We start from the raw sequence: 112,019 nt of genomic DNA on the forward strand, positions 1-112,019 counted from the left end.
GACAATGATCCTACAATGTGGCATTTTAATTTTTCATGCTTTACAGTGAATGAAAAAAACTGACCATTCAATGATCAAATGGACCAAAATATTTTAATATATATCATAGCTGCAAAACACAAACAGATTACAGTTTATGGTCAAAGGTATGACACATCTGCAAGGATGTTTACAAATTACAAGGTAAAAAACATTTTTAACTGCACTTACACATTAACAAAATATACCTTCTGACTTTGAGTAAATGCATCCAGTTCTTCAGCATATTCAAGCTCCTTTTGCCTAACTGGCTTTCAGCACATACAGTATTTATATTCACACATATTTACTCCAGTTGTATTTACACTTTATTCAATTTCTAACAATTCACATGGCAAGGTATACAAAAGCACTGATTAAACCTTTCTTCTTTCATTAAATATTACAGTTTATTACACTTGTCAACGATGGTAGGGTGGGGCAGGTCAGACCTAGTAGGTGCTCGATCATTTTACCACGACTCCATATTTTTTTCTTGTAGCAACAATAATGCATTGGCGTGAAAACTGTATTTTTATTGAATCTCTACAATCTGGCACTTCTTTCACGTTCAATATTATTTATCCACACCTTCTGTTCTACAGAAATCCACAGGTTAACTTTGGCTACCTGAAGAGATTGACACTGTATTACAGAAAAATATCTTCATAATCACACAACAGATGATTTCTTCTCTTTAGTAATGAAGAAGCAAAGTCCTCAAAGGCTTAACTGTTTTCATTTTGCATTTATTTAAAAAGAAACGATCCACCAATACAAAATATATACACACAAAATATTCTGACAATTCATAGTGAAATGAAGGAAATGCACTTGGACTCCTTTCTGGAGGTAGACTGCTACGACCTCGTAAATCACTTGCACAGCTACAGGTGGTTCATACGCATTTGAAAGTGTTAAAATCTCATACATCATCGACACCTCAGCCATTCAGGGCAACCGCCTTTTCTCCCCAACCGCAAAATGTACTCTCGGGCCGAAAGATAAATATTACCTCTGGTTTCGTACAATCCTCCGTGACACTCACAGTTCATAACTCACGTGGAGGGGGACGTGTTTGGAGTTAATATTTGCCGCTCCCTCCGAGCAGTGATTCATGCGCTGTCGGGCGGGTTAGCTGGAGGTGGGTTGGGACAGAGGAGAGCCGGCTGAGATCCATCATCCAGATGCTGGAGCGATGGCGCTCCCGGTGGCCGAACATCGCCGGTGCAAGACGTTCTTATCGGGCGGGATCTTGGTGTGACCGGAGCGCGGCGGTGGCACGGATGCCAATCCCACTCGCCGGCGTTCGCTGACATTCGAAGGGCCACCTGGCAGCTGGGTTAGCTACTGGCGCAGGCCGCCGAACGGGGCGAGGTTTCGGAGGTTTGTTCTCGGAGGTACGGGGTTCAGTGAGGGTCGGCGATCAGAAGTCCGCGTCCCAGCCGGACATCTCGTCCGGAGGGGTGTCCTCATCGGGAGGGTAGCGGTCAAAGTAACCGTGGTCTGTGGGACCGCTCAGCTGTAACGCAACCAGACAGGGTCATGATTGGTTACAGCTCAACAGGAAGGGGTATTGTTGACCACCTTATATGGATAATTAGCTACTTACTGTGTCTGTCTTTATTATATGAGAAGGTGATATAAAAGGGCAATACATAGAAAATACACTATTAAAATATTGCCAAATGCATTTTTATATTATGGCTGGATAATTTGTCTGGCATCACTAAACCCGTTAACCTGTTTATCAGCCAGAGTGTAAAGAATAGATTCAGTTCAAAGTCCAAAAAAATAGCTGGAACTCAAAAACCTAAAAGAATCATGAAGTGACTTCAGACTGGGGAAATTAATAGTTCTCATAACTCAGGGCTGTGCAATAAAACACACCCAAAAAAGCCTCTGACTGTGCCAGCCGTCACAAATGGCTTTCAGCAGAAAATGAGAAGCTGCATACTTAAACATACTGTTTAGAACAGAGAGAAACACATCTCTACCTCTCTCTTCAGGGGAGATTTGAGCTTCCTGACTTTCAGACCCTCCCAGTTGAAGCCGTTAAACCACCTGTGGGTTAAAGAAGGAGAGAAGAAACCAAACATCAATGCTCCACTTCAGCCTCACCGTGGGATGTCCCATTTCTTACCTCTCGCATTCCATTACGCTCAACTCTGCAGCGGTAATGTGATAATCATGGGCCAAACTGTACCACTGGGGGGGGGGGGGGGATAGTATTGAAACACTTTGGCTACAGTGCCTGTGCAATTGAATTGTCTTTTTTTGTGAGGGAGATCTTTCAGCATAAGGGAGACGGATCAGTCCACTTGGTGGGGTTGTGAATGGGGGGGGGGGGGGGTATTTACCGCCTCTGGGCGCAGCACTTAAATTAAGTTGGGCCAAGAAAGGCAGTGGCTGTGGGAGCAGGAACCAGGGCAGAGATCATTATCAGACCATCTGCTGGGGTTTACACTGATTAAATTAAGGCCCTCGAAGCAGGGCCTTGCTAATGCACCGGTGCCCAGGCAAACAGAGGCGGCTTGGTGAGGCCCTGAGGATCCATTAGCCGCACACCCCCACTCCACCCCTCCCCCCCCCCCCAACACCTTCATTCGGGAACAAAAACTGCCGTATGAGTCAGCCATGAACAACAACTACAGAACTGACATTCAGTTCAGGAAGCCTTCGATTTAATTCCTCATTTAACGGAGCGCAGTCTGTACGTAATGAAGCTAATTAGCCGTGATAATGTTCCCCGGCGGTCTCACCTGTGCTTCTTAATATCTGTTATTCCATTTTTGAGGTTTCCCAGGCGTTCGGCTGGATTTTGCCTACAAAAAGAAGGAAAGGGCACAGAGTGCTTTCAATAGCCACCTTCTATGGTGTACCAAGTCCCACATACAAAACTTAAAATTTTCTGAGTTTCTGTTGGTGCAAAAGAAACACGTTTCTGAAGACATGGCGCCGATTTGTCAGTTGTACCGGCACAGTTTTCGGATCAGGTCCTCGGGCCTCCTCGTGATCCTCTTGGGGATCTCCATCTTCTCAATGCCTTTCAGGATTAGGGTGTACGTCATCATCTGGTCTGTCCCAGTGAAAGGGGGGCTGGATGCGAAAAACAGACATCAGACTGGGCTCTGCCTCGACCTCCTGCCCCTAGAACCCCCCCAGTCTACCAATAACCCTCACCCTCATTAAATCACAGTCCTAAAGGGCTGAGGACTGCTACTTTTCCACCCTCCCTTTCCCTGAGAGTCAAGTGTGAAGACAGTCTGGCCAATTAGCAACATTAATTGTTCAGCTAATTAATTGGGAGAAAAGAAAACCAGGGCCAGAACTGAATTTGAGGGCCACATTTGAGTATTCATGACCCACACTGTATGGAATTCATCTGCTGCCTATCTTTATTCCCTTTGTTAGGCTCATATAAGGGTTAACGCATTCTGCCTATATGTCAGCATGATATGGGATTCTTTTTTTTGTTTTACACAACCTCTTTTCTGGGGATGTTTAAAAGCATTAATATCATCACTATAGTATAAAAACTTCACCTGTAAGAATAAATAATATGGGGTTTTACTTTATTTATTTATTTATTTTTTTACATTATTTCAGAAATTTCTAGAATAAAAATGCCACTTTTTTATTGAGAGCTTGAATTGGAACAGCTCTCTATCTAGTATTGTCTGATGGGCGTTTTTGACTGATATGTGAAAACTAATGTATCCAACTTGACATCACAAAACGTTTGGAAAATAAAATAAAATAAAATGACACATGGCTGCAGGAAGTGAGGTCAGCGTGCTGTACTAACTTGCCCGTGAGCAGCTCAAAGACCAGGATGCCCAGGGACCAGAAGTCCACACTGATGTCGTGGCCTTTGTTGAGAATGATCTCAGGGGCCACGTATTCGGGGGTCCCGCAGAAAGTCCACGTCTTCTGCCCGCACCCGATCTTCTTGGCGAAGCCAAAGTCCACCTGACCAGGAAATATGGCAGAATGGTTACATCTGCTATCGTTTTTCTGCAACTTCCTCAGTTTGCAGGGCAACAGTGGTTTTAATATGAGCCACAAAATATATAAAGTGAGCTCCATAATGTTTGGGAAAGAGACATAGTTTTACTCCATAATATTTTATTGGTATGTGGTTAAAGTACAGATTATCAGCTTTTATTAAAGGGTATTACAATTTAGTTTCACCTTGTAGAAATTACAGCACTTTTTATTCACTGAGAATTAAAAATGTTGAGCAAGCCTGACTACAGGTATAAGTCAACTGACTTTGTTCTGCTGATTTATGGGTACTTAACAAGCCATTGTCAGCCTCTAAAATCAAACTCTCCCTTATCTCACTTGTTTCTGATTGTTTCGCAATGCAGCACCTTTCAATATTCGGTTCATATTTTTCTCTGAAATTGAGTCTTAACAGTAATGAGACATGTTTGCGCTTAGATGTGCCCAAACCCTCACCAGTTTAATATAACCCTCTGCGTCCAGCATGAGATTCTCCGGTTTGAGGTCTCTGTAGAGGACACCGTTGCGATGAAGGTAGTCGAAAGCCTCGGTCACACAGCCCACACAGAACTTAGCCGTATTTTCATCAAAGCTCCCCCTGTAACACAAGGGGACACACAGAAAGATGTCTGTATTACAAAGCCATAGAGGAGCAGACTGTTATTCTTCTGAAAAATATTTACATTTACCATTCTAAATCTATTAGCTTTGCCTGGTTTTTGGCCTATGGCTGTGAGAGGCTAAATTAAATGTTAGGGCAGACCATGAGGGACAAGATGTCCTTTTTCAGTCAGGACAATTTGCCCGATACAGTATTCCACCTGTCCCATAGTATGCTTGCATGACTGCCTTCAAGCAGGCTAACCTACAGTAACCCCATGTGTAAGGCTAACCTAGCTATGTCAGAGCAGGCTCACCCAGCCAAACCTACCAGTCAAAAACTATGCTAATGTACCTTTTTAAGGCCAGGCTAACCTACCAGTCAAAGGCCATCCTAATTTACCTGTCTTAGGCCAGCCTAACCTACTTGTCTAAAGCCAGGCTAACCCACCTGTCTCGGAGCAGGCTCCAGATCTCCCCACCAAGGCAAGCCTCCAGCAGCATGTACACATACTTGGTGTCCTTAAAGGTACGGTACAACCTGGGAATGGCAGAGAGTTCAGGTTAAGGGCAGAGTGTTCAGGGCATGAAAAATTGCCTTCATTCTGAGATTTTCAATATGAGCAATTCTCGGTAAATGAAACAAATTGTTCTCTCCCGAGGTGAGGTCCCTGCGATGGTTCTCATGAAGTGGGCTAATGGCTGTGCTTATTGAATTTCTCTCACCGGAACAGCGGCCTAACCCTCCACTTTGTTCCTGGCTGTTGACACCCTAATGATTCAAAAGCCTTTGCCAGAGCTGCACAGGCAGCACCACAGTAGAGAGAGAGGCTGTTAGCCACAACAAAATCCCCCCTCAGTTTGAGGAGGAAATATTAGCTCACTCCATCCACATACATTCTTTTTTTAGAACTGAATATTTAATAAATGCTTTATAGTTTTTATGCAAAAAGTATTTCTCAAGCTGAAATCAAACATCGGCTTTGCCAGTTAAACAGTTTCCCAAATCGGAATGATTTCTTGTAGTCTTGTAGTATGAATAGGCCCAGAGTGAGTAAGATGTATTGTTAGATGTGCTGTTTTGTCACTTGACACACATTATCTGTGAGGGAATTAGGAGGAGAGTCATCGCCTACTTTACGATGAAAGGGGAGGTGGCTTCAGCCAGGATCCTCCTCTCTGAGTGGATGTGCTCTTCCTGTCTAGTGTCCACAATGTGTTTCTTTTTGATGCACTTCAAGGCGAAGGTCACGTCTTCATTTTTAACCTTAACCTGCAAGGAGTAACCACAGTCAGTAGTGGATACAACATAATATTGAGAGTTTCATTCTAATTCAGGGCTTAATAATTTTGCAAAAAAAATCAATGAAACATTGACAAAATTACAATATTTCATATGATTTTCCATTTTATCTTATTGATAAAATACAAAATACAACAATATAATTTGTGACAACAGTCACTAAAATCAATAGAATGTAGAAGGAGCAATGGCCTGATAATATGAATGTGTGTTGCTGTATTTGCAGGGGTGTGTCCAATGGGGTGACTGGGCTGGCCACCTCTGGAATTTGATTGGCCACCACAGGTGCCATCCCTATTTTTCAACCTAAAATAGTGCATTATCTTTGGCTAATATAGATGTAGAGTCTCACCAGCTCCACCCTTCCGAAGCCTCCCACCCCGAGCGTGGCCACGACCTCCAGGCTGTCGAAGGGCGCGTCCGAGGAGAAGGCGGAGACCCGCTCCTTCAAGTGGATGAGTTCCACGGATAAGGGCGGGGTCAGGTGCGTGCCCGTAGACCTCCTGTGGAGGACAGGAAATTGCGTTTCCGCAGTGCAGTCTTAAGAACGTGGACGGTTTCATTTGAAAACAACCCCTTTGATCCAGAGTTTGGGTTTGTGGATACTGTGGTACCAATATTTGGCAGGCACAGCATTTTAAAATCTTTTTTTTTTGTATTGAGCTCACAGATAAAAATAATAGTAAGAACAGTTGAAATTTACAAAATGGGAAATATCTATGATGGCTTCAAGCACCCAAACTTCAGCTTAATGAACCCAATTTCCTGGGTCTATTGACTGTATGGATTAACTTCCCCACCCCACCATGTCTCTGTGTGAAGTCATCAGAGAGACTATGGGCCAAAGGACAGAATCAATCTAAACTGATCTCTCAGAGAACTCCAGAGATAAGGATCAATGCTGCTTGAATCCGCTCTGTGCGCTCCAAACAAATGCTTAGTTAATTCATCTAAAATAAAGGTGTCTGTAAGGGAGAATTTGACTATAAATTAATTTAGTTTAGAACTAAACTCAGAGGCCCTGAGAACTCTCTTTTCCTGAGGACCTTTGACCTTAGGAAGAAGAGGTGATACCATTCTGGAGTGGGATTTCACGCGACCAACTCGATAACATAACTTTCCTCTGCCGCTACAAACAGTCCGGGCTAAATGAAACTCGAACAAACTTGTTTCCATGTACCTTACCTAGTGTTTGCAAACAGACTGGCCATCCAAACTAATTTCAGTTAATACCGGAGTAAAAGAAAACTAATGCCGATTTGGATTCACAGGCTAGCTTTGCCTACCAATGCCCTACAGCCAGATGAGCCAAGTATTCTGGGCCTGTGCAAATGTCTTCTGGGCCCCTTTTAAGCACTTGTCAGTGCAGCTTGAACACCCACCCCACAACCAATCAACATGAGCCTGTAGCATACCACATATACTGTATGCCGCTGTCAGCTATAGGATCTGCGATCCTGTGGTCATCTTGATGCGATGCATTGAAAAATGATTCTATAATATAATGGATATTACACTGTAAATTTAGAGTCACAGTCAAGTCTGACAGAGTAGATTCTACTTTGTTACAGTTGAAACTGCTTGTCTTACATGAACTATGGAGTTAAATGAATACTGAACATTTTACAGTGTAGGCTTACAGTTGTATTAAGAGAACAATGGGGACTGTTGCATTCAAACTTTCAGTGAGTAAACTCCAGTAAATAAACAATATAATGCACATCATTCATTTCCACTACTCCATTAACTACCATTTGTGATAAAATTTAACAGCCAACTGAGCCAAAGGTTATTCTAGCATTTCTGACATGCACATTTGTCTTGCTTTAGTACTATATTTTAATGCCGTTTCGCTTCATGTATAATACACAAAGCAAAATGAAACCAAATGATTATCCAAAGTATGGATGTAAGGGAACGCTGGTAGTGACAGAACAGGCTCGGTGTGCGTTCATTAAACACAACACATCCCCGTTTTTTTTCCTCTTTAATGAGATCAGGCTCCCTGTAGAAAATGAAATAATAATGTGCGAATCCCCAAGTAGTTCACTGTAATATCTGAATGCACATTACATTAAATCTTAATTCACTTTTAATTAGATTACCGCTGCCTGAATGTTACTGTTAGGAGTTGTGTCTCGGTTTACCAGAAGCAAAAACTCACACGATTACACATCCTCTCTGCCACTCACTTTGCATGTCTCTTCTCGTCGTCACGGGCAAGATTATTCACGTAGCCTTGGAGGTACTTCTGAAGTTCACTGAAAGTCCCAACAGTTTGACTGAAGGTCCTACAAACAGAACAAACAGCAGGGATGAACTTTGCATCTCAGAAGGAAGAGGTAGAGGTGCACAGTATAATTTAGTAATAAAAAATGTATACATCTACAAGACCTGTTCAAATACATTTTGGCACAGTATTGCAGTTTTATAAGACACGGCATAGAAACACAGAACTTGATTTAGATGCATTATAACAGAATATCTGCAGCGTGGTGTTGAGGACAGTCGTTGTGATGTGCTTGATTACTCACTCTCGATCAATAACAAGGCACTCCACGTCGTCTTCGTCCGCAATTATGTTGGCTGACCTGACATCATCACTGTGGAGGACAGGCAAAAAAGCTTCATACACACACGTACGGAGCTCAATCCAGCCCACCAATGGGACTGAACCTCTGACACAGCTTCACCTCAGATGGGCAAGGAGGTCATTCAAGGGAAAAGCAGATGGTTTCACCTGATGAGGGCCTTCTCCCCAAAGTAGTCACCTTTCCGCAGGGTCTTTATGGTCTGAGGTTCCTCATGACCCTCTGTGCTCTGAGTGACTTTAATCTGAGGTACAGAGAAACATGCTTTAAGTACAACATGCACTACATTACTATGATATCACATAGCTATGATCATATGCAATGTCTCTGAAATGCTAAAGAACATTTGGCCATGCGCAGGAGTGTCTCCCCATGATGTTAATTGGGGGCTACAATAAACACCAGCATGACTCAGAGTCCTCAACCCCTTTTTCAACCCATATCCCCAGAGAGTTAGACAAAAGAGGATGCATTCATGAACCCGCAAAATGCCAAAGTGAGCATGTGCATAAACTTCCTATCACTGTGCATAATGGCCATCCTTAACCTTTTTTTGGGTCATGAATTGTGTGAATCATCATTGCCTGTCGGGGGAGTTGGACACCATGGGGGTCGAGCCACATGCTAAGTGTTATTGCTCATAATGGTTATCCTTCTAATAGACAGCATTCAATCAAGACACTCGCCAAGGACCTGCCTCGACCCCACAGGCAGTTCCTGGCGACTGATGGGGGGAGGAGGGAGGGGGGTGGGGGGGCTGGGGCAGCCGGGGACACTGGGAAAAGAGGCGCCACGAATGTACAGCATCCTGAAAGGCATCTGCCTTTTTGGTAATTAGGCACTAATTGTCCCCAAAGCTCTGAGGTCCAGCACGGTTTCCTTTTCTCTTAATGGCTCGAACGAGCCCCTGGTGGAGTCGGCTCCCGCCCCGCCCTCTCTGATCTTACATTACCGGCCCACGGCGTCACCACAGCCCTTCCACTACTGATCATCTCCTCATCCCCCACAGACACGGCTGGTGCAAAAACAAAACATAAAAAGTAAATGCTGTCTCCCCCCCCAGTGGGTCATGTGACACCCCAGGGGGTTTGCTGTGGAGCCGCGCTGTAGAACCCCCTCATTCACATCCCTGCTAGATGACAGGAGAGAGGCAGATATTACCTTTCCTTTGGCGATGATGTAGAACGTGCTTCCTTCTTCTCCCTCTCTGATGACATAATCGCCTTTGTCGTAATATTCCTGGCAAGGGTTGGGGGTTGGGGTGGGGGGGGAAGGAAACGGGGGGTCTTAATTGACAGATCGATCTTCTCTAAACCTCCCCGGCGGCCATGTTCCTGCGGAAGAGACCCCACCGGAGCTAGAGGCGCCAGCCCGGTAATTACCTCTCCATTCACCTATCTCTGCTGATTCAACATGCACTCCATTTAGAAGGGGAAAAGCAAGCGGACGGTGAGGGTGATTCAGAGCCTGACCACAAACAAAGGCTGAGCATTTCTCCTTCCCTTCCATCCCTCTTGTTAAAGGGAGCATAGGTTCTAGTAGATATGCCCCAATCCCTTACCACCTTGGAGTGATCAGAGGGTAGTTTTAATTAATTTCAAGAGTAATGAATGTAAAAAAAAAAATTTCTTCAAAATTTTAAGTCAGCGTTCTAGAACTCCACTACTTTCATTTTCTAGTTGTCATAGGCTGTCAGCTTCATTCAGTTAAGAACATTCTAATCACATATTTGTGATCTTACACCCTAAAGGGTTAATAGAGTTATTTCTTTTATATTTATTGTTCTCGAAGATAAGACGACCATTGCCTGTCTTTTACAGCTCCGTCACGCCAGACTTTCCTTTGGTTTACAGCCGCTTTCAGCATTGATCGTGCATTAAGAGCCTTTAAATGTTGTCTCATCCTCTGAAGTGTTGCTGGCAGTAACTTAGATATGAATACGTCAGTACTAAAATCCACAGAGCTGAGCATCTTCTAACCAATCAATAACTAACAGTGAACCTGGGTACACAACAGGCCATAAAGACTGCGACTACAATTGGAAAGAAAAACACATCTGGCCCCTACCCTAATATCAATATATAAGTCAAAAGGAAAACAAGCGTCAGCCGTATCAAAAGATAACCAGGGTGCCTTTGATTCTTCAGGAAATGACACGTGAAAAAGAAATTGCATGTGACTGACAGAGAGCGCTGTGAATGGGGCCTTCTTACCCCATTCTTCAGGCAGCATACACCCCCTCTTCCTCAAATACTCTTTATAATCAAAAATGAAACGGAACTCCTCCACAAAAGCTGTCTGATCTGGAACAGACAGAACGGAGAGAGCAGAGCACGCCCACTGGATTTTCGATGGTTTTGTTTGTTGGGAGGGGGAAAAGTTTCTTTACAGCAGCAAGTGTTCGAAAATGCTTTTGGGAAGCTGCCTACATCTGGAAGCCTATCTGCCAAAGCCGCTTCCTGTACTATCTGTGTCCTTATGGTGACAAAAAGTATCTGACACACAGGAACACTCCCTGGAACTTTGAAGTTTCCCCACATAAATGCTACCAGTGTCTAGGACATGAGGACATAATCATTTTAGATGATGAGATCAAGCCGGTGTGCCAGGTCTTTTGTGGCTGTTGGCTTGAGATTGACCAGCAAGCTCGCTCTTTTTAAACAAACAAAGAGATCCTCTGTACAACATTAAAACACCTGTGATTGGTTAGCCTACAAAACAAGTGGACAGAATCAGAGAATATCGAATATGAGTATCCATATGTAAAGGCTTTGAACTCCAAGTATATTTGATGCTAAACATTTTTCTTCGGGGTGGAACCATTGCTATTATGAAAGAAAAATTGTTTCTAAATTTCAGCAAATGTGTGCAGATGAAACATATGTCAGTGTGCATTGTTAATAGAGCGATATCTTTACCCTTCACGTAAAATGCGTGCACGGTCACACAATCTCTACAGAAGGATGTAATGGCGGCTCTCTCTCGCCTGCGTTCAATCACTCAGATTCATTTCCATTAACGGCAGTTGTGTCCCGTTCCCAGTCATCCAGACAACGTTCCTGGCGGCTTTCGGCCCATTAAAAACTCTCCCGGCACATTCTGGAGATCTGGGCTCCAAAAGCTCCGCCATATTTGTGTTCAGAGGCCCTCACACGCGGAATTCCCCGTATCCCCGCGCCGTTTAACGAGGGGGCCAAACACTATTCGCACTATTCCGCCGAAACATCTGCAGCCCTATTAGGTTTCAGCCTCCCTCCCCACTTGCATCCCCTGGGATGGGATATCATCGCCCCCACCTCCCCTCCAGCCCCCCCATCCCCAGAAACGAGTGAGTAACAGAACCCTCCCGTCCAACCCTGGGGATTGACAGCAGAGAGGAATGTCCTTGGATTTTTTTTTTTATTGTAAAAGTATTCTGAAAAGGGTCTGCTTGACAGAAGACTGACAAACCCTACACTTTAACAGGCCTCGTCGCCCAGTAAAAAAGGAATGAATCACTCCGTGGCATTCATCCCTCCATCATTCTCACATCTTTAACAAATCCACCCATCCTGTATTAGAATAAACAGCTTTTTGAGGAGCTAAGCTAAATAATTACAGTAATAATACATCTGGGTTGCGAAATGACAGACAGAATATTGAAGGCGTTGATCGAAATGATAATTTACGATGACTTACTGACTGAGAAACGGGTAAAAGAAAAATCTCCAGTGTGCTGTTACACAAAAATGAAATATCACATACAAAACAAGAAATTTTGACAGTTGCTATCAAAGAGGTTAAGATTCCCTCAACAAGCCCGCCCCCTCCCCCGCAAGAAATTTAAAAGTTAAATGCGTCAACTTTTCACTAAATATTCATACAAGTTGTCAGTCCAATATGGATTCAACTAATGATCCGTACAAAGCAGGTATGAAGTATTAATATGTCCGCAAAGCTAATGTTCACATTTTTTATAATCTCAAAGATATATCAGTTGATGCTACAATCTATCAAGTGCTGTGTAGATTGGACATAAGTTCAAACTTACCATTTCTAAGCAGTCCACAATCTTATTTAGCTTGTCCTCTGGTAGTCTTGCCAATAATGAGACACTTCAAAAAAAACAAAATAACAAGTAAACATAGGATTAAATTATTCAATTCCATGAACATTTACGTACAGTGAACAATCATTATTTATGCGCAACAGTGGCATTTCTACCAACTAATTTTATAACATTTTTACTTAACATCTCCGAAATGTTAGCAGGAAAATCCACAGTCATTCCATAAACCTTGCAAGGTACATCACATGATATTAAAATTAATGTTCAGGGCTGTGTGTGTGTGCTGATCAAAAAGGAGTTCACAAATTAAATCTGAGCAAGATCATGGAGTAAGCAGATGAAAATCACAGTACTAGATGACTCCATGTCCCATTTAAAATGCATGCAAAATGAATAAAGAAAATGAGCAAGACGACAAATCAATTTGATTTTGCAGTCTTCATAGTATAAACATGGGGCCTGCAGAAGGAATAAGTGAGCCAGGGTTTCATTTGGCCTCTAGTATTAACTTTATGGATTGCCCTTTCCACACCACTGTGCTATGTGCTGTGATAGGCAGAGCTCATTATATAATTAAATGGGCCCTTTTGGCTTCAGGACAGTGACAAAATTGCCAGAGCATGTCTACTTGTCTTTAACCCTTTGAAGAGTAGGTTTCCAGAATGCTTTTTCAAAAGAACTCCTTTACTGTCAATTGCGAGTAGTGATGGTTACATCAGCATTAGAATGTTCAGTTAAGAACATTCCATAAACATATAATTGCAGACTGTTTTCATTTCAATTGTAGGGAGAAGGAATAGAAGTCCTTCCAGTTGCACTTCCTGGAAGCCACAAATGGTAATGGTCACGAGGTGCTGTCAGTGACAGGGTTGACTGATCTCCAGAAGTGCCGGGGTGGCGATGCTGCCGGATTACCTCCTGAGGAAGCTGCGGTACTGCTCGTGCCGGGTCTCTGCGGTCACCCTCATGATGTTCTGGAACACCTCCCGGTCCAGAGCCCATGTCTTCACCGGGCTGACCGCTGCAAGGGAGACCAGGGCGTGAGCAGACCACACCGCTTGACCATGCGCTCTCGACCTGGTCTGGTTTAAACCTCACCCTATCGACCGCCCAGCACTAAACCACCAAAACAAAAATGTTTGGAATAACTGTCCTGAGGAGTTAAGAATACCGTCCCAGGACAAGCTGCTAGAAAGAAGGAGGTCTATACAAGGTCTGTGCAAGGCTAGTGTTCAAATTGCCTCAATGGTTGTCCACCCATCACAAAGCAGCTTTTACTCATATAAGGGAGAATCAAAGCATCAAGAATGAGGATATGTCTATGGATAAGCCATTCGGATTTCATTGTTCTCCTTCAGACTGAAATTTTGATCTGATCAACAAAACTGTGAAACCCTATAGAGTAAGCACCCAGAGTACGTGAGCCATCAACAGAGTGATTACATTATCAGCAATACATGTATCAGCACTGCAAATATTAACAGCGAATTGGACTTTCCATGTCACAAGCCAGGGGATTGGCTAAGAGGAGCATTTCAAGGAACCACATCAGTGCCAGTGAGGAAAGATATAATAGAAATGTGCACCCCATGGCCTTGTGCTGGCTGGAGAAGGCCTCAAACATAACTCAGGGCTGGAATGTGCATGGGACGTCTTGATGCTAAGCCTTAGTCAATACGCCCACATGAACAGTTGTTTACCACTATCCAATGAATCCGACTCCCAGTGTCACACAATGTCCCAGTCGAGACTTTAACGGAAACACCAATTACTAAGGTCAACAATAGGTTGCCAAGCAGAGCGAGCTTAGAGGGAACACATTGTGTACGGTGTCCTTCGAAGGCACGCTCACAGTACAAAAGTGGTGATGTAGCTATAGTTAAGAAAAACAAATCCATTCATGCTGAAACCAATTCAGTTTTTGTGGAGGAGTAGTGGTGGGGGTGGCTACAAAAGAGAACATTGTTTAAGAGGGAACGCTGTCCAAGCTTTGAATTTCAGAAATCAAATAATTTCAACATTCATTGCATTGTTTAAATAAGACTTAAACAAAGCCTACATACAAGTACAGAGATCACGAATGTGCATTATATTAAAATATGTATATCACAATTCAAATGTACTTTCCTTTACAATGCAGAAATTCATATCTTACGAATACCATTATTTAACATATGAAACACATATTACAATCTTATTGTTACAGTGGTTACAGCGTTGCTCAAAATCAGTTTATAACATTTTAAGTGAATATATTTTTGGATTTCTGAGAAGGAAATATATGTTTTACCTCTTACTGAAGCAGTCCGTGTACAGTTGTACAATATTGCCAATTCACCGAATGCTGTCCAGACAGCTATTGTAGTTAACAATTTGCTCTGTTGAAAGACATCCAGCTGCCCATCTGTAAATGCAGTGTGGACATAATTAGCCTTTACTAATTTGTTAGCATGCCATATTATTATGCACATGAGCATACAATTGAAAACCTAAGGTCTCCTGTTTTAGCAAGAAATGGCCCCAAGATAAGAGCATACTTTCTATTGTCAGTTATTAACATGTCGACGCTGTCCTAAATTAGGTCAGATCAAAGATACCTTCAATAAATGTACATAGCAAATACAACAAATCACTGTTTATATCAAGAACGAGATATTGGGTACAATTCAGATCCAGTATTCCAGTATTTTCCCAGCTAATAGTTTCATATGGTAAACTTTTTTTTTTTTGGATTAGAAAACTATTTCTACAGAGCAATACTGAACCCTAAAGGAAAAAAGAAATGTTGGTGTTAGACATTTGTGATGATGTGGTGAACTTCCACCCCTACACTGAGATCCTGTAAAGTGCTTTATAAATATGACCCATTAATTTTCCTTCATTACCTGCCAGCACAAACAGGTGATTCCCCGGCTCTCCCTGCTTGATGACGTAATCTCCCTTCTGGAAGCTTCTCTCGTACATGCACTCCACTATGTCCTTTATCTGCTGCGGCTCAAGCCTCTTCAGGAACTGGTTCTTATAGAGGGCGTCGATGATGAGTTTCTTTGTGCTGTGGAGATAACCGTCATTACAATCATTACAAGAGACTGTGAGAGGAAAAAAGCTTACCTCAATGTTGCTTACCTCAGTTTCTCCTTGTTACCCAAAATTTAATTTTTCAATAAAAGCCATTTAATAGTTATCTTGCCTCACCTGTTTTCCTGGGTATTAACTGGTTGCTGACTCTAAGATGAAAACAAAAACCAGGAGACCCAACGACCCACCAGAATCAGGGTTGAGAACTTCAACTGACCTAAACCCAATCGAACGCCTTTGGGATCAATTGGAAAGCCAAATGTGAGCCAGGCCTAATCGCCCAATCAGCACCAGACGCCACTAATGCTCTTCTGACTGAATGAAATCAAATCCCTGCAGCACTGCACCAACATCTAGTATAAAGCCTGCCCTGAAGAGAGGAGGTTGTTATAGCAGCAAAGGGTGAACCAACTCCATATTAATGCCCAAAATTTTGAATGATGTTAGATGTCATGTGTCCATACACTTTTGGCCATGTAGTGTATTTATAATCCACCCTTTTTGCTTTGCTGAGCTGTGCACAGCATGACTCCTGCACAGTACTTCAGCTGCTTCCTTTACCCATCAAGCATGTTGTAGTATCTCATTAGGCATGTGTTTCAAACAGACTAAATAAAGCAGCGCAGCATGGCTATAATTTGAATAGCATTTGGCCTGCCAAGGGAACCCCCGCTGTGCACACTCAATTACCAGGGCTTGGAATCCGACAGAAAGGTATCGCCGTTCGAATGAAAAATCTAAAATACACACACTAATTGAAAGGATACACAAGAAACATGATGCTTTGCATGAGGTCTAGAAATGGAGATTATCAGCTGCTATTTATGTGAAAGAAATAAGAAAACAGTAGATGACAAATGAAGACCTGTTGGACCACCATGAATGCATTCCTTGTACAGAGCTATTTATATATTAACCTGATGAATATTCACTGAAAACATTCATTGAATCTTGTCTTGCAATACATATTGAATCTTGCAAACAGAACCCAAATATAACTCTTGTGGAAATGCATACACACATTGCATACATATTATATACCGAAGGTAGAAATGTTTCTTACATCATTTCAAGATCTCAAAATTAGCCTGCTGCATACATTGACATTTTAAATAAAATAATGATAAGCACAACCGTCAATTAAGACCAGTTATATGTTGCCTCAATAAAACATGGAGGAAAAACTGATTTTTGCCATGTCACTGTCAGAGTTTAACGGCACAATGAGACTAGTGTACCCTTTATATGTGACACAGAGTCAGAAAGCTTAACTTGCTAGAAGAACAAACAAAAAACTTGTCACAAAAAGAACATTATTCATTTTATATTCAAACCTACTGCAGGTCATAAGATATGTACTAGGGCAGTGAAGTATGAGCTAAATGAAATATATTTACCAAATCATAGGCAAGAAAAGTACACAAGTCTGCCATGCAGAAGGCACTAGAATATTATGGCTCAAAATAAATGCCTTGTCATGGTTCTCACATCAACACATTTCCCACTTTGATTTAAAAGTCTCATTCAGGGATCAAAAAATAAAATGAAGACATTGCTTCTTTGGGCCACGTGTAACAATGTGATGTTGCAGTTAAAAGTAAGTTAATTTCTATTGATTTTCCATAAGTGGGTGATGCTAATTCTTTCCCAGAGACCGCAGCCATATTTTCTGTATACGCATAAGAATTTGGATGTTATAAGCTGTTAAGATTAGCTCAGTTCTTACTGTACTTCAGCATATAGAAAAATGTTTTTGTCCTAAGCAAGCATTTTCCTGTCATCCACAGCTCCAAAGCACGCAGAAGATACAGCATATGTGTATAGTCTCACAAACACATGTGAAAAACATATTTAAGTCAGACTTAAGATTATGCTAGCATAGGAACAAATATCTCATCTATAAGACTTCCTACAGAGTAAACAGTGAAAGCACAAATGATCGTTTAGACTGAAGTGGCCATAAGCAGACATTAAGCAGTGCCAATGTTTCCTAACCTTAAATAAGAAGACAGAAATGCACAGAACCATTTGCGCATTATTCAAGCAGAAGGACACGCATTCTCACCTCGAGTCCTTCCAGACCCTGGCCTTCTCGAAGGAGAACTTGGGCTGGCTCCCGGAGCCGTAGGTTCTGGAGGTGGGCTCAGCGGACACCCCTGCCTTGGCCCCTTTCCTCCGATTCAGGGTGTCCCTGATCAGGCCACCCATATGCTGGTTGAACTTGGCCTTGAGGGGAGAGGGGTGGATGCCCGCCCCGCCCTGCGTCCTGACCACGTCCTGCAGCTTGCCTATCTGCGCGGTCTTGCCGCGCAGCTCCTCGGTCAGCTCGCCGACGGCCTTGGTCTGCCGGGCCAGCTGCTCCTGCAGAGCCCGGATGCGCTGCTCCTTCTCGCCCAGCTCCTCGTCCTTCCTCCTCGCCTCCTTCTCCAGCTCGGCCACCCGGGCCCTCAGGAGCTCCGCCGCGTTTTTGGAGCTCAGCCTGCCGCCTCCGCCCCCTCCCGAGCGGCCCGCCGCCGTCCCGTCCGGCTGCTTCAGCTGCTTCGGCTTCACGGACCCGTTCCCCATCCCGTCCGGCGACCTACGCCCAGCGGGGAAGCCAAAGCAGGACATGCCCTGTCCATTACTCCATTACGCTCCACAGACAAGCTCCGCTAATGTGCGAATGAGCCTGCCTATGCAGCAGCGGTGTCATTACGTATTGATTTTCTCTGCCCTCTGAGGAAGCTCTGGCATTTATCCTCTTTAGTGTTGTCTGATAGGCGTCCGCTCGCCTTTGAAGTGAGCGGTACAAAGGCTGAGGGTAGCCTGCCATGCCTTCCTATTTTTGCAGGCCATTTTGTAATGTGTGCAGAGGTTTCAAGATGTAGTCGGAAGGGTAATTTATCTAAATGTGAAGATCTATCCTTCATCTGTTCACTCAGAGGTAACTGATTTTTTTACACTAATGGTAAATCTGTTCTTTTAATGAATTATTCAGCAGAAATTGACTGCCTCTAACATACAGTTATCATGTTGAAAATGCAGCCCTATCCATCTTCGAAAGAAGATCTCTCTTTTCTAACTCTGGGGGAGGAAATGGATGAACCTGCAAATCCTTGCAGTGTCAGGTGTGTCCAGGGGTTCCATCCCCTCTCTCCCTCTCTCTCTGACTGTCTCACCCTCTCTCTCCCTAAAGAACAATTGCAGTTGTTCTCTTAATAAATACCAGAGAACAACTGTAACTGACAGCAAATTAGCACAGCAATGTTCACGCCAACGCACATGCTGTACAAACAGCTATTATTCTACCCATCAAACGCTTATTGTTGTATACAATAAGACCTTCTGTGAGAAACTTTGTAAAAATTCACAGTATAAACATAAATTGTGAACAAATTCAAGGCTTCCACAGCAAGTTGCGATTAAATAAGTAAACTAATCAAACTCCAGTGGTAATACGCTACATTACGATGCTCTCTGGGAAGTTTAGTCACTAGGTGATACACCCCTATGAGCTGATTTACAGAGATGGGATGGGGTGGATTGGTAGAATAGAAATGGCAGAATAAGAAGCATGAACCTGAATGTGCTGCTGCCTGTAATGTCACTTTGTAGTCCATCAATTCCACTTAGTTTTCTTCAGGAATCATATTTACTAAGGCCTTTGTCAGTTGCCTGGGAAACCTTTTTTTTTTTTTTTTTTTGGTAGCAACACTGAATTGTCCCAAGTGTAGCCATTACAATTAATGTTGCAATTTAATTCAACCCCAGGCCTTCTGAATCATAAACAAGGTATGTTTTTCAGTAATATTGACAATAAAATTGACACACATTCCATATGATATTCTGAAGTGAGTGTTATTATTTTCTGGAAAACATGTTGTCTACCTTGTTCACCCATTAAAACTGTATGGAAAAAAATGGCCGTCACAACTTGTGTTTGCTTAACACCAAGCATGATTACACATTAAACATTGAAATCGTGCCATGCCACAACCATTCAGGCATGCCCGAGCAAACTCATACAATGCGCCCTGTCCAAGCAAACACAGTGCTTTGTTTTATTTGGCCTTTATAGTTTATGGTCATTTCATCGTGTTGTGTTCAAAGGAAAATATCTGAACTTGAAGATGCACTCAGCACTCGCCAAAAGATGCAAGAGGATAGTAAAACTCACACGACATCGACAATACAAGCAGGGATTGTATAGGTGCTTAAATTTAAATATGAATGCACATTTCCACCTGTGCTTCTGTCCTACTTTGGGCTCATCCGTGGCAGTTACATCCTCTTGCAAATCCTTATAACAGCGATTAAGCATTTGTGATGAATCCACTTTAGATCGCGTATGCCTTGATCTGAACAGTTGTCTGTAATTAAATGTGAAGTAGGCTAGTCTATTACCTTCCCTAATTAGATTACGGCACAGAGTATGTCTACGAACTCAGTTTGACTGTGTTATGCATAAAATAGTAACACACATGCTGAAAAAAATCACGTGTTGACACCGCCCGAAAAAGGTTCAATTAATCGTGGAATTAATGTTAAACATAAACGGAATACCATGTAGCTAACCACGTTTTTGAAAACCTATAGGAAAATCTTTCAAAATACAGGTGTATAATCATGCATATTTTGGGAGCAGTGGGAGGAAAACATTTGAATAAAGAAACAATTTCATGATTAAACAATTTAACAAGTTTGAAGTTTACTAATAAAAGTGGATAAATACACACTTACGACAGTCGATGGGATGTAGACCTCTATTCCGCCTTTAAATGCATAAATGTAGGCTACTCTCAGGACGAGCGTCAAACTTCAATCTGGAATATCCTTCCATTCAAGGAAACACTCTTCCTGCAGAGTGCAAACGTGCTGTGCAGTGACAAATTCTTTCTGATCTCCCGGCGTGATGCCCTAACGATCCCGACAGTACTGGCTGTCTCGCTGACTGCTCAACTCGGCTCACATATGTGGACCAATACGGTTTTTTGCCTACTAGGCTGCTAATGTCTTTGGTACGTCTTTCTTCTTATATGGCCATTGAAGTGCTCCATGAAATATGACGTTTTGCAGTGCAATGGTTGTGATAAATGTAACATGTAGATATATCCTGGGCACAATCGCTTTGCCACGAATAGCCTACTTTGACGCATAGCCCATAGGCTATACGTCAAATAAGGACAGTGCTACCCCAAATAGTCTGACCATCATCTATAGTTTTACGCAGTGAACAAAAATGTATTTAAAGCTGGACAGCATTCTCACAGGGTAATCAGTATTCGATGTAATTTATTTAGGATACAGATGACTTTTTTAACATTCAACGATGGGATTTAACGTGGCCTATTCGTTCTCGGCGATATTTGTTTAATCACTTGCAAAGCATCTCAGATTCACATTTAACCTGGATAAATAAGGGTTATGTTGTCCTTTTGGGAAGCATAACACCCATGAGTCAAATTTAGTTTATCATGCCTTCGGCTTATTTCATTGACCCAAATTCCAATTTGATATGGCAAGTGACCAATGAGCCCAACACAGTGGATATAAATTATGGTGCCATTCAATGCAGAACTCACAATGTGCCAGCATGTACCACACGAGTGAACATGTTTTTTATTAAAATAAATAAACACATGTGTTTTATTTAAGGTGAGAGACGGCGGAATGGAAAGGTCTTCTGAAATTAATGTGGGCAGACACCAGAAGCCAGAGAACGACAATCAAAGGTGGTGAAAATAATGATTTTTGATGAATAGGCCTATTCTAAACATTACTAAATGAATTGTCAGGCTTGTTGAGTGGTCTGACAGTCCACCGGTATGTAGTTTTTATTAGTCAGTGACACAACTGGGCCAACTGTTGCGAGGCCAAAAATAGTGTCTCGACCATTTGGCCCCCCAGCCCTCCCCCAAAAATTCAAAAAATAGCATCTTCACTAAAAAAAAAGCCTCTCTACTCAAGCAACTTTGAATAAACATCAATGTTAGAAGAAATGCCCTTGCAATAGAAAATGTGAAAATATTAATTTACAGAAGCTGTACCTACTTTTATGTCTGTTTATTTACCTGAGACAGTATTAAAACAGTTTGAGTCTTTGACTAAATTTCTGAGACTGGATTTCAAGAAATTGAATGAATGTAAAAAAAATAAATTAAAAAAAAAAAATGTAAAAAAAGAAACGTCACCTTAAGAACCGCAGCAGCTGGTATTGCTCGCTTCCAAATGTGACGGCTCATCGAACGAGCAGCCTTTGAACCAGACCGATTCTCATCGCGTCACACCCTGACGAACACCAGCGCAGGTCCAATGTTGTTTTGTTTGCTTTTCCGATGAACCATCACATTCGAGAGCAGCAACGTCAGTGTGCAGGTGCCGCTCTGTTCCTTTTCATAATTTCATTTATTTATGGCACGCACCTGGGACTGCTTTTTGTCCATCTTTGTCTTGGCTTCTACTGTATTTTTTTTTAATTACCCAGAATTCTATGGAGTGGAGTGGCTTCAATTCACAGCTCACAATCTGTAATCCTCAGTGTCCAGTGGAGTGTCACTGGTGGATGAAATGACAACTTTCACACGTCATATTGAACAATAACAAAAAGGCCATTCACCTGGTTTAGTCTTGAAACTAAATAATTAATTTGTGAAAACAATCTCATTTTAAAACAGACTGAGCATGGTATTGGCTATCTGCTGTAGCATGGATATGTTAGTGAGAAATAACTGACTGCTAAATGTCTTCTTGTTAAGAAAAAATGTGGACGCCCTCCATGGTTCCAGTGTTCATGTGACTGACTCGTAGTATTGATTGTGCTCAGGATGACTGATGTCATCATTGAAAAAAATGGTCAGTAGACTGTAGGCTTATGAGTTCCAGGAATGCTTAACTGCAGATCAATGTAAGCGATGGGTCAACTGGTATGCCTGCTATCCCCTTTGTCTGCATCATTATTCTCAGATCATATAATTTGTTTTGAACCTTGTCTCATGTGGACATAATAGCACGATCGTCTAGTGTCATATTGCCTGTAAAGCAGCGTCAGAATCAGAAATTAAATAAAAGCTAGCACATCACAGTTCTTTGTTGTTTTCATTAATAAATAAAGGTCTATTTGCTTGGGCAGTTCACCAAAAGAACATTGCAGTTAGCAAATGGATCTTATTCAAGAGAACACCTGACCGAATGAGTGGAAAAATATACGGCAGCTCAAATATTTGATTATACATGGGATTCAGGCTGGTTTCTTATTCAATGGGATTGTTTCCTGTATAACCTTGCTAAATTCTTACATCAGCTCTGACTAGTTACCTGATGTCACTCAATAATCATATAAATTGTCCCATTTGTATGCAATGCTTAATGCTGGAGGTTATTTAATAATATTCATGTAATAAGCTGTCAAATGGCATTTTGGTAATGTTGTGTGTCAAACAAAGCACAAAGCATTCAGTGAAAATCTCACCCTTGCAAAAATGGTTTGTATTATTTACCCATGAGCATCCATGGGGCTGTGTGTGTAAAGTTATGCCTCTTCTTTTTATACAGGCACAGATCTCTGCGTTGTTATGGTAGGGTGTCTCAGTTTAATGCAGGAGCCCACTGCTGCCATTGACAATATGCAGGCATACTTTCAGCATCGATGGTGCTTTAAATCACCTCTATTGATCTTCTCGGTATTCATGAATGAAAATGTGGAAAGGGTACACAGGGAAGGCGCTGTGGTATCGAATAACAAGAAAGTGAAGCGACATGAACAACTGAAGAGGGGGTGAATCTGACCCCTGAGAGCCACACAGTGACCTCCATGCGGATTGGTCTGCCTTGGTCTTATACTCATAGACATGGTGTGTGCTGGTCAAAGTCCAAACAGTGTGAATGTAGTGTGTGTCAGGCAAGAGTGTGTGAGGCACAGACACAGACAGAGACACAGGCACAGACACATCACAGACACAGACAGCTCATAATAAGCAACTTCATTGTGTTAGCAATAACATGCACCATTGTAATTGGTCAGCCACAAGGATCTGCATTGTAGTTCTTGATTGTGTTTCTTTATCAGATTATAACCCCGGGGGGATATAAATAAGTTTCTGCTCGAGATATAAAACCAAAGGAACCATGAGTGAAAAGGAAGGATGTGTGAAAATAGAATGCACATACGCATCTTGTGTTTCACTACACAGGATGCACACAGGATGCAGGACATAAGGAACAGATCAAGAAGGCGTATGAGCATGCATAATGTACTAATCATCAATATGCACCAGTAGCAACTGTAGGCTAACTCCAGGTATTAATGCAGGGACAGTTGCCAGGCAGTTGCTGGTATCCGATGTAATGTTCCAGGAAGCCACGCATGGAAATACTCATTTACAGGATGGTTATGCAATTATAATGAGATGAAAAATGTTCTGTGTCTTTTCCGCCTAACTGCCTCAGTGTTGTGGTTCAGAGCTGTCAAGAGAAAAGCTATTGGTAATAAATGGCCTGGGTTAAACTTTTGCTAATGTACATTTTGTATTTTAAGAGAGCGAAATAATTGTGTTAACCAGAAGAGGGCGACAATTAAACATCAATTAATTCTGCTAAATGTACTCCTTTCTTTAAATGGTCATTCTGTAACCACTACAAAGTCTATGTGAGTTTACCGTCACTTTGATTTTATAAAGCAACAAATAAAGTATGCCATATTGCATCCTGAAAAATTAGCAGGAACTGAAAAATCGGTTGACTGTACACACACCCCAAATTATGTAAAAACATTGCAGTGTGACAGGTAAATGTGCAGTGAAACATGAAAACTGAAAGATTTACTCCACAGGAGTTCAACTCCAGTCCTGAAGGGCCAAAGTGTCAGATGGTTTCCAGGGAATTATTGGCACTAGTGGTTCATTTAAGCCATCGATTGGCTGAAGAATTCCCATACCTTGTTCTCAAGGCTGCTGATTGGTAGCTGACTGAAAGGAAACCACAGACATTGCAGCCCCCTGGAAATTCAGTTTGACACCCCTGATTTACATAGTTCATTCAGCATGTGAATAAGACAATTTAAACAGCATGAGTACAAAAAAGTTGGATTGCACAAGCAAAGATAATCTTTTACAAACAATGCAAAAGACAGATTGGGGTGCTTAGAAATAGTACTGTTTGTAGCAGTCGGTCCGCTGGAGAGGCGGATTGGTCTTGGCTGCACTGGCTGGTGGTGAGAGCACATCCACCTGGTTTGCATTAGCTAATTAGCCCAGGTGCTTAAAGGTGTGCTGCTCTCCACGATTCAGGGCAGAGGCTGGGAGCTAACACTGAGAGCGCATTATGATTTCTGTTTAGTTTTATTTTTGAACACTAAAAATCCTCAGCTGGGATGCTGGAGGAGCTGGACCTGGCCGGGAAGGCGGGTCAGCTACAGAGCAGGCAAACTGAAAAGTCGCTGCTCTGTTTTACTTTTTTTGTCTTTCTTATTTTAGCTTGTTGTTTTAGTTTATTGTTTTTGCCCGACACCCGTGAGGGGGAACGGTGAAGGTGTCAGTTTATTTTATTTCATGTTTGTGTGGGGGCGCCCTCTCTCCCCATGCGACAGACAACGGTGTTGCCCAGTACTGCCGCACCTCCCTCCCTGGGGTGTCACGCTTGGTGTGTGACACTGTTGTTCTCACCTATAGAATTATTGTAAAGATGTGGAGCCATGGCCACTGAATGCCAGTTTCATTCAGAATTAGTTTCAGGATTTAATTCAGAAACAAATTAAGGATTCCTCTGCCTTTGTGTAACCTTATGATCACCCCCAACCCTGCAAGATGGCTTGCTCTCAAGCTGCTGGTTTATCTGTTTTACTCAAAGTTTAAAACTGACAATCTTCTCTGAAAGTCCTGCCAAGGCTTAGGAGAGGCAGTCACATAATTTTTTACCTTCAAGGCCAAGCTCAAGGCCTTTTCTTTTTTATTTTAGGATAATGTGAATGAAATATTCTAGCAATATTGTGAAACTGTGACAAGACCAGAGTCAGCTACTGGCTCCCACTCACAGTGTGCAGTGCAAGCACTGTTGTCTCATTATCTCCTATACAAATCAAAAGGTCTTTGTTCAGTGAAAAATATATTCATGCATTCCCCACCGCTAATGCTGTCACTGCAATGTCAAGGATAGCTGGGTACCATACGGATTGGAAAAATAATGCGATACTCAAATTCTGCCACAGTGTGGCACTATGGTCTGTCCTTCAAAAGACAGGCGGTACAGGCGGATGACAACACATCAATATAAAAGAAAACATGCTATTAACAAAGAACCATTGTACCATTTCCTACAGAACACTTTGATTCACAGTGGAGTACATACTATTTTCAGAATTTTGGAATGCAGATGATGAATACTGATTCAGATGACTCAGACTTCTGTTTTAATCTTTCATATGCCAGTAGAAACCAGAACAGCATAAATATAATAAATAATAACTGGATTTGGAATTTATTACTCAACTTTATGGTGGACTGTTTAGTTGAGCTCACACATTTCAATAAGGTACATGCAGTGTGTTGCTTACATCACTAGATGGCAATGTAAGTTTACACTGTAATTGATTAGCTGTTGTTCTGCAGCTCCAGAATGCCTGATTCTGAGGGTTCCACTACTCACCGGAAATTATTAAAAAAGGAAAGACATTGTATTAGAGACAGATACCGCATTCCACTATGAATCCTGCTGCACAGTTTAAAATTGTTTCCTTTTCTGTTCTGATATTGCACAATGTGTTGTCCGTGCATGGATGAACATAATTCTCGACTAGTTTGTGGTTTCAATAAGTAATTACTCATGTTTGTGTATTTGTTGTTTCAAATCCATTGGTCAGCTGACACAATGTTCGGGTGTCTTTGCTCACCCAGTCTCTGGGCTAGAATGAGTTATTGTTGCAAGTAAGAGATCCCCCCCCCCCCCCCCCCCGGCAGCTTTTCTCCAATAGTGCTGTTCACCCACATACACGCTATGATGTAACAGCCATTAACAATAGTTCATTGGTTGTTAACAAGCTCACTGCTTGTGTTGTTTTAATGATATATTCAGTCATTACTTCTTAATCCACAGAGATGTTAATTTTCTGAATGGGAATTTTATGTTTTAGTACATGCTGAAATGAATTCATTAATGCAGGCCCAAGGCTCTCTTCAGTAAATTTCCTCAGAGGTTTGCATCTTAAGTGTCATTGGACATGCATGTCTGCACTGGAACTTGAGATTGGTTTTAGGTTTTATGTTACAAGTCCACCATCCATCCATCCATCTCTCATCCAACCCACTTATTCCTGATCAGGGGTTGCTGGAGTGGGAGGAGTGCCTGGAGCCTATCCCATCATGCACTAGGCAAGAGGCAGGAATGCAACCTAGACAGGTCGCCAATCCATTGCTAATCGCATACATCATTCATACACTCATACTTATGTTCTTAGACTCCAATTAGCCTAACCTGCATTTCTTTGGACTGTGGGAGGAAGCCCACACAGACATGTGGCTAACATGCAAACTCCATACTGACAGGCCCTGGTCAGAATTAGAACCCAGGACCTTCTTGCTGTGAGGTGACAGTGCTATTCATTGCACCACTGTGCTGCCACACAACTGCACCAAACATCTGAAAATGAACTGCAGGAAGAGTGGGAGGGTTCACCGAAATGCTGGCAACTTTCTTTTATTTAGTCATCTTTTTCATCTTACACAACTATTTCAGGTATAAACACTTCCTCTAAGTCATTCGGAAAGTCAAAATACATACCGATATGCACAGAAAAAGTATAAATTATTTACAGTTAAACACAATAGCACTTGAGATTTAAAAAAAAAAAAAATGACAAGGCAAGCTGGACATCAGTCAATAAATATAACTTCATTTCATGTCCGAGCATCCTGGAAACAATGTTTTCGCTCACAGATTTTAATAGAAAATTAGTTAGGGCAATAACAGACCAACATATGTTATGTATCTAATACAAAATTAAATAGGGAAAACATAATAAAATAACAGTAAATATCAGTACATTATATAAGAAATATGATAGGACAAATAATTTTAGGGAACATAAATACTTTTTGGACAATGTGGCGGGGGAAAAAAAGTACACACACACTTTAACAGGGGCTTACCCAATCCTGCACAAACAGGGTTAAAACAAATGCAAAGTTTAATCGTGAATCCTTTTCACAATTTCAACTTGCTTAAATAGCTTTAATTTTCAGTACCCACCTGGTGAAATGACCAGAGATCTAAGTCTTAACACTGAGTCTTAACCCAAAAGTGGGAGGAGCTATCACGTACCATCAGTGACTCATGGACTTAAATCAATTGAGCTGTTTTTGTTTGGTTGATAAATACTGGTGATTGACAGCCACAGTTAGCCCCGAAACCCTATGGCCTTTACAAAGCCTCTCTGCTGTAACAAGCCTTATATCACCTCATTACACATCTGCATTATGAATCAGAGGGGCGGGGCTCTGTTATTCAGAAAAAACCCTCTTCTCAGACAAAAGTGGGCTATCTTAAGTGCTAGAAGCAACCAGCACTCCAACGCTATACTTAGCTTACGCGACTAATGTCGAGCCCAAATGACACCGATAATTGAGAACATAGACGTGGTATCTCCACACTTAGACGCCATTTATGCTCGCGGCTAATGCTCTGGAGATAAGCAGGGGAGGGAAGGCTGGGTGGGATGCATTCCTGTTTTAGTGTATTACAAAAGCACAGCACAGAAAATGACATCAGTAATTCCTAAATGCACTCAGCACATTTAGCGCCTTCCTGCCTGAGAGAATATTTCATTCTAAAAAAAAAAAACAGGTTGCCATGTTGGGAAACAATGACACAATACTTGTATTTACACACACAAAAAAGGAACGTACATGATAACAAAAACTACAAATAACGTTAGCTTATGGACTGAAATTATTAATGCTCCAGCTAAGAAATAGACGCTACTGCCGTCACAGTAAGCATAATGCTGGTCTTAAAGAGAGCAGCTTTGGAACCGTTCCAGTTAGCCAACCAGCAGCAAAACTCCAATGTTTCGTGAAGCGATCGTACTTTTTGAAAATGTCAGACCATTCTGTGGCAAGAGAATCCGGGTCCCCTCCTGCTGCCTGGACTGTTCGCAAATGTCCTTCGACTGAAGAAAGAAAAAACAAAAAGAATCTTCTGGGGCCATTCTCTTTGACAGCTATAGTGTTTCCTTTAGAAAAAAAGACTACAAATTCTTACAAAGAGATGAAAAATCGGTCCCGAAATGCCCCGTGCGGAGAGGAAAACCCCTGACGGGCTAAATTAATTAAATGGCGAGGTCCTCGCTGGAAATGTAAAGATTGTCGTTCCCCTCCAAACGGGGATACTTTTCACTTTGTTCGGTCACAGCTGAGTCGAGCAGGGACCCATCTTCTGAAGGGCCGACTGTAGCGTTTACCTTCTTCTCTTCATACTCTACTTAGCAGAGTAGACCTGCAAAACCCGAAACGAGAAACGTATTAAGAACAACATCGACGGGATAAAGAGCTTTTTGCATATTGAAAATAAACTATTAAGTAAATAAAGTATTTTGTACTGCAGTTTCAAAACCGCATCACAATAGAGTCCAGCACATAGCTGTTTCAAAGTCTGATAATACATCGCCACAGTGGAAATGCTATGGTATTTCCCTGAAGCCATCCGCGTTCGAGATTAGCCTTTTCGGTCACGCAAGGGTTTGTTTCCTCTGAAACATTACTAGGTTCATTCACATCTCGGATGGACCGTTTTTTGCTGTTGGGGGGCCCAGTTCGGTTAATGACACATTGAGTCACACGGGAGGAAAAGGAGAACCGTATGTGGTGATGAATTGATACCGGGAGACATGGCCCAGCTCAGAGCCATGAGATTTCCCTGAGAGCATCAGCACAAAGTCATGAGACGATCCAAGTGCTTACTGTTCACTTCCTACAGCCGCTTAAATTCATATACATTTGTACCACGACACTAAAATCTTGTCTATATTTATGTCGTTAGTATTTATTACTGTGTTTTTAATAAAATACAAAACAAAGCACGGAAGACAGAGCAGTTTGTTTTGTCTTCAGCTTGTTAAGAATAAATGGGTATATCCTTTAATAATGAGTGTGAAGGGTAATCAACTTGGTGCTGCTAGACTGAAAACAAATGTCCTTTCTGTGATATAAAATGCAATTTAACTTGCTGTAGCACTGACGTATTTTGCCGTGTCTGTGCTGTGATTTAAAAAGAAATCACTCATAAAGCAAAGTCACTTCAAACACAACGAGGATGGGCTCTCCTCTCTTTAAGCGCACCGTCTCAGTGCCCGCACAACATCGCCTCGTCAGCAAGTCCGTCGCTAGTCCTGAGGCTAACGCACGCGAACTCGGTTCAACGCAGTGATTTTCCACCCGTCCATCAAAGCTGACGCACAGGGCGACCCGGCGATCGAACACAAATCGACTCGGAGCGACGGAGGGCCCAGGCGGTCCCCGGGCGAGGTTGTAAACGGGGGCGGGGCCTGGTTTGACAGGGTTGATGAATGGGGCCGACCCCCCATCACCCCCATCACCACCACCCAAGAACCTCACCTCAGAGACTTCCATCTGTCCTTCTCCATGTTGTTCTCAGGACCTTCGCTCTCGTAGGACGCCAGATACAAGGCTGTGGGGACAAGAGACGGTCTTGTTACTGTTGGCACATGTTAACAGGGGGTGCGAGCTCAAGACCAGAACGCTGCTTTGTCACAAAGTCAGGATGCCATGGCAGCTGCCAGATACTGGAGACCCCAAGGTTGCCTTTTCAAGTCCAGACACAGAGTTCCAGTTAACATTCAGTTGTAAAAACTATGCCTTGTGAAATGTGAAGGTCGCCCAAGATGAGGGTGTCTGATATGCATATACAGTAATGTAATAATGCAGTGAAAGGCGTTTTGGAAGAGGATCACTCAAACACAGTCAATCAGGCCAGGATACACAAGGAATAGTGGTTGTGACCATTCTAGGGATTGATTTTGTTGGATCGAATTCCAGACTAAACAGGGTTTTTTTGTTTTTTGCCCAAAATTGTCCTTCACCTATTATATTATGCAATGGCAGGACAATCTTGGGAAGCAAGTCTACACTGACCTAAAATGGGCTTTGGGCTGAACTTGGAAAGATTTTTAACCTATTGGCCCGAGAGAAAGAGTATAGTCATGGGGTCAGTTGGTTCCCCTGGTGGTTTTTGGGGTCAAGAGGCTGAGGGAGCCAGCGTTCGGTATCCAATAATAATCCAATCCGGTGAAGCAGTCAAGCTTAAAATCTGAAAGCATGCAAAATGAAAAGCCACCTAAGCCATGGGATCATGTTCTTTTCGAGCTGATGACAGAAAAACAAACATGAAAAAAAACCCTGCTCGGCTATGACATCAGAGCCGCGCAGCGCTCTGATTGGAGGAGGGGGGGTGACACGTACCATCCTCACTGAAGACGGGCGCGGTCAGTAGGTAGTGAAGGATCTTGCGGTCTCTCTCAAAGGGACACTCCACCTTCTTCCAGGTCATGAACTCGCTCACCTGCTTGGCCATTTCCCAGAATTTCTGTAATTAAAAAAAAAAAAAACATCAAGTTATAAAAATCTGGAAACAGGTTCTTCAGTCATCCTGCTCCATTCAGACCACGGTGAAGGGGTTCAAGGAATCCCAAAGATAGTGCTTTGGATGCATTTTCCATGATCTTGTTTTGTCTTACTAAGGTTCACAAAAGTTCACAAGTTGATTCTACTCAAAACACAATTTTTTAATGCTGACATAGAAAACTATACACAAAACATATGTTTCAAGGACACATTTATTCTGCCCTGATTTCTTTTCACTCTGTAAACTCTCTACAAAACTCTTCTAACCTCCAGAACCTTTGATCTTTTAAATACATAAAAATCCACTTACTTCAAAATTCACCTGGCCATTCGGCAACCGGTTGGCACATCCCTCGTTGAGGAAGTAGATGTCCTTGATTAACAAGCTGAAGAACGGTATGACGATCTATGAAAAGAAAAGAAAAACTGATGAGGCTGAGGTAATAGCACAGACAGTCCACGGGATGGGATCAGGCCAGAACATGGGTCAGAAGTGGCATTAATGGACAAAACTGACAGCTTAAGGCAAGAGTCCTACAGGTGGACATCGAGAGGATCACCCATGATGACACTCAAGAGGGTCAACCTTGAGTCTTCTTCTGTTGGCTTTTCAGGCTGCACCCATTTGTCCTTTACAAACAGTTGCTACTTCTTTGTTATCTGAAGTGCACCACAAGTCAAAATTTCTCAATTTCAATAATTTTCCTGTAATTTTCACAATGGATTGAAGAGGATATGAGACAGCAGTAATGCAGACCCGGAGAATCTTCAGAAACACTATATCACAAGCATGTGAGAGTCCATAATTAATTAAGGCATGTACTGCTTGAGGATCGCCAAAGAGCTCAAGTGGAGCATTGATGGCTAAATTCAGCCCTGAGGAATCGCATTAGCATATAAGTACAGAATTATTTCTGTCCCGCCTTGTGAAAGGAGCTCACAGCTGTAAGGACGTTCTGGGAAAAACATGTTATGTAACAGAGAGAGAGAACAAAAAATAAATAAAAAATGATCTGCCATGCTCGGAAAGATGTGACCATCCGTGAACCACCCAAGAAGTCAGAAGGGCTGGGATTCCAGTTTTTAGCCCGAGAACATTTCGTCTCATGACCTCTGCCTGTCGATGCTGGGTCGGCTAGTCCTCTCTCTCGGGCCAGCGAGACGTGGGCGGCTCGTGAATTCTCCTCAACAAGCCCCCCGTGGCCGAACGCTTCCAAACCGCCCACCACAACCGCCCCCGAGAGATCGGTACTGATGGGGCGCAAAACATTCTGGCAACGCTCTTTATCTTAAGTGCTGGGGGCATCGTAGCGGCTATTGCTCTGCTGTGGACCGTCGGGTCGCGGTAGGGATGCGAGAACACAATGTGAGCTGGCCCGGTGCCACGTTTTCTAGAAGGGAACACAACGTGTCTGAAGAGGAAACGGCACGTCGTCTTGACGTCAGTCCCGGACGACCCGTCTTGCAAGCTGACCCCCACTGTCCTTTGGGTTCAAACGCTGGCTTACGTAACCGTCAAAACAATCGAAAGGCCCAGTTCTTGTTTAGCGTAAATAAGGTATTTAACGCTGTGCGCTGTTGATAACGGAACGCGCACCAAAGGCTACTTTTGTGCGTTTCGCCGTCTGCTGGCCTACTTTCAAAGCCACTTGCATTCCCCAGACTGGATTGTGTTTAGATTACATGAAAGATCAGACGCCTGATACAATCACTACTTTTACATAATAATCAATCACCACTAAAATTACGGAGTATTTATTGCTTTTGGTTGTGAAATGGCTTTTTGGGGCACATTTTTGTTGGAGCGGAAACTTTCCCTCCACTCGCAGATAGTGAACGCCCCCTTCGAAATGACCACTCAAAAATGAAAACATGTGCATTGCGCAACGCCGTGACTGGGTTTGTGGGAACCGGTCTCCACAATTCTGTGAGTGCATGAGTAACCCTCCCACTGTTTGGAGGATGCAAGCTGAATAAATTACATAAAGCTCTACTCTTCAAAAAACAACAACATCATGAACTCTCAGTCTCACCGTAGGTCAGAACTGGCACAGAAGTTCACTTCGGGGATTTTGCCTTCAGAAGTTCAGGATGTCAGTCGGATTTTGGGCAGGGGGGTGGAGAAAGATTTGGGGTTTTTACCTTCTCTCTGCTGCTGTGGGCCGTTATGGACCTCTGGGTCGCCCCTCGTAGTGCTGTCCTGTAGTTGTAGAAATTGCTGGAAGGATCCATTTGGTGCTGCAGAATTCAAACAAAACCAAAGGGTGAATTGATTTGTAATAAAATACTGAACTTCCACAGGGGGGAAAAACCTCTATTTTGCATGTTCTGAGAATAAACACCCTGAATGGCGAAGCTCTACATCCCCCAAAATTGAAAGGACAAATAAAGCAAAGAGGCCAACGATCTGAGCTCGCAATCAAACTCGATTAACCGTCGAGATCCGCAGAGGCCTGTTCTGAGTCACCCGTATAAGTGCGCATTTAATTTCCGAGCGCCCTCCAGAACCCACGCACACTCAGCCCCTCACAATGCTCCAATTAGCATGAAGCCTGCCATGCAAACCACAGTCAAAGGCGCTCGCCCACACAGCGTTACCCGCCCACATGCTTAGTCACCACCCACTGATGTTTGCCAGTAAATGAAGCACAATATTGATACCGTACGTTTCCTTACCTCCAGAATGTCGAATTTGGCCGTTTTGACCTTGGCCCAGGTCTTCTTCAGTCGGGACACCGGACTCATGTTCATCCCGGCTGTGAGCGGTGGAGGAGTTTGGACGGGGGTGGGGGAGGAGGAGGGTAGGTTGGAGAAGAGAAGGACGTGAACGTCCATCCGTGCCATTCAGACAGAAACAACCCCCAGCAGCGGTTTGTCATTCTTCCTTTAACCCGTCCCACCCCGCCCCACCCCCTAGGACAGGCCAGAAGCATCTGGAAGGACAATGGAGCTAGTTTCTGCGCGCCCCCCTATCCTATGTTTAACATATGGTGAAGGGGCGTGTGAGGGAGATGGTGCTACTGGGGGGGGTTAATCCAGGGAGGTGGAAGGACACGTCTCCCCGGTGACCCCCCAGGACACTTCAACCCACAAACCCACCCTCCTCAGGGCAATTGCGCCCTCACCTCTGACTACTGCATTTTATCGCTACTGTGAAGCCCTGCTTAAAGAGACCATTTTAATCATTCATGCACTGCGCTGTAGTACTTCTGTTCGCAGCTTATCCTCACATCAAAGTTAATCACTTATGAATGGAGGCCAAAGCACAGTTATATAAAAGAATGAGCCAGGCTTGTTTTTATTTTTTAGAACGGTTTTGTTAGAAATTGACAGCGATACAAACGTTCTGAGACCGCAGCATTGTTTTATGGCTGTCAACATTTAGCTCGCTGGGCGAGTGGTGATTCTTTAGTTTTTCTTTGTTTTTTAAACAAAGGGGCTTTTCTGTGCCGACAGGTGTTTGTGCCTTTGTAACGAGCGCCGACGTCACGGCGACGGGCCTGGCCCCCGGCGGCTGCCTCAGTCGCGCTCGCTGCGAGGTCAGGGCAACGTGCCACCAAGCGAGCGCTACGGCTCGGAGCGCGCCAACCTTTCCCATGACACGTCTGTGCCTTCACACCGGTCTGACTCACCCCCCCCCCCCCCATCTCCCCAGAGAGAGACTGCGCAAAGCTTGGCCAAGGGCTGAGTCTCTGGGGAGAAAATGAGGGCTGGGACAGCTGCCACAGTCCCCTAAACCCCTACCCCCCCAAAAAAAAAATTCAAATAAAAGTGCCGGCCCCCCCAACTTGGCGGTCAGTCAGCACTGACCATCTGCCTGTGGCGGGACACACCGCCAGCCATGTGCGCCCCCACCCCCCCCCCCCCAGCCACTTCACCCCCTGACACTCCCTGACACCCTGGAGGCTGGTTCCCACTACCCACGATTCTTTGAGCCACCCCACACATATTACAGCATACAGCCCAGGGACTCATCGATCCAAACTGGCAGAGGAACCATTTTTATTTTATGTATTCAAAACAAGGAAGTGGACACACACAGCTGGTTTTTCCCCAATCTCTATCTGCGAGAAACTCACTAATTAAATAATCTAGCTCAACCATATTAATAGCACCTTTAATTACAGCTATATAATCGCTGCAAAGTCATGTTTTATACTGCCGCAAGGATTTGAAGAGAGTACTTCATGACAAATGTGTGCCAAACAACAAACTAGATAAGCTGATCGAATTTTCAAGAACAAAAGCTTTTTTTGTGAGGAACAGAAATTGGGGCAAACTGTTGGAAGGGAGAAAAGACAAACAGACGCAAAAAAAGAACTCACAGATAATGGCCATGAGGGAGTTGAAGTTGCCGATGTTGAAGCACTCCCGCGCCACATCGATGAAGAACTCGATGACCCGCGCTCTCTGCTTCTTCTTAACCGGCTGCAGGGGAGCAGAGGCACATGATTAACTGGCTGATAGGGACCACATCAGGTTTGGTGGGGGGGGGGGGGGACAGAGAGAGATAAAGATAGCCAGGTGATGCACCCACCATGCAGATCTCCGTGGCAACCAGGTAGCTGAGCCTGTTGAACCAAGCCACGTACGCCTCCAGGTTGCTGGCCTTCTTGTGGTCGCTGAAGCAACTCTGTGGGTGAGGGAAGCACAGGTCCCATTAAAACGAGGGAAGTGCCTTTCCTTACATGTGCTGTAGATAACTATATTTTTTCTTAAAAACACACACACACAATGGACAATAATAACAATCACTGGCAGAGGAGCATAAAAATAAAAAATAAGAGACTACAGAATAGGCATTTCACTGATGTGGTTACATTTTCTGAAGCAGTGCCACAAACTGGATGAAAATAATGCCCTAGTTCCCTTGTTTGTAGCCATCCCCAGACAGAAAACCCAAAAATAAAAAAAAAACATTTGGAGCAAACTCTATTTAAGCCACTGAAAGCATTTGACTCTATAGCAGGCCCTAGCTAGAGGCCAAAGGCATCTGTAATACCAGACTTAGAACCGTGTAACTCAGACACGGCCTTTAGTCCATTTTCCACCCGTTAATCACTGCGAGCTCCATTTATAGACTCCTCTCCCTCATATCTGTTGTCCAGCAACTAATCCTGAGCTCATCGGCCCTTTGAGTGACAGCCGCTTTTGGCAAATCGTGCCTCTCCTAGGCATCCACAGCGTAAAACTTCACTTAAGAAAGCTCTTACAGTTCCAGGGCAGCACAAAGAAAAGCGCGCCAAAACCGAGAGGTTCCTGTTGCCTAGCAGCCGAAAGCCAGGGCCATGCGATCCAAACAAAACCAGCAGTGGTTTTGTGGAGCTGAATGGTTGCTAGGCTATCGCTGATGAGAATTCTATTCAGAATGTTATTCAAAAAAGCTGAACGATGAGAGTAAAACTATTTTGCATGTCTAGACTCCACCATGAAGAACATGGTGCATTTTAATAAGAGCGTATGACGTATTTGGCTTCCAAGTACAGAGTGATTATGTACAATCAAAACGTAATTTTTCACTGCCAGACAGCCATGCCATAGTGTGTTAAGAGTCTCACAAATGTGAAACATCTGATTTTCTTTCCTATTTTGATGCCAATTAAGATTGATATCTTGGGATGATATTCAAAGCTGTGGCCAGCTTTCTTCCCTGAGGCACTGAAGCAGGATTTAATTAGCGGAGGAACTGAATTCAGGGTTAGTTGCCAAAACCTAGTAACCACTCTGAGCTACAGCGCGAGACGGACTAGCCAAATTCTGATGTAACTGGTGCTAAAGGGACTTCCTCTGTTCTGCCCCACAATACCTTATCATTGTCCAGTGGGTCCTTCTGAGCAAAGGCTTGAATAAACTCCTCAGGCCCAATGTAGCTCAGTCTTTCCTGAAAATAAATACAAAATAAATGCATTAATTCCACCTGCATATGATAAGTAGTTGATAATGAAGTACATGAAGAGCTTGTTTATCCTGTACAACAGTGATCTCCATTCCTGGTCCTGGCAGGCCACAGGGTCTGTTGTTTTTTTCTGGTTACTCGGCAGTTAATTGACCAATCAAAGCAGCCAATTACAGTTAACTCCCCCCACCTGGTTTCTTGGGTCTGAACTGGTTTCTGATATTAAGGCAGAAACAAAAAATCAGCAGACCCTGCAGCCCGCCAGGACCAGGAATGAAGATCACTTCAATGCTACTTTTACTGAAAATACAATCGGCAGCATAAGTAAAAAGACAACTGATTGGACAAATTAAAAACAGTGCTCGATAATAACAACAAAAAACTTCATTTCCCAGACTCTCCTGCCGAGTGGTACATACAAGTTCGATGTGGGTGAGCTGCTGGGAGAGGGTGAAGGGGTCATTGCAGATGGTCAGGATGTCCCTCTGGATGGACTGCGGTTTGGTCTTCAGGACAGTCAGCCTGTCGGTCGCCGTGGCGTTGATTTTGGCCAGCGCCTCCTCGTATTGGCTCAGGGTGGTCAGCTTACGGATCAGGGTCTGGGACATCTGCTGGACAGCCTTGCGGTAAAGCTGCAACAACACCAGCAGGCCAGCGTGAATTATAATGCCAGAAACACCATTGTTACTGACTCTATTGAAGATAAACTCCTTGCCCAAGGGTTTAACTTCAATCCACACAGGAATTCACAGAGCAACCATTCTTCTTCTAACCAAACACTCCTCAAGAAAGCCCAACTCAGTGTAGACAAATAATCAATATTTTGTTATTGCTGATATCAGAGCAAACAGCAACAATTGGTAGATTAGAAGCGGTCAATTGTTTACAATAAATATTAGTGTGAAGTTGTATTAACAGTGTTGTGATGCATTATCTTGAAATCTTTACTCTGCATGATCTGTATCAAGCATTAACTGTCTTAAACCAGGCCACTCTTAACTCAAGTCTTTGCTAAGTCAAGTTGACATCAAGTTGGCAGATATACAAAAGTTAAATACAAGAAATTATAAGTAATTTTGGACAACAATAACTGTACAAAAGCAACAAAGGCATTTGACTGTGTGAAGGCTGAGCCCCACAGCCCAGACAATGGAAAGTTCTGGAACACTGTCAATGGGCAGCAATGGTATGCTGTAATCTAATTGGCACAGAGAATTGCACATTTTTTTCAGAGCTTGCAAAATGCATGACTAGACCAGACCAGACCAGACTAGACCAGAGAGCCGGGGTCCCGCCAGGGTTCGACCCGCCTCTTCTAACTCAATATGGAGTTGCGTGATGTTAGATAACCAGGCTTTGACACACTTAGGAGGGGGGAGAGGGTTACATAAGCATGCCCTAGTTCCTCTCCCGGCGGGTGGAACAGAGTGCGGAGGCCCGTTCAAGGCAACATGCACTTCTCCCAGGATTCGCCGTAAAGTCCCAGCAATTCCATCTACTGGCTAGATTCTCAGGGCCCAAGATCTGAAGAGAAGCCGTCTTAAGGAATGCCATATTCAGTGAGTAGGAGGGATGTGTCAAGCCAGAGTTCAAAGTCTAGGTCTTTTTTTCTTGTCAGTTTTTTGGGGAGTTTACCCCCCCCCCCTCCCCAGTCCGGTCTATTCCAGTTTCCAAAGCAGTCAGCACAAAGCCACAGGCATCTGTGGATGGGTTGAAACAAACCCCATTAATCAGCAGGTACGGGGAGGTCATGTGCAAGGCAGGAGAGTGTGGCCCTTCCTGTAATTCTTCTGTCAATCAGCAATAATGAGGTACCTTCAGTCAGCGGTACCTGCACTTTGAGAGGCCCCTCAGCATCTCAAAGAAGTTAACCGATTCTGACACAAAGCAAGAGATGGCCCCAAATTTGTATGTAAGGAACTGGTTACCTAAGTGGTAAAATGACCACTTCTGTTGTGACATGAAGTGGTACCTCTAAAGCTCGACAGAATGTCTGTCACATTGAACCATTCTGAGATCAAAACATTTGTATACATAATGACCACTGTCATTAAGCGTTTTAAATTTGAATAGTGAAACAGAGGCTTCGACAAAAGATGCCTGTTTACAGCTTCATCATGTGATTTTAGCTATGTAGCTACCTTTATTTGCTTTCCATTTGGACCACGTCCTTTTCCAAAGGAAACCACTTTGGATATACTAGAGGCAACAGAAAGACTCCCTGGATACACCTTCCCCTGCTGCACTCTTCTGCTGGTTAACCACTGATGTACGGTTGAGTGGCCGCAAATGGAGCTCTCAGTGGAGATTAATAGTAGCTACAACGGACTTCACAGAAGTGGGATCATTTGATCACACCTTGACTGATAGACCCGGCCTGTAGTTTCCTAGGATCCCGTTACAGTGATGAAAGAGACGCTTGTTTATATGTGTCTGGGCAGGGGATCAAAGGGAATCGCTGATCGTCTCTCAAAACTTTACCATCTGCCGAGGCTTCTGTGCCCACCACAAATAGAGGGGGTATATTTAGAAACAGGTCCGGCAGATAACTAGCTGGCATTTTCGAGCATCATGTGGCTCGGCTGTCGTGACGGCCCGCGTTAAAAAAAACTCCGTTTTGGCCCCACCTTGTCAGTCAGGGCTGGCAAACCAACCTAGCGGCAGCCGGGCTGACGGCACGACCACTGTCACTGAGCCTCCCCACGCCTCCCCACGTCAAAGTGACATCACTTCCTGTCAGGATCAAATGACCCGCTCCAGAAAGCTGCCTCTTATGTAAGCGGCGGCTCGGACAGGGGGTGGGGCTTCTAGACCTCGCTCTGGGGGGTGGGCATAGCAGGTCCCTCATGGGGTGCAAGCCTTGTTTTCACTGGCTGTGGAGCAGACCTCAGCTTTCTCTATATAGCCAAGTGCTTCCATTATGACAGCTCTTGCAAACCAAGCCTGAAAGAGAAACGTGGTCTCTGGAATATTCCACAAACAGATGTTAGAGACTCTATTCTAGGATTCTTTGCCAGCCAGCAAAGTCCAATCAGCGCACAGCTAACCAGGACCCAGTTGCGTTTTTCCAGGTGCTGGTATGGGGAGGTTAGGTCAGAGGTTCCAGGGGACAAACTTGCACCATAACGTGAGGTGCACTGCTGTTCCCGGAAACTGGTACTGTGTCTGGGATCAATAGAGAACACTGTTACTGTCCAAACCCTCTCTTTCTAATCGATTCAAAGGTTAGAGACAGTCTCTGTTGTTCTTGGACCTTCCTGGTGCATGTACGTATACATGCACACACTTGTATGCATTTACATACACACACGCACATTGTACATTGTTGTGCACAAACATCTACACTGTAAGGAAAACAACAGTGCCTATCACTGCCTACTGCAGCAAAAAAGTCAAAGAACTATGAATTCTGTCTCACAGTTAGCAGGCAGTCAAAATCACATGGACAGTGCACATGGCTGGTTTTACTGAGATGGTAAAGTCTGCACACTAGTCACCCAATGGCACATATGGTCTCACCATTCTAAACACTCCTTATTGTTTTAGAAGGTGCAGAATCAGTATCTACACTTTGTGCCACCAGACAAGCTCTTTGAATAGAAGGCACTTTCTTTAGGGAGCTGTCCAACTGAGCAGATGTTAGCGAGCGTGTTGGAACGCTGCCTGCCTGCCTGAACCCTAGCTGCCTCTAGCTAGCCTCAGTAATTCCCCTCCTGGCAATACAAAGAAAGTTACACATGAGACGCCACAGGCAGGATACAGTGTGTGGACCTGACTCAATACCATCAAGTCACGGGGCGTTATGGAGGGGAGGTCGGGGTAATAACATTAAGGTGAAGTCAGAAAAACAAAACTAACAAAGTTTAGAACAGAACATTAGAAGCAGGCCACCGTAATGCAGTTCACATGCCGACTACACACATTTAAGGAGCTATCCTGTATTTACCACAGTCTTTATTTGGTGCATAATCCAGGAAAACTGAAGACACATAAACTACATGTAGGAAACTACCACTCATGACCGACACGTCCCCAAATTTCCCTGAAATTTAACAGGTCAGATATGCTTCAGAAACAATGTTTTCCATTCACCATGCACCAGTACTAGCTTTTTAGCAAATCCACATTGTTTTGTAGATAGTAGACTTCCTTGCGAAAATGGGCACAACAAATATCAACTATTGTGGTTATTCAACACTGTAGTGCCTGTGGGCCTCCAGAAATGAAACTCATTTCTTGTGGGTCTCTTTAAGAAAACTTATTGGTTTGTCTGCATCCAGAGAAGGTGCAATGTTTAGGCATTTCCAACTTTGCTTGCTTGCGCAAAAGTGGCAAGAGCATTATTTGCAAAGTACAAGTAGAAAGGATTTCACTGGTCTTAGCATTTTAGTGACATATAATGTACAAAGTTAACCCCGCCCACTGAAAATCTGCCGTTCAGCCAAGGGGGAAAGCAAGCAAGTCTCAACACAGGCTTTTCTATGTATTTTTTGAAGGAATCATTAAAAAATATTCCTGGGCCAATTCTAAATGCAAAAAAGTATTAAAACGACACCAGAAAATCATACATTTCAGTTTCCCGGAACTTTTATGTTGCAATCAACATCAGCCCAACTAATCAAATTCCCTGTAAGAGTGCTACAGTAACAGCCAGAAATCTGAATTTTTAAGGTTTTCTTCAAACCCGTCCAACCAAAACCAACTGTTCTGCAGCTAAAAAAAACCGGTGGGCCAATTCCTGCTCTCAATTCCCCACTGTGCAACCTCGCGCACGGTATTCGACTGTTAATCCAGGCATGCTTGATCATTTAAACCCAACACAGGTCGTTCTCTCTCCACTGTTAAGAGCATGCATATCAGAAGCTTTAAGATGATACCCTGCTGGGAGCCGGTGGATAAAAAACGGAAACAGACTTCAAAACGCAGATGTTTTTCTTCGCTCTTCGGTGCTACGTACTACGGGGACTAATGTGAAAGGAAAAGAAGTGATGTACAGCGAGCACATATTCAGCAAACCGAAAGCAGAGGGAAAAAAGGAGAAACAGATCAAAACTAGCATATCAAAACCAACAAGAAAGTAGGTTGATCAAGACTCGTAATTCAACAAACTGAATAAGGAACACCTGCCTACAGGCACAGTGAATGAGACTAGCCAGGAGGCAGGAGATGACCTGATAACTTCAAGAAAGAGACAGAGAGCGTACGAAAAGAGTTACAGAGATTGAGATAAAGGGAAAGAGAGGGAGTTAAAGATATTCAGATAAAGAGAGAGAGTGAAAGTGCCTAAGAGAGAAAGTTATGAGAGAGCTGGGGTGTAACAGGAGCTACTGTCTGCTGGCACACTGACCTCATCCCCGCTGGCCAATCGCTGCGTGAGCTCCTTCAGGCTGCGCATCATGCGCTCGTCCCGGAAGTCGTACGGGAAGGTCTCCGTCCACTCCGACAGCAGCTGCAGGATCTTCGGCGCCATCTTTCGGATCCTCATCTGCCGTTTCAGAAAAACAGAGTTCAGAAGTTAATATAGCCGCCATTCCATTCAGATACAAATCTTTAGAATATGTATCAAAAACTACTATGAAGAGGAATATAATGAGTTTCAAAGAATGGGTGAAAAGGTGAAATCGTTGAAAAAGAATGGGCGTTAAAAAACATTATTTTATCGAACGTATGGACACTGAATACAAGATTTTAAAGGTGAGTTTAGGAATGAGAGCAGAGGGACAGGCTGGGGCGATCAGTACCTTATCAGCTTGGGGGTCGCTGAGTCTCTGGTGCTCCACACACAGGTAGCAGACCTTAGACATCAGCTCGTGAGGGTGAATGAACACCCTGGAGCTCAGCAGGAAGGTGAAGATGTACGTCCTCTGTGACAGAAGAACAGAAAGCCACGTCAACAAATTGCAAAGAGCCACTTCAACAGTACAGTTGGATTTCATGAATTAGTTGCTCATAAAATTGACCAAGGTGTCGTGGGAGAGTGCAGACACTCACGTCAGGGTAGTAGTCCATGTTGGGGACTAAGTGCTGAATGAGAGCTTCCAGAGACCCTGACACGAGGTTGTTCTCATGGTAATACAGGCCGGAGTAGCTCTCCTCCGCCGTCTGGTAGAGATTCCTGTTGTAACCGCTGGTGCCAAACACAGTGGGAAATGGCGGAGTTTGAGGCATCTTGTCCTGTTGAAAAATTTAAAAAACTTTCATGGGAAACTGGATCAAATCCTGGTCCTCTGGACATTTCTGGGAAAAGCCACAAACGGGAGAAATTTTGCTGACCACAATTTCTGAGGAAAGCGCTTTTTTTCATATTTTCAAAGAACCCTAGAAAGCTCATGCAGCTTAGACCGTGGACCTAAGAGACACTTAAAATATACATTTTTAATTATTTAAGACATACCCTTGGCTGCAAGAAGTAAGATGTAAGTAGCTTACTATTTTCATTAAAAGTTGTCAGCAAAACCATACATGTGAATGTTTTTAGTGCATATCTGCTACTCCAGTGATCAGCATCTGATTGGTCCCATACAAATCACATGAGAGCATGGCAGAAACCACACTTTCTAATCCACCGTGATACCACCGGATCGCTCGGGAGCCGAGACCTTCCCCCCGCATTGACTTAAGCACAATAATCTCCCACAAGCTCTTAGCTCACATGGGCATCAGCACAGCAGACTCACGTACACGAGACATGATAACCAGGAACACTCTGACCTGAAGATCAGGGTTTTTCGAACAGAATGACACTTATTCAAAGACCAACCGGGGATTAGACGGACCGAGCAACTGAATGGAGGATTCTTCGGAGTCGGAAGACGTGAACAACCCGCTCCCTCTCCCCGCATACATGTAAAAACATACATTTCGGTGGTCATCACAGAACTCTCTGTGTTCGTTTCTCAATCCTAGCAAAAACAAAAAAAAATCACCTGCTTGCTCAGGCTGAACCCAGGCTGCCATGCTAATGAACCACCTGACTTTGGGCCCGCTTGTGCGAGCCCATCGCGAGCCGCCATGACACCTCCTTTCACACTGCCTCCTAAAGCCTGCCGGCAATTAAGCGATTAGGCGGATTCTTCCTCCGAGCGGTGTCCGTGACGGAGAGGCGCTCCCGCGGGCCACCAAACCGCACAATGGAGGCATTCAGTGGCCCGGCACGGGGCGAGGGGACCCCCAGACAATGGCCAACTCCACGGCCTGCAACTCACCCCCCCCCCACCCTCCTCCCATCGTCTATTCAGGGAGACATTTGGGTGAGCACACATGGGCTGGGGTCAGAAAGGGAGTTTGGGGGTTGCCAGGGTTCCCCTTTTCCATAAGACGGAACATAAGCTGGGCCACGGATATTAGCATTAAAAAGAGTCTTAGAAGTCAGATCAGCGTCCTCTGCATCTGTTCAGAGATCAGAGTCACCCCCAACCTCACCCCCCCATTCAACTGTGGCAATGAGATCAGTGGAGTGGAGAAATATCAATGTCAAGACTGCAGCTTCCCTCCCGAAATTCCCTCTTAAAAGAAGAAACAAAGAGAACCTCAAACCTTTTCTAATTAACCACATCGCCTACACCCGACCTAAATACATGGTGTCAAAACTAAACCAGTAATCAATCGTGCTGTTGATAAACTTGGATGATTTAATCAATATCCTCATTAGATCCAAATCACATGCTAAAATAAACAAGTTACTAAAACACAATTACGAAAGATTCTATTGAATGAGCTGCTGCTTGATACAACTTTGATACCACATTTTTTATTTTGTTTTTTTGCAACAGTGGCTTTCCTATTTTTTTAATGGTTAGAAACACTACACTGCTAGCAACATTAGCATTACATTACATCTGATGTTAATGCTAATGATGCTACATCAATAGCATTTCAGCACACGCGATTCCACCACATCCTCAGACGTGCGAAAAGGCACAACACGTGTGTGTGTGTGGCACCAGAGTGCATCTGTGCAGGTGACGTCAGTGGGGGGCCCAGAGAAGGGTCTGGGTGGCCATTGTAGAGGCAAAGCCCCAGCACTCCGAACAGAATACAAATGCCCCCCTCCGCCTCGGCACCTCCTGATTGGCCAAAGATGGCAGCTGCATCGCCACATAATCCTGTAGAAGTCTAAAACAAAGCGGGTGCAGACTGCAAACAGGACATCTGAAACGACTTGCATTTCAGCTCCAGGTGTTAGATGCATACGAGCCACGTGTTGGGCGTGCACGCAGACAAAGGCAAACGTCCTCAAGACGGCGTTGGCTTAAGCTTACCACCACATGTGTACGGACACAAACAAAAACACACAGTGCCCAAAAATAGGACATTGTTTTGGTTACGGTTTAATCAAGCCAGCGAAGCATGTGAAGCCATCTGCCCCCACACCCAGGGAACTGGAACTCAGTCAAGAAACCAGAACGATCCCAGGAGACCTCTTTGGAAAACTCTCCACTCCATTGCTCAACAAAGCAAATCATGATAAAAAAAAATATCAACAGGAAAAAAATTCTCCCAGCTGCAAAACTGGCACAGTGTTCGGTTAAGACATCATCACATGATGACCGTAATCTCTGACCACTGCTGAGAAGATGACTGGGTCAAAACATCTCGCAGCAATTTGGTTCACAGGGGACTTCCTCCCACACTGGTAGCTAAATTTGGGAGATTAGTAATGGCCTTTAAAAAGCTTGGCTGCTATGAAACGGCACTGTCACTGTTTGGTATCAGACGACCATAACACGCCAAACCTCAAAAATAAAGGGATGAATTATACTTAGGCCTAATACATTCAATACAACTCAAACATTCAATTCAACAGGCACTGCTGTGCTGCAATCCCATACATTTCAATGAGAATTGATTCACAGCGTAGACACTGCTCCAGAACAGGATGGCACCGCCAGGAAAAGCCAGTCTGCACTCATACACAAATTGGCTGTAGTTTGCTTTTCAATGAGTGCTTCACTCAGAGAAGGATGAGTGGGTGGATTTCACTTTATATAGCCGCCGAGGCTAAACTTACATCCCGCCCCACCAGCAAGGTGTTAACGACCGCCCATAAGAGACCGTCCGGGAAGAGAAAGCCATATAATTGAAGCCAGGATGCGGGAAATTGCTCCCACACTTGTTTCCAGTTCGCTGCAACTACCCAGAACCCCTGGTAGATTTTTATGGTGGGGAAACTGAATAAACAAGACTTCTGTTTTCTCACATGGCTTTGAGACACCTGACACATCCGCTAACTGAAAGACTGGCTCAGTCCCTCTTGGGTCTGTCCCAGCTAACACAAAAACGTTCTCACAACGGTGCTGCCATGTACTGACAATGTTATAACATTGATGGAACATTCTGGAAACATTGTGACAACATTTTGTGATAGCTGGGAGCTACTGCACTGGAGAACTGAGACCCTGTGAGTTATCCAGTGGACAAGACAATCATGATATAGCAAAAGCTGTCCTGTCATTCAAACAACAAACAAAACACAGGTCACTATCAAAAACAGAGCACGTCCACAGATGCAGTGAACTGCATCATATAAGCAGATATTAAAACAAACACTGCTCATATGATACAGTGGGGGGGGGGGGGTTCACAATGACTCAGAAACTGTGCTCAAATTACACACGCCAGTGCTACCCACGAGCTGAACTCTGTTCACATTGCAAACTACTTCCAGAATCTTGGCGGAAGGGTGCACAAAAACATTATCATACCTTGGTCGAAGTCCCTCCAAGTCACAATAACGTCAGCAGTTTAGACTCAAGGTACAGTGAGAACATTCCTATTCCCATGATTCCAATGAACATTAACAAAGTGCACGCAGGTGGCGATGTAATATGAACTCAGGCATCAAAGTGCTCTCTTTGTACCACTCAAAAAAAGGACAGGAGATCGTGATCTGAAAACGTCCAGTGGCCAAGAGAATCCTATTTACCTCTCCAAGATCTGTGCATCTAAAAATAGTCCAAAGAAATACGAATGCCAAAAGTCTCAGTATGGGGAACCACACATTAGATATGCCCTCAATAAAAGATGCTTTTACAATTTGTAAAGTCAATAGTAGAGCCGGTTTGAGAGGTGCCGCCTAATAAATGCCTCTGATCATTTGCAGTATGCATAATTCTGACATTTTTATTTTGATTATTTAAATTTTCTTACAGATAGTGTCCAACATAACACATTACAGCACTGTTCTCGGACATGCGGAGTGTGTGATGTTCTTGGGTTCCGCTACTCCCATATTTTCCCCCCAACTAAAAATCACTAACAATTCCACCGATTCCAAGCGGTCGACACACGTAAGGACGGTGAACCCTCGCTCCGAGTTACCTCAATGTAGGCTAATTGTCAAAGCAAGTGGTGCACGATAATTCTCTACGAATATTACCTCCCGATCACGACGATTATGTACGGATTTTAAGGCCATAATCTACAGTCACCATCAAAGGCAAGTTCAGAAGGCTATCTGTAACTGCTTCAAATGCTTATTAAAAGGGTGATCATGCATGCACTCGCGCTTTTCTAAACCCATACATCGTTTCACCGCGTGAGTTCTTCTGCAGAGCGATTCACCAAGTAAATGCTACTTCTTATCAGACATGAAAATGTCACGTTAACCTATCACTGGAAGAATTAGCAAAACTGTAATCAACTGCTTTTCTGCCGATTATGCATGTAAATTAAATCTTAAATACAGAACATGCAGCCAGTTTATTAATATGAGGAGTAACAGCGCCTTAATCCATGTACACCCAGCACAGACTTGCATTAATATAGTCGGTGAAAACAGATCACCGCTTGGATACGGTAAAAAAATATAACACATAGCGCAATAAAATCGTTTTCAAAACGCAGAGACAAATGAGACTATCCACTCACCTCGAAACTGAAATCTGAGTTTGTAGGTTTTAAGTCTTCTAAATCAGTTCACACGTCTCTCCGATCTCCTGCAATTTATTTAATGTAGGCGAGCTATCCTTATCTTTAAATGGTTAAACTTCGCTTTACAATAGATGAAAGAGATACATCCCAGTTCAGCTGCCTAAAGTTGAATCTGTGAATATCCAAACATACATACACATGACAATTCCTGACACATCCACCCACTGACTGAACCACACACTACGGACTTCACATGTAGGGCTATTAGTCAAAGAGCCGGGAAAGACCGCCTTCTTCGTGACATTCTACTACAATGACCAGCAAGAGCCAATTAGAGAAGAGAAGCATGGAACTACTACGGCAGCATTTAGCCTGTCCATCAACTGTGAGGGGCGTACTGCTGTTTATTGTAATGTTTCATATGAATTGTATTATACGGACACCCACTTGTTTAAAGAACTGTTAGCCCCAATGTATGGGAATCAAATTCATGGGGAAAAATAACTGAATAAAAATACTATATATTCACTGGAAAACAGTTCCAATGGTATGCTTCCTTGCTACTATTCATTCGGTGCAATATAATAATAATAATAATAATAATAATAATAATAATAATAATAAAATTACAAAAAAGTTAATTCGTCTTAATTTGCCTGTCAGTTTCCTGAGGCTAATTCCAAAAGGGCAAATTCCAAAAATGCTGAAAGATAGGATGGACCTAGGGCTTGACCACTGACCTCTTTATTAAATACAGAGATCAGCGGGTGGGATTGTTGGAATGCTGACAACTTCGGATGAAAACCACAGCCATGGGCAAGAACTAGAAAAGTTCAAAGGTAAAATAATCAATGCTGGGTGCAACTTCAAAGCGCAAGGTAACTTCATCACTGCAATGAAAATATGCTCATGCCTGAAATTCACAAGAGTTTTACATTGCAACAAGATAAAATAGGCTGGTGGCAAAGTTTGCACACACACACGTACACAACTCACACACCAAGAAATGCATATGGATTTTGAATACACATGCATGCTAAACACTACTAACTCAAATATACTGTACCATCAAATGAACAAGGTACAACATTGCAAAGACAGTTTGCGATAAAGTTAATGTTTTCACTTAAGGACATCCTGTTTGCTATCTTTTAGCACACTGCATTCAGCAATGTTTTGTTCCATGCCTTGTGGTTGGAGTGGTTAAAAAGAACGCTGACTACTATTTTGCAGACTACTGGAAGACAATCTGCATCTGACAGAACCAGGATTTTCATTTGAAATCAGTGAAGCTAGCTCTTAAAAACTCCATATTTGTTTAGCAAAGTGGTTTGCATTCTTGCTGCAAGTCGGAGAGGGTCAAAGGTCCAGGCTGAAGTATGCTGACCTTCACAAAAGCATATTTACTCCCCGGTGCACTCCATTACCTGATAACCAGGGGAGACCAATCTAGAAATCCTGTCTAGACCGTCCAACTAAGAATACATGTACACTATTAATCTAGTTTCTATAATGCTCATAATACTTAATCACTTCAAATTATTTCATTAGTCAATGTAAAATAAGCTCTACTTTCTTCTTTACTGTTCTTCTGATGGGTTGAACAGGTTTGGCTGAGAAGTTTCACCAAGTGCCTTTTGTGGAAATTGCCATGAACACTAAATCATGGATGCCAGAAGTTTTAGTTTGTTTGCCTATCTACAAAGGCATTGCAGATGTGTTTTAATTATATTCCGGCTTGAATCTTGTGAAGATTAGGATAATTCCATAATAAGATGCATTGTATCCACTATTATTTTAGCATGCTGTTTTAGACCTACTGACCCAGCTTAAGAGCAGCCATTATTTCAGAACTTTGACAGCAGGGGCTATGTCGCACTTTTCATTCAGAATAATCTGCATTTGAACTGATGTTATATGAATAGCTACATACCTCCTTTCCACATTCCTTTCTTCCCTTTGTACTGAATAGACCACAACACCCACCGGTTGGGTATTCAAAGAGGATGCATTCATCGACACCTACGCTGGACTTCTCGAGCCATTTCCACATAATTGCTTCCAATCTGTCCGAGCCAGGTAACAACTATTTTCACACCTCCACCCAACTGTAAAGGAGATTTAAAAGGTATGCATCTCTAGTGGAACCCTGCCTAAGATCGGGTCTCGGCAGAGAACTTGAGCCATTTTCAGCAGAGCTAGTGTTAAACTATAACTGCTCAAAATGCAATTATTGTGTTCAAACTGGATACAAGCACTAAAATAGAAAATTAAAAAGAATATGTTGTAAGAACTATCTGGCCAGGTATATGAATACCTGGCCAGATAGTTCTGTATCTAGCAGCCAGTCATATATCTGGCCAAATAGTTGCAGTGTTATGAAATAATGTGTCGCATTCCAGTGCTTTAAAACTGGGGCTCTACAGAGGAGCTTCAGGTAAAACCAACCATTTGTTAACACAGTGAAGCATCCTACGGCACAGATCAAATACAGGCCAGGCAAGAGCTTACTTTGGACAAAGGTCCCACAGGACATGATTAGCCACAGCCTAACCCGGGAAGGGACAGCATGGTCCCCTCCACCCCCTCTACAGTGACCACTGTGGTGACCAGCACCAGCTGCACAGTCCTCCCGAGCAGTAGCTGCAACAGCTTGTTCTGTCAATAAAGAAGCCATCAGCTGACCTCACTGGTTTCAGAGGATGTGCGTCTTTATCCTTGACCTCTACAATCAATACAGGACATTGCAGCAAGGGAAAGAGGCAATGGAAATATTAAATCAAATGATACCAAACATTTTTATTGGTACAAAAATCGAAATTTTATAAAACAAGGCTATATGTGCTGTACATTTATTTACATTACAATATTCTTGACTGTTGAGATTTCCTGAAACGATTGTCTTGTTTTATCATGTCTGGCAACACACTGTCTTTTATGTACAACACTAAATAGAGTATCTGTAAAGACAATTATTGTAAATGATTTTAAATGTAGGGGGCAAGACAAGAACCATCATACAGGGTGCTTAAAACCATGATGATTTTTTTGTTTATTTTAATTTAATTTATTTTAGTTAATTAATCTAAGCACTTCTTAGATTTACAATTTGTGTAACTAAAGTTTAAATCTCAAAAGGCTTGACCAATAAGATTACATCTGGTTGCAAAGTTACTCATTTCAGACCTCTGACAAAAGTTTATAGAGCACAACTGAGCATCTTGTAGAAAAAGAAAATAAGAATTTAAATACCAAAAAAAAAAAAGAGTTAAATATGCTATACATGTTGGAGAGCCTGGATCCTGTGGGCAGTACAGGTGTGTTCAGGAGTAGAGGCTTCACTCTGCCCCCTGGTCTGTCCTCTCCTGCGCGCCGCGGTCGTGGGGGGGCAGTCTGTGCTGGGGGGCGGATGTGCGCTGGGCACACTGGCAGGGCGGGGGGCGCTGCAGGCCGGTGAGCAGCTGCAGGACGCGGAGCTCGTGGTCCATGCGCGCCCTCTCCCGCCGGGCCTCCCGCTCGGCGGCCTCCTGCTGCCGCCGGTCCTGCTGCTCCAGCCACCTGCCCAGGAGCTCCTGCTGCCAGCGCGCCTGCTCGTGCCGCTGGCCCTCCAGCTGCTCCACCAGCCGCCGCCACTCCCACAGCATCCGCTGGAAGCAGTCGGCCAGGTACCGGATCGCCGGCTCCAGGGGCTGGGGCCTGCCGGGGTCTGCCGTGGGTGGGGACAGGGGGTGCGGTGGCGGCGGTGGTGGTGGAAGGGGTGGTGTTGGAGTTTTGGAGCTCAGGTCCTCTTCCACGGACATGGCTGAAACACAAAGGTACAAAACATTCTATGTCACAGAAGAAATGCAAAAAAATATGTATCAGGAAACATTAAGGAACCTCATTTCTAAAACTGTAGAGAAGCTACTACATTAGCAAGATTAATATGCTAACCAACGTCCCATTTTATAAACTACATATAAACAAGAAACACTTGTGATTATGATCATGAAATACAAACTCTGGCAAATCTTACTTGTAGGTATTGAAGCAATATGTGGTTCCATAAAAACAGCAGGGCCTTCAACGGGCAGGGACTGTGAGAAGCCGGGGTTGCTAAACTCGAACTCGTCCGTGGATGCCTCGCGGTCGTCCTCCGATTTCACTTCGGAGATTACGTGGATACCGTGCTCAGTGGACCGCGTTCTTCCCAGAACCGCGTCCATCTCCGCGTAATACCTGAACGTGCACGGCTGCCCTCCGTCCACGCTCCTCAGGAGCTTGGCTCGCACATAGTTGGCTTTCAGCGTCTTCACGCGCAGCCGACACTGGTGAGGGCTGCGCGAGAAACCCAGGGAGCTCATTCGGGCAGAGAGGTGCTTGAACACATGCTTGTTCCGCAGGTTCTCGGAGAGAGACTTTTGGACCCTTTCATCGCTCCAAGCGCACAGCAGCGCCTGGGTCTCCTCCACAGACCAGTTGACAGAACGCTCTGCTTCTCGCTTTCCTACACAATGTGCACACAGCCAGAATAGTGATGGTAGTAAAGAACGAAGTTGACAAAAGTAAAGCACATTAAAAGCAACATTTAGGGACGGATTTGCCCATGAAATTGTTCGGTAGGCTACAGAGACTTTAGAACAAAGAGATACGAATGTGTCTAATTATTTGCTCTTTAAGTTAGATGACGGTCTGATTAAACAGTCTAATTTTCATCAAAAAAAGTTTAACTTCCTTTTCTTTGTGTCTTTGTGGCGGTAAAGCGGATCAGTGTTTGTGAAACTTGGTAGTTTAGCAGTAGCCAACCGATTCAGAAAAAAAAACTGTTGTGTAACTGTACAACATACTGTAAGAAGGCTATGTAAATCAAATAGTCGCAAAGAGAGGAAACAATGGACTCAATTATTGTAAAGGTCGTAGATCTATTCTACAAGGATGTACCTGTTAAAATGATGATCCTGAAACATATTTGTCCTTTATCACGAAAAAAAAAAAATTTTCAACCGAAGGGACAATAAAACAAAGTTTTTACGGCTAAGGAAAACATTTATCCTTAGAAACGTCAATAATAAACATGCACTAGAACTAGAAAAAACTAGGCATGCAAAACGCACGCTCCCTGTCACCGCGACATTGTAGCTAGCAAGCTATAGCATGTTAGCGAGCGGGTTTCCAACAGCTCAACTCCGGTGCGTTTTTTGAGTCTAAATGCCTTGTTGCATTCAGTAAGTAATCCTTCAAACATGACAAAATTCCGTTTAACAAACTTACTTCTAGACGATGTAGAAACTGAGTTTGTAGAGTTTATCATTGTAGGATTCATCCTGCTAGCCCACCCACCCAATACTTGCCATCGACGCTTCCGGCTTGGACGCAGCGCGTGACGTCACTTAAAGAGAGTACGGAGATGGAAGGGAGCTGCAGCACCGAGATTGTAATTTGTAATAAATACAATGTAATTTAATATTATTTGTCATAAATAAATAATATATATATATGTGGCGATGAAAATTTTCTAAAAAATCTAGTATGCCTACGACCTAATTTTCTAAAGCAAGTTTTGTAGTTATAACCTCATGTAAATGCTAAGTTTAGCCCATAAGGTAGCTAATGCTTTCATCATGTGCACGCCAGGGAGGAAACAGCCTTTGCGCAAGTGAGAGAACTTAGGACACCGGTATGTATTATAAATCAATCAAACATGTTGACTTGTCATTTTGAGATGAAAGTGTGATAACTTGCTGTAGTTATCACGCTTTATTGTTTGCAAAAATAAATGAGGTATCGAGTGCTATTGTCCCCTATAAATTCAAATATAAATCAGACGTTGATGTTTTTTATTTTTTTATGTCATATTTGTACTGTATTATGCTTTGCAGAATTTTGGTGAGTGTCCTACAGTTTGTAACACATTTAGAAAAAATGAAAAAAAAATGTGAGAGTGAATGTATAGGCATTCCCCTGAAAGAATCAGATTAGCATTGGTTGATGTAAATTACTGTGGGGGCACAGATATATTCACAGTTACAGTGAAGATGGGTTGTAGTGTCCTTAAGTGGTACAACCCTTGGTTAGAAGAAGAAGAAAGAAAAAAACGAGTCAGCAAGCTCAAAACGAAGAAGGGTAACACGGGTGAAATGATTATGTGAGTGCACCTACAGTAAAAACACAGTGAAATATGCTGGGAAGCTATCACCCCAGAGAGAATCAAAGCTTTGGACTTTTTCCATTTTCTTTTTATGTTGCCTGGCAGCCAGGAACTTCTCTAATCTCAAAATACACTTCAGCTTCCTCCTGTGATCCCCTGCAGGCATAACAGTGGAAGGATCTTATTTTCTGGCACAAGCCCCCTTAAGTTTGCTCAAGCCAAAAAGTTTCAATTTTCAGGAAAGCACACCTGAGGTGCCATCGCTGTTGATGAACAGACCGGTGTCACAGATGCAGCCTAGGCCAGGTTTATCTAGGCTGCATCTGTGACTTCTAAATCAACATTTTAAAGTGGTTTCATTTTCTTTTCTTTTTTTCTTTTATTCATGTTTCAGTTTCCCTTTTGGTCTATATTTGTTTTGTTGCTATAACGTTCTGTTTACACAGATAGATAGTCTACTTGCTGGGTTGCTTTTTTACATGAAGTCAGTTTTAGATGTTTAGATGGCCCATTTTTATATATTTATAAAAGTTTCTGACAACCTGCTGGCTTTATATAGGGCTATTTCAGTCCAAAGCAAGTGTAAGGCTCTTGTAGTATAAAGCGAGAAAATACACTTGAAGTAACTCTAAGGCAGCCTGTGTGGTGACATTATTTTTTTGGAGAAAGAGTTCACCTACTTTTTCTCTGTTCCAACAAAGCAACAGTTGTTGAAAGGATGTTGCACGTTTATAGTCAGTGAATGTGGCTGTGTTCTTGGGATCGGGTGGGATCCATAACCACAACTTTACAAAATCGTCAGCCCATGAAGTATATTACTATGGCAACAACAGTCCTGATATAAGCCGCATCTTTTTAAAAAACCAGTCCTCTAATTTACTAGTTTATTAACAAGTGCAGAGTCAAATGTATATTTATAGCTGTGAATAGTGGAGAGTCTCCTACCATCCAATGACACTCTTCCTGGACCAGTGGCATATCTGCTAAGCAAAGAGCTACAGACCCACAGATGAGTTAAAGATAATCTTGCTGATTTGTTCACCCTCTATTTAAAGAATTCAGCCCCAGCATGATCACATGCTGAAGTTTTGACATGGTTGTTTACTGGGAGGAGGCTGTTGCAAAACTGCATAGATTGTACTGTATGTCGGCCCTTTTATGAACATAGTGTCTCATAAGTCAAGTAAAAGTCAAGCCCAAGTAGAGGTCAACCCAGCAAACTCCACAATTATATTGCACACAAATAACAGAACAGGTAATTGAAATGATTAGCATAATGAGCAAAATGGACAATGTAATTTTTTTCCACCAGCTTAAATTTACATTGGGGGGTGACACAGAATTATCTTTTCAGAATAACGATGGAAGATTAACATCTTAAATAAATCTGTAAAATGCTGAAGAGTTTTGGATGTGCCCATCAAACCACAGAAACTGAATGCAAGATGTTGGTGTCTCTGTTCTGCACAATGAAAGACGTGTCCCAGCATAATTAAATCGCAAGTAGAACTCCTCAGATTTAACAATTTATTCCAGACCAGCGAGGAGTGTAGATTATGTTCTCTTTACTGATATACTGGGTCTGTAATGAATAGTCTCTGGTGAACCCTTTAGTCTCAATGTATTTTAGATAAAGCAGGAATGCTCCATCTTGTGTAAGTGTCCCCCATTCATGTTGCTTTGTTTTCTTGGATTTTTTGTCATTGTTCCCTGTGGGTCACCAAAAATTCCCTCTCGCTGATCTTTGGAATGCGTTTGAAATGTCCTCATCTGATTTTTCCATGGCTGCGCACCCCCCACTCTACGCTAAAGTATGACCACCCTAAATAAGTTTGTTTTCAGATCAGAGCTCTTGGTAAACTGATATCTCCGCCACACAAGTGGATTCCTAACCCCACCACCGCCGCCTCCCCCATGAAAGTCAATCACCATCAAACAGACCTCAGTGATCGCTACCACATGGTACCGTATTCCAGACTTCAATCCCATTTGAATGCATCTAACATAGTTGACATATATGGTAAGAGCCTTTTTTCTCTTTCTGGTTCTGAGCTGCCAGGTTCCCTCTACATGTAGCAAAAGAATGTCCCTGCACCACACTGGCTGCCAAAACAAGCCTGACCTCTAAGCCACTAAAACAAGCAGACAGAACATCTCATCTGACACGATGTGACTTCTAAGTCTCACTCTAACCTAGATACAGTATCTCAGGCAACCCATTGAATACACAATCAGTTCAGTTCACCCAGCTGTTTTTAATTAAAACAGATGGTATTCATACAGTATAAAGCTATGGAAGCAATGCCATAGCCTGTTTTAGAAATGTTAAATAACATTTTAATATAATTGGAAAAAATAGGGTAAAATAAAATGTGAAGTAGAAATGTGAATAATGGTAAGTACAAAGATTTAATATACTTTATATATGTTCACCATAGATCCACAGTTTGTGAGGTATTGGGGGGATGACTTGGCTGGCCCAAAATAATACGTGAGAGAGTTTGCAGTGTTTTCATAAAAAGTGTACAACGTGATCCCAAAAAGGGAACCCTCCCATCTCACTGGATAAACAGGACACACTGAAACACTGTGTTCCATCTGTCCCAGCCCAAAACAGAAACACTAGGTGCCTGTAGTGTGTGTGTGTTTGTGCGTGTGTGTATGCAAATGCATCTTTGTGATTATGTACAGTACGTTTATCTTTTGTACATATTGGTTGGGATTAAACAGATTCAGTCCCATGGCAAATTGTTCATTTGGACATTGGAACTGTGCTGCCTGAACTGCGTTGCCCAGAATGCCATGCACAATGCTCAATGAATATTTCCATTGAATTGTTGCTAGCACCCCAGACCATGAAACGTTTCCCGGACAGCGACGTGCCGTGGGAAGGCAGTAACGGGAGCGTGCCCCCCTGTATAAACCTGAGCACGGTCCTGCGTTTGAACTCATTCGGCCGTGCGCGCCATCGCCGCGACTGATCGCAGCTGCGGGAGGGGATCGGCCTCTCACTCCGAACACGAACGCAGCTGTTCTCCCTCGCCGCCTCATCATCGCGCTCGCTCCGCCGTAAACAGAATCGATCTCCACCGATGACCCCGTTCGTCTGGGTCCCCCCCTCCCCCCTCACCCCCGCTCCACCCTGCCCAATCCAGCCTGATCCAAAGCCATATGTTTTTACTGCTGTACTGAGGCAGGAGGAGAGGCAGGGAAACTCTGTCATCTGGTCCTCGGTGAAGAACGAGACACTGACAAGTATTGACAGTTTAATTACCTTGGATTGAAAAGAAATGCCTGCAAGATGCAGTTTGGGGGCAGGGGGGGATGCTGACAGAGGAGAAGGAAAAAGAAAAACAAGGAAGAGGAAAGGAAAAAATACATTTATAATCCAACAACCAAACAGTAGTTTAAAGGACAAGCAGCTTCTGCTTGGCATTGCTTGGCATTGCCCAATCCAAAGCCAAAGTTTATATCCACTTTTATCTCTGATGCGAACAGCTGTCATATCACTTTGCTGCCCACGCCTGCAGCAGAACAGTTCTGGTACTAGATGATTTAGAATGTTATATTACGTAAGCACTGAAACCGAGCGAGCGAAACCAGTGCGAAATTTCCAAGAACACGGATATCCCTTGCCTGGGAAGGGCAGAAAAGGAAACTGCAGCGGTCGCTGGCAGACAGGGAGGGGTCCAGGAAGTGGAGGAAACAGCCGGGCTTCACCGAGACTGCCTCTCTGGCCACACCTCCCACACCGCTCTACCCCAGTTTGTAACATTGCAGCATGTTCCATTGTCCAAAAAATCAGGAGGGCCACCTGAGTCATGAGACTGCTTTAGGACTGGGCCCTGCTCATGCCCATTAGTCTAATCTAGGTAGCTCTAGGGCCCACATCAGTCACATAGCTTAGGGATTGGATCACACATGAGTCTGTGGCATGCCCCCAGAGTTAATTGCATCTTAACTGACGGTATACCAGTAATCCTTTCTAAGCACTCTGCTTTAGTGTGGAAAAAAGGTCTACTTTGCTTAAGTACAACCAATAATTCCAACTAGTCTCAACAAGTATGGCATGGACTCCATACCATTCTACATGGTTCTCAAGGCCTTTCATCAAATCTGAACTACTTTGCTGCAATCATTAACGTGTAATTAACAAGGATAACAGACTGATTTCTTCAACTTCAATTAAAACTGAAATGCAGAACATGAGCATGCCATTTAGTGATGCAACATCATGTACCCGGTAAGTATGGGAGAGGTACATCCTGTGGATTGTGCAGATAAGATTTTTAAAAAGCTATGAAATAAAAGAATGAAAATGGAAACCAAGGAGAGTTTCTGACTCTCTGGGGTAAAGGTTTCCATGAGAACAGGGGGCTCTAAGACCCCCAAGCGTGTCAGTCAACGCTTGGGTGAACCCTTTGGTCGTGTTATCCTCGGGAAACACCTGGACACACAGTACACGGCCAGCCGTGACGGCTTTCTTGGCTTAAAGAATGGTCCGTCTGCTCCGAGGCAGTCCTCAGTCAACCTGTCACTGGAGCATCACAGCTGAATGAGCACCACGAGCCCCTCTGGCTCCACTCGCCTCTGTGTGTCTGAGGTAATTATTGAGAAAGTGCTTCCCATTTACTCAAGAAGCCAAATGGCGGAATGGACTTCAGCTCTATGAGTTCTTGTCCATCGTTAAATGGGCAATTTATTGGTGAAAATACTTACATCCTTCCTTATCCAGTAAAAAGGTTCCTGCTGCTGTATATGTTATCAAAGCTGGAGAGTTCTGGTGATGGAACTTTCTAGAGTTCGTAGGATTACAGTGATGCTAGTCAGAGTACTCTCACACACCCAAAGAAAAATGGGAAAATTTGGCCAGTTGCTACAATCTTACCGATTACTCCCTACTGATTTGTGCTTCGATCACATGAGAGCATGTGGGCTGACCTCTTCCAAAACTTTTAAGGAGACTAGTCCTGCCCCAGCATCCATTCCCTACAGTGCGCTGAACATTCACATGGAATAAAAACAGAATGGTACATCATGTTCATGTTTCTTACATAACGTTCTGCTTATATAACAGGCTGCGGTCCATTGACGGACCGATTTGTGATGTGTGTTAACACTGCAAAACTTCTCAGCCCTGGCAGGCTTACAGCTAGCCCCCCCGCCACCCCCCTTGCCAAGCCGCCTAAAACAAAAGGGCCACAGATGGCAGCAGAGCTGGCCAGAGACCAGCGCGCCAAATGCCACGCGATGCTGGTCCAGATGGAGCCGGTCTGAGCTTTATCTTCAAGTGAAAAGAGTGGGAGAGCGGGGCAGGACGCCTCCGCTACGCAGATAGGAAATAAAAAACACAAGCGAAACCCCCCCCCCCCCTACCCCCACACCCCGACCCCCGCCCTGGCCCTCACTCCCGCCAGTTTCCCGCCATTAGCCAACGGGCGCGCTTTCGAAACCACAGACCCCAAGGCGGGAAACCGAAACCCAGCCGAGGTACGCCAGGACAGAGCAGCGAGGAAGTGAGGCCCAGGCGTGGGGCGGCTCAAACGGAAAGGAACCGAGCCAGCAGTTCCCCTTACAACAGCAACAGCCCAAGTTAATCGCCGCCCCCTCCCAAAAACCCCAGAGTTTATTATTCCCCCCGCGCCCCCAAAGTGTGTTCACAGGCTAGAATGCGCAGCCCCGCTTTGGTGCCACTTTAGCTGTTTTTCAGAAGCCTCGGTGAACACACGGTTCGAATTTAGTCGGCCCAAAAATAGCGAAAAACCACGCAGTGTGATTGGCACAGCGGTAAACACAGCTGTCTGGCTTTTGTCATTGCAGCTGCACAGAAGCCCGCTCCATCCTCTTAGTAAACAGCTCGCCTGACAAATTAAAACAGCTTGAGAGAAAACAAAACAAAACAAAAAAGAAATGGCAACGCACGCTTGGTTTAATATTCATTGTGTTTTCCTCAGATAAGACTCTGGAAGTTCATTCATGCCCAGCCCTGTGTAAAATAAGACACCAGCCATGTTTTAAGCATGGAATAAACAAGGAACGCACCGACCAGAAAAGCAATTGTGTATTTATCTCCAAGCGAGAGAAGCCCTGTTTCAAAATGCCGCGTGACAATTTTGCAAGTAACTGCCCAGCGTTCTGTTAGCCGCATAAAATTCTTCACGGCCACGGTTAGCCGATGGTTATTGGTTCCACTTGGAAATGAGCCAAAGTGACATTCTGTTAAAGAAAACTCTTTCTCTGAAAAATGTTGCATTCATGAGCAGAGCTGAATCACTGAACCTTTTCTATTTTAAAAGAAAACAATTCCACAGAAAACCATGGCCTTAACAAATCAATAACCACCGCATCCTTCAGGAACTGTAAAGGCTCTGTGTCACAGGCTGCCCCAGTAGTCCGGACGCATGGCAGAAATACACAGGGAGACCAACTGTCGTTTTGTTGACTTTATTAGAAAAAGATGCGGTGCATTAAAACTGGCGGCAAAAACTGGCCCTCGCAAGAGACAACCAGCCACTGTGTCCATCGGGCGCCTCCCCACACAATCAAACAAACACACATTTAAACTAACGTGGACCAATCACATTGGAGGTTTGATTAGAAGGTAATGTACCATAGGATCTGTGCGCTTTGTTTATATGTAAGTCTTTATTCACAGTATATCACAACTGAATTTAGATCATTTTGCAGGGGAAAGTGAAACTGTTGTTACTCATTGACCTTCTGAGAAGAATCTAGTCTTAAAAAGCTGAGACTCAGTCAGCATTGGGCATTTAATCTAAACCTATGGAATCATTATTACTTGGCTTGTGTAATTACTGCAGCATAATTAACAGCTCAGATTTAAATTTAGATAGTAAACATGAGTGACACCAGGATAGCCAACATTCTCCAGAATCAATGAAAGGAGTAGTTCGACCTAGTTTTGCTCACACTTTAAAGTGTCCCCCATTTGTCAATCCTAGCCCAGTTCAGTATGACTCCGAACACTGCTCCCTCCAGAATTGTCCTTCCTGTTTCTGTCCCCTTGTGACACTCTGCAGCCTGGGCAGTGCTCACAGGAAAGCCCCAGGCTTCGGCCTTGCTCATCAGTCATTGCACAGCACTCTAGCCTCTGTCAAGTGGGGTGTGTGTGGGGACGTGACCCCGGTCACTCCAGATGGAAGCCTTGGCACACACAGAGGACCTGTGAATGCATCTATAAGTTTGACAGACTGAAATAAATTCATATAGTTTATAAGATATACAGTATATGTGCAACCTTCTGAATTTAATATTGCTTGGGCTTCACTTTTAACTGATTTCTCCACTGTGAATACACATCTATTTGTTTTGTTTTGATTTGACCTTCAAATGAAATGAAATAAAGAAAAAACAACAACAGTTAATTTTTTTTTTTTTTTTTTTTTTTTTTTTTACAATCCTGTCCTTCTATGTAGACTATTAGCAATTTTTCCACTTGAAACAACCCAGTTAATTAGATTCAGTATCTAATATTATACTCTAATCATTCGTGTTAACAATGTTAACAAACCTAGCGCAGCGCTTCAAAGACACGCATTTTCCTCAGATCTGTGACAGCGTAAAGTCCTTCCTTCAGTAGGCCTATTCCACCTGGTGAGCGTCTGCTGTCATGCCAAACGAGGAAGAGCAAAAAAAGAAGTGGAAACAAGAAAGAGAACTGGAATCTTCACCAAAGACTCTGGCCCAACCCAGATTTACCAGCCTTGCAAAAGGTTAATCCGGCTTAGTTACATAAAGTTCTGTGTTGCCCTCGGCGTAATGATCCTAAAGAAGAAGAAGAAGGGGGCTTGGCTAGCCGTATAATCCATTTGGATTATCTGTTATCCATTTATCCATTTGGTTAGAGACCGTGCCATTAACGCTGCGCAGGTGGAGTGGAATCTGGCGAAGACTTCTGCGGAGATTGGGGTGTGGTGCTTGGACCTCCACAGAAAGTGCTGGCATTTCTAGGCCAGTGCAATCAAATGCAAATCTCTCTCATGCTAACAAATGTAAAGGAGCCGATCTATTGTGGTCAGCAATGTCACAGTGTGCAATTCATTCTGAATGTCCGATATATGCACCCCCCTCCCCTAAAAAAGAAGTAGCTTTGTAGACCAACCCATGGACCCCCAACAAAATAATCTGTAATGCTCTATGGCATTACACCCATCACAAATGAATTGTCACAGAAACTTTTGTTTGGGAGACATTAGATGGTTATGACTGCTTCTTCTTGGCATGTGGCCACACTACTGACTGACAGAAGACACAATCCGCTCACGATCCATTCATGCCAAGCCAGATCCTGCTGTCGAGCCATTTCTTATGATCTGTAATTATGATCAGTTATTAATGAAGTCAGGGGGAGGCAACAATGACCACAATATGAGGCTATTTTAATCAGGCCATAAAACCCTCTTGCAAAGCCAAACAGACGGGATGGATTGGCATTCGGTTCTCAGACACAATGTCAAAGAAAGCAAAACAACCCCAAAACATCAAAGATCTCCCACCATATTTCACAATGTGTATGACACCCATGTCAACAGTTCATTCTTCTGATGCCAAATCTTCAGCACCACTGGTATGTCTTGCCAAAAAGCTAAATTTTGGACTCATATGGGTACAGTAAAATCTTACAAGGTCAATTTCTCTTCTTCAAATGTTTTCCTTTGAAGTACTAAGAGGAAAATTCTACTTTCTATGGAAGAGGTAGACAGTTAACTGAAGCATTGCTTACACTTTCATGAATTGAGTAAAACACATTTTATTGTTACAAGCAAAGAACTGAATAAGAAAATGCATGAGTCAGTCAAAACATTTCTGGGAAATGGTTAGTCAGTGGTAGAGATGTTAAGCAGATGTGTTAGGGGTTGGTTACCCGAATCTAGTAAACATCCAAGTTCTACCGTCTATTTGTTCATGTGCCAATGAACACGGCAATCATGTATGAAACATGAAAAACTTTCAGCCTACAAATGTTGCTGCAACATAAATCCATAACTGAAAACACATTTTATTTATTTATTTCCTTTACGTACAGGAACAGGGCTCCTGTAATTTGTAAAACAGATTCAGGTCAATGTGATGACTCGCTCCAGAGGGAAGGGAAGGGGGGGGACACTTGATGAAATTTCCTCTGAATTGCACTTTTTATGCCTGTCACCCACCCACCCCATCATAACAATGCATGCGCACACAATTAAGGCCCTCTGTCACACCTCCCATCGCTATGCATGCTGGGAATAACCCACAGCATATAGGAGAGAGTCACTTGCTTCCTGGAAGAGGTAGTGGGGGCGGGGGACTGGACCAGCTCCATCCTCTTCACACAACAGAGCTGTGAGCTGCGGTTTGGCTTATTTGCACCAATCAGCATCAACCCTGGCCCTCATCGCTCTGACTTCACCTTTCATTTGTAGGGAGTGCTAACTGCGTGCATCATATCTCCCGCAGGAAATGAGCCGGGTCCGGGTGCAATGAAATATTCACCTTGCGTACAGCGCCATGCCCTCATAAAAAACAACACGCACTGTGCTGTGTAATCACAAGACCTTCAGAGCACACTGCCCTTTGTAGACCCGTTTCTTAATATTTGTCTCTGTCTGAGCATGTTGGTATGTCTGTCTGTCTGTTCCCATTAAAAGTGGCAGATGAACAACAGCTAGGTCTTGTTGGGTGGTTTACAGAAGTATGCCCTTTACCTCACCAATGTTATTGTAGTTTGGTGTGATTGTGTCTTCCTCTGACTTTTTCTTTGATTCTTGGGTATATAAGGGAAAAAGTGGAATGGTTCAAGGAGGCTAGTCAATAAGACCTCCTGTGTGACATTCACGTATATCCATTTCACCACTCACATTTTACAGGGCAGATTGTATAATTTCTATTAATGAACACACCATATAATACATTTCATTCACTTTAACCTGGCATTCCACTTTGACTCTAAACCACTACACAACTATTGGTTTCAGGGTCCTAACGCATCAGGTAATCACTCGATTCTTACAGTCTTCCAGTCAAATAAAAGAGGGCAAGGGTATCAAATCTCTCATCAGAGCGGTTGTAACCGAATCCTCAGAGTTAAATTACACTAACATGTACTGTCTGGCCTCACACTGTTCCTGTCCCAAGTTTAATTTAGTAGACATCTTGTTTTGTAGTGCTAATGTGACTGGGCGATACAGGCTAACGCTGGCAGCTTGACTGAGCCTCACATTTGTCCCTGTTGCCCCAGCCGGGAGCAGACAGCCAGCGTGAGCAGTGTGAGTTTTACTGGGGCCCGGTCACAGCGAAACACCCAGGAGTCGCACAGAGATGGACAGAATGGGGCCACGGGGGCTCAGAGAGTCCTGTGAAGCCGGGTTCAAAGCTGAAACGAGTGGGGGGAGAGAGGTGTGTGTGTGTGGGGGCGGGCTTGAATCCCTTGTGAAACATAGCTGTCATATCTTTCAACAAAGTCCCTGACCTTACCCAAATGATCTGAGAATAAAGATTTGTAATTATTACTGTAGGTAAAAAAGTACCTTAAATGTTTTCTTTAGCTATTTTGTAAAAATGGGTGCAAAAAGCTAAATTTTAACTGCTTCCTTTTAGTTTCATCTGAAGTTTGCATAACACGCCTACTGCACAACCTGTTAACCAGAAGGGCATAACACAACCCAAGAGTCTTTTCACTGTATTTTAATAAGTGGAAGTCAAACATTCAAATTTCCCCCTGCGCACTTTGGAGAAATGTAATCAAGAGCTGACCTTCCTTTAGCCTGTGGCTTGCAGAGGGGATAAGGCCTGTGTGAGCAAGGCCGAGCTTTTCAAATGCTGCTGCTGTGATCAAGCTCGAACCCTTGCGGTAGGGATTCGTCGGTGACATTTTCACTTCAAAAGCAGCCCCCTTTCCACCTGCCCTTTCAAGGCTGGCTTGGCGGCCGCTCTATTTAAAGGGATATCCCACTTGGTATAACTCAAGTGATTTTGGGTAGCTTACCCCATTGTATTTGCATAGCGTGAACACTCGCGACATCAGCTGTCACTGCTGACCGTTAACGTCATTGTCGATGCCCCCAATTCACTCCCTTTCATTTTGGACGCCCCAATGAATGACCGTTTCAAGCGATCAATACAAGTACAGATAGCTGTATAACAAGCACAAATGTCAGTCCTCCCTTCTCCATTTGTTGCGACGCCTTCCCTGTGCAAACACTGAATAGTTTTAAAGCACAAACTAAGTACAGAGGATAATGGATTGATAAAAAAAAGGTACAAATGTCAAAATGTCTCCATGCCTCTCTGTGCAACTGCTTCCCGTTGTGTAATCACGGTTTGTGTTCTATATAAACTATGTCTGCTGACCCCAAAACATTCTTTGCGAGATGTCCAGTGCCCTGGAAATGTGCAGCAATGCTAAAAAGCTCCGGAATGAAATGAGCTGTTATGCAAGCGGACGTTGACCTCTTCATTTCACCGACAGAGCGCTTGTTTATGTAACCCAGATTACATGACATGGAAGAGGAATTTAGATAACGGAAAAAGACACTGCGAGTTCATCATAGAAGCTCAGACACGCCGGCATGCCAAGTTCATGAAGACTTAATTAAAAAAGAAGAAAAGCAAAACAATGGAGTTACTGGATAGAGGCTTGTAATACTATATGTACAGACTGTTCCTGTTTTGAAAGTGTCATGTTCCGGTTTTCCTGTCTGTGTTTCCCCTGTTGGGCCGCCAGATGGCGGCACTTCTGTTTTGTGTCCTGCTCCCCCCCTGTTAATTGTATTATTGTCTGTCTCGTTATCCCATCATTGTTCCCACCTGTGTCTTATCCCCTCCTTCTGGTTTGATTGTTTTTTGAGTTCACCTGTGTCTTGTTACCCCTGTCTATTTAAGTTTCCCCCTCCCTTGACTCAGGTGCTGGTTCCTTGTGGTTATGTCAGATTGTTGTGCTCTGCCTTTCCGTGTTCTGCCCTGTCCATGTTCTGCCCTGCCCGTGTTTGTGAGTTTGACTTGTTTTCTGTTCATGTGTTCCTGTTCTTGGCTTTCTAGTGTTTTTTTGGAGTTTCTGCATTTCCTTTGTTCCTGTGTTTGTTCCCAACTTGCGTATGTTTTAGACCCTTTGTACCTGTCTGTGTTTGTGACCTGTTTGTGTTTGTTCCACTTACTTGTACTCTGTCCTGCCTGTGTTTTTGAGTTCCTGTTTCATTAGATATTGTTTGTGTTTGTTCCCGACATCTGTTTGTTTTCACCATATCTACCTGCCTGTGTTTTGTTTTACCTTTCCTTGTGCTCTGCCTTCCCGTGTTCTGCCCTGTCCGTGTTCTGCCCTGCCCTGCCCGTGTTTGTGAGTTCGACTTGTTTTCTGTTTTATTTCGATATTTTTTGAGTTTGTTTTGGCCTTCGTGCCCTTGTCTGTTCCCTGGTTGTTTGCACTTTTTGTTAGTAAAATCTTTGTTAATTTTCCCTTTTGAGTTCGTGTTTTTTTTCCCCTCTGCGTTTGGGTCCCCTCTACCCGTACCGTGACAGAAGGAACCAGCCAGTGTGGGACCCAGCAGAGTTTTTTTTTATTTTTTTTATTATTTTTTTTTTATTGTTTAACATGCCATGGGGTTGGACGATCCCATGCCGGGGTGGGTGGGAGCTTGGCCTTCCCACTTGCCCGGGTGCGGGCCGGTGTTTTCCGGGGTCGCCGGGGGTCGCCTCCCGTCGGCGCCCAGCCAGTCCCTACCCTGTGGTCTGGCTTCCTGTCGCCTGCTCCGACCCATCCGAGGGGTCACGCCGCTCCCCCGGTGCCGAGCCTTCCGGCTGCGTCTGCCCCGGTCCGGGGACCTTCCGCCTGCTCTGCCCCAGTCCGGAGGGCCTTCACGGCCTGCTCTGCCCCGAGTGCCGGAGGGACCTTCACGGCCTGCTCTGCCCCGAGTGCCGGAGGGACCTTCACGGCCTGCTCTGCCCCGAGTGCCGGAGGGACCTTCACGGCCTGCTCTGCCCCGAGTGCCGGAGGGACCTTCGCGGCCTGCTCTGCCCCGAGTGCCGGAGGGACCTTCGCGGCCTGCTCTGCCCCGAGTGCCGGAGGGACCTTCGCGGCCTGCTCTGCCCCGAGTGCCGGAGGGACCTTCGCGGCCTGCTCTGCCCCGAGTGCCGGAGGGGCCTTCACGGCCTGCTCTGCCCCGAGTGCCGGAGGGCCTTCACGGCCTGCTCTGCCCCGAGTGCCGGAGGGCCTTCACGGCCTGCTCTGCCTCGATCCCGGAGCGGCCTTCACGGCCTGCTCTGCCCAAGTCCCGGAGGGCCTTCACGGCCTGCTCTGCCTCAAGTCCGGAGCGGCCTTCACGGCCTGCTCTGCCTCAAGTCCCGGAGCGGCCTTCACGGCCTGCTCTGCCTCAAGTCCCGGAGGGCCTCACGGCCTCTCTGCCCCAAGTCCCGGAGCGGCTCAGGCCTCTCTGCCCCAAGCTCCCGGAGGGCCTCACGGCCTGCCTCTGCCCCGAAGTCCCGGAGGGCCTCACCCAGAGCCCCAGCCTGGAGCCCCGGGAGGCTCCCAGAGTCCGCCTCGAGCCCCGGAGAGGCCCCCAGAGCCGCCTCGAGCCCCGGAGAGGCTCCCCAGACCGCCTCGAGCCCCGGAGAGGCTCCCAGATCCGCCTCGAGCCCCGGAGAGGCTCCCAGAGCCGCCTCGAGCCCCGAGAGGCCCCCAGAGCCCCTGAGCCCCGGAGAGGCCCCCAGAGCCGCCTCGAGCCCCGGAGAGGCCCCCAGAGCCGCCTCGAGCCCCGGAGAGGCCCCAGAGCCGCCCGAGCCCCGAGAGGCCCCAGATCCGCCTCGAGCCCCGGAGAGGCCCCCAGAGCCGCCTCGAGCCCCGGAGAGGCCCCCAGAGCCGCCTCGAGCCCCGGAGAGGCCCCCAGAGCCGCCTCCAGCCCCGGAGGCCCCGCCTGCTCTGACCCTTCCGCGGAGGCCGCCTGCTACACCCAAGTTTCGGGCTTTACTTGTGCCTCGAGCCCCGGGGGGGCCTCCGGAGCCGCCTCAAGCCCCAGGGGGGCCTCCGCAGCCGCCTCGAGTCCCGGGGGGGCCTCCGGAGCCGTCCAGAGCCCCGGAGAGGACAACGGTCCCATCTGTTGTCCCGCAGGGGCCGCCGCAGACTGCTCTGGCCGCCCCGCAGGCTAAGCCACCTGCCTTGCCCCCTGGCGTTCGTTCTCCCCCTAGCGTTCGTGCTCCCCCTAGTGTTCTCGCGCCCCCCAGTGTCCGTTCTTCCCCTAGTGTTCTTGCTCTCCCTAGTGTCCACACCTTGCCCCCTGGCGTTCGTGCTCCCCCTGGCGTTCGTCTCCCCTAGCGTTCGTGCTCCCCCTAGTGTTCTCGCGCCCCCCAGTGTCCGTTCTTCCCCTAGTGTTCTTGCTCTCCCTAGTGTCCACACCTTGCCCCCTGGCGTTCGTGCTCCCCCTGGCGTTCGTGCTCCCCTAGTGTTCTCACGCCCCCCAGTGTCCGTTCTTTCCCTAGTGTTCTCGCTCCCCTAGTGTCCACACCTTGCCCCCTGGCGTTCGTGCTTCCCCTGGCATTCGTGCTTCCCCTGGCGTTCGTGCTTCCCCTGGTTTCGTCGCTCCCCCAGTGGTCTCCCTCCCCGGTGTCCGTCCTTCCCCCAGTGGTCGTCCCTCCCCCGGTCTCGTCGCTCCCCCCAGTGGTCGTCCCTCCCCCGGTCCGTCGTCCTCCCCAGTGGTCGTCCCTCCCCCGTCGTCTCCCCCATGGTCGTCCTCCCCCTCTGTCCCCCTGGTGTCCATTCTCCCTTTGGTGTCTGTCCTCCCAACCGTGTGTCCGTGTGTTCCCCGGCCCCCCTGTCTAATTGTCTGCCCGCCTGTTTGTCTGTTAGTCTACCCGTATGTGTGTCAGCCAGTTTGTTGGCCTGTTTGTCTGCCCCCCAGGCCGTCAGCCCATCGGCCAACGTGTTTGCCCGCCTGTCTGCCTGTCTGTCTGTGTGCCAGTCTGCGTGTGTTTTGTCTTGTTTGCCTGTGTGTCAGTCCCTATGTCAGTTGTTGGGTTCCCCCCTCGTCTTCCCTGTCTGCCTGTCCCTTTGTGTGTCCATCAGTGTCGCCGTGTGCCTCCCCGCCTGCTTGTCCCTGTGTCTGTCTTTTTAGGTCTCCCTATTGTGCCAGTATCTGGCAGTCTGTTTCCCCCTCAGTCTTGTCCAACCCAGTCCAGTGTTGTCGTGCCCCGTCTCAGTCCTGTCCTGTATGTCTGCCTTGCCCCTGTCCTAGTCCCCCCTGGTTTCCTGAGTCCCCCCTGGTTTCCTGAATTTCCCCGTGTCGCCCGGAGTGCGGGCCCTGAATTTCCCCGTGTCGCCCGGAGTGCGGGCCCTGAGTCTCCCCCGTGTCGCCCGATGTGCGGGCCCTGAGTCTCCCCCGTGTCGCCCGATGTGCGGGCCCTGAGTCTCCCCCGTGTCGCCCGATGTGCGGGCCCTGAGTTTCCCCAGTGTCGCCCGATGTGCGGGCCCTGAGTTTCCCCCGTGTCGCCCGATGTGCGGGCCCTGAGTTTCCCCCGTGTCGCCCGATGTGCGGGCCCTGAGTTTCCCCCGTGTCGCCCGATGTGCGGGCCCTGAGTTTCCCCGTGTCGCCCGATGTGCGGGCCCTGAGTTTCCCCGAGTCCTGCCCAGCCCTGAGTCTCCCCGTGTCGCCCGAGTCCTGCCCAGCCCTGAGTCTCCCCGTGTCGCCCGGGTCCTGCCCAACCCTGAGTCTCCCCGTGTTGCCCGGGTCCTGCCCAGTCCCGAGTCCTGTTCCCCCGTCCGAGTCCAGTCCCGAGTCCTGTTTCCCCCGTCCGAGTCCAGTCCCGAGTCCTGCGTCCCGTTCCAGTTCCGAGTCCTGCGTCCCGTTCCAGTCCCGAGTCCCGTCCTGTTCCTGTCCAGTCCTGTTTCTGCCCCGAGTTCCCGTCCAGCCCCGAGTTCCCCTCCAGCCCCGAGTCTTGTTCTTGTCTAGTTCCTGTCCTGTCCAGCCCAGCCCTGAGTCTTGTCCTGTCCAGTCTTGTTCCTGCCCCAGTCCTGTTCCTGCTCTGTGTCCAGTCCCTGTTCCTGTCAGAGTCCTGTTCCCGTGTTCTGTCTCCAGCCCCCACCCTCTGTTGACTCCCTCCCCGGGTCGGCCTCCTGGGACGTCAGGAGCCGTCCCTTGGGGGGGGGGGGTACTGTCATGTTCCGGTTTTCCTGTCTGTGTTTCCCCTGTTGGGCCGCCAGATGGCGGCACTTCTGTTTTGTGTCCTGCTCCCCCCCTGTTAATTGTATTATTGTCTGTCTCGTTATCCCATCATTGTTCCCACCTGTGTCTTATCCCCTCCTTCTGGTTTGATTGTTTTTTGAGTTCACCTGTGTCTTGTTACCCCTGTCTATTTAAGTTTCCCCCTCCCTTGACTCAGGTGCTGGTTCCTTGTGGTTATGTCAGATTGTTGTGCTCTGCCTTTCCGTGTTCTGCCCTGTCCATGTTCTGCCCTGCCCGTGTTTGTGAGTTTGACTTGTTTTCTGTTCATGTGTTCCTGTTCTTGGCTTTCTAGTGTTTTTTTGGAGTTTCTGCATTTCCTTTGTTCCTGTGTTTGTTCCCAACTTGCGTATGTTTTAGACCCTTTGTACCTGTCTGTGTTTGTGACCTGTTTGTGTTTGTTCCACTTACTTGTACTCTGTCCTGCCTGTGTTTTTGAGTTCCTGTTTCATTAGATATTGTTTGTGTTTGTTCCCGACATCTGTTTGTTTTCACCATATCTACCTGCCTGTGTTTTGTTTTACCTTTCCTTGTGCTCTGCCTTCCCGTGTTCTGCCCTGTCCGTGTTCTGCCCTGCCCTGCCCGTGTTTGTGAGTTCGACTTGTTTTCTGTTTTATTTCGATATTTTTTGAGTTTGTTTTGGCCTTCGTGCCCTTGTCTGTTCCCTGGTTGTTTGCACTTTTTGTTAGTAAAATCTTTGTTAATTTTCCCTTTTGAGTTCGTGTTTTTTTCCCCTCTGCGTTTGGGTCCCCTCTACCCGTACCCTGACAGAAAGTACACATATAGGAACATGGCTAATTAAATTACAACATAATGCTGATCTCCACTGTCATGCCTCACACTTCTCTCTCTCTCTCTCTCACTCACAAACACACACACACACACACACAACAAAAAACTACTTCTCAGTACACTTCAGATGTTTCCACAGAATAAAAAGCTAATTAACCTTGAAAGGAAAGAATTAGACATTTTAATCCCCTACTATTCAAAAATGTTGATTATAGCGTTTTTGATCTGGCTTAAAATGTACTGTATCTCCCTTCTGCTTACTTTCTTTCCAATAATATTTCTTATTATTGCAATTTTTAATGGTGTACTTTCTTATCACTCACTTTTTTCCATGTCTTAGCAACCTATTAACTGGTATGTGCCAGTAACATACTAACTATAGTTTTTATTTGATTTAGTATGCAGTCCTTATAACATCATTTTCACGTCCTATGAAAATAAGTAAAAGAACAAACATTTGAATGCATGCTTGCACGTGTCACTACCTGCTTGTAGCTACATGTCTTTGGATTGTGGGAGGAAACCAAAATGCCTGGAGGAACCCACATGAACAAGGGGAGGACATCAGTGCTAATCATGGCGTCACTGTGTGTTATCACACAATTTCAGAATCTTATTTTTCAGTTACCAGTCCTTTGAATTAGCAACCTGATTCATTTGAACAATTCCATATGTTTAGAACCTCAAATTAAAAAAACAACACCACTTAATGCTGTGAAAATAAACTGTTATTTTGTGAGAAACTGTTAATGAATGTCTCACAAGGCAGAGGGGGAAGGGAATGAGCTCCCTGTCGTGCAATTAAAAATGTCACAAGAGATTTAAACAAAATGTTTCTCAGCAATCAATCACCTAATCTCTTCACTGATCAATAAACCAATACACAGAAAGGATAGATAGGTCGATAGACAGACAGACAGACAGACAGATAGAGGTATTCAATGTGCATCCTTATGTCGACACAAGAATCCCTGCGTACAAGAATGTCTCTGTGTGTCTGTATTTGTGTGTGTGTGTCTGTATTTTTGTACATGTGTGTGCATGTGTATGTTTGATGCATGTCTGTGTACAGCTGCATGGGTGCCTGTGTGTGTGTCAGTGAGCAGACCGTACAGTGGATGAATGATGCGCATCCTGTCACGGCTATGTTAGCACAGCTATTTACACTCCGTCCCATTAGTCACGCTGCGGCGACTCCGCCCACCCCGGCTCCAGCACCTGTTCCTGCCTCACCGCACGGCCCCCTGGGAGCAATTAGGGCCTGGGCCTCGTTTCTGTCCCTCTCTCCCGAAACAAAGATATTCTCACTCCGGGATACCCTGGGATACCTCCAGCTTCGTGGATGGCTGGACTGCTCTCTCTCTCTCTCCTTCTCTATCTCGCTCTATCTTGCTCTATCTCTTTCTCTCTTTCTTCCGCTTTCTCTCGCGCTTCACTTTTATGATCGGTGACCTCTCAGGCCTTCACATAACTATTTCTGACAGGTTCCAAAATTGCCAGTGCTGCTGTAAACTGAACTTGAACCCGCCTCTTTGTTATGCCGGGATCGTTCGTTACGGTTTGTTCTGAAAACCCGCTTGTCCGTAAATCCTCTTTTTTTGCGCCCACTTAATTCTGCCTTCCGGCTGCGGATACGTCTGCCCACGTGCTGAATGAGCCCGGCCCGCGCTCGAAAGGCAGAGAAGCCTGCTGTGAGAAGCCGTCTCCAGCGATGAAGCACCAGCGGATATCGTCATTTAATTATGTTCCTCGCACTGAGCCCGAATTAGACAGCAGAGGATGGGGGAGAGAGCCTCTTATCTCCCCAAGCTCTTGATACTGCCACATAAGAGGAGTTGGAAAAGGTAAACAGCAGAACGGTAGGATAGGAAAGGATATTATTATTTATGTAGTCAGTGGCTGCATGATCAAGGCATATATTGCATTTGCATAATATGGTAGATTATTCCTCTGAGGGGAGTGGGGGGGAGGGGGGAGGGTTGCCAGTTGGGACATCAAAAACAGTCCGTCACCCTGAATGGAAACATTAAGAGAGGAAGTAGCGTGGCCTCACTTGAGACAAGCACAACTGTAGAATAACATTAGAGCATTTTAAATTTTCACTTTTAAAATACTGATCGTCTTAAGCCTATAACAAAGGCTAGCACCTGATACCAATTGCACTACTGGATTAGACCAGTTATTTTTATGTTGTAATATATTCTGCAGAGTTAAAGTGTTTAGCTTTTCAAAATTCCTGTGCCAATGCTATTAAAAATAAGGTCTTATGACACAGGCTCCAATCAGTAATAGCTGGGGTTCAGTCTGCACATCAGAGCACTACAGCACTGTGTTCATGCAGGCATTTTCATATAGGTTCGTATAGGGCAGTAAAATATATCATAATAAGATGGCAAATAAAATGACAAAATCATAATTGAAGGTGGAATGATTAACAAAACCTTTTTAATGAAGGAAATACAGGAACTCAAAGTTTCTTAAGATTCTGACAAAAAAAGCTTGACTGACTGATTTTTTATTAGCTGGGTATCTGGGTCACAGAAAATAAACTGCAGAATGACAGATAATTACCTATTTATAAATTCTGATGACATTGTACATCTGCATGCTTGGTTGCCGACATGCAAACCAAAGAGACACAAAAAATCAGACCACAATTGTCTTCAAGGTCACGTCAATGTCATCTGCCATTGCTTGTCATTGTCTTCACTTCCCCCAACTTTTTAAACAAGTGCCGTTCTAGCAAACAAACTGGCAGCTGACAGAGGCAGCACCATAGATCCCAGACTGACACATGTATTATCCCGTATTTCCAGGACTGATAAAAAGCTTGCTTATTGTTCAAAAACAGTTTTTTCAAAGATTCCCCCAGTTCACGCTCAGTTCATGTGAATATTAACAAGCATAACTGCTGAAACCATATGTTCTATATAACAGGTGCTCTCTGAACACAAATAATTTACATGTAATTGAAACTGGTCCTGGAGGAAGTGAAGTAGAGTTCAGGTTCCAAACACGCGGGATAAGCAAAATGGGAATAGCTTTTATAACAATGACTTAATTCAAGCAGACTTTAATGTCAGAAGTAGAAAGTGACCAGCCATCCCTCCACTCATCATTACTTCTTATGGATCTCAAGAGAATCTCAAGCTTAAATATTCACAAACATGCCTAGCAAAATAGCTATTTTTAGCTTAAAATGGATTCATTTTTTAGGAGTGCACAATAACATCAAGGTCCTGTTGGCGTTGGCGTTGGCTGATAAGCTCTTAAAACAGATCTACTGATATTTCTAAGATCAAGGCTGAAATCCCTGTCGAAAATTCGATCTTAAACCAGTCTACACTGGTCAATCTAGTTTAAGCTGTGTTTTCAACACTTTCAGCTGGTCAACCAGCTGTTCACCAGCAGACCAACCTATAGACCACCAGCTTGCTCTACCAGCTTAACCAGCTTAGTCCAGCTTGAGACCAGCTATGACCATGCAAAACACCAGCTATGACCAGCTAGAGGATTCAAAAACACAGCTTATACCATCTTAAACCATCTTACAATCCCAGCTGGTTTTAGCTGGAATTTTCAGCAGGGATAATGATGCAAAATAAATGCGGCAAAGATACAATGCATTTGATGTGCTGCTGGTGCTGTAAGTTAAGTGAAATTAAAATGTATAATTTATTTTTTAAATGTGATGTTTACCAGCCAAACTCACAAGCTGAGCTATACAGAGACTCAGTAGCTCTCTAGACTCATCAACGACTCATCAGACTTTCAAAGTGAAAGTAGATCATTTTTTTTGCATACCTTTCAGATGTAACAAGAAATAAATACATGAACATATACACCACATAAAAAAGTGAAGCAAAAACTATGAGAAAAACAGTCACACTTTAAACCATATGTGCCAATTCCCAAATCGAATTAGTCATGTGGATTTCCTGGAAAACCTCAAGAGATTTCTAAAAACATGAAGAAAAAACATCTAATATTTACCCACCAGGATGTGAATAGTGTTTGCTCTGAAACCTCTGCAAGATATGTCAACATCAGGGAAGAACGCACTGGAGCATGCCTGCAAATTTACATAGCATTATCCTGTAGTACAATTTAACAAATGACTTAACAAATCTAATCTCATTTAAGTGGGAATAAAATCCTTGCCTGCCACAGGCCACACAATGACATGAATAAAACATTGTACTCAAAAAAAAAAAAGAAAGAACCCATCTTAATTCCTTGGGGTGGTGATCCCATTTCTGCTTTCACCTAAAACCACTGTTCAACTGCATCGAGTGATGCTTTAATTGTATCAGTTCAACAGGTCTGAAGGTAGTAACTGGTTGATTATTCATGAAAGCCTACTGGAGGAAGACTGGATCCCTTGGGTTAAATTCAAGATAGCATTTTGTTGCTAAGGTTAAAGGGTTCATTCAGCACAATAATTCGCTTCAGCTGGACAAATTCAAAAGCATTGCCTCAGATACTGTGAGCTTATCCTTCCTTACATGTAAAAAGAACCTTGAATTGAACTGCTGCTGTTGGCGAACAATCAATTCACAGAAGCCAGAATGTTTCCAAAGATAGCAGCAAAGGCAACAATAAAGATTACGACTTGGTTAAGATTAAGAACGTAGGAACAAGGAGGCTATTTGGAACATCCCAAAGTATTTAAAGGCCACGATTTTGCAACATGAGGTTATAACTGTGTAGTTGAAATGTTAAATCAAGATACCCCAGGGCTGTTGAATCATTGTTGAAGTTTTCTTCTTTCAGAACCACAAGTGACAGAGTGTGGTGTCAGTACCTAACTGCTGCCTTGGCTCCATCCCCTGTGAGAGTTGGCAGCTAGTCTTTGCATCTTGCTGTGGAAGCCATGCATCTTCTTCCTTACACTGAAGCTAGTCAGAGCCAAGTAGAACACCCAATCACAGACATTTACTCTATAGCCTACATGTCTGGTTTGTTAGAGGAGGGGTGGCGTAGACCAATGTATGAGGATGATATTGATGCAGGATTGTAAAATTAAATGTGGTACAATTAAATTTAATTTTTGTGCTCAAAGTATTAAGGCAGATGTGAAGCTGTCCATATTTAGGATCCAATATCTGGAAATCAGGAAATTAAGACAGATGGATTGAAATTCTCTAAATGCATTAGCCTTATGTCTTCTCATTTTGCCTCAAATTCTTTTTTGCCTCAGAATGTCTATGCCGTTGTTTGTATTGTGGAGCCAGACACACCCATGGGATTGGCAGCTTTTTGTTTATTATTACCAGGGGGGACATGGATTTGAAAGAACTCCCCATTAATTCAGCTGAACACAAAGAGAAGAAAATTTTCTGAAGCTTGTGTGAGAGTCAAACACTATGAACCGCCAAAATTGAATGGATTTACTTTGATCTAGTCAGCAGGAAGTGAATTACCATACAAAAATGTGTAACACAGTAAGCATTTCATTGTTTCAAACGAATCTGTTTCCATATTGAACTTTTGACCAAATCAAGTTTCACACATCTTTGTAAATTTGTTCACCGTACAAAAGTCTCTCGCTAACATTTCATAGGCATACGGAATTTAAATGAGTTCAAAAGCAGCAGTAGGACTGCACAACGAGCTAGGCCAACATGCAACGTGGTTCACTGTTTCGCAGCCTGGAGCTAGAACCCCCAGGCAGCCAGCATCCCAACACTTCCACCTGCTTTGTAAAAGTTCCCCGAGCCTAACAGAAATTATTTTCAAAAACTTTAAACACAGGCTTTTACTTCTTAAAATACTGCGCAGCATCTGCTTCCGTACACTTTTAGTGGAAGCCTGCATCTGGGTTTAACAGGACAACAGAGTATATTTGGGTTAATCTGCATAACGCGAGATATCTTCTGGTATTTTCGAACAGGGGTCATAAGTCACTAAGCCCATTTAATTTCCTTTTGGATTACCAGATTTGAGGCATGCAACATAATAACTTCACCAAAAGCTATTTTTGGACCAACCGAGGTGCAGGCAGTCGGTACCATTCCCCAGCCTGGTTGTAGGCTGTCCTTGGGAATGCACACATAAGATAACTCCATTATCAAACTCTGCCATTCCAAAGGACAGTGAGAGCTGACTGACTGAGAACTGCCTTGGTGAGAATCTAAATGGAGTATCTCAGCTCTAATGTCAGGGTGGCAACCCCCCAGAAAACACCCTATGGTGCACCCTCAATGGGGGTGTTGTATATCCTCAGTGTGGGACCTTGTATTTGTGAAAGTGTCATTCACCAGAACCTCCTTTGCTTGCTAAGTATTTTATCACAGAATCCGGGAAGCCCTACCCTGTCCTGTCTTTATTCTTTATGCAAGCCTTTCATCACATGACTACACTATTCAGTAAAAAGGTACATGCAGTCAAAATAAGTTTATTCTGTAACCAGAAAACCAACGACCCAAAGAAATGTCTTTTTTTCTTTTTTTCCCAAGCTAAAAAAATAAGTGAAGGACTAGTGACAGCTGAAAAATTTCCCATTGATTCTCATGTTAAGCCCAGAAAAAAAATGGGTTTATTCACATTCCATCTTTTTTATCCACAGCATGAATTGTCAGACACACAGTTAAATATTAATAGGCATATCAGAGTATGTTTAAAAATTACTGGTCCATAACAGGAACTCTTGAATAGCCAGCAGAAAGGAAAGCTGTAAACCATGGTGTACAACCTCTGGTTGTTTTTGCAGTTTTACACAAGCGGAGGGAATTCATCTGGAGGTGTCAGGGTGGAGACCGTTCACCCGTAAAGAACAACCTTGGCAGAAAAATGCTGCAGTCAGCTTTTTATTGAGGCACTTCTGAAGTTTGCGGTGCCACGTCCGCCAAGGAAGGTCACTCTCCAAGTGTTTACGACATCGGTGATTTCAGATGTTGTGCTACGCACCGAAAACAGAATACATTTCATCTTGGCAGGACAGTCCATTTTTGCACAGCGGCTCCTGAAGTTCCTTCTTTTCTTTTATGACGTGATTGACGGGGGGGAGGGCAAAGGTCATAATGTCCGCCATAGACTTCTCCCATGGCTTCATGTGTGTTTCGTTATCAAGTGTCTTTTCATTGCAGTAACATTAATTATGTCCCTGCATGTCTGCTCAAGCCTTTTGACAAAGGTGTGGCAACATCTGTCCCGTGTAAGTCCTTTGCATCAGAAAATTTATAGGGGCCAGAATGCTAATTATGCAGAATGAGCTACAGCAGAATGCCTAATAAACAAAGACCCAATATTCAACTTCCTTCAATCTGGCAGGTGGCTCTGTTGTCTATATGAAATGAGCCATACTCATCTAAAATGTACCATTTCAGCAGCACATTAACACATTCGCTACTCTACAGTCACATAGTGTACAGTACAGCAGCTACAGAGACAGTCCTTCTTAAAGATTTCACAGGTTACAACATATTTAGGATGTTTGAGGAGGATGGTTAGGAGTTTCATTATAGAGATTCTATTTAGGAAGCAATCGATCTGTCAAAGGATTATCGGGATACAGAACAGAGTCATTAGATGCAACTAGGTTTCCCAGATAGGGAATGTTTATTTGGAAAGAAGTTCTAAATGACAAGGCATACTGGTAAATCCCCAGTTGTGCCCCCCTCCATGTTGAATGTAACTCCATTTTCAATTCATTTAAATTACTTGAATTCTATTTTGTTTGTAGAGCACTTCTTCCAGACACACGGTCGCAAAGACACTTTACAGAAACACAAGAAACACAAAGGAAATGGATTAGGAGGAAAAGTTAGCTAGTCCACTTACCTTAAGCACATTTATAGTTTCAGTTTTATCTTTGTGTGAAATCTGAGGGCACACACACCCAACATTTCCTGTCAGGGAAGTTTGGAAGAAGCTCATTGATCTGCTCTCAAAGTAAGCTCAGTTCAACTCAGCCGTTCATGCAGACTAGTTACCACACCCGTGGCAAGGAACGATGCTGTCTGTTTCTGTGTAAACAGCCTGTTTTACCAGTATCATTTCTTTCATCATGTACCTATGAGAAAAGACACTGTACCAGACTTACTGTGAATTATTACATAAGCGAGGGATCAGAGTTCGTTATTCAGAGCATTCCGTTCGGATCGAGGCTGATGGACGAGAATCAGCTGGGGGGCGAATGAGGCCACAGAGAGGGTCTCTCTCTCTGGTTATGCAAGTCATAATCACCCTGGTGATTGACCTGAGGCAGCAAGACAGCCATGCCTAAGAAGCCTCTGGAACAGATGAGTCTCTTCATCCCGATGGGTCAAAGGAAACAACGATCCAAACCAAACCCACACATTTGTGGAGAAGCCCGTTTTTTCTCCTTAGAACAAGAAGTACTTCACTTGCATGTTCTTTCAAACATTAATTTGTGATCTGGTCAAAATACAACATGAAATGGAATGTATGAAATGCAGCAAAAACAATTCTGCGAGAACTTCTTTTTCTCAACTGGTGTTGTGGCCAATTATTTGGGCAATCTTTTATGAAGGGAACCAGACTGAGTCACATTATTTCCAGAAGCTGCAGCACCATCGTGTATTTGGTGCTGGTCTGGGTACCACCCCTAGAGGGCAGGTAAATATACCACGATCCTACATGCCCAGTTCCGGTTCCCATGGCAACTCGGTAGATATGACATGTTGCCAACACGTTTGATGCTCAATGATTGACAGAACTAAGACATGTGAAACATCATACAGAGGGCCTCCAGAGGGTCTTAACCGCAGCTACTCCACATTACACCTCCAAATGAAACATTTTACATTTACGCAAAAGACATTTCTGGGGCAAGTTTTCTTGGAAATGTTCATATTTTCTATTAAATAAGTTCCAAGTAATTGCTGGTCTAGGCTTTTTCAAATATTTTCACAACATAAAACTACAGCATAATTTATGGAAGAACTTCTTTGACTACAGAGATTTTGAAAATGTTTATGTGGACAAAGTTGAAAAACGTTTATGTGGATAAAGTTTATTTGGAAAGTCAGAGGAATTTAAATGCAAAAGAGTGTTTCAGAAGCTACGAGGAAAGATATTTAAAAAATGATGTAATTGGTGGAATGAGAAGATGTTTTTTCACCGAAGAGCAAACATTCATTAAGATTCCACTGCACAGGCCACACACAGACAGCTCTAGTATCCTGTTGCCATGGGATACACTTCTCTTTTAATAAGCTCAGGTTCCTGGTCATTTATGAATTACAGGGACTTGGCTTCAAATAAGTGTGATAAAAGCCTATGAGTTGTCAGTTAATTTTATACAATTTTTAAAAAAAAGAATGGTCTGAAATCGTCTGTGTAATTATTTATGCTTGATTGTGATACCTCACTAAGTAGAATCCTTCTTTAAATTTGTTGAAAAAATGCATGTGGGCATCCAGAAAATATCAGTCAGCATGGGCATTATGGTCTTGCAATCACACTATGAATTGACTATGTGAGAGGTTAGAATGGTATAGATGAAAAACCCTTTGTTTACACACACCTGTTTTTGACCGTGAGCATGGCTGCCTATTGACATTGCAAAGGACACACACTTGGAACAATAAACAACACAATATACAGCAACCGTGTCCTCTGAAACATCTCCCTTAATGTGATTCCACAGAGGATACTGGCATTCATCTCCGAGCCAAATCACATCAATTCAATTTCCTCCAGATTAAGACACAGCGAGATGACAAGGAGACAATAGGGTTCAGCGTCTGCAGCAGACCCATTCGAGCATGGCTTTCCATTGTGTATAATGTACTATTTTTATGCTCTATAAGAACATCAGAATGGGAGGGGTTTGAAGGAGTGACTGACTGTTTAAATGTGGCTTCAGCTGTTCCTACCTCCTAAAAGCACTGATGCTTTGTCTGGACAAAGGTGAGCAGTGGAACGATTCGCTCAGCTGAGAAGTGGGGACAATGACTTGTTAAAATCAATTTGGGCTTTCATCCCTTTATAATTGAGTTAATCCTTAAGCCCAGCTCAGTGAAGTTAAGCCCTTTCACGGTGATATCGTTGCTACCTTCGTCAGGCTATCCTTGTGAGAAATTGCATTGTTCTGCACGCGCGTGTTAGCATAATCTACTGCCAGCTTCAGTACTGATCCACCTGTGACTCCAAGCCTCTGAACATACCCTAAATAGGCACAGGGGTCACGTGAGAAAAACCAAGTAGTGCTGCTCGGCAAGCCAAGAGAACAGCAAGATGTACACTGTTCAATGTTAATTCATGCTATTCACGCTATGAGAGTCCATTACAATACATTACAGGCATTTAGCAGTCCCTATGAGTCCAAAAGGTAAAATGTACAGTACTATGTAAGAGTAGAATGCACACTGTAAAAAATGTCAGAATTTTACAGTAAAAGACTGTAAAATAATGTAGGAATGAAATTGTAAACAGCATGTAACTGTAACTGCATTATTTAACTGCATTAGCTACATGTATTGCTACCGTATGCTTAACATATTGTTGCTAATATTTATACAGCAAAGTTCTTACAGTGTACACTATCAAAACTTAATAAAACATTGACCATTTTGATTTGTGTAAAAAGCTGAAAAGGGAATGGCACTGCCTGTTCCTCTATTGTTTTTATTTTTTAAAGCAAGGATTCAAAATCACGTAATGAAAGACTGGCATGGTTGAATGCAAGCCCTCTTGTGTCCAACAAAACCCAAAAAATGGCCTGGCATTGGTTCGGCCAACAGATGAGATGAGACGACAGATAAGAGAGATCTGAAGCAAATCTGCCAGCACGCGTCCAAGGGAAAGCCCCCCAACACGTACCCCACCTGTGAGGGGAGGGGGACAACTGGGAGTCTCCCAACACCAGCTGGACACCAGGATGCACCGAAAAAAAAAGAATCGTAGAAACAAAGGAGCCATTTTAATTACTACGCCCCCACGGGAGCATGGGAAAGAGGCGCGTTTTATTGTTTTCTGACAAATGAGAAAAGAGGCCGCTTGATATCTACAGCCACCATTACCGGTCCAAAGCGGTGAGATTAAAGAAGCCATTTGCCAGTTGGCAGGCCTGGTCTTTCTTTTATGAGATGGGACCACTTTCCCCTGTAATATATCTATCTAGCCAAGCGCAGTGAGGCTTAATTATTTCCTTTGTTGCTGTTAATTGGGTTTTTGTGGTCCCCGCCATTATCTCTTGCATTTCGAAACAACATGGAGGTGCTGTAATGTGTACGGAGCTTTCAGCAAAAAACTGGTAACTAACCCGTACAAGCTAAATCGGTATTTTCTTCCTGTCAGTAGCTTATTACAGGGGATATATTACCATACACATTTGGATTAAGGCACATTTATTATCCCATCAATCTTTGCTGCCTTGTGTTAATTTGAAGGTGCTCATCCAGCTTCTGTGTAGAGCTCTCTTTGACAGGGTGCCACAGATGAGTGAGATCTACGATTTTCACTGTTGAATAGTCTTTCCATTATTTCAGCACATGTACAGTATTTATGACAAATGTTGTGCCTTTATGATGGCCTTCTGAATGCTTCAGATTACTTTATTGTGTCCAAATGAACATATCCTTTCCAAGGCTTATGCAGAAAATCAGATAGTGATGCTAATAACATGATTCAGTACAGTAGGCGACAATAGTGTGGAGAAAGTGTGGATTAATGAACCTAATCACTGATTCATATGGACCAATCAAATTGTAGCTATACATAGAAAAATATACCGATTGGTTAGAATCAGTGAGCTGATGATAGCATATGATGAACTGCAGTTCTTCCAATTTTACAGATCACAGAGCTTAACTCTCCCATTGCTACAGTAGCATGTGTGGAAGTCAACATATTTCTCCTGTCAAGAATCTGGTAGTGACATAAAAGCAAGGTGACCTTCATTTCTCAACCAATCCTTTTTGACAGCAAACCTGAAGTCAAGAATGTTTTATGTCTGTGAGACAACGTTACAACAGGCCACGGACAACCTTCCAAATAGTAGCTCCATTTGAGTCAAACAGCGATATCCAGCATTCAGAGTGTTGAAGGATTGCTCTTACCCTTTTGTGGTCACATGTGGGTTTCTCATTTGTCAATGTCCCAAAGATGGTGGGCTGGAAATGAATGAGATCAAATTACATCATTAACCCGAACACAAATTACTGACGGTGGGTACATTTCAGATTTCTTTCTTAATTAGCCTGACACTTAGCCCATGCACTAATTATGTTTAAGTAGCAACTACACAGTAAATAGTTGCCTAGAGTGGTCTTGCATCATTATGTTATAAAACTGTCAGTAAAACCGGCTTTGACCACGTACAACTGTTATTAAAATGCAATTACTATTTCTTTTTAGCATTCAATATAAGGTGTATCCAAACTGTTTTTATTCACTGTGCTCATTTTGAAAATAACTGTTTTCATTTTTTTAAAATACTTTAGACCAAATCAGGCATCAGAATACAAAGAATAGCCATGATGTCATGATGTCTAAATGATTTCATAAAGTGAACTCACTTTCACAGATGATGAAAGGAAACCTTGATCATGAATGGAGTGAAATTATGACATGGAGAATGCTGAACACTAATACATTTCAGGTGGACTTTGAGGAAAACTCAAAGTTGAGTTCCTCAACAGCTTTCTTAAACACCCGACCATCGCATTAATGCAGAAGCCACAATGATGTTTAATTATCCTGCTAAAAAAAGAAGTGTCGTTATATTTAGACAAGTGCCTTAACTGAGAGTAATGGCCGTCATCCGCATTTTATTTAGATGCAGCCCGCTCAGCTAATTAAAGTTGAGGGTTTAAATAAAGAAACAGCTGACTCGGCAAAATAAAGTGCTTTCATGCACAAGTAGAGCACTGAGTGATCCAAATAATTAGGCGATAGTTGAAACTCCCAAGATGCACTATGAAGTGCAATGCAACCAGCTAGTCTCAGGAAAAGGACAACTGAATAAAGACAACTGTGTGTGTAGAACTAACCAAGCATAAAACTAAAAGCAGTCTTCTACAAGAACTATGACATGAACAATAACCTGTCTATAAGCATTACTACCCATGCAAAAATAGCATGCCCAACATATGAGCAGCTTCAAAGGAATTCAAGGGAAATTAGATTAAACATGACATGACTCACAACTGACAGCCAAGTCCATGAGTTGCAGACTATATTATACCATAGAAATAATGGCGTTAAACGAAGCTGTCAATCTGTTAAACTAAGCTGTTTTCCCTGAAATCGCAGTGTTTTGTGAAATGCTTACATTATGAAGTATCAGGCCCTTCTGGGTGTATTTCTGTGGTAGAAACGTGCGTAGCGATTGAGGGGTGGATACAAATGTCAGCAGTCATGTGATGACCACTGTGGCCTCAAACCCGGATTAAAAACAGGAGCAGCCTGACTACACGTCTTTAAATGAGCTTTTATATGCTGCCTTTACAATTCAATCTGACTCTGGCTGTTTAAACACTAAACAGTGGTATTCACTGAAAAGCATTCAAGGCTTTCAATTGAGCTTTTAAATTCATAAAAGGAATTAACAAAGTGAACAAGATTCTTCAGGTTGAGTTCTGTCAGTAGAACGCGGGGGCATAAATGGAAATTATCGAAAGGTAAATTCTGCACAGTCATTAGGAAGAATTAGGAGACATTAGGAGATGCCCTTTTCCAAGGATTTGATTGGCCAAAGGGCAGTGCTTTTATGTCTCAGTCCGATAGCCTGGGCATAACCTGCCCCAAATTGGGTTAGCCGTGCAGTGTAAATTACCATGGTGATGTACCCTGATTTAAAGTGAGTCAGCTTTGTGATACAGGAAACCCAGAGTGAAAGCTTAAGTTGGCTCGCTAACTGCATAATATAGTGTCGTAGTACATCCCTGTGATGTGCAGCACAGTGACACTTGCCAATGTCACCCGTCACACTCTCTTAGCATGGCTCAGATAATTTCCAATAATACATGCTCTGGCTTGAGCTCCCTAGAGACAGGTATTTCACTAAGTGCCAAGATAGTAGAACTGATTGACACTTTAGGTAGATATATCAACTGATATTTAGCATGCCTGCTTGATCTCCACAAGACAATGAAAAGTCGATTTATATCATCTAAATAGTGAAGCATTGGCTGTCTTGATATAGAATCAGGCTTCAAGATGAAGATGTTCACGATATCAAATGAGACGATGAATAGAAAGCCGGTGGGTTGTTTCATGGGAGGCTATCAAGATGAACAATTCAAACCTAATCACCTCAAGTTGAGCACTGACAGCTTTCTGCGTAAACTCCCACAGCTGCATGCAGATGCATACAGCTACTGCATTATCCTGCCTGTCCCAGGAGAGAGTCAGGCAGGGAATCAATAAGCGGGACATTTTCTCAGCCTCGGCTTAGTTAAATGTTGACTCTCCTAAAGTGGGTTGCCTGTGTTTGTAATAACACCCCCATGGCCCCTCAACAGCAATCGAATCACTGGAAAGTCCTGCTCTGAACATGGTGCTGCTAAAAGGAGTGGTCTTGCTAACTGTTTGAAATTGGGTCATTTTAACTGAAGATAACTGGCCCATACCCTGAAAATCCAATGAATCGCCAATCCTCTTAAACATTATTAGAAAAGGGGGATTGTATAAATCAAATCCTAAAGAGTTTGCATCTTTTTATCCTCTCTTTATAAATCCCCTACATCTCACTCTAACCTTTGTGCACTGTTTGTGTTTAAGCTCTCAGTCCCACAAAATGTGTTTATTTTCCTTTTGATTAATGCAAATCTAATGTCTGAAGGAGTTTTAAATCCTACATCCTATAAGCAACAAGGTTTCTCGCCACTAGATGGTAGATCTGCAAAGGAATACCTTATGGTTAGACCTGTATACTATACTCTAGTATATTCTCTTTCCAAATAGCTGCATCATAAAAGGCATTGCATGGGCTGCAGTACTTAGATTTAAGATGGTAAGGGACCAAGGGAAATCCAATGGTGCAGCACAGTAATGGGGACATTGTGCTGTAGAAGGTGCCACCCTTCAGAAATAATATCAAGCCATAGACTTATCATAGCACTTAGCTCCAGTTTCCCTTTTTCAAATGTTTTACCACTTTGGTTTTCTGCCGATAGCCACCTAATCCCTCCCACCTTCTGTTAACTGGCTGTGCAAGATCCTTTCCATTCCCCTCCCACTTCTACCCTCCCGTTCATTTGCAGCGTAAATGAGTTTTTTGGGTGGATTTTCACAGTGAAATAAATAAAACGGCGTTCACGCCAGAAAGCATCCTCGCTGCCAATAGACCTTGAGAGACCTTGAGGGACAGAAAACACCAGCAGAGTGAAGCTCGCTCCTGTCCTCTTCGCCTCATTAGTTATTCATGTTTCAGCTGAGCAATGCTCTATGAAACATTAATAGGCAGAATACACAGACTTTGGCAGAATATTCAAATATTCAAACACCTCAGACGAGGCTCATTTACGAGTGGCTGAAAGGCCCTTGTGTACAGCGCATGGCAGAATTTCAAAACAGGAAATTAAATCGAGGGCAGTTCAGGACATCAAGACAATGACACAGGACAGGTTCAGATGTACATCTCACTGTGCTACCACTGAGCACCTATTATAGTCACAGTATGTGGCCTGTGCATCGATAAGGTTGTCATCGTAATGTCTTTTTAAATTCTAATGCTGATCTTTTGCTTCTCATGTTTATGTAGGTATATCTAAATGCATGCTTAATTTCAGCTTTTGCTGCAAATGTGTATTCAAAAAAAAAATTGTGAAACATGCCCCATCTGTCGTGTACAGTGTTTTACATAGAACCCAGTGTACACCGGCTGAAGCTAGGACTACTGAACAGTATCCTATAAGAGTTTTAGTGTGACCCTCAGGACACTCTTTGAAACAGAGAAAGATGGTGTTCCACCCTTTGAACTCATTTCATTTCTAGCCAATCAGCACTGAAGCCACGACTTTGCCGACAATATAATACAAAGACATCCATTACCAGAAATTCTCCCTCCATGAAAGCCATATAGGAATCTGTGTTGACCCAAATGCGTAGGGTGGCCAGGGTGGAATGACTTTCTTTTTGTGAATCCCTATAAGATTTATACATAAGCCGGTCCCTTGACCCCTCCATTACAGTTATGAGGTGCTGTTAAAGCCTCACCTTAAAACAAGGTTCTGTCTGAAACTGCCACTGACTGACTGCCAGAACAGATCAGACTGCAGATAGGGAAATGGCTGAACATCACCATTTTTCATCATGAAACAGAATACAGGACTCCGTATATTATTTTTGGTCAGTTTTAATTTGAAACCACGTGCAGGTCATCACAGCACAATGCTGGGTGTCCAGATATAAAAATGTAATGAAACATTTTATTATCAGAAACGTGATGTGATGCCTGCCCATTGTTTCATTTTACAAGGGATTACACTTATGGATTTATGATGATGAAATGCTTGCAGAAATATAAATCCTATGGAAGTATTTTTTTAATAAAAACCAACCAAATCCAAATGCAGTTTAGCCAGATGAGCTATTCAATTATATATGTATCTGAAAGATGAAAGATTATATAAATGAAAGGACTGGTGTGTGAGTGAAATTGTGTCAGATGTGAAACCATGCTGAAAAGCCCCAGAGAAATCCTTAATCTGAAATGTACTACAGAATCAGATTCTGCACCAAATAAACATAATTTATCTACTACAAGAGGTCTGTTATTTGTTTTCTCAGTTAATCGCATGTAGCCTAAAAATGAAACAATTTCAGGTTGTGTAATGTAAGGCAAAAGCTAGTAGATGTGACGAAAAGCAATTCATAATATTAAGGGTGACCTGTAACAACTATTGAGCTGGCCTTGTAATTTAAAATTGCAGGTTCTAGCAAAGATCCTTGGAATCCTTGTAAATAAGGAATGCAGCCGGAATATAAATTACTTTAAACTTTGTCTTGTTCAGTTCATTTTGATAAAAATACACAATAATGTTCCTGCACTACTCTAAAACACTCGCTCATGAGCCAGTGATTGTTTTCCATGCCACAAGCCACCCAGCCAAGTACAGGGCAGCTAGCCCAGATTACAGGAGAGGCATTTCTCTCTTTGACAGCAACTGCTAGCCTGTAGACACTGGGAAAGTAGCTAAAGAGAGCTTATGAAGAGGCAATCCAAAGAACTCTGACTGGCTTAAGTTCACTCTATTTTACTAGAGTGGGCTTAAGTCAATCCAGGGGATTCTTGATTGACTTAAGCCAACTCTATCTAAGTAGAATGAAGCCAATTGTGTCTAGCCACTACAGACAGACATGACATATCCCTGACTTTAAATAGCAATGCCCGGCCTGTTGTGTCTGATTTAAATCAAACCGCACCAAGACCAGGAAGATTTCCAAACTCAAAACATAATTCAAGATTAAGTCATTACTACAACACTGGCCCTTTTGAGTGTCTTAGAATGAGAATGATTAGGCTGAACTGAGAACTGGATTTTGCAAAGTAGGGTTTCAGAATAGCACAGTTGGATTTCAACAAAAGAGACAGTCCCCAAGACTTGGCAACCGGCATCTTTTCTTCCACTCACTCTCAAACCACAACTCTGCATCTAGCGACACTGTCACTATAAATATCTGAACACACTGCACTGCATCATGTCTAACTTCCATGAGATATAAGAAAACATTTAAAAGGTGCTTTTATAAAGGGTTTTTTAGTATAATAGTGCATTGTCCAGCTCTACTGAAATGCATCAGCACTGTAGGCAGTTTACTGAGTGAAAAAACACAAAACAGAGCTTCCCTAGCAGGACACTACGACACTCCGAAATCAGTGAGAATTCTTACGATTCACAAATGACACCTTTCAGGGTCATCTGTATCTCCACTGTGGAAGAAGAATTGAAAAAGGTTTAACTTCAGAGAAAGCAATTTAATCTGAAAGTCCACAGCATCCAAATAAAGATTAAACCGTGATTTTGCATTAAATCAAACAACGTTGGGGGAAATAATGATATAAGGCTGAAAGCTGTTTCCCCTGGCGACAGTTTTAAATGTTATATTTGCAATTGCATCCCCAGAAGAGTCAACTGACAAACATTTTAGAGGCTTTCTGTCACGGTTTCTGTGCAGGTAGATCATTTTTCTGTGCCTGCACCGGCTCAGTGGTTAGCATTCCGATTAGCCACTCGGCTAATCGTTATTTTGGTGTGTGGGGACGATTAGTTCGAGCTTGCAGATTAGCCACTCGGCTAATCGTTATTTTTGGTTCCTGTGGGAGGATTGTTCCTGCTTGAACATTCCATGCATTCCTGCAGGGTTACCTCTGATCGGTTTCACCTGGGGGTTGCTCACACCTTCCGCTGATTACCAGCCACACCTGTGGCTGGGTATTTAAAGCGTCAGTAGGCAGTGGAACGGTGCTTGAGTGTAACGTGTTTTGCCCTAGCCAGTTCCCTGTCGTATTCCTGAGCAAGGTATAAGGAATTTAAGAACAAAGAGATTTAAAAAAAGAATTCTGACTTCAGTTTGTTTGTTTTTTTGGAAAAAGGTATTAGGACGGTATAGGTCCAGATTCTGAGGCTGGCGGTTTTAAGGGGTTATTGTGTCACCGTTGGGGCACAAACCTTTCTGCCCTTTACTAACCAGTTTTCCCCCCTGGTTTTAGTTGGCCTCAGAACTTCTTCTGTTTGTTTTTGAAAAGACATTTTCTTTTTCTCAGCTTCGGTTCGAAGTTGTTTATTTTTCATTTCTCATTTCCCTATTCCTTTATTTTCCTTATATACTCCTTCCTCAGTTACCCGTTTAGGGGTTTATTATTCATTATTTGGGATACGTCCCTTAGGAGTATAGCACCCCCTTATTTCGTCTCTCACGAGACTCAGTGGTTACTGGAGTGCCCTTTGGTAACTTATAGATCCCCTGTTTGGTCGCGTCTGGTCTTCACCCTTCCCCGCCCTCACACTTTCAGCACCATTTGGTGTTACTCTGTGACCTGAAAGAATCAAAGCATTCAGCATTTCGAGTTCTCTCCAGTTGCTCTACAGTCTGGAAAACTGAGTGCCGCAGTTACATTAGTTCAACAGCTTTCCTGTTCTTGCTTGCTTTTTTATTCAATTGCTGCAATCACAGCAAGATAAATGAACAGCCTGCATATGGAACAAATATGGCAATATTACAGGTTCACAGTCATAACTGCAAAAGGTGTAAAACAGCAGCCTCTGACCACCTCGAACAGAGAGCAGAGACCGACAGGCCAAAAGAACAGGATCCTTCACTTTACCCTGAATCAGACACTATGTTCAGACAGTACGGGAAAGGGGCTTGGAAAAGCACAGGTTCTGACAGACAGAGGGAATTAGAATGCAGGAAGGCCGACGATGCCTTTAAGCATTCCGGAGGATTCCGGCGATAAAACCGTGACCGTAAACACGCCGCGGGATTAAAGCCGGGGGCTCCGGATTTGTGCCGCTCGCGCACTTTCTCGTCTCGCACAGGGCTCCTGCATCGCAAGAGATGGCGGACAGTTCGGTCATCTGAAGGAGCTTTTGGGTCACGGTATTCTGTTGCATGAGGGCCCCTAGTGTGGGGTAAAGAACTGGCCCTTCGCGTTTCAGAAGCCTAAGTGTGCTAGAGGGACATTGTGATTGGATGTTGGGCACCACATAATGGCAATAATATGACGTAGGGAGGGTGCTATAGTGACTCCTTGTGGCCAGAAGGAGTGAGTTGTGGATGAGGGATAGTCTTCTGCTGCAATGGCTACATATCTCAATTTGTGGGCTGCAGATTATAGACAAACAGAGGATGGTGTTTTGGAGGATGTGTATTGGAAAATGATGTCATGTCAATGGGATAGCCTAAGCATTCAAAATATGAGAGACAGAAAATGGTACTTAAAAAAAGCTATTTAAAAATATGCCAGAAAAATACCATTTTGGTATTTATGATAGGAGAGCAATTGCTCTCATTTATAATGATGTTCATGACGGATGGTAGAAAAATACATTTAGATGAAAAAAGCGAGGGAAAAAAATGGTTGATTGCTACAATAAAAATGAACGAGGCAAAAGCCTCAGCTGCAACATACCCTCTGCTTGGTGGCGTGTCTCAATCCTATATGGGGCTGACTCCGAGACTGCAAGGAGGGAGAGAAAGAGGTAAGATTCATTAGCTGGTAGAGAAAGAAACGCACAAGTTCGTCGTAGGAACCCATTCCCCGATTTACACACGCCTTGGGATGTTCCTTTAATCATTACGCGCCGCCGCTTCCACGCGCGTAAAGCAGACACCTCTGCATATCCCACAATCCTCTGCTCCAGCGGAGCATTGCTGCTAACAAGCAACTTTGATGCTCGGGTTTTGTCAACTCCTCAATTAAAACGGTGTAGCCTGCACGGATAAGAAAGCGATACACGGCACACAAGAATTTTTTTTACAAATTAAGTTGCGCCGCGCACAGGAATAAATGAAAGCTCGGAGACTGGGAGTGAGTCAAAGCAACATAGAAGATAACAGGCGTCGACTGGCAGGAAACCGCTGCATTTCCATTTACGAGCCTGCCAGGGCACACGACAGGAATGCAAATGGCATCATTGGCTTATCATAGTGACAGTCACTTTCATGCTCCAAACACAAACTAATTGGTTGCAGAATCAGGTTTCGTGTCATTCCCTTCCCGTATTTGGGACATTTGAATGATGTCATTTCGGCAGACACATTCATCAGGGGGAACGGCTCATTGGGTTGTTGAAAAGACGGCAGATTCTCTCTTTGAAATTTTGCAATATGTCAAGACTAATATGCAGAGTAGACTTATTAGATCTCCATATCTGTAGCTTTAGAGGGACATACGCCTTTACAAAAAGGCTCTTGAGTACTCATGTGTATTTTTTTGTTATTTTACTAAATAGCATGAATTTCTATGGTATAAAATCAGGTTTACAGCATTCCAGCTCCAAGCCACTGCTGATAAATAGGTCCTCCACTGCTCAGAATACAGCAATGAAGAGTCATCCAATCCCAGCATCCTGCTCATTTAAACGACGAAATAGCCATTTCCTTCCTTGCATTATCTATCATGGTATACTAATTACTGAGTTACTATTAGAAACCAATGTTCTTTATTCTTAAAATACTGACAAAAATATTTTCAACCACAGGATACTGTCAGAAAAAAACAAAATAATGAGGTGCAATCAAAAATTCATTTCAGGAGAAGCAATAAGTCAAGATGTGTCTAGCAACACATTCAAGTCGCTCAGTCTAACTGCTCTCGGCACTACATAAAGTCATACATCACTTTAGGGGGCAAGGCTAACACTAATTAATGCTAAAAGAGAGAAACGCCACATCCCAAGTGAGTTGTCTGGATAACGGTAAAGTGTGAACATGCTAATTAAATCTGTACAGTTTTTTTTTTTGGAGGGGGGAGGACTGATAGGGTGCATGAAGTCTTTGTACATTGGCTAGCTTGGAAAGGCCATTTGCGGGAGGGCGAGAGGCATCTTTTCTTAAATGAGGTCCCACGTGGGCATGTGTTGCTCAGCAGAAGTAAAATAGCAAGAAGTTTCTATTAACAAGACTCATGCTGACATTTCAATTAACAGGACAGATTTTTACAGCCCATCCCGGAACCTTCCCTTCCTCCTCCTGTTAGGTTTGCTTTGCCTGCCATTTTGTTAAAGATCAAAGAACTCGTCTTTAAAATAAAAAAAATAAATAAATGAAAGATAAACTGATCCATTTCCATGTAGTGAAGACAGTTTGTCCATCAGTCACAGTGTGTTGGTCAATCAGCAGTGAGTGCTCATGGAGAAATAATGCACTACCATTAGATAATATACTTCCATAGTGTACATAAGCATCATATACTTAATATAATTCCACAGACCACAGACACTCAGATTCTTTCTGTCTGTGTGGCCCCACACTTTCATTACCAAGCACACAGCAGGGGAATAATACATGAAGCTGTTGTGTGTGTGTGTATGTGTGTGCATGTGCATACACTGGCATGGTGAGATATCAGTGTATCAGAAAGATTGCATATGAGAGAATATGTGTAACAGATATTGTGTGTGTATGTGAGAGACTGAGTGTGCGTGAAAGAGAAAGTGTGTGTGTGTGTGTGCATGTGTTTGTGCATGTGTCTGTGTGTGTGTATGTGTGTTTTCATACCAGAATGACAGATTTCAGGCCTACCGTATGAAAAAAGCAGCGTGGCATTTTCTCGCCCAGCAAGGGATGACAAACAGGGAATTAAGGGCCTGCAGGGGAGTCTGTTAAAAGAGGCTCCTCGCTTGTCACCAGCTGCATCAGCTACCTCCCCCCTCCGCCCTCCCTCCACCTGGCCCCCCACAGAACACATGCAGGTTACTGAATCACTGAGAAGTGACACTCCACTCCACTGCTGCTAACTCACCCCAGCCCACCTGAACTAGCTGTGCTGTGATCACTCCGTGCGTGGAACGTTGTCAAGGGCAAATAACACTCCGGAGAGATCCCTGCTGTATAGTTTGAATCAGCAAAGTAACTATCCCTAGCAGAAGTGGAATATTTTGCAAGGAGAACATTGTATGTTCATCTTGATTTGTGATATTTTTTAAATGAGGTACCATATCCTCCTGAACACAATCCTTCTTGTCATGTATTTTTCAAAAAATGTCATCATTTTGGACAACCCGCAGAATGAAAAATGCTGTTTTCCAGGCTGGCTGTATTGCATTTGAATGAGAACAGCTTGATGGCAATTGGAATTACTGCAGATGCACATTAGGCAAGGGTCACCATTGCTGAGCAGTATTTTGCCCTCTCCATCCATTTCATCTGCAGTATTTTCATTTGGTTTCTCTATCTGGAGGAGCAGGAAGCTTGGGCTGAATTGACTGTGACTGGTGTGAAACTGTACTATGAATGGAAGGTGTATGAATACATTATCCTAATGGCCATCAGAAGGACACAATGTAAGGTCTGAACAGCATAATGGGGGCTGGTTGCTTGGTTACTGAACTGATAAATGCACGTGGCCAGTACAAGGAATAATGCTCTGCTAGGAACACTAAAAGACAGTTGAGAAGAAATAATTATATATTTCCTCTTATAATTCCCTGAGCATGAGCACTTTGACCACATGTGAATTGTTTGATTACAAATCTAAGGTTATGGAGTACAGAGCCAAATCAAGAAAAAAAAGAAATTTTTTTCCCCAAACGTTTTGAAGCTCAAAACAATTTCTATTTTCCCAAAGCTATATCCAGTTAAGCCATGCCAATAAGGCACAATTTGACACAGATACGGCAAGGATGAAGCAGCAAGAGAGAGGTATTCTCGGGGGATTCTTTAGGATAAATATGTCCAGCTGAGAGAAAAGCCAATTAGACAGTTCATAGTAACTTATTTATCCAAAGCGTGCATTACACTTCAAAGACTTAGTTCTGATTTGAATGAAAACCAGGCTCATAAATGGATCATTGCAGGTTCAGTTAAAGGACGCCCTGCACCTGCTGTGACTGTAGGTACCCCCGAGCATGGTGCCAGAATCTGAATTGCTTCAATAAAACATCCGGCAGCAGTATATAACGTAATATGTAAAACTGTAGAGTATGTAAATCACAGCCCGTATAAGAGCAGCTGTGTGTAGAATATGCTGTCGCAGATCCCAAGGGCACAAGTGATTGAGTACAGGAGAAGGGCTCTGATCTGGAATTAATGAGAGGATGGGGGGGAGGGGGCTGCATGAGCATTGAGACTATCTGATCTGTGAGGCTGAAAAGAGTAGCCTTCACACACCTTTGACTACAGGTTACAAATCTTTCATCAATATTTATTATTAATACATATATCTAATATGTAGACAGTGGAGGAACACAACATAGCATTTAATGTGGTCTATGTCATCAACAAAGAAAACTAGGTGAGGTTCCACCCCACAGATAGGTCCTTCAATCTGATCATCAGGCAGCAAAGCAATCTGGGACAGGGGATGGGTCATGATAAAGGTGCAAACGCTGCAAGGGTGGGATTGGTGGACTCATTTTAGCGAACTAAACAAAACAGGACTTTTTTTTATTACTTAAAAATAAAATCCAAATTGACTCTATTAGCAATCACATCTTTCTCATTTAAATAATCCTTTAATTGGTTTGTAAATTAGTATGATCACTTTCTACTGTGTACCAAGCGATTCACAGGGTTGCCTATTTACATTCGTAATTAATCACTATGGTAATCAGGGAACCTGGTTATCCTTGAGCATAATTTAATAAGGGTTGGTCATTTTGTCTTACGATGTCAGCATAGTATTTTCCACACCGATTATATTTATCTCCTCATAGATTTTAATCTGTCTGTCCTCATGTTCTTGCCCAAGGCAAACCAGGTTTCATATGCATTTTTATCATATCTCCACTGCAAAATAAATAAAATAAATGAAAACAAAATACACAGACAAGACAATGAGCCAGACATTGTCTTTTACATAAACACCACCTTTACTGGCAATCCAGGACTGATTGGATGCCTAATCAGTATTAAAATGCACATAATTATGAGGAAACGCTACAGAAAAAAAGGTAAGTTATCATTTTCCATTTCAGGAATAACTCCTGTTCATTACATCATTGCATCGGGACACCTGGGGAATATTCAATTCATTAGGATACCATTTGTGGAGTGAATTTTGATCCAAACCTTGGAGCGGTCGTGTCATAGAAACAGATTTGCCGATTGATATTCAAGCTGCCACTCCTCCCTTCCCTTGCGTTCCAGCCAATGACAGAACACAAGGCAGTTCCGTGCGGTCGGTCAAGGACTTCCAAGGTCATTCCAGGTGGCGTTTGTTTTATTTACTGAAAGTTTCTGGGTGCGAGAGAAGCTCAGAAAGACGTACCTGCAGCTCAGAGAGAGGCGCTAAGCTTGTAATTACATTTACATTGTGTTTAACGGAGCAAGTAAACAGCTGGGCACCAGCTGTCAGATCCGAGACAAGGTGAACATGCACCACACATCCTTCCGAAGAGACTGCGGACCGTGAAGGTTATGCTATATCCACCACAAAATGTCATTTACCTCAGTACAGCTCTGACTACTGCAATACGTACACTTAACCTCAACTCATATGTCCTTCCAAAAACTCCCCTAAAAGGCTTCGAACAACATCCATTCGATATCATTTTGGACAGAAGTCAACCCAACTAACAATTAGGACCAGGTAGTCCTAACGTTCTCGGACTATTCATGTACATTTTTAAGTCTCACTGGGGATTCAACCCCAGTAGCCATCAAGTTAATGCATTCAATCTCCAGTAACACAAGCTACCCATAGCATGCAGTAGCCTTTATTATTACAGACATACAAGTATTTATCATTGAAAGAAATCATGGTATTGTTGACTTTCAGCACCACTGACCCTGTATTTCCACATGAATAACGTTATAATGGTCTTTTGGGAAAACATAAATAAATCAAATGCTTTTTTTAAAAAAAATCTGTGCATCTTACAGAAGGGAGATTGCATGCTTTTGAAAGCAGAGAGCTGTCTTTGAAGTTACAGCACTTTTGATTTTAAGTTCAAAGGATAGTTACAGTTATAGAAAAATCATAAATTCATGAAATGCATGAACCTACAGAAAACTGAGCACCTTAAAAGAACTTTCGCAAACCTAGATTTATCACATTAAAAAGCAATTTCAACCTTTTCACACACAGGCTCAAACTTTTCACGAACCTTTGAGCCGAGAAAGTTCTACTCTATTTGTTTAGGAAACATTTTCAGGAGAAACTATAATCAGAAGCTAGATGTTTTCGACAGTGGACTCAGTGAGGCAAGAGACAGTCAACTGAGGGCAGAGATGCACTGTCTGCAGTGGAGGGCATAAGCAGGTCAGTCAGTACTTATTTATAGCTTGGGTGGTAGTCCCCCTGATTCACACATTGTTTTTTTGCCTCACACCACTGGTTTTTTCACCATCAGGGACAGTTGGGAATACGCTGGGCACTTGTCATCAGCTAGCTCAGCAAAGCCTGAAGTGTGTCTTCACTGAACCGATCTTCACTACCTCGCCTCATGTAACCTCCGCTGCACTTATCGAGAGTTCATAGCCCTTTGAAGAGTAGGTTTTTTTGAACAGTGTTCTAGAACTCCAATGTTTTCAATCACCAGTAGTGGTTGTTACATCAGTATTCTAATTTTCAGTTAAGAACTATCTAATTACATATTTGTGACCTTAACCCTTAAAGGGCTCAGAAGCAGGGAATGCATTGTCTGGTTCAGATAAATACAACTTTGCATGTCTAATAGGGGAAAATCTGCAGTAGTGGTGTAGTGTGATGTTATAATGCCTTATAACTCAGTTGCCTGGCCATCTGGGGCACTGCTGTTGTACAAGGTACTTACCTGGAAATTCGCTTGTATAAATGGATTGTGTGTAAAAAAACATCTGTATAAGTTGCTCTAATAAGACTGTCTGATAAATATTCTAATATACTGAAATGTGAAAGAGGGGGTATAAAAACATACCATTAATAACTCTGTAAAGCGATTGGTCATATCAGCAAGTAAAAATCTTGTAAACATTTTCTCTTCAATTGGCAAACAGTGGTTGTAGTGCATGTTCCAGCTTTGTTAGTACTATGTAAGTGCATGCCCTCTAGTGGTTGACACTAGATTGATCTTGCACATCAATGGTTCCAAAACTTTCCAAGGCTATACAGTGAATACATTTTTCTGTGGCCCACCACTTGGAATTTATATTCTTTCAAAACTGCATGTGCCCTCTAATGTGATCATATAAGATTTTAACTGTGCTGTGTAATTTGAGTAGTATTAACTGTAAATGTCTATAGGTAGTGCATACTGTAACATACCCCTGATTACGTTTATACTTCCTCAACCACTCACACAGTGGTTAGTCTAGTTTCATGACCAAATATGCTGCACACCAACATTTTTCATAAATGAAAAGTACTGAAGTTATGACACAAGATTTTAAAATCACACATTACATGCGATGTTGCAAAGATACGTTTCACCCAGTGAGTGCTTTAATTTCATTTAAATCCTTCAACAGATTTTTTAAAAAATATCAATACAACATTATAATGCTAGTCTACCTTCTGCCAGAAGTATGTAAGCAAGGCTGTCTTGAGCTCATTAAAAATCATACTGGCAGACTCAATTTATTGCACATTCCCCATGCAAAGCTACAAAAGAAACCTTCCCTGATTAACTCATTACTGGTGAGTGACATCTTGCTCTGCTGAGATTTGAGCCTAATCACTTCCCATTGCAAGCGCATATATTTCAGGGTTGTGCCTTTCTTCCTGTTCAAACAGACACGGGGAAAGGTGAGGGGTGACAGTGGGGGATGAGGTCTCGTGGGGAAAACATTAGCTTATAAATGCAATTTACTCGTCTCAGGATATCGCACCATATTTTCCTGATGATTAGTTGGGTTGGGTTAGGTCATACTTTATTAACCCCAGTAGGGGCATTTGCTTATCACCTTGGCCATGAGATGATTATTACACACATTAAAAAATGAAAACATAATAATCGATGCATTTTCATTTCACGGCGGTTCCAGGGCAAGTTGTTGATTAGCAAAGCATAAAAAATGCAATTAACAGAGAGAATTCCGGTCCATGTATTCACAAAAAGAAGACGTGGTCATAAATGCAATGGGTTTTATTAAACATGATCAAGCTGTTTTTAATTTTTAAAAAATTGATTAACAAGGACTCGTTAGTCCGTACGAGACCAGGAATTGTAGATGCGAAATGATTCAAAATATCCCAATAATTTCTTTAACCGAATATAAACTTATAAATTTGTATAAATTTGTGTTGAGTTTATGGATTATACTGCCCAAGGCACACTGCAATTAGAAACAATTTTTGAATTCAGGTTAATGAAGATCTGATGTGTCCTTGATCAGCATCTGCATAATTAATGACCTCCCTGTTTCTCACCTCTTCACACATTCATTTAATTGGTTTCCTTGCTTTTCTTCTGACAGGACAATTTTTGGGGGGGAATTGGGCTAATTAAGGCCACGCCTACTCTCAGAGCAGAAATTGCACACAGGTGCGCCCTGTTAGCTCTTTAACATATAAACTGCTCTGACCTCTCAGTAGGCACAAAGGAACCGAGAGAAAGGGAGATTGCAACACAAGCTGAAAAGCGGCGAGTTTTTTGCCAAGAGTTGGTTTATTTTTCATTTCTAATACCTAAATCCAAGAAACACTTTATTTTATTACCTGAGGTGTGTGCTCACCCTCTATCTGTGTTTCCCCTCCAAGGAGGGTTAAAAGAAAAATTCAGAAGACAAAATGAAAGAAATATTTACCTAAGTCTTGCTGACTCCCCAAGCGGGTTACAGTCATGCCGCATGGCCATGACTTCCTTTCCTGGTTTGGACTAAGTAATAAGGAGCACATCCAATACAGCGTAGGTACAGGTGAGGCAGAATCCAAATCAATAGGAAAAATGCCTGCACACTGTAGCAAATGAAAAATCTTCCCACTTAATAATTACATTTTTTTTAACCAAACAGGTCTTCATCTATGATTTTCCCTTCCATTTGAATGTATTGAGGTTGTGAATGGAATAGCACACCTGTGTTGAAGTAAAGAAGGAAATGAAATTTATATCAGGTCTTTTTTTGTTTCCTAGTCTCAAGGCCAACCACATGAGCTCAAACCTTTGAAGAGAAACGGCACAGACAGGCAATTTTTACCAATTTGTTTTCATTTTTAGAACACGGTTGCTATGATACACTAAGCCTGGACAATGAACTTAAATTCTGTCAATATAAACTTACATTTGGAAGACTTCTTTATTGTCCAAGGACAAACCTTGTGCTTGTGAGCTCTCAACCCTGGGAAAGAAAATACTGTAACTGTGCAAAAGCACCAGCATTAAAAACCTCACAATTTTAGGAATCTGAGTGAGAACAGAAATGATGGAGGCTCATTAATTCTCCACCCTGTCCACCTGTAATGTGCATGTTCAAATTCACACCGGTGCTTGAAGACGAGACATCACCACACCACCATGTTGTTGTGCTAACAACCAGAGGTGTAAACCTCAGGCTTCTCAATGATAAGATACGATTTCAATTTTTGAGGCATCGGTTTGATATTTGGCGATATCACAATTTTCTACAATACGATCTAAAATGATCTGATCTAGTAAGAAACAATCAATATATATTATTCATCTAACACAATCCTGTTACAATGTACACATTCAAACAATTTGAGGTTGAGAGTGCACAAAATTATTGATGTCACCTGGCACTTCGGAACAAGTGACGGTGAGGTTGAGTCAGAAACGTAAAACAATGATGTTGGCACTGTTGCTAGAGAGCAAACCACCATAAGATCGTGGGCAAATTTAAATTAATTTTCCTATGACTCATAAAGATAGAGAACAATTTTTGCAGGTTCTATCGATTGGATCGGGTCGTTGCCCTTTGAACTGATATATCGATCCAGATCAATGTATCGCTACAACCCTGCTGACAACTCTATGAAATGAAAATCAAAAGAACTGGTAATAAAGACAGGCAATTAGCAGCTGTTTTTATTAAAAAAAATATAAAGTATGGTTTCCTGAGGGCTTTCGTGTAATGGGTGGTTGTAGATTGGTTTTCTCTTTATTAAACAAAGTACTATTCCAGTGCAACTGAGCAAGAGAAATCAGAATCAGACAGAAGGACTGGTTGAGTGCCAAAACGTTTTCTCGAAAACAGGACGATAGCTGTTAACCAAAAGCAAGGACTGCAAGACAGAAGGCATTCCAATGAACAAATCGCTCTGTTTATTCCGAACATTCGCAGCCAATTCCATCTCTTTGTCCTCTCCTCAAAATGCGCCTTCATGACCACTGCGCCAGGCACAGGGTGACACCAGCAGATGGGACGCGATGGAGTCGGAGCCGTTCTCAATGTTCGCAATCCCAGTCCTGACACCCTTTCAGATGAACCCCTCTCTGATATGCACACGACCCAGTCAAGGATGTTCGCAGATGCTACGACCACTAACAGAGTTCAAATGGGGAGATGTGACTAGCAGTTTGAGAGAGGAATTCTGCGACATTTTAAATGTACTCTCCTGCACGGCAAAGCTGTCAGTCGTGGTATTTTGCAGATGAGAAAGAGACCCCATTACAGAGTTGCCTTGCACAGTTCCTGGATATGTTCCGTGTGTAATATTCCTGACAAGCTCAAAGGATCTGACGTTTCATTAAGTTCACCTGCTGCTTATAGGAGGCACCCACCTCACCATTCTACTGTAGGTGCAGCTGCAAGAAAGCAGTTCTCAAAGCACAAAATCTGTCCTTTTTCAACAATCCGTGATTCAGCTAGGCAGCGAAAGTGAACTCTGCCAAGAAACGTACATGTGACTTATGAATCACCACAGGGTATGGAGGGAAATTTATGCCATAAAATGAAAAAGCAAATGTAAAAGTAAAATGGATATTTGGAATGGCCATCTCTTCTAAGCCTTAAGACTTTCACTTAACTGAAAGCAGTGGAAATTGTTTTCTGAATCTAGATTCTGTAAAAACTATTCAGAATACTGAACTCGAATCACACATTTTTAACTAAAAACGAATGTAAACATCCCTGTAGCATTTGGGCTGGCAGTGAACCGAATGGATCTCAGCTGCGCCGGCTAGTGGAGAGAGCACATGCACCTGGGTTGCGTTATTTAAGTAGCCCAGGTGCTTAAAGGTGTGCTGCTCTCCACAGTTCGGGGCTGAGACTGGGAGCTCACACCGAGAGCACGTTTCGAGTTAAATTTCGTTTCAGTTTTGTTTCTGAGCACGCAAGACTAAGAGAGAGAAACCGGTCAAATGAAAAGTTGGCCAGCGGATCCCAGCAGCTGAAAAGCAGTCCTGGGTTTTACTTTCTCTTCTCTTTATTTTAGTTTGTTAGTGCCCGGAACCCAGGAGGGGGAAGGGTGAAGATGTTTGTTCGTGATTTTGTGTTTGTGTGGGTGCAACCAACGGCGTTTCTCGGAACTGCTAACCTAGATATAATCTGTTATAAAATGTCTGGGACAAATGCATTTTTTCTTTCTTTTTTCTGCTCTGTACTCCACAATTTCAGATTTGTAATCAAACCATTCAGTGGCTAATGTGCAGATCCAGCTTTAATTAAAGGGTATTTGTAATACATTTTGGCTTTACCGCTTTCCATAAATCTCAAATAGCAGGTACTTCTCTTGGATAAAACATGAAATGATTAACCAAGAGGTTGACTCAGTTTTTGCTTATTTGTCTTGGTATGCTGAGTTTTGCTTGTTCTTTGGCATACCCCAAGAGATGTAGATGTGGAGTTTTTATTTTTTAAATTTTTTTTTATGGAATCAAAATTCCTAGCATGGCAGTCCACGGAGACTGGTGAAATCTGAACCAGTGTACCCGCTGAATTTTGATCAGCGGGATTAACCATCATCTCTAGCGGCTAATTACTGGTGCTCAGCTTGAGTTCTGAGCAGCTACACGCATATACGAAGGGCTGCAGCTCAGTCGGAAACGGCAATAATTAATAAATAATCTTCCCCAAACCAAACATACAGCTGTTTGTCTAATTATTGCAGAGGTGTTATGTCTCCCCCAGGAGAACCCCTCCCCCTCCCCCTCCTCCCCCCCCCCCCCAAGGGATAGCAAACTTGAAGTGAACATCATTCTAGAAACATTGCATTGCCACAAATTGCTCAAACGCTTCCAAAGAAAGGCTTTCCGGAACACGACAGCATGCTCAAACAAGCACCGAGCTTACTGTTATGACACGTAGATTTTTTTTCTTTCTTTTCCTTCAGAAAACGAAAGCGCACTGTACTTTCCCAAATTCCCCCTAACGGCTGTGGCAAAACAATCAAGTGCAGAGCACAGAGGTCTGCGTTTTATGGGAGGAGAGGGAGGGTTCAAGTGTGCTATTTAGTGGACCAGTCGCCCAGGTGCTCCTATTAGGCTAGCCAATTATTCTTCAATCGGAGACATTCGAAGGTAACGGGTTCCTGTAATTGCTGATAAAATCCAGCGGTGACCCACGGCAGGAGGATGATCTGCTGCCCAAGGACACAAGGCCTGGGAAAAAAAAGAGATTAACTCCCACGATGAAGCAGACTGGACAGACCTCTCACCTTTGAAAAAGACAAAGTCCTGAAACTTATTATTTCATTATCCCACAGAGCCTCACAACTTCACCTCACTCTTGCTGGGCTGTACAAATTGGGAGCTATGTAATCCAGTCCCAGATGGGCTTCTCCTTCCTCCTTACTCCTTCTCCTTATCCTTTTGCAGGAGCTCAATTGAGTTATTTTGCACAAAGCACCATGCAGCGGCAGAGGGATCACATAGGATTCAAACTCGCAATCCCCCTTTCTCAAATTGAGCACACAGACCAGTGCTCCTCACTACTGCGAACATAAATTGTCCTGAAGCCGGTGGGGCTGGGAGCTGCAGCTGGCACTGGTACCGCTGGAGTTTGGTCCTGGTCTGCAGGATGCTTAAAGGCACAGAGTGACTGCTTTAGCTGAATCCTCCAACCTGTATTGTGTATTTTTGCATACTTCCGTAATCGGGTATTATTCCTTCTAAAAGAAATTTAAGTATAATTTGCCGCATCTTTGTGGCACCTAACTGCCCAAAGTGGTAACTAGCTGTGTTCTGAGGACAGCTAGCTGGCTTTTTGATGCAGCAAGCTAGGTCTTAGGGCCAGCTAGTTTGCACAAACAGCAGCTAGCAAGGCAAATGTGTTAGCTAGCTAAGTCATATGACCAGCAAGCGAGGAAAAGTATTAAATGATGAAACATTTATTTTGACGAAACATTATTACATTGCTTACACATCAAAACTAAATTATTGACCCCTATGTGTTCTGGGGTCCTTTTGTCCTGTCTTCTGAAGTGTTTCACCCACCAATGAATCTTCATGTACTTTTGGAAAAAATACATATTTTCAGACAGGCTAAATCCATGCTGAGGGATCAGACAGTGTTTTTGGTCTGAATCTGTCTGCAACTAAGTGCCAGATGTGGACTGAATTCACAAAACCACAGAACTGCTTTCATCTGCTTCGGCTAAAACGCCGAAATCTTCCTCCCCCCACTATAAACAAAGCATGTTTTTTGGGACCAGAAACCATGGGTGGACGACACAGCAAAACTGCATGGAAACTCCGCAATGTACTCCTCGTTCCTGCAACCCAGGCTTCATAACACCTTTTTCAGAGCTATCCTCCAACAAAATAACTCCTGTCAGTTGCTATGAATCTGTGGCATTGCTTGGTTAGGTTTCCAGCAATCCACCAGTCGGGAACAATGACGCGATGTGATTGGACGAGCCCAGGTTCCCCGCCTCCTTCACGTTTGCATGAATCACAAATGAGGGGAGACCAGGCAGCCCAAAAACTAAGGCCACCAGGTCAGGTGCCTGTGGGGCTGCTCTGAGATTGATCGGACGGGGCAACACCGTGCACTGTTCTGAGACACGCTGGGACAGCAGATTTTGAGCAGAATTAATTAAAAAATTAATAAATAAGCTTGCAGTGAAGAGGGGACAAATACTCCATCCTGAGAGAGAGACAGAGAGAGAGAGATGGCAGTGACAGTGAGGCTCTGCAAGATTACAGGAGCAGCTGGACAGCTGATCTGATGGAATCACAGAGAATCCTGTATTTTCTCTTATATAACTGGCAGAGGCTTAATTTTTCTTAATCGGTTGTATGACTGTTTTCCCTTTGTGCTGGGACCAGTACCCACAGATCATGAGCCATCTGACACAACCTGAACATCAGTTAGCACATAATTTTCTTGTGTGCTGTGTATTAAGACCACTTGAATTACTTGGACAGGCAATACAACAAATTATTCCAATGAAATGACAAGCTAATCCAAACAATTATAAACCAGATGCCGTGGCCTGTGGATGCACAGATTTCCCTCTCCTGTTTCACTGTAGAGATTTCTGTCTGGAGCGAGATTTGTATTCCTCCCACAAAGTCATGGAGTAGGAGTTTAAGTCAGCAAAAACGGACGCAGAGCTGACTAAAGCACGTCTGCACTCCAGCCATTAAAGGGGATGTCCATTTCATCAATAAATACAGCGTAGAGGCAACAAGGTCTCTCTGATGATCAATGTTAGTGCACGTCTCTCTTCATGCTATTGCTTCAGGAGGTGGGGTAAAAACTTGAGTGAATATTGATTAAAACATTCAACACAACATGTTCAACACGTTTCTATAGTTTTCATAACATTTTATTCCTTCACTATAGAGACTATATAGTATCAGTTTTTGTCTCAGCGATATCGATAGCGTCTCGAGCCTCTACAGTATGTGCCACCCTTTGGGAGACGATTCCGCGCTCCCGTTTAAAACTCGGGGTGTTCTCCATCTTTCTGCAGGTGAGGTTGTTGTGGCACACTGACCCAAATACGCACTCGGCGAGTGCCAAGAAACTTCAGTCCAAATAGCAATGAGCGTACTCAGCAGTTCCTTTACAACCGGCGTCTTTCCAGACAACTGGAAACGAAAACCGCTGCAAATTAGAACAGGGTATATAAAACACTAGCAGAATGTGTACCTAAATACCCATAGGTGATTTTGTATGAAGATGCTACGTACTGTATATATGACTAATGAATATTCAATTCCCCGTTGCAATTAATTAACGCCTTATAAGTGTCTCGCTGATTGCAAGTAGGGCGTATTGCAATATCTTCTGTCGGAAAGGACGATTTTAAATACGTAGGTGCGAAGTCATATTTTTAAGCAGGTGCTTTGACTGTCACACAAACCCATCACCCGACGCGTCAATATAAGGAAATTAGCTGCCTTACCTCGAACATGGGAGAAGTGCCCTTTTCCGGCAGTGTACATCCCAACAGCTCGGCGAGAAACTTTGCCATATAAAAAGTAAGCGGGGTTTCCCTTTAGATATTACAAGCACCGCTGGACGGTAATCCTTTACAATGACAGAGATATCCAAAGATTCCGTAGAAATACCCCCGCAATAACTTCTTTGTCTCGTGAACGAATACACTCTGCATTACTCGCCTCGCCAGACCTCGAGAAAGGTGTGATGCAGCAGCTCCTGCGGTTCCTTCCACTGCTGTCAGATACGCAGTTAATTCGTTGCAAATCATCAGCTCAAATACTGCGCTAGCATATCTGCCCCCGTCCTTTCCCGCTGAATGTGACTATTATCATGGCACGGTGGGATGGGAGGGACCAGCCGAGGGGGAGGCAAGACATCCAACGCAGGGTTGGCATTTTTCACCTCCCTTGCCTCTAAACAGATGCAGAAACCGAATTTACCTAGTTGTGGGGAGTAATTATAACGATTCAATATCAAGGTTGCTGCATGCCCACCTCCTATTTAATAGACAGTTCTCGATGCGTCGAAACTCTTGCTGTCGGTGCAGAATATGCACGGTCAATGAAATCACTCCTCCCTTAACGGGTTGCTTCAAGCATTTTATTCTATTAATTGTGAATGCAGTATCTGAGTCCCGCGATAACCCATAAGGGAGCAAAGACTGTACGTGCGGTGACTGGGATGACCTGGGACTGAGGGGAGTTGCAGATAACGACTGAACTGCATTTATATGGTATGGTCAGAAATTGTATGTGAAGGACCATTGAATGGAAAATGTCTACATTATTATAAATATTAATTATATTTGTATATTTATTTCATTGTGTGTGTGTGTGGGGGGGGGGGGATATGTGCACGTGCATTTATGTATCTCTCTCTCTCTCTCTCTCTCTCTCTCTCTCTCTCTCAACCTCTCTCTGCCTCTCAGTCTTCAAATTCAAAATAGATTATTGGCATGACAAGATAAATCATATGTTCCCAAAGCACAGAAAAAGAACATGTACAAATTAATGCACAAACATAGATCTAGACATACTGCTACTGTGTACAGAAAAATATACCCAAATCCTGAAATATACTCATTGGTTGTCCCTTTCTCTCTCTGTCTTCCTCCCTCTCTCCATCCCTGGCAGTTGTTCTAAGCGCCCCATGTAGAGCAATTCAAACTAATGAAATATTTCATTAGATACCATAAATCCCAGATCTCTGGATAGAAGGCATTTGGCAGGAATGGCAAAGTGTGTGGATGAATCTGCAGACAGTGGCATATTCATAATGCATTGCATTGGGGGGGAGAACCCCCCCCCCCATTTCAGCACTCTGCATGTCCCCAGTTGGGCCAGGCTACGGATGGTGGCTCACAGGAGTCTGTGACTGCATGTATTACATTTATCTTTCAAAATGGAATGGATTTTCTGTACAAACACATGCTCGCGCTCTCTCTCTCTCTCTCTCTCTCTCACACACACACCACTCACCCATGCGCACATAGCGCACACACAGTCACACATGCGCATGTGCACACGCACACACACACGCACATAAACTCCCTACTCTCCTGCTGTGTACCATATAACAGCAATCATTCTTCTGCTACATGCTGCATACTGCATTTCCCTACTCTGAGCATCTTTAGGTCCCCCTCTGTGAATGTTCTCTACATTTACTGTATTTGTGAGTGCGTGTGCGCGCGGGGGGGGGCAGTAACCTTGCTGTGGCTCCACCCCCTGACCTCATGACACCGTACCAATATTGTATCAGCGTGGGCCGACAGGGAACGTCAGTGTGTGTGCTGTGAGGGGTTTGTAATCTGCCTCGTTCATAGAGTCGTGATTTAGGGATTAACGTTTCATTCCCTGCTTTCTAATAAATGATTTGGAGATGCAGTGGATTTGCTGCTCTTCTCCGCAGTTCGAAGCTATTTTCTGCCTTTTTCCCCCCCACGGTGACACAAGTGTTATCTTTGTCACATGATCAGACGGAGTTCGGAGGTCGCAGATGGCTCACCTCGGCTCACGTGCTGATGAAGGGCTCTTGCTGTCGGCTCAGGGTTGCTTAGAAAAGCAGACCTCAGGCCTGGAGAATGTTCTGCGGGCTTTCATGGCTGACGAATAATGAACAAGACATGAACTGCCCTGGTTGCCAAGGAACACTCATTGATGCTCACCTGCTGCATTGTATACGTTTGTATTTTTACACACACACACACTACACCAGGCCAGCCAAGAGAGAATGGGTTACCCCTCTGTAGCCAGGTTTCTCTCAAGATGTCTCACTATTGGAAGGTCTCCAACAGATAAATCAGCTGTGTGTATAAGCCCCAGGTGTGCCTTTAGCACTGAACAGTAGGGGGCGGTAGTGAGGTTATCTGCCTGTCTTTCTGGCCCAGGGACTGCAGAGCCAGGTGCGCTGCATCCTCTTTGATGTCGCGCCCACCCGCTGCTCCGCCCGCTGCTCCACCGGCTGCCCCGCTCTAATTACCCGCGTGCAGACACAGTGCAGCTGATTACCCCCACCGTGCAACTGTTAGGCCTCACCTATTAATTGAATATCATCCTTAAGACAACAAGAAAATGACGGTAACCCAGATACGTGACAGGCAAGCTAACGATATGATAAATGAAGCATTCGTGCTGTGACACCTGTTCTTTTTTTTCCTGTGGTACTTGAATAGCGTTGTTTTAAGGCAGATCCAGAGACCCTCCATATGGGCCCTGTGTATATGTATCACTACCTGAGAGGGGAGCCCCTCTGCTAGGATAACCGCTAGGTGGGGAGGTAGAAATGACCCGGGGGTGGGGTGGGGTGGGGGGGCTTCCACACAATGTGCAGGGACGTCGAGAAGCATCAGTCGCCCCCCCGAAATCGCTGCCTATGGAGGATTAGAGAAACAAACCTCTTCCATCTCTGAGGGATATCACCCACAGTGGATAAAGTGATAGAACAGGTTTACAGCAGAGGAAAGGAGCAGAATTATAAATGTGGCTAGAAAACGGGCAGTATTCACTGTGTGATAAGCACAGAGCTGCACTATGCCCCTGAATTGCAAAGAGAGGGCAGAGATGGTTCTGGCTTGGATTGAGTCCACTTCAACCCTAACGATCCTCAGCTGCGTAAAGGGCATTTTTGAGCTACTGGGTCTGTTTCACCCCTAATAATCTTCAGCTGTGCAAAGGGCATTTTGGGAGACTGGGTCCACTTCATCCCAAATGATCCTCAGCTGTATAAAGGACATTTTGGCAGGTTCTTTCTGCGTGATGGTTGCTCTACTCACCCGGTTGTTGCTTTCAATTTATTGGCTTTTGGCTACAGTTTGCCTTCCTATGTAACAAGAGCAGAGGTTGGATCTGAAAAAGTCTATTTTACAAAATAAATCATTTCTGTGAGTGGGGTCTCTTGGATGTGAGAGATCAGGTGCAAGCAGGCCACACTCCTTAAGATACAGGAGCGTGAGGTCACAGGAGACCTGTGGCGTCAGCGTGAGGTTCTTGGACGGCCAGGTGCGGTGGTGGCGGTAAAATCGGACCAGCTGAGGTCTGGGGTGGGCGCTGTGCTTTGACACCACTAGGGTGCCTCCACCCTGCCCGGGTTCGCCGCGGTGCCCGTCACCTAGCAACGCAGGGCTGGCGGGTGAGCAACCGCAACCGAAACTGACAGCAGTCAATAGTGCCTCACACCAAGGTCCTCCAGCGACAAGCTGGGTCTGACTGACTGACTGACTGACTGACTGACACTGCTCTCATTATTTGATTCGCCGGTTGGCAGCGTCAGAATCTGAGCTTTGTGTGTAGCCTCTGAGTCTCTTTCCCAGAGTACCTTGCTGCCGGTTTCTGCCTCGGGCATGTTTGAATCTCCGGGCTTTCATTGACAGCAAGCTGTCTCACACATATCTAGTCAGAAGAAAGCGCCGAAGAATTTACTGGGAAGTTCTACATGAAACTGAAATAACTGGTGTTTTTTTTTTTCTGTCTGCATGCTGAGGGAGTACTTGAGAGTGCAATGACTGTTACAGTTTATTAATACGTGCAACATTATCACACATCTAATGAATTCCTGATTATTATTTACTAAACTGGCACATTAAAAATTCATGAAATATAGTAAAAGTAGGGGTTGCTGATTTTTGCAGGTTAATGTGAGAACACAAACAACAATTAATAATATTCATATAAATCCACAGGAACGGTGTGACGCAGTTCCTCAAGATACCCTGCAGCTATGGGAGAAAAATCTAGGAGTTATTTTATTTTATTTTTTTTGCTTCCAGCACAATAGCCTTGCTGTGCCTGCTGTAATTGTTGAGAGATGTAAATGGAGAAAGCATATTCTGTTCAAACATTCCTCATCCAGTTGCATCAGACATGTATCAAAACCTGTGGGGCTCTCAAAGTCATGCAATCCTAGAGATAATTGATAAGATTAAAGATAACCTAGAGCCCACAGTCACAAAGAAGAGCTTACAAGAGTTTGTATTTCTGTGAGTTTTTTTTAGCTAGTTTTGATCATGTTGTCACTGAACTCAAATGCACTTTCATCTTCGCCTGAGGCAACATCAAATTGTTTTCAATACTGTTTCCTATATATATACTGCCTGTGGAAAAGACTAAATCTGTCCATAAACAGCAAACAATATTTTCTTTGCCTGAAAAACATTTGTGCCATATGGATGACAAAAAATATATAAAGTGGGAGAGAAAAAAAGGTTGTTTTTTTTGAGGGGGGGGGCGGCGTTCTGATTCTGTCCCAGAATGCAATGAATCAGATGTCTCTGCAGCTGGTCAGGGTTTATGGCATAACGGGCTTAATACTGAAAATGAGATGAGTTGACCCACTCTGTTACCCATGACGCCACAACAGGGACACGGTGTTCTGGATCATTGTGACCACAGTGTTCTGGATCTCCATGATCACGTCTCATCGCTCATGACTACCTGGTTCTGCTGTGACTGTAACGGCGAACATGTCACAGTCACGCGACACCATTTCATTTCGCTTTTTGGATTCTGGAGGACACAGAGGTAAAGGACCACCAGGCTTGTGTGTAATCAATTGAGGTGGGGTTTGTAAATGTAAATCCTGCATTCAGTGCTAATTTATTCTGTTTGAAAGGCCAAGTCACGGTTTCAAATATTACTTTTGGTGCTCATACTCGATATTCAAGTGTGTACATTTTTTAAATGGGTTGTTCATTTCAAAAACCATAAAGGTTTACTCACAGGAGCTGTACCATGAAAGAGTATCCATTTATATCTTGTGTGTATTTGTTAGAACGTATTCAGTATGAGCTTTAAATTAATTTGAAGTTCTCCCAGAGAAAGTCAGAGTGATTTAGAATGGGAAGGGCTCACAGAACCTTCAAAAGCGAAACTGGTTCATAAATTCTTGGCATATCAAGCCAAACACAAATCTCTGGTGTAATTTTTTTGCTTGACACAACAATCCACGCGTGATATGATTTATGACTGGAGCAGCTGACGTTGGGGTTCAGGGCTCTAAATTCTCAGAGTCTTCGCTGCCCTTAAATGACGGGATTCAGAGCCGTCCCCCCCCCCCCCCCTCCCTCTCTGCCAGGCACCGCTGTGTCTCTCAGGCCTGGCACAAGCCAACCACTCACAAAGGGCTGGTACTAAGCCACAGCAGGGTGTCTCTCTCTCTCTCTTTCTCCCCCCCCCGTCTTTCCCTCTCCCTCTTCCACAAGCCTATGAGAGAAGCCCTCCTCACTGTTCATCCTGTTGAATTACAAAAACAAAATGTAAACAATGAGGCTCTGAGTTAGTGAACAGTGTGGAGTGAGATTTTTCAATGGGATTCGGTGGTAAAAACCCCTTTCTTTGGATTCAGAGAAACGGCGTTGCTTAATGAATGCCTCGCTGTCTGGTTACTGCTGCCGATGCATTCTGATGACAGCGATAATTACCAGGGAATACAGGAGCTGTTGATGCTAAGAGTGTAAGCTCAGTCCAAGGACAAGAGGATGAGTGGGGATTCTAATTTTACTTTCATTATTAGGATGTTTTGTGGAATTACA

General features: G+C 43.6%; 3 protein-coding genes and 1 long non-coding RNA gene across 8 annotated transcripts; 1 reads left to right on the forward strand and 3 right to left on the reverse strand.

Moving 5' to 3' along the window:
- Window positions 1-746: 746 nt before the first annotated feature.
- On the reverse strand, window positions 747-20,709 carry prkg2 (protein kinase cGMP-dependent 2). 2 transcript variants are annotated; one of them, XM_064296664.1, is made up of 19 exons: window positions 20,366-20,709; window positions 17,712-18,224; window positions 15,454-15,620; window positions 14,859-14,972; window positions 13,484-13,589; window positions 12,551-12,614; window positions 9,682-9,759; window positions 8,670-8,764; window positions 8,464-8,532; window positions 8,122-8,220; window positions 6,282-6,432; window positions 5,763-5,899; window positions 5,078-5,167; window positions 4,483-4,624; window positions 3,827-3,990; window positions 2,995-3,117; window positions 2,781-2,843; window positions 2,016-2,082; window positions 747-1,540 (listed from the first exon to the last, which is right to left on the reverse strand). In XM_064296664.1, exons 2-19 carry the CDS (start codon window positions 18,209-18,211, stop codon window positions 1,445-1,447), a joined length of 2,325 nt encoding a protein of 774 aa, XP_064152734.1. In that variant the 5' UTR covers window positions 18,212-18,224; window positions 20,366-20,709; the 3' UTR covers window positions 747-1,444. The 2 variants fall into 2 exon arrangements, with proteins under 2 accessions (XP_064152734.1, XP_064152731.1); XM_064296661.1 differs by lacking the exon at window positions 20,366-20,709 and having other exon boundaries at window positions 17,712-18,388.
- Window positions 20,710-27,284: 6,575 nt separating this feature from the next.
- On the reverse strand, window positions 27,285-106,282 carry rasgef1ba (RasGEF domain family, member 1Ba). Of its 3 annotated transcripts, XM_064296668.1 has the most exons (16): window positions 105,954-106,282; window positions 91,191-91,238; window positions 83,170-83,223; window positions 43,139-43,321; window positions 42,889-43,011; window positions 42,495-42,632; window positions 37,567-37,779; window positions 37,058-37,132; window positions 35,789-35,884; window positions 35,577-35,679; window positions 33,928-34,007; window positions 33,394-33,489; window positions 31,562-31,657; window positions 31,090-31,213; window positions 30,226-30,298; window positions 27,285-29,107 (listed from the first exon to the last, which is right to left on the reverse strand). In XM_064296668.1, the coding sequence occupies exons 1-16, from the start codon at window positions 106,020-106,022 to the stop codon at window positions 29,083-29,085; spliced, it is 1,596 nt and encodes a 531-aa protein (XP_064152738.1). In that variant the 5' UTR covers window positions 106,023-106,282; the 3' UTR covers window positions 27,285-29,082. The 3 variants fall into 3 exon arrangements, with proteins under 3 accessions (XP_064152738.1, XP_064152739.1, XP_064152740.1); XM_064296669.1 differs by lacking the exons at window positions 83,170-83,223; window positions 91,191-91,238; window positions 105,954-106,282 and adding an exon at window positions 78,926-79,068; XM_064296670.1 differs by lacking the exons at window positions 83,170-83,223; window positions 91,191-91,238; window positions 105,954-106,282 and adding an exon at window positions 48,017-48,273.
- Window positions 50,799-53,417, reverse strand: LOC135233283 (uncharacterized). Of its 2 annotated transcripts, none has more exons than XM_064296665.1 (3): window positions 53,270-53,417; window positions 52,035-52,505; window positions 50,799-51,821 (listed from the first exon to the last, which is right to left on the reverse strand). In XM_064296665.1, the coding sequence occupies exons 1-3, from the start codon at window positions 53,319-53,321 to the stop codon at window positions 51,358-51,360; spliced, it is 987 nt and encodes a 328-aa protein (XP_064152735.1). In that variant the 5' UTR covers window positions 53,322-53,417; the 3' UTR covers window positions 50,799-51,357. The 2 variants fall into 2 exon arrangements, with proteins under 2 accessions (XP_064152735.1, XP_064152736.1); XM_064296666.1 differs by lacking the exon at window positions 53,270-53,417 and adding an exon at window positions 52,940-53,263.
- LOC135233284 (uncharacterized) lies at window positions 68,894-71,061 on the forward strand. The gene is made up of 2 exons (XR_010323803.1): window positions 68,894-69,921; window positions 69,966-71,061. It is a non-coding gene; the product is annotated as an uncharacterized LOC135233284 (long non-coding RNA).
- Window positions 106,283-112,019: the final 5,737 nt, after the last annotated feature.

This window comes from Anguilla rostrata, chromosome 10 (assembly GCF_018555375.3).
Source record: "Anguilla rostrata isolate EN2019 chromosome 10, ASM1855537v3, whole genome shotgun sequence".
In the NCBI taxonomy this organism is placed as follows: domain Eukaryota; kingdom Metazoa; phylum Chordata; class Actinopteri; order Anguilliformes; family Anguillidae; genus Anguilla; species Anguilla rostrata.

What these genes read in the sequence shown, in the direction of transcription:
- prkg2 (XM_064296661.1), bottom strand. Translation starts at nt 18,256, where the DNA reads ATGTCCTGCTTTGGCTTCCCCGCTGGGCGTAGGTCGCCGGACGGGATG. An exon ending in AGGGTCTGGAAGGACTCGAG is followed by an intron (nt 15,621 to 17,711) that starts GTGAGAATGCGT and finishes TTATCTCCACAG; the next exon opens with CACAAAGAAACTCATCATCG. An exon ending in TCACCTGTTTGTGCTGGCAG is followed by an intron (nt 14,973 to 15,453) that starts GTAATGAAGGAA and finishes CTGCATTTACAG; the next exon opens with ATGGGCAGCTGGATGTCTTT.
- rasgef1ba (XM_064296668.1), bottom strand. Translation starts at nt 106,022, where the DNA reads ATGGCAAAGTTTCTCGCCGAGCTGTTGGGATGTACACTGCCGGAAAAG. An exon ending in CCACATGTGACCACAAAAGG is followed by an intron (nt 43,322 to 83,169) that starts GTAAGAGCAATC and finishes ATTTTTCAACAG; the next exon opens with GACAAGATGCCTCAAACTCC. An exon ending in ACATGGACTACTACCCTGAC is followed by an intron (nt 43,012 to 43,138) that starts GTGAGTGTCTGC and finishes CTTCTGTCACAG; the next exon opens with AGGACGTACATCTTCACCTT.
- LOC135233283 (XM_064296665.1), bottom strand. Translation starts at nt 53,321, where the DNA reads ATGAATCCTACAATGATAAACTCTACAAACTCAGTTTCTACATCGTCT. An exon ending in AGTTTCTACATCGTCTAGAA is followed by an intron (nt 52,506 to 53,269) that starts GTAAGTTTGTTA and finishes CACATTGTGTAG; the next exon opens with GAAAGCGAGAAGCAGAGCGT. An exon ending in TATTGCTTCAATACCTACAA is followed by an intron (nt 51,822 to 52,034) that starts GTAAGATTTGCC and finishes TTTGTGTTTCAG; the next exon opens with CCATGTCCGTGGAAGAGGAC.